At 40.3% G+C, this 144,179-nt stretch overlaps 1 protein-coding gene, 1 long non-coding RNA gene and 3 pseudogenes across 5 annotated transcripts; 3 read left to right on the top strand and 2 right to left on the bottom strand.

The window, feature by feature from the left end:
- Positions 1 to 14,440: 14,440 nt before the first annotated feature.
- LOC132357636 (uncharacterized) lies at positions 14,441 to 18,690 on the bottom strand. The gene is made up of 3 exons (XR_009500249.1): positions 18,540 to 18,690; positions 15,629 to 15,748; positions 14,441 to 14,511 (listed from the first exon to the last, which is right to left on the bottom strand). It is a non-coding gene; the product is annotated as an uncharacterized LOC132357636 (long non-coding RNA).
- Positions 18,691 to 44,053: 25,363 nt separating this feature from the next.
- On the bottom strand, positions 44,054 to 99,293 carry LOC132357542 (membrane-bound transcription factor site-2 protease). Of its 4 annotated transcripts, XR_009500235.1 has the most exons (15): positions 99,024 to 99,276; positions 96,024 to 96,172; positions 94,057 to 94,291; positions 84,388 to 84,491; positions 82,557 to 82,684; positions 74,721 to 74,839; positions 73,624 to 73,804; positions 65,424 to 65,518; positions 64,863 to 65,058; positions 62,734 to 62,809; positions 61,388 to 61,606; positions 46,421 to 46,563; positions 45,756 to 45,792; positions 44,981 to 45,042; positions 44,054 to 44,181 (listed from the first exon to the last, which is right to left on the bottom strand). XR_009500235.1 is itself a non-coding variant. In XM_059911080.1 (12 exons), the coding sequence occupies exons 1-12, from the start codon at positions 99,096 to 99,098 to the stop codon at positions 58,805 to 58,807; spliced, it is 1,668 nt and encodes a 555-aa protein (XP_059767063.1). In that variant the 5' UTR covers positions 99,099 to 99,276; the 3' UTR covers positions 58,662 to 58,804. The 4 variants fall into 4 exon arrangements, 3 of the variants coding, with proteins under 3 accessions (XP_059767063.1, XP_059767064.1, XP_059767062.1); XM_059911080.1 differs by lacking the exons at positions 44,054 to 44,181; positions 44,981 to 45,042; positions 45,756 to 45,792; positions 46,421 to 46,563 and adding an exon at positions 58,662 to 58,895; XM_059911081.1 differs by lacking the exons at positions 44,054 to 44,181; positions 44,981 to 45,042; positions 45,756 to 45,792; positions 46,421 to 46,563 and having other exon boundaries at positions 60,889 to 61,606.
- On the top strand, positions 64,455 to 64,564 carry LOC132358023 (U2 spliceosomal RNA; annotated as a pseudogene).
- LOC132357853 (heterogeneous nuclear ribonucleoprotein A1-like) lies at positions 88,034 to 89,839 on the top strand (annotated as a pseudogene).
- A 4,289-nt stretch (positions 99,294 to 103,582) lies between the features above and the next one.
- On the top strand, positions 103,583 to 104,367 carry LOC132357852 (nudC domain-containing protein 2-like; annotated as a pseudogene).
- Positions 104,368 to 144,179: the final 39,812 nt, after the last annotated feature.

Raw genomic sequence — 144,179 nt, 5'->3', positions numbered from 1 at the left:
CAATGGTGAAAATGTAGATATCATGGATTAATGTCCTCTTGCCTGCCCTCGTCTGCTCTTGGCCCAGAGGAGGCCTGAGACAGAGAAAAGCAGTACCTGGCATCCAGCAGGAGCTGGCCAGGTGCCCTCCTGTTGAACATAAACAATTCCCCAGAACCCTGACATCAGACAAGGCCACTCTGTGACCAGGATGGGACGGAACAAGAACAAGACCACTTCGTAATCATGTCAAAACACGGACAAAGCAGGAACTTGTCCAAACCACCAAAGTCACCCACCCAACGTCCCTGGGTCCTGGCTCCTAGGAGAGACTGCTGCTTCTTCACCAATCCCAGCCTTTGTCTGGTCTTCCCCGCTTCTCGGGTGAGATGACTAAGACTCCTGATCAGGACTCACCCCTGCTTCCTGACAGCATCCAATCCAGAGCGACGCCCGGCTTCCTTAAACGCTCCCCAAAGCACCAGACACAGGCCCCACTGCTACGTGTGGTCCTTCCTGACGCCCTCTCGCTGTGATGCCCCGCGGGTCCCCATGGTACACGGCTGTTCCACTGCAGGTGCTCCTGAGGGGTGGGGGGGAGTGGCTGGAGGGCAGTGAAAATAAGCTGAAGTCAATACTTAGAGCGGAAAAGTGACCTCTTAGCAAAATCCTACTCGATGTTGGATATTACTCTTATCCAAAACTCACATTCACATGGGCCCATCTGCTTATTGGCAGTCAGGCCAACTTGCATGTCTGCAACAGTTTTTAAAAACTCAGAGAAAGAGCCACACTGTCCTGCACAGTTAGCAACAATAACTATCTCCTGGGAAGAAGAGGATGGAAAACAGAAAAGATTTCTGTTAAAAAGGAGAAGATAGTGGCCGTGGTAGGGAAGTTGGGGTGCTATCTGGAAACTTCCCCAGCTGGAAGAATGCACAGGCCATTCTATTGGGCTGCAGTCCAAACCTCCCTTGTCAAGAGAGGTGGGGGAGAGGCAGGGACAAGCGCTACCCAGTAGCCGTTTGTTCTACTGTTTTGTTTTTTGCTTTTTCACCAGTTCACTTGGGACCCTAGGAGACATTCTGCCTCCCTGCCCCCTGTGTGCAGCTGTGGTGAAATCACTTCCTCTCTTAAAAAAAAAAAAAAAAAAAGAAGAACTGGCCTTAGCTGTTAGGGTTACAATGTCTGACAGATATCTGGATCACTAGCCCACCATTTCTCAGATGAATGTGGGCCTGGCCTAGCTAGTTAAACACGATTTAAATTTCTGATTAAAAAGAGCGTATAACCAAGAGGTGCCTGGAATCTTTGATACAATGATTCTCAACTTTGGCTGCACACTGGAATCACCTAGGGAGCTTTAAATGCTATTGCTGCTGCCTGGGCCCGGACCCAGGTGCAGCTCAGGCGTTGGATTGTTAAAATAAATATATAAAAACCCAGGAGATTCCAGTGCAAAGTGAAGACTGCCGCTGCCAAACCCCAAAGCAGTGTGAACCCCAATAGATAAAGCCATGAGGCTGGCTCTGATACAAGTAAATAAATACATTTTAAAAGCGAGAAAATAACAAGTGTTGGCGAGGATGTGGAGGGATTTCCGGTGGGAATGTCAAAGAGCGCAGCCACTGTGGCAAACAGTTTCCGTGCAACCCAGCCGTTCCCCTCTTGGGTGTATTGTATACCCAAGAGAATGGAAAACAGCTGTTCAAAAAAAAAACTCGGGGGCTTCCCTGGTGGCGCAGTGGTTGAGAATCTGCCTGCCAATGCAGGGGACACGGGTTCGAGCCCTGGTTTGGGAGGATCCCACATGCTGTGGAGCAACTAGGCCCGTGAGACACAATTACTGAGCCTGCGCGTCTGGAGCCCGTGCTCCCCAACAAGAGAGGCCGCGATAGTGAGAGGCCCGCGCACCGCGATGAAGAGTGGCCCCCGCTTGCCGCAACTGGAGAAAGCCCTCGCACAGAAACGAAGACCCAACACAGCCATAAATAAATAAATAAATAAATAAAAATTAAAAAAAAAAAAAAAAACTTGTACACAAATGTTTATGGCAGCACTATTTACAATGGCCAAAAGGTGGAAACAACCAAATTTCCATCAACAGATGAATGGATAAACAAAATATTTTCAGCCACAAAAAGGAATGAAGTACTGATACATGGCACAACCTAGGTGAACCTCGAAAACATTATGCTAAGTGGAAGAAGCTAGTCACAAAAGGACAAATACTGTATGATTCCACTAGAAATGTCCAGAATAGGTAAATCCACAGAGACAGAAATCGGGTGAGTGCTTGCCAGGGGCTGGGAGAAGGAGGGAAGTGAAGTGACTGCTTAATGGGTATAGGGTTTCCTATTGGGGGGGATGAAAATGTCTTGGAATTACATACAGTTACCCCAAATTGTAAATGTACTAAATGCCGGTGAATTTTTCACTGTAAAATGGTTACTTCCACGTTATGTACATTTTACTTCAATTAAAAAAAAAAAAAAAAAAAGACATGTAGCCAAACCAAGTTTGTAAGGTAAAGCTGTATAGAAATTAAGTGAACTTCATCACCTGTAGCAAATTCCAAGTAAATGCCTGATGGGGTGGACTTGAAGTGAGATGTTTGCAAAAAGGAGCAGAATTGAAGGCGGCTGCGAAACCAGCCTCGTGGTTGTGGTTTTCCCAGAAAGAAGCATTCTTCAGCCTCGAATGCTAACTTAATTTAATCCTTACAATAGCCCTAAGAGGTAGGTGCAATTATCCCCATTTTACAAATGGATTAACTGAGGCACAAAGAGGTTAGGTAGCTAGAAAGTGCTGGGGCCAGGACTCAAACCCAGGCAGGTGGCTCCAGAGTCTGGCTAGTCACCCCTTCATGGTGCTGCCTCTGATTGCCCTGCCTGTTGCCTCAAAGTGTCCCCACTTTTCTTAGAACTCCCCAAACCCGAGGTGTGTGAGTCTGCCCGCCTCCCACCAGCAGGCGCCCCCTCCCCATCACGGAGTGTGTGATTGGAGAGGGTGTCCTGCCCCCCTCCTCTCTGGAGCCATCGCCTATCTCCACCAATTTCTGAGCTGAATCCCTACCCAATCTCTTACTAGCTGTGTGACAGTGAATAGGTTCACCGACCTCTCTGTGCCTCTTTCCCCTCTCTGTAAAATGAAGCTAATAACAGTAGAGCTGTGTGAGGATTAAATGAATAACTATATGACAAGCGTAGAGGGCAGTATCGGACACATGACAAGTATTCAGTAAATGGCTGTGCCGATGAGGATGTTTGATGTTATTACTAAGGCACGCCCTACTCTGGGCACTGAGCTCCTTCAGGGCTCTTGACCTTTCATCCTTGGGTTCCCGGTGCTTAGCACTGTGCCTGGCACACAGCAGGCGCTCCATATCTGTGTCCTTTGAAGTGAACTGAGGAATAGAGCATCATGCTCAACACCTCAAAGGAGCCCAAGCAGAGACCCAGTTCTCAGGAGTCCTATGTCGGGAAAGGGAGACGATGGTGACAGCCAACCCACTCTGTTCCCCACTCTGGACTTCCCCACTCTCCTCCCAGTCATTCAACTCATACAGTTGGCCCTCCGAATCCGTGGGTTCCACATCTGTAGATTCAACCAACCTCAGATTGAAAATATTAAAAAAACAAATTCCAGAAAGTCCCTAAAAACAAAACTTAAATTTGCCTCTGTCTGGCAACTATTTACATAGCATATACATTGTATTTATAACTATTTACATAGTATTTACATTATATTAGGTATTATAAGTAACCTAGGGAACTCCCTGGCAGTTAAGACTCAGCGCTTTCACTGCCAATGGTCCAGGCTGGATCCCTAGTTGGGGGAACTAAGATCCCACAAGCCTTGGGGCACGCCCAAAAGAAGAAAAAAAAAAAGTAACCGAGAGACGGTTTTAAGTATACTAGAGGGTATGCCCAGGTTGGTTAAATGGAAACACTAGGCCATTTTATATAAGGGACTTGAGCATCCTCAGATTTTGCTGGGGTGGGGGGGGTCCTGGAACCAATCCTCTACAGATACCGGGGCAAACTGTATTCCTGACCCCCTGGGTGCCAGGCAGTTCACAGCCCATTCAGAACCTCCTTAAGAGTTTGTTGGTAGAACCCTCTGGATGATTATTTAAGAAAAGTAAATGACAAAATAGGTTTTCCGCAAGACATTTCAAGCCAGCACCCCGAGTGCCAGTCATAATCCTCATTTGTGTCCCCGCTGACCCTTTTAGAATTAGCATGTAGAACACAAAAGGATGAGAAGTCGATTCCTATTATTACCCTGCAGCCACTTTCCTCACCCTTGCAGAATCGCAGTGCCCTGAGATATGTCCGCACACCGCCCGCCCCACCAAAGGGTTCCTCCAGTTTGAGAAAGCCTGACTTAGAGGGAAGATTGGCAGCCTGAGGCTCCATCACTCAGCCCAGAGAAGACACACTGGTCCAGCCTTCCTTAAGAGAATCTCCACTGGAGACTCTTTACAAAGCCCACATTGCTCCAAGTAAAATGCTGTCCAACCCATTCCACTTCCTTCTTTTCTCTCATTTCCAACAAAGAATGGCGCATTAGGGGGAGGGGAGACTGAAGTGTTGTAAGGCATTACCTAAGCGCCTATGCTCAAATAATGACACAATCAAAATTGTTACCAAAGCAAATAATAGAGCATGTTTTGGTACCAAAAGTAATGCCCTGGCTTCTCATCTGAAGGCAGCATTTCCTACAGCTATACTCAAAGATGTGACTAAATTCTCAACTGTTAGTGCTAGTTAAATATATACTTTTCTGTTGTAAAACAACTATACTTCGATTAAAAAATTATGATATATATATATAAATATATATGTTTTTTATTTTATTATTATATTTTTCTGTAACATTGATTCCTTACTTCCTCAGTCTCTAGGGAGGCAGCCTGCAGAATGGTTAGGATCAGGGGGCCTGGATCCTAATTCTGATTCTTCCATTTCCTTGCAGGTGACCTTTGGCAAATGATCTAATTTTTCTAACTTTCTTTATCTGTGAAGGAAGTAACACAACAGCACCTCTTTCACACGATTGTTCTGAGAATTAAATAAATTAATAGAAGTATAGCACTTCAACAGTGCCTGACACATAGAACACACCATGGAACAATTCGTTATTATTATTAGTGAGTTAAGACTTATGTTTAACTGGTAGTTTCCTTTGCCCCAGTCCAAATGGTGAGTACCTGGGGTTTACAGGGCAACTCCCATTTCAGTTAACATTTCCCTAGAGTAGAGCTAAAAGATTTCCAAAGCCCACAGAGGGTCCACTTGTCTTAGATGTATTTGATACAACTCAACAGTCAGAGGTAGTCCCAGAAGCTGACTGCAGTGGGGTTGGATATGAGCCGCCATTTTACAGCACCATGCTCTTTCACGTGCCGGACACTTGGGTCTTTGTCCTCACCTGAAACACCTCCTTTCTCCAGTGGAAAAGGCCGCACGTGAGCACTGAAGGCCCAGCTCAGGTGCCACTCCTGATCCAGGCAGAGCTGATTGCTCGTTTCCTTGCTCACCTGTGTTCCCACAGCACAGCAGTCAGCTCTCCAGTGAAAAACTTTCCACCTTGCATTAATGGCAGCATGCTAGCGCCCCTCCAACTAGACCTAGTTTCTCTCCAGCCAACACTTCTTCCCTAATGGGACAAAAATCCAGAAAGTTTGAGGGACCAGCTCAAGCTTACATGCTTGTTAGTGAAATGAAGGCTCAGGGACCAGGACTGTAAGCAGATAGGGTAGGGGGTCCCCAGAGAAAGAGAACCAGGCAGGGCTTTCTTGACATAAGAGAAACCATCTTTGGCCTAAGCCATTTTGTGATCTAAGCCTGGCCACAATGCTTGCCCTTGAACAGGTCTCAGTAAGTAATGATTTTTTTTTTTTTTAATTTTATTTATTTATTTATTTATTTATGGCTGTGTTGGGTCTTCGTTTCTGTGCGAGGGCTTTCTCTAGTTGTGGCAAGCGGGGGCCACTCTTCATCGCGGTGCGCGGGCCTCTCACTATCGCGGCCTCTCTTGTTGCGGAGCACAGGCTCCAGACGCGCAGGCTCAGCAATTGTGGCTCACGGGGCCAGTTGCTCCACGGCATGTGGGATCTTCCCAGACCAGGGCTTGAACCCGTGTCCCCTGCATTGACAGGCAGATTCTCAACCACTGCGCCACCAGGGAAGCCCGTAAGTAATGATTTTAAGGGAAGTGAAGGAATGCAGGAACAAAGGAAAAACAGTCAAGAAACAATAGTTCAGAGATAAAACAGAGTCCTAGTTCCTCCTTAAGGGATATACATAACAATCTGATACATATCTTTGAGTTCTTCAGGAACTAAGACCCCCCCACCCAGATGGAGGATGGAATGAGGATGTTGACCTTTTCTGACCCTTAAGACTTTGATCAACTACAGCTTGGACTCTGTCAAGCTTTACCCCAATTCTATGCTATAGTCACCTCTGCCCAAACCCCTTCACGAATATGCATGTACCCTTAGCTTAAAACTTCCCCAGTTTTGGTGTTTGGGGAGACACTGCTTTGGGAAAGATCCCCAGTGTTCTCCTTACTTGATGCAAGTAGTTAATCCTTCCTTCTCCCAATCAATCTGTTGTAGGAAAGGGGTCCCTTCCAGGGTCTGAGAGTAGGCTCTTGTCTAACACTGGGAAATGAATTGTCCAAGGAGACACACATGCTGACAAAGCAAGAGACTTCATTGGGAAGGGGCGCCGGGGCAGAGAGCAACAGGGTAAGGGAACCCAGGAGAACTGCTCTGCTACATGGCTCGCAGCCTCGGGTTTTATGGTAATGGGGCTAGTTTCCTGGTTGTCTCTGGCCAATCACTCTGACTCAGGGTCCTTCCTGGTGGCACTTGCATGGCTCAGCCAAGATGGATTCCAGCAAGAAGGATTCTGGGAGGTTGGTAGGACATATGGACTGGTTTCTCCTCTCTCCTTTTGACCTTTCCCAAATTCTTCTGGTTGGTGGTAGCTTGTCAGTTCCACGTTCCTTACCAGGACATCCTGTTGTAAGAGAACTCATGCAAGTGGTTACTATTGGGCCTGGCTAGGGCGGGTGGCTTCAGTCAGTGGTTCCCCTAATAGATCTTTGGCTTGGTTGTGTCTTTTGACTTGACACCCACCAAGAGATGAACCCAGTGTTTGGGTAACAGAACCCTGGTGCCCCAGTTCCCAGGCCAGGGCTCTTTTCTTTAAACTACATTGTCCTTATGTGCAGCTTCCATTACTGAATGTCCACTATGGGCCACAGTATTTGTAAAGTACTGTGAGTTCTTTACATATGTCATTTCTAATCCTCCCCACCCAGCAAGGTTCATTCCTTGTATAAAGACATAGACACTGAGGCCAATTGCGGGCGTCAGTCTGACTCCAAAGTCAGGAGACTTCTAGTCTATCATGTTGTCGCTCAGTACTGGAAATGAGAGCAGAAAAGAGCACTGAATGGTTCATTTAAAACACACTCATTCTACATGCAGACAATTGTTGCTTTAAGGGAAGGGTAGAAGAAAAGGAGAGATTACATTTTGGCATGCAAAGGCAAAACAGTAAATATTCTTTTTTCCTGTTCCTGGATCCTACTGCAGCTTCTTCAAAGCAAGTGAATGTGTGCATGTTGACACAGCTCTTATTTTAAAATCTTCTTTGGCTCAGTTTTCAGCTTCTTCTTTCAACCAGTCCCATGACTCCCCTCTGTCAGGCTCTGAGAATCTGCCTAAAATCATTATGCAGCAGTTACTGTTAAGATCCACTCTGCAAAAATAATTCACTTCTCTCCACTTCTTCTTGTTTTAGAGTATATTACCTGGCATGGCGCCACGTTAATCATAAAGGTCTTGCACTTTCAGGATACTTTAATATTAATATTTAAAAAATAGGTTCATTCCATCAGAAAGTTTATCCTTTTTTCTTAATTATTTACAAGTATATAGTTTTCTCATTTTTGTCTGAAATAGTACATTTTTTTTGCCCCCGCCCCCACCCCTGCCCATGCCTGCCGGGTCTAAGTACATTTTGCTTTAACCTAAGTATACTGAGACTTGCCTGGTGGCGCAGTGGTTAAGAATCCGCCTGCCAATGCAGGGGACACGGGTTCGAGCCCTGGTCCGGGAAGATCCCACGTGCTGCGGAGCAACTAAGCCCGCTAGCCACAACCACTGAGTCTGCGCTCTAGAGCCCACGAGCCACAACCACTGAAGCCTGTGCGCCTAGAGCCCGTGCTCCGCAACAAGAGAAGCCACCGCAGTGAGAAGCCCGCGCACCGCAACGAAGAGTAGCACCCGCTCGCCGCAACTAGAGAAAGCCTGCGCACAGCAACGAAGACCCAACACAGCCATAAATAAATAAATAAATAAATTGATTAATTAATTAATTAAAAAAAATCTAAGTATACCTGTTGACGTTAAAACTCCACAAGTAAAAATGAATGGATAGGGAATTCCACGGTGGTCCAGTGGTTAGGACTCTGCACTCTCACTGCCAAACCCTGGTCCAGGAATTATAAAAATCCCACAAGCCGCGAGACATGGCCAGAAAAAAAATGGATATTATTTTAAACTTGCTTCCTTAAAAAACACCAGGTTATTGTACTTTGGTTATTTGCAAGTAATCAAAACTAATTTAGAAACTTCATATTATCATGGTTGTGCAAAAAAGAAAATTATACTGCAATGCAAGATGCCTGCCAAATGGGAAAAATAAAGCTCAAAGAACGTTCTATTGCTGTTATAAAGCAATGGTAAGATCTCCAATTGGGCCAAGCTGACATCATGTGCCTCCTGCTGGGATGTACTGAGAAGGACCAAACATCCCTTCTGTGGTCTTTTTGCCAAAAATGCACAATCTGAATCTAATCATGAAGAAACATCAGATAAACTAAAGGACCTTCCACAAGATGAATGACCTATATTCTTCAAAAAATGTCAAGGTCAAGAAATACAAAGTAAAGTTGAGGAACGGTTCCACATGAAAAGAAACTAAGAAGACAAGACAACTAAATCACAATTTGTGAGTCTGGACTGGATCCTAGACCAGGAAAGGAAAATAGCCATAGGAGACATTACTGGGACAATTGACAAAAGTAGAACAAGGACTGTGGATTGAACAATAGCTTTATCACAATGTTAAATTTCCTGACTTTGATCAGTGTACTGGGGTTGCATAAGAGAATGTCCTTGTTCTTAGGAATTACAGCCTGAAGCATTTTGGGTAAAGGACTATAACATCTCCAACTAACTAGTGGTTTGGGGGGGGGAAAATGCATGTAAACATAAAGAGAGAGAGACTGATAAATAAATGGAGCAAAATATCAACACTAGTTGAATCTGGATAAAGGGTATAAAAGAATTCCTTGTACTCTTTTTACAGCTTTTCTGTGCATGCATTTAAAATTATATCAAAATGAAAAGTTATCGAAAACTGTGAATGTATAGAAAATGTAAGAATATAAGAAAAAGGAAAAAAAGAAAAACAATGCTCCTGAATTATATATGACACAGCAGCATCTAAGACATGGTTAAAGCTCTCGATAACAGGCAAACTTGACTTAAGGGAAACAAAAGGTCTGCCTTTTAAAGTGCAGGGTTGAAGAAAACAGGAAGGTGGCCTTTTTGATACTTTCAGCCCATTGTTCACAGAGTTAATAAAATAACCCCAGGAGGTACATGCCTCATCCAGCCCAGTCACTCTCTACCAGGCCTCCAGGTCTCAGCTCACTTTCACTGACAACTTTTTTTTTTAAACAAATTTATTTATTTATTTATGGCTGCGTTGGGTCTCTGCTGCTGCACGCCGGCTTTCTTTAGTTGCGTCAAGTGGGGGCTACTCTTCGTTGCGGTGCGTGGGCTTCTCACTGCAGTGGCTTCTCTTGTTGCGGAGCACGGGCTCTAGAGCGCAGGCTCAGTAGTTGTGGCGCACGGGCTTAGTTGCTCCGCGGCATGTGGGATCTCCCCGGACCAGGGCTCGAACCCGTGTCCCCTGCATTGGCAGGCAGATTCTTAACCACTGCGCCACCAGGGAAGCCCCACTGACAACTTTGACACCTGTGTGACCTCAATTCAATGCCTGCCTCATTCTGGGTGGAGTTTCTGCTTCTCTGTGGAAGATTCAGCCAAGGCCCTGTCTCAGTTCCTTAATCTCCTCAACTCCAGTACTTCTGGATACTTGGGGCAGGGCAGGAGGAGGAAGCAGTTTCATGTAAAGGCCATAGGCCACTCAGAATATGTATGCTGTGCCCGTTCCTTGATCATATCAAGACCTTCAGTCCCAAACCACCTTATCTCCCTTCACATTATCACTCACCTTGTTTCCATTCTCTCCCCATGGTTAATCATCGCATCCTCAACCTCTCAAGCCCCTGTCCTTTGTCCCTGCAAACTCCCAACCCTGGATCAATCCAGCCTTTTGCCTCTTCTGGTCCTTCCCACTTGTTGTTCAGGATAATGGGAAAAACCTCATGTTGGTGCTGACTGGTATGTGCGTGTACACACACACACACACACACACACACACACACACGTGTGTATGTGTGTGTGTGTTTCCCCCAACATGATTGGGCTTTCACCTTATTTGGCAATCTTTTTTCACCTTTTCTCGGTTCTTTTATTCCTTGAACTTATTTCATATTGTTGAAACCTCCTTTTCCCGTGGCTTCCATGACATCACTATCTTTGGGTTCCCACTGCTTCTTTGCCCTGCTCTCTGTTGTCTCTCTAAATGTTGAGTTTCTGCAGGATTCTATCATTGGCATGTCTTTTTTTCTTACCCTGTACCAGTGGTTCTCAAACCTGGCTGCATATTAGAATTGTTACAGCAGGCAGGTAGCTAGATATGAGCAGAAAAAGGGGGGCATGGCCAGATGGCAGGAAACCACGCATCTTGTAAACAGCGGGGGGCCCACGGGCAGACAAAGAAAAGCAGGACCTCCAGACTGACAGGAAACCACACATTTTGGGGTGATAATTGTTCTGAAGGCAGACAAAGAAAGGTGGGAAAAGGCGGGAATCTCCAGTGTCTGGATGTAAACTTTTGCTCACTATGCTCTCATTATAATAAAATTAGCCTTGCAGATAAGAAGTACCCATCATGCACCGAAGCCATGACACTTCCAATCAAAGCTAAATAAGGACAAAATCCCTCCTCCCCTTGGGAAGGTGGTGGTGGGGTGAAAATCAGAGAATACGCCCTCCAACCCCTCCCTCCCCAATGAAAATTCTGCCCCTTCATTTATACACCCCACATAACCAGCTTGCCAAAGAAACTCAGGGCAGCTATTCACCTGAAACTGCCCGCTCTCATCTCCGGAGCATACAATTGCTTAAATAAATCCTCACTTTACTTATTTTACTGACCTCCCTGTCTCGTTTCTGAATTCTTTCTGTGATGAGACAAGAACCTTTCACTGGGAACAGAATCACCTGGGAAATTTAAAATATTATCATGCCTGGGTCCCACCCCTGATTTGATTTGTTGTTAGGATGGCCTGGGCATTGGGGTTTTTCAGTCCCTCCAAGTGATCATAAGGTACAGCCAAGGTAGAGAACTTCTTCATCCAGGTGATCTTATCTACTCCCACAATTCTAGCCACCTATATGCAGAAGATTCCTAAATCTCCATTCCTAGCTCCCACCTTTTCCCCTGAGCTTTGGACCTGTCTATTGGTTATGTTCACCCCCTAGAGAGTCAAAGTCAAATGACCAAACTGAACACTTGACCTTCCTCCCCAGCTTGATCTTTCTCAAGTAATCTCAATCTTGAGACATTTACATGTTAGTAAATAGTGATAGTCTGTACCACTGCCGTTCACTGAGCTGACCACATCAAAAACTTCGGACTCATTCTTGACTCTACCTTCACTTCCCACACTCCACCAATCTCCAAATCTTTCTTAAATCCATCTCATCGTTTCCCCCACCACTTATTTCCAATTACCTAAACTTGGGTCTTTATTCTTTCTATTCTGTATAGTAATAACTGGCTTCCTGCGATTCATGTCCCACAGGCTTCAATAGTTACCTTTCCAGAATACAAATCTAATGATGAAGAAAAACCCCTTGCTAAAACTCTTCAATGGCTGTCAATTGCCTGCAGAATAAAGATCAAATGCTTAAAGACTTCTCATAGCTTGGTCTTAGACTTCCTTTTCTGACTCAACTGCTATTATTCTTCCAAAGACACAGGCTCAAAACCTGCTGAGTTACTACAAGTCTCAGACATATCATGGTCTTTCATGAGCCAATAATATAAAGAAAAATTATCCAAAATTTGGGAATAAGATTACATATCAAATAATAAAAAGACTATTCTGTGCTCTTTCAGCGTTGTACTGGAGAATGTCAAATAAGTACGACTATGTTACCTGATGCAGAGCAGTGCTGTCCAATGGAGCCACATATGCAGTTTTAAATTTTCTAGTAGCCATATTATAAAAAGCAGTTAAAAAGAAAGTAGAGAAATTGATGTTAATAATGCATATTATTTTACTCAGTATGTCTAAAATATTATCCTTTCAATATGTAAGAAAAAAGAGTACCAAAACTCATTTTCCTTTAATATTTGCATCCACACTGATAAAACTAGTTTATTTTTTTCAAAGAATTGATTTGACCTTAAAGTTAAAGCACGTCAATTTCAAAACCACATCTGTCCAAGTTAAGCAAATGCACTTATTTGTGTCAACTTAGTATTCTTAACGTTAAATCCAAAGGGGTAGTGTGCTATTTGAGAAGGAATTCTACATTTATCAATGTAAATGAGGCATTCTTCAAATTTTTCTTCCAGTATTTACAGTCAATTTACAAAATGCTATTAAAATTAAAATCTTCTACACATTGATTCATGTTAGAAAAATGTATAAAATCACTATTATTGCTTTGAATCATTGAAAAATTCCAACTTTAACATAAATTCTTATACCTGTCTAGCTAAATCACAAGCTTCTCCTTGGACTTTCAAACTTATCTTGTTCATATGCAGTGTGAAATCCGTGAGAAAACATGTAAGACACATTGCCTTTTTTTTTTAATTTGTGAATATTTGGCAAGCATTACTTTTGTTTCTAGAAAATCTTGAATTGGAGTTAACAGCACAGTAAAACTCTTTGTGGCTCAACCAAGGAGCATTGGCAATGAATACAAGATCATTAAATTTATTTTCTACTTCTTTCAGCATTTCCATAAACTGGTGATGAGTCACAGTATTTGCATGTATATGCTGAACAGTTTTAACAACTGTATCCATGACGCTTTTCATAGAGTCTGTTTCAGAGAACTGAGCACAAATATTTTCAGTGTGTATCATACAGTGATATGAAGTCACCAGAAAAACATCAGTCTCTTGTTTTTAAAATCCCAACAGATCCAGAATTTTGACCTAACAGCTGGAGCACCATCCGTTGTGATATATTTTTTTCATATCTAACTGAATTTCTTCTTTGACAGATATAAAAGATTCAAAAATATCTATGCCATAGTTTTTTAGGCTATGAATTGGCTTTTTTTTTTTTTAAGGCAAATATGGCAGTACTTTGAGACAAAACATACCGAAAGTATTAATTAGACAGTGTCTTGTATCACATGAATCATCTAAAACTAAAGAAAAGTACTTGCAATTTTTCCAATTTTTGAATCAATTTATCATGGTTACTGTTAGAAAGGTCTTGTAATCTACAGGCAATTATTTTGCAGTTTAATTGAAGATCTTTTTTTTTTTCTAAAATATCATTTTTAGTCTTTCCTTTACATTTTTAAAACAGAATTTCCATAACAGAAATAATTTCTTTTACTATCACCATCTAAAACAGTTTTCTATTATGTGCAAGAATCCAACTCATTATAAAGATGGCCAACATTAAAAAAAAAGCTGACCAAAGTTACAAGTTCAGAGGCTGTTATCATTTTTTTAAGCAATATTCACTGGACATTCATTTTGAATGTTGGCAACTAATTATATTGACTTCTTTTTTTGGACTGTTTTCATTAAACTCACTCTGTACTTACTGAAAATGTCCCTTAATATTATCCACTTTACTATCTTTAAACAATTTTTACACAACAGCTTTTAAATTTTGCAAATTACATGAAATTTACAACATGCTTTCTTCCAATCTCTCTGTTTTTTTTCCTCTTCTGATATAGTGCTAATATCCACATCTCCACTCAATTCTGCCTCAGTAGTATGCCTTTGTTTTAAATTTAAAAATTAGTCCATACTTATTTTTTATTAAAAAATAGCTTAATTATATTATCATTTAAAGCATAAGAAGTATCTCAATTTAGTTACCAATTATGATTCACAAAGGTATCACTGTAAACGGTGCTGATTGCATAAAATGTTCAAATAAACACATTTCAGTGTTACATTAATGCATATAAAAAATAATTTGAATTGATTCAACCCATTGACACTTACTAGAGAGATGATGAGTTTACATGTAATACTGGAGACAACTCTTGAAATACAGTACAGCAATATCCATGAGATGCAACAGTTAAAGTGAAATGTAGTCCTACGGAAACAATAAAGTTGAATTTAATGGAAAAATATTTTACACTGCTTCAGTTTTACATTTAAATTAAAATTGAGTAAAATTTAAAAAAACTAAAACTTCAAGCCTTTTTTCACCTAAGTTTAGCAACACTGGTTATCCTAGGTACTTGTCAGCTAATTCAAGTACTACTTTTAAAAAATGATGATGCTGGTGATGACACTGGGACTGTACAGTTCTCTGTCTTTTCTATAACTATGCTAGGTTCTTTCGGCTGCTGACTGAGAGGCTGTGCTTTTTTTGCCCTTCCCTATGAATAACATTTTGATGTGCCTAAATTGTGAATAATTTGACAATGCCTTATAAATACAACAACAACAACAAACCCAGTGCACATTTATATCAGTGCCTGCCTCTCCCCCCAGGATTTATAATTCGTTGTTTATGTTTCTTTCCATCTAGCCTGTGAGCCCTTGAAGCAGGGGCTGTGGTTTATTAACCTCAGTGGGTCAATGCCTAGGAGAATTCCTGGCACATAACAGGAGAGTGGGCATGATACAAATCTGTGAGGAATGAATGAAAGAATGGGAATCCTCATGTATTCATCTATTCATGTGTGTACACACTCAGGCCCTATTTGCTAACCTAGGCATGAGGGATATAGCCATGAACGTCTGTAAGTTTGGAATATAAGAGGACCATGACTTAATTGCTTGAATATGATTAAATAGTATATTTAAAAGCAGAAATTAAGAGATATGGAACCAAGAAGGCAACATAGACCCGACTAGTTTTATATAGTGGGATGTTCGTCCTAACTAGGAAACAACTGCATTGCTGTCAAAGAGAGAAGCAGTGTCCTTAATAGACTTCTTTCTCAGCAGACACCCGATCCTAACTCCATTTGAAAAGCTTAAAATAAAAAGACTGCTCTTTGCTTTCTTTCTTTCTCCAAATCTCATGATTTGGGATCAGAATCACCAGTTGGCAAACCTACACACAGTTTGTAGCATTCTGTTTTAAGCACAGACTCTGTTGAACTACAAATAGAATTGAATGTTTTCATCACAGCTGGATTTCCATCTTTTTATGCCAGCTGTGGAGCCCACTCGCTGGGTAATCAGTCACTGGAGCTCACCTTCTGTCTGTATTCCAATGGCATTAAGGCAGGTATTTCCACAGAGAAAAATGTAACTCTGAAATAGGGTCCCTTGACTGCTATTGTTACGGTGGTCTTAAATCCATGTAGCAACAGTTACTAAAGAAAGAAGATGAGACACCCCACAGATTACTTATTAATGAAGCAATCTGGTAGACAAGACTTTAACCAAATGATACAACTTTTCATCACTGTTAATGGGACAAAGTGACATCATGTGCCTTGTGATATAATGCCATGGTGTCTGGGCTATCCATTGCTGTCTGATAAACTACCTCAGAAGTTAGTTGCTTAAAATAACAATTGAAGGGGACCTTAAAATTGAACACAGGGGACTTCCCTGGTTGCGCTGGTTGCGCAGTGGTTAAGAATCCGCCTGCCAATGCAGGGGACAGGTTCAAGCCCTGGTCCGGGAAGATCCCACGTGCCGCTGAGCAACTAAGCCCATGAGCCACAACTACTGAAACCCGCATGCCTAGAGCCCGTGCTCTGCAACAAGAGAAGCCACCGCAATGAGAAGCCCGCGCACCGCAACGAAGAGTAGCCCCGGCTCGCTGCAACTAGAGAAAGCCAGCACGCAGCAACGAAGACCCAATGCAGCCAAAAATAAATTAAATAAATAAATAAATTTATATAAAAAATTGAATACAAACAGAAACAAATGAACTACGGCTTTTTTCAAATAAATAACATAATAACATTGGGGAGGGAGTATTAATCCAAGTAACTTTGATACACAAAATGTGCACCACGTGCCCTCAGGCTAAAGAGAAAAAGAACTCTAAACAAATATTGAACTCTCTAGTAAGAAAGCTTTTTTTTGGATAGGCAAAAGTTCACAATTCTGAAACTACTTTCTATGCATTCTAGGATTAGGCCAATAAGTAAATATATTCTGTATAATGGGATCCAGGTTTTCCTGTTTTGGAGAAGGTAGTCACAATTATGGAAAGAGGAAGGAGTAGATTGAACACTGCTGTGCTGGAATGGAACTAGAGGTATCAGTCAGATAGATAGATAGATAGATAGGTACATAGATAGATACATAGATAGCTTGATATGGAAATGGATATAGATATGTGTGACTATGTATATGTATTCACTACATATATACCTCTATTTCCCAGCTCTGTCTGCTGAGAGGGTCTAGAAGTAATGACACTCCAGGAACAATGAACATACCCAGGACCCAGATCATAGTTCCCAAATAACATTCTCCACTAAAAGGAACCAGGGATCCTTGGAGAAATGACTGGAGCAAGGAAAATACAAACTGAACCTAGATCATCTTGTGCTAAAAAATAAAGGAGAGCTCAAGAAATGATGGGGCATGTTAGAAGTTCACAGAAGCCAGCTTGAAGAACTCCTTCTGGCTAACTCTGGAAAAATCTGAGCATAAAAGTAAATAATAACATTAAGGGTTATAATTTATTGAATAAAGTAAGAATCCATGAGTCCACACTTAACTGAATGAACAAACAAACAAGTAAATAAATAAGAAGAGAAAGATTTTTCTTACAGTAGAAAGTCAAATAATAAATGTAGAAGGAATGATGGAAATATCAATATAAAAATCACCATTTGGCCACTATCGTAATAATAGTCGATTCAGACAAGAATCATCAATGTGTGCTAAAACCAGTAGGTGAAATTTGAAGTAGTAACAGGATAGTTACAGTCTCAAAGCATCTTTCCAGAAGAAATTTGTTTACTACAAAGAGGAAAGCAGTAACTTTATAGTTACTGGCAGATGCTAGCTTAACCCAACAATCAAAATTAACATTCTCAGTAACAGGTCTAATTGACAGGAAGTGCCTCTTGGTAGGATGCCCTGAGAAGAACTCAGCATCACTTCTGCGGGATTCTTGCTCCAAATACATGATCTGAATCTGATCATGAGGAACAGCAGACAAACTGCAAGTGAGGGACAATCTACAAAATAACTGACCTGCACTCTTTTAAAAATGTCAGTGTTACAAAATAAAGAGAAGACTCAGGAAATCTTCCAGATTAAAGGAGACTAAACAGACATGGTAACTGAAAACAACATGTTACCTTGGAATTTTCTGGGTTTTTTTGTTTTTGTGTTGTTGGCTATAAAAACAAGTCATTGAGGGCTTCCCTGGTGGCTCAGTGGTTAAGAATCCGCCTGCCAATGCAAGGGACATGGGTTCGAGCCCTGGTTCGGGAAGATCCCACATGCCGCGGAGCAACTAAGCCCGTGCGCCACAACTACTGAGCCTGCGCTCTAGAGCCCGCGAGCCACAACCACTGAGCCCGAGTGCCACAACTACTGAAGCCCGTGCGCCTAGAGCCCCTGCTCCGTAACAAGAGAAGCCACCGCGACGAGAAGCCCGTGCACCACAACGAAGAATAGCCCCCACTCGCAGCAACTAGAGAAAGCCTGCGTGCCGCAACAAAGACCCAACACAGCCAAAAATAAATAAATAAAATAAATAAATTTATTTTTTAAAAAATCATTGAGACAATTGGTTAAATCTTAATCAGGTATATAGATCAGGCTATAGTATTGTATCAATGTTAATTAACTGTGTTTTATAATTCTATATGATTACATAAGATAATTTATTTTTAGGAAATACTGATATATTTAAGGGTAAAGGAGCATCATACTGCTACTTACTCTTATATAGTTCAGAAAAAAACTAGCGAGAGAAATACAGATAGTGATAGATGACAGATAGACAGAAATTGAGAGAAGAATAAAGCAAATATAGTAAAGCATTTGGAGACAGAAATTGAGAGAAGAATAAAGCAAATATAGTAAAGCAGTTGGGGGCTCAATAGCTGGGGACTCATTGTACTATTCCTGCAACTTTTCTGTAAATCTGAAATTATGTCAATAAATAATTTTTAAATACATTATTACCTCTTGTAAGTTGACTGGGCTCAGCTGAGCAGTTCTTTCTTAGGGTCTCATATGGAAGAGTCATTGCATGATCTTTGATTGGATCCTGGGAGAAAAATAGCTGTAAAAGTGACAGCTGGGGGATAGTTGGGAAAATGTGAATGTGGACTGTACACTAGGTAACATTGTTGCATTAATGTTAAATTTTCTTCGATATGATAATTTTGTGACTTTGGAGGAGAATATCCTTACTCCCAAGAGGTATAGGCTAAAGTACTATGTTTCAGGATATGGTATCAGAATGTCTGCAACTTATTTTCAAATGGTTCAGCAAAAGTAAGAAGAATAAACTTAGGGGGGAGGGACAAATTAGGAGGATGGGATTAACAGATACATACTGCTATACATAAAATAGATAAGAAACAAGGATCTACTGTATAGCACAGGGAATTATATCCAATATCTTGTAATAACCTATAATCTGAAAAAAAAACAAACCCAAATCACTATGCTGTGCACCTGAGATTAACACAATATTGTAAATCAACTATAATTCAATTTAAAAAAGAGTAAACTTAAATACGTGTGTGTGTATGTGTGTGTGTATGTGTTTGGACAGAGAAACAAATGTGGTAAAATAATTGCCAATCTTGGTGAATGGTATAGAGCATTTATTGTACTATTCTTTCAACTTTTCTGTAGTTTCGAACTTTTCCAAAATAAAGAGTCGGAGATAAAAATAAAAGAAGAGCATTTCTTGAAAACATCTGCCCCCTCTAATACTATACTTATTTATTTGATCCACATGCACATCATAGAATCTCAGAATCTGAGAGTTCTTGGAGTTCATCCAGTCCAATGTTTATCAAACCATGAGTTTCAACTCAATCCTTGGCCATAAATAGCAGATCACTGGCCAGCATTTCTTTGAATGGAATAGAATGGCATAGAACAAGAAATACCAGTGGGCCCCATCACTTGTTAAGAGAAGTCTGTCTGGGGAAACCTATTTTTGAATTGCGTATATGTGTATGCATGCATGCTTGTGATGAATTCCAATGAAAAAAAATCTATTTCTTACCATGAGCTGTGCTCAGAAAGGTTCGAAAGATTCAGCTGCTCAGGACCTCTGGACGATATTGGTTCAATTCAAGGCTGGGCATTCTGTTCTTTACCAGGCATTTTTGAATACTTATTTTTTTTGTATTATTATTATTATTTTACTGTTATTGTTATTATTGTTCAAACACCCAAAATTTCAGAGATATAATTAAAAGAGCCAGTATAGCACATGAGTGGATTGGCACAAGAATTTAAAAATTATATGCTCAAGAAGTAGATACTAGGGCTTCCCTGGTGGCGCAGTGGTTAAGAATCTGCCTGCCAGTGCAGGGAACACGTGTTCAATCCCTGGTCCGGGAAGTTCCCACATGCCGCGGAGCAACTAAGCCCGTGCGCCACAACTACTGAGCCTGCGCTCTAGAGCCCACGAGCTACAACTACTGAAGCCCGCGCACCTAAAGCCCATGCTCCGCAACAAGAGAAGCCACCGCAATGAGAAACCCGCGCACCGCAACGAAGAGCAGCCTCTGCTCACTGCAACTAGAGAAAGCCGGGGCGCAGCAACGAAGACCCAATGCAGCCAAAAATAAATAAAATAAAATAAATACATTTATAAAAAAAAAAAAGTAGATACTAGTACAATACATTGGATAATCTAATACATGATAAAGGAGGCACCATAAATCAATGGTAGAGACATGAATTCAGTAAATTTTTTGCCATATTTAGTTAATTATTAGGTTTAAAAATATTTTAGAGCCTTACTCCAGAATGCATATTATTTTAAAAGTCAAATTAGGGAATTCCCTGGCGGTCCAGTGGTTAGGACTCTGCGCTTTCACTGCTGAGGGCCCTGATCGGGGAACTAAGATCCCAGGAACACCGGGCAGAAGGCAGAGATGGTTTAAAAGCAACCTCCCTTTTCCAAGCTCCCTGAGGAATATGTGCTGAGTAGAGAGAGGCCAACTGCATAGACTCCATCAATGTTTTTTTTTAAATTAATTTTATTTGAACTCATCTTACATATTTCACATAAAAGATTCCTCACCTTTAAAATGAAGAGAGCATTAACCTAGGCATTCTCAACCTGGGGTTTAGTAGATCAGTGAACTTCAAAGAAAAAAACATTTCCTCTTCACTTTCAGTGATCTCTAACAAAAGTTAAATGTTTCCTTCAACTGCGAATATAAGTATCAAAGCACAGTTGTGTTAGAAGGACCTGATTTTCACCAATGGAAATCACAAATATTTTCGTATCACATGACAGTTGTCACAGATGCCTTGAAATATCATTTACACTCATTGCCACTTCAAAATCATGGGTAGTTATTAGACTGCTGCTAGATCTTGTTATTTAATAAATTAAATACAGAAGTACATCTATCACACATTTATAATATTTAATACTTTGATAATCACATTTTCAATGTAGTTGGCTTCCTTTGTATTCCTATGTATGAAGCTTTATGCATTCAGAAACATTATTCTGAGAAGGCAGATTGAAAGGACCCCTGGGTCAAAAAACATGTAGAGCCCCTGGACTGAATGCTCTCTGGCTTTCAACGTGCACATTGGTACATACCCAATATCTCTACTTGTTCCTCTTGGAAAGTGACTCACAACTTAGATAATCATCTCTGTGACAAGGTTACAGTGATATTTTTATCATTCCATATATGACTTGAAGTACAACCTCAGGCCGAAACATCTGCAGGCTGAAACTTTCAAACTTAACCTTCCAGACAAACCCTTCTATTAAGATTATTCTCTAGGATTTTCACGGCAAAATGTAGGAAAACAGCACCAGAAACTGAACCAGAAAACCCACGTCTTACTCCCAGTTCTGCTATCTGATCCTGGGAAAGTCATTTAACTTCTCTGAACCTCATCTATAAACACATTTAGATGAGCTTTAAAATCTATAAGTTCCCAGCGGGGGGTGGGGAGGGGTGGAGGGATGAATTGGGAGATTGGAACTGACACATACACACTACTATATATAAAATAGATAACTAATAAGAACCTACTGTATAGCACAGGGAACTCTTCTCAATACACTGTAATGACCCATATGGGAAAAGAATCTAAAAAAAGAGTGGATATACGTATATGTATATATATAACTGATTCACTTTGCTGTACATCAGAAACTAACACAACATTGTAAATCAAGTATACTCCAATAAAAATTAATTAAAAAAATAAAATAAAATCTATAAGTTCCCTTTACTATATGTATAGAATATAGTAAAATTCTATACTTCTGAAATTTTCTGCCTTTCTGAGGGGTGTGTTCTTTGGAATTGAGTTCTTAGTATTCTATCTTTAATTAGTTCATTCACTTATCAAACACTGAGGTGGGAATAACTAAGCAACTAAGTTAGAGAATTCTGGGAAAATTTTCTAATAAGTCACATTTAAGCTGGGCTTCAAAGGCTGAGTAGGAGTCTGTGAAGAGAGGACTAGGACATTCCAGGCAGAGAGGACATTGCTAATGCCCAGTGCGCTCAGGGCACAGAGCACACTGAGGGGCTTGATAGGAGTTCAAAGGAGACCAGATTTGTACTGAGTCTGGGCTCCTTGCCTTATAAGAAATGGGAAGAAAGTATATAAACGTTAGGTGAAGTGACATGGCCACGTATGTGTTTTGGAAAACAGCCCTGAGAGGAATGTGAAGCATGGGAGAAATTGAAATCACAGCGATCAGTTAGAAAGGAGGGTACTCCCCCCCGTCCCCCGCCAAATGGTGAAATGAGAACAGGGTCTGTGGATTATACCAACGTCAATTTCCTGACTCTGATATTGTGTGAGAGTTATGTAATGCATTATACCATTGGCAGAAACTGGGTGATGGGTACCAAATAAAGGCCCTCTCTGTACCATTTTCTGAAAAAAAAAAAAAAAAAAAAAGAAAGGAGGGTACTGCAACATTTGAGGTAAGAGATCATGGAGACCCGAAACAAGGCACTGGCACAGAGAAACGAACGCAAAGAAGGAAGTAGCAGATCTTTATGAGAAACTGGGTGTGGTGACGAATGAATCAAGGGTAATCCTAGTTTCTAGTGAGGACAACCATGTGAAGGGTGATGTTGAAAGGTGCAGTTCTTTTTTTTTTTTTTAATTTATTTGATTGAAGTATAGTTGATTTACAATTTTGTGTTAATTTCTGCTGCACAGCAAAGTGATTCAGTTATACATATATGTACATTCTTTTTCATATTCTTTTCCATTATGGTTTATCACAGGATGTATTTTTAGAAATTTTTATTGGAGTATAGTTGATTTACAATGTTGTGTTAGTTTCAGGTGTACAGCAAAGTGAATCTGTTACACATGTACATATATCCACTCTTTTTTAGATTCTTTTCCCATATAGGTCATTACAGAGTATTGAGTAGAGTTCCCGGTGCTATACAGTAGGTCCTTATTAGTTATCCATTTTATATATAGTAGTGTGTATATGTCAATCCAAATCTCCCAATTTATTCCTCCCCCCCAAAAGGTGCAGTTCTTAACTAGAATAGGAAACACAAGAGGAAGAAAAGGCTCTCTGGGGAAGAAAGCTTAGCTTTGAAATGTTGAGTTTGAGGAGGCTCTTTGACCTCCAGAGAGAAATTCTGGCCAGCCCTTGGAAGCATGGGCATGGAATTCTTGGGAAAGGTACACCTGGAGATATAGAATTATAAACATCACATGAGGTAGCTGAAGCCCTTTCTTCAGCTTCCCCATCACCACCAGCAGCACCACCATCTGCCTGGTCTTTCTGCAGGGAGAGAGACCTTTCCAAGCCCCTCCAATCCTGATGCCTGAGCTTGCTATTAAGGCTTAAAACAATTGCTTCCTCCTCACTCCTACCTTTCCAACTCACCTTTCTTACTCTATAACACATCTCTGTATTAGTTAGAGTACAGGCAAAGTTGCTGTAGCAAAGGAACCCCAAAGTGCAATAGCTTATCTATGATAGGAGTTTCTTTCTTATGTAACAGTCCAGGGCCTGTAGGGCAGCTCTGTTCCATGACATACAGGAACCTAAGCTGGCGGGCAGCTCTGCCACTCTCAGCATCCCTCTTAGCACTGAAGCGATTGTTCCAATCATCGCCATTTCCCAATTGGTGGGGAAAAAAATTCATGGCAAGCAGCTTCATCTTTATGGAGATAACACACATTGCTTCTGCTCATATTCCATTGGCCCAAACTTGGTCACACGACCATACCTACCTTTGAGGGAGATCGGAAATGTAGCATCTTGCTGGGCAGTTGTGTGGTAAGCTCACACTCAGAGAGGTTCCTTTACTGAAGTGCAGAAAGGGAAAATGGACACTGGGAACAATTAGCAAACTGTGACACTTCTAAACCCCTGGCTGTCTAAATATCCATGCACACCCTTACTTCCAAAACTAAACTACATTCATCCCTCCCCTCGGGAGATAATCCACAGTATGATCCATTCACTGAGTACAAAATGAAGTTTAATATCTCTGGGTAATGGGCAATCCTCTCCATCAAGTCTAGTCCAGCTATCTGTATAATAACAGAACGTTATTCCCCCACCACAACTCAACTTTCAGTATGTAATGTGAAGCAGAAACAGGATATCTACAGTGAAAACTCCCATTTGGAAAAGAGAAGAAAGGAAAGCACTTAGCAGTCACTGGTGCATAGCAAAAAAGAACCATGTTGGACAAGAAGTGCAGATTCCCTGCCCCAGAGTGAAGGAAGTTCTCGTGTCAGGACTTGGATCTGCTCTCTGGGAGGAATGCTCTGTACCTGGTCCTCTCTGGACTTTGGCTTTGCCTTTGTCCATTATTCTCCATGATCATACCTGAAATGGGATGTAGAGAGATTAATATAGCTGTATCAGCTTTCTTTTAGTTAACAATTGTGGGGTAAATGTCATTTCTTTTCTTTCTATCTTTTTAAATTCTCATGTATTTATTTAATTATTTATTTATTTGGCTGTGTCAGGTCTTAGTTGCAGCACGGGGGATCTTCGTTGCAGCACAGCGGGCTCTTCCTTGTGGTGCGCAGGCTCCAGAGCGTGCAGGCTCAGTAGTTGCAGCGTGTGGGCTCTCTAGTAGAGGCCTCTTAGCTCCCCAGCCAGGGATCGAACCTGCATCCCCTGCATTGGAAGGCGGATTCTTAACCACTGGACCACCACGGAAGTCCCACTCTTATGTTTTAAATGTATCTCTTTAAACAACAGATAGTTGAGTTTTGTTTGTTTGTTTTCCATCTCATGATCTTTGTTTTTTCACTGGAAAATTGAATAAATCAGACAAAGACAAATATCATATGATATCACTTATATGTGGACTCTAAAAAAAATGATACAAATGAACTTATTTACAAAACAGAATCAGACTCACAAACTTAGAAAACAAACTTATGACTAACAAGGGGGAAAGGTGGGGGGAGGGATAAATTGGGAGGTGGGGATTAACATATACACATTACTATACATAAGATACATAATCAACAAGGACCTGCTGTATAGCACAGGGAACTCTACTCAATACTCTGTAATAACCGATATGGGAAAGGAATCTGAAAATGAATAGATATACGTAAAAAAAAAAAAAAGAAAAAAAAGAAAGTTGGGTTCACTTATATTCAATGTAATTACTGATATATTTTTGTTTAAATCTACTGTCTTGTTACATACGTCTTTTTTCCCATCTGCTCTGTGTTCCTTTTTCATTTTTCCCTTGCCTTCTTTTGGATTAATCATTTTTATCATTCATTTAAAAAAATCTCTTTTAGTTTAGAAATCATGTACTCTTCTTCTATTCTTTTGGTAGTTATCCTAGAATTACAACATGTACCTTTACTTATCTAATGTTAATTGGTATCTTTCCTCTCCTCTAAATGTGAGAAATTTAGAACATTTACCTCCACTTAACCCCCTCCCAAACCTTTATGGTATTATTGTCATGCATTTTAAATATCTACCCATCTATCTATCCCCACAGGACATTATAATAATTGTTCCACATAGTCAATGTTCATTTCGATTTACCCAGTGGAATCCCTTTGTGTCTGTTTTGTTGTTTATTTTTCCTAGTGGTTCTTGCTCATGGTTTTCTGTCTCCTATTAAGGCTTAGTTATCTTTGATTGTGTACAAATTAGTTGTATAAATAATTTGATACCCAGGTTGATGTATCTTCCTCTAGAGAGGATGTTCATTTGCTTTTTCCAGGTTTGCCTTAATTCAAGATTTGAGATTCTGTAAGCAAGCCACTTCCAATTCACCTTTACTTCTAGGGGTGTGTGTGTGTACGATGGGGAACGTTTTACCAGATCTCCACCTTGGCAGGTCCTGATCCAACCTTTGTCCCCCTAGTCCCATGAGATTGTTACAAAGACAGCTCACCCTCTCAATTGTCTCTTCAAAATCAGTTCATGACCCTAAGGGAAAGAAGTTTAAAATTAGGCAGCCTCATCCCTCTGAATTTCTATTCTCTTCTGGATCTCATCCCAGTAATTTATCAGTATTTTCTTAGCTTTCTGATGCTTAAAAAAATATGTTTAATAAATTATGTTCAGCAAGAAGGTTGATCTGAATTAGCTAGTGTGCCATTACCGAAACTGGACATGTTGCTTCCCTACAGCTCCTAGAACAATGTTTCTCAAGATGGGGGTCCATGGACTATGTGCATCAGAATTACATTACGTTTGTTAAAAACTGAGAGTCCAACGCTGCCACCTCTGACGTCATTCAGAACCTATGACACTAAAACCTAGATATCCGCTCTTTTGATAGGTTCTCAGGCTATAATTATGAAGACTTAAGTTTGAGAAATTTTGCCCCAGAGCTTAGCCCAACACTCTTAGTAATAGGCATTCAATGAATTGATTTGATTCTTGTTTAAAGGTCAGGTAGGGAGAACAGTTCTCAGAGCTTTCTGGGATGCTCCTCCCAGGTTATAATCCCCAAACAAATTTGGCTCGAACAAAATTTCCCATTTCTTAAATGAATGAATGAATGAATGTCAGGTAAGGCAGAAGAAAGCTGAATACATGCCCCAGTCAGAATTTGGTCAATGTTCAAATCTCCTATCTGCTCACCTTTTGAAAAAATCCTCCTTAAGACAAGAGGATCCTAAAGAAAAACTCTCAAGAACCAAGCCCCTATCTGGAGCTAAAGTCTAATCCTGTCACATTCACCTGTCTCATTTTGATCATTTTGAGTAGGATTCATTTTGATCATTCATGGATGACAGGTACTTCAACGTGCCTGTTAGTCGCTAATGAAAGGTATGAGAAAGAATTTACCTAAAGATATCTTGACCCCAAATCCACTGGTAAATCCAATTATGAACTAGCCTCAAAAAAATAGTCTGTGAAGCCCCATCTTTTATGAAATGATGGCAATGATAAATAGTAAGGTTTTTTCCCCCAGTATTATTATTTGGCAAAATAAGAAGTTAACACCATGTTAGCTTTCAATATTATTTTGAAAGTTTACTGGTCCAAGAAATCTGTAGATTTTGGAATCACTGACTTAGAATTTCTCAGACCACTCCAGGCTCCAGTATTCAAGAAAGCTCTCCGCCTGAATGCTAAAGTCTCTGCAAATAGCAGGCGAATCTGCATTCCACACTGTCAGGAACATGATTGATTATCTGTTCGGGTTAGCCAGCAGAATCTATGTTGCCATGTTTCTGTGACAGTTACTTAAATTTCTTAGTTTTGGTCATACTTCTGGGCTACAATGCTTTCCCAAATGCTTGTTTTTGCTTTCTTGCAGGAAAACAAACAAACAAAAATTAAAAAACACAGCCAAACAGTCAGTGAGCAACACCTTTAGATTTCTCATTTCTGCACCAACATGCGGTGTCTCAGATTTCTTCAACTTTTAAAGGAAAATGTTTATGTGAGTTCTTGTATTTTCCACAACTGAATAACCTTACTATGGAAATGTGCTCATGTTACATACCATAGACTTCAATAGAAAGTTTCAGAGAATTTGAGCTTTTTAATCAGATGATCTTACTCTCAGAAAATGAAATTCCATGGGGAGACTGCTACTCAGAGCAGGCTTTGTTCTTTTATAATATTCGTTTTCTTTTATTTCTCTTTAACCAAGAGGATACTTCAAAAACCATCTAAATAAGGAGGATGGTATTACAAATGAGCTGTTATGAGCTTTTTAAAATTCAGAACTATTTTGGAAACTACTATCAGTTGGAGAGTGGGTTAAATGTGAACTGGGCTAAATTCCTTAAAGTTAAGCCAACTCTGAATATGCCTTATCCATGAAATAATGTTTGTCACTTCAGTAACCTAATAGACTAGCATACATTTCATGGGCTGTGGTGACCTACATAATGCAAGATGACTGAAAATTATCACATGCCCTTATGGTTTCATTTAACCAGATTAATCTGCTTTTAATGGAATCATTTGGGCCTAATTAAGTCAATCTAGATATGAATCTAAAAACAGAAAGGGTAATTTGTGAGTAATAAAATATCTGTAAAACTGTAAGTTTGGAGCAACATCACAATTCTATGTTTTTAAAGATACCTATTCATTTGTGTCTCTAAAGCAGAAACCCAGACTTGCTTTAAATGCCTATCTTCTATTTCTGTAGGCTCTTTATAAATTCATTCATGGCTCTTTGTTCCAGCAGCTGTCACCAGACTGGGTTCGTGTCTGTTAAGGTGGATGGGGTGTATGTAGTGTTTGACTATGTTAAGAAAAAATTACCTAACATTTGGAAACAAGGCAAAAGGATGACTGCTTGTCCTTTCAATGTGGGACTGAAGCTTTATTTAAGGGCCTTTATCTAACAGGCCCACCCAAGCATTCAGTTCTCCGTGGGAATGCCCTGTGGCTTGATTAAGGCTCAGACAGTTAACTTGTAGATTTTTGTCCAGTAGAGATGCAAAAGATTTCTGTGCAGAAGTGATAGCCCCAAAGATTATGGTTTTATTGCCCTGTTTTGCTTCTAATTTAGCAAACTTATTTCAGCATTCTTTTCCTTTTTGAACATATAAATCTCTGTCTCCTGAATTCTCTTTTGTACCAGATTTACCATCCTGCTGGCTCCCCCATTAATGCATAAAACCTGTGACAAGTATTCACTCCATATTTTCATCAGAGTTTTGTTTATGTTTTTTAAAAACCTTAAAAAAAATTTTTTTTTAAATTACACTTTGTCTCTATGAAGATAAGAGATGGATCTCACAAGACATCCAAGAAAATGAATCTCATCGCTTTAGTTCATCTAATTTCACCTCTCTAGGCAACACATTTTATAAGAATTAAACCAATGCATTTTGATTCCCCCCTTTAAATCCTATTTCCTGGTAGCCGTCTGACAGAGTCATCAAGCTTATTGTCCCAGGAAAGAAAGGACAGACAGGTGCTGCCCAGAACAGAGAGGCCATTCATCAGCTTTGAATTTCAAAGTTGATTTTCTTGACCTCTTTTTAGTAAGACAATGTACATAAAACCCAGGCTTTTTGAAGAAAGGGATTTCTAAATAACAAAGCTTCCTTTTTAATGCATAGGCTCTGTGTGCAGAATAGAAGGAAGGCCCCCCCCACCCCAGGCTGTAAAGAAGAGAGGGGAAAAGCATCCCCTCAATCCTTCTGGACTCACTTGTAGGGGAAAAAAAGGGGGGAGAGGAGCCTGGGAGGGAGATCACAGGGAGCAACTGTCCTGATCTCCTTGTTCCAGGTTGAAGTACTAGGGCAGGAGGTATGTTAGCTAGGTTGCTGGGCAAGCAGAGGACAGGAAGAGGCGTGGGGTCTGGATCCTACGTTTCTTTGGCAGTATTAACATCTGCCCTTTGCCATTTTGAGGTCAAGGAAACCACATCCCTCCCTCACACACCCGGATGCCTTCTATGAGGGGAGCAGAGGGAGGGGCGGAACTCTTACCGGTTGAGCACTTAACTGAATCATCCAAGTAGAGACTGTTTACCTACAAAGGCATTATAAATTATGGGATTGAATTGAGGTTAATAAATTGGACTTGATCTTATTCCTCCCTCCCTGCTTCTACCTAGAGGAGGGGAGCTTGTCAGGTAAATCAGAGCAGACTTAGAGAAATAAGCTACATTTTTAACCTAGTTGAGTAATCTTGAGCAAATTTGAAAGGCTGCCCCCTATGTATGTATTGCATGCTCTTCTAGCCTCTTTCTGTCATATACAATTAACAAATGCATTGGTGGTGGTGTGATGAATTGGGCGATTGGGATTGACATATATACACTAATATGTATAAAATGGATAACTAATAAGAACTTGCTGTATAATAAAATAAAATTCAAAAATTAACAAAACAAAACAAAACAAAAACCAAATGCATTGCTGCTTTTTGATTTCACAAAGAGCATGTCCTATTCTCTTGTGATTTCTGGTCTCCACCTGACACATCTGTGCACTTTCTTCAATTCCTGTACTTAACGAGATCAAGTCGGCCACAGACTCCAGTAGCAGGTGCCAGAAGTACAACCACTGTGATTACAGATTTACTATAGGAATATGAAAAATACATATAAGCAAAATTTTCAAAACATCACCCTCTAATCCCACCACTCAAAGATAACCAGCCAAAAAAAAAAAAAAAGATAACCAGTCTTCTTTGGGGAGACTATCCTTACAGACTTATATTCATGCATATAAACATTTTTATCTCTTCCTATTCTTTTAAGGGATGTTTTAATGTATGCACTTTTTTTAACCTGCATTTTTTTCACTTAATATATTGTGAACATGTTGTCAAGTCAATAGACATGTTTCTACATCATTTTATTGGCTGTTCATTTTTCTATTGTATATTTATACCATAGTTGACTTCCCTAATCCTTTATGTTTGAGTTGTTGGACATTTGAGTTGTTTCCAATTTTTTACTAAAAAACCATTAAAGTTGTTTCTACTTTTTTTGCATGGTGATTAATTTTATTATAGCCAATCATTTCCCTAGGGTCATCTCTTAGAAGTGGAATTTCTGGGCAAGCAGCTGTTTTTTTTTTTTTTTTTTTGGCTGCGTCACACAGTTTGCAAAATCTTATTTCCCCGACCAGGGATTGAACCCGTGCCCCCTGCAGTGGAAGCACGGAGTCCTAACCATGGGTAAGCAGCTTTGATTATACCATCTTATAGGATTTTGCTTAATTTCTTTTCTTATGCTATTACAGTCATGCAGTGAACAAAGTTTCATATCCTGTTCTCTCTCTCTTTTTTTTTTAACAGCTTTGGTTTTTTGTTTGTTTGTTTTTAAATTTTTATTGGAGTATAGTTGATTTACAATGTTGTGTTAGTTTCAGGGGTACAGCAAAAGTGAATCAGTTATACATATACATATATCCACTCTTTTTTAGATTCTTTTCCCATATGGGTCATTACAGTGTATTGAGAAGAGTTCCCTGTGCTATTCAGCAGGTTCTTATTAGTTATATATTTTATATATAGTAGTGTGTATATGTCAATCCCAATCTTCCAATTTATCCCTCCCCCCCCACCCCCTGGTAACCATAAGTTTGTTTTCTACATCCATGACTCTACTTCTGTTTTGTAAATAAGTTCATTTGTACCCTTTTCTTTTAAGATTCCACATATAAGCAATATCATATGATATTTGTCTTTCTGTGTCTGACTTAATTCACTCAGTATGACAACCTCTAGATCCATCCATGTTGCTGTACCTGTTCTCTTTTTTAACGAAAATATCTCCCAACGTTATCACATGTGTTCTGTAAAACAATTTTTTATAGCTTTATGGGAATATAACGCTGAGTCATTAATCAATTTAATCTATCCAGTCCACTATTTTGGTTGTTGGGCAATTAGGTAGTTTCCATGTATTCACTGGGGTAAATCACACTTTTAGGAACATCTCTTTGTAGAAAGCCTAGTGTGTACTTAGGATAAATTCCCAGAAAAGGAGTTATTGCCTGAAAGGCTATAACCGAGCAGGACCCTATGGGGCCATCCCACAGGCTTTCCCCCATACCTTCTGCTTTAGCTCCTCTCTGAAGTACCTAGATAATAGTAGGTGATGCAAATTTCCTGAGTTGTTTTGCAGATGTGAAAACCCCCCACCAAACGGAAGATGTTAACTACTTGCTGACCATGAGCACATGGGCCCAGGCCTCCTGGAGCCTAAGAACTGATAATGTGAACCCCTGTGACACCACCTGTTCCCTCACCATCAGCCAGTCAGAGGACTGTGCACGATCTGATCATGTACCCTGTGACGTACCCCCCTCCCCGGCTTTTTTTCTTTATTTGGCTGCGCAGTGCGGCTTGTGGGATCTTAGTTCCCTGACCAGGGATCGAACCCGGGCCCTCAGCAGTGAGAGCTCAGAGCTCTAACCTCTGGACCACCAGGGAATTCCCTCACCTGGCTTTTAAAAATGCTTTGCTGAAACTCTTTGAGGAGCTCAGGGCATTTTAGGGCATGAGCCACCTGTCTCCTTGTATGGCCCTGCAATAAACCTTTCTCTGCTCCAAACTCTGACGTTTCAGTTTGTTTGGCCTCCCTGTGTGTCGGGCACACGAACTTGCACTAACAAGGCCATGAACATTTTTGAGGTTAGTTGATAAATATTGTAAATTGCTTTCCAAACTAGTTATATCAATCTACATTGTAATGTGTCATGTCTTATCATGATAAATTATAGGCTAGATGTTAGAACAGCCTGATAGACTGCAGAACAATCTTCCTTAGAGATCTTCAAAAAGAAAACAAATTTCCTTTTCTGTGTTCCAGGTCAGACTTTCAAAGACATGAAAAAGGGTTGCCAACTCTCAATTCAAAAAAAAAGACATTTAGGGACTTCCCTGGTGGCGCAGTGGTTAAGACTCCACGCTCCTGATCCGGGAACTAGATCCCACATGCATGCCACAACTAAGAGTTGGCATGCCACAACTAGGGAGCCTGCAAGCCGCAACTAGGGAGCCCGCCTGCCACAACTAAGACCCAGTGCAACCAAATAAATAAATAAATAAAGACATTTAAATCATAAACACCAGGAAGGTTAACATGCACTTGGTGTTCTTTACCTTCTCTCTTATTTCAGATCTTAGATTTGGATGGTAACTTTCTTTTCAAGTGAAATGTTCTCACATTATCTCTAAGCAAAAAGTAGGTACCTATTCTATGGATAGGGAAATACTGAGGCACAAGAGTTTTTTAAGTGACTTTCTTTCTTTTTTTTTTTTTTTAAGTGACTTTCTTATAGCCATATAATTTACATGGAACTCATATGTATAGTCCATACCTTGGGGAGGACCCTTTGCCATGCTAGTCAAGTTCAGGTTCACCTCCGGAAAGACTAGATAAAAAACAATATTTTTAGAGAGGGGGTTCCAGGAGGAAAGGCTTCATCTAAGTTCTGTTAAAAAACAAAATTCAACTGAGTAAATTTGAAGATCTAATTGACTGTGCTCAATGATTCATGAATCTGGCAGCATCCCATCTAGTAAACAGAAGGGTATTGTGAAGGGTTGTACAAAATGGAAGGTTTTTATAGGTAGAGGCGGGTGGGGCAAGAAGGCATTGGCAAAAGCAAAGAAAGGATCGTTTCAGGCCAGGCCATCTTCTTTTTGGGGGGAAGGGAACAGCAGGGGTCTTTATCGTGCAGATTACCTACCTCACTAGTGTTGATCAAGAAATTTCAGATTGTCTACTTAAAGGTCACATTCCTGGAAGTGGTTGAAACTGCAAGTAAGTCTTGGTTTGCTGTTATCCCTGGGGGCAAATGATTCCATTTTGGGCTTGTTATTTCTTTTTAACAATTCCCTTCTGATCCAACTCACCCTAATGGAGAGATGTGATAAAAGTTTAAGGCATTAGCACCACTCTCAGCTACTGCTCTGTAGTTCCCACAGCTTTGTTGATCCTTGGTGTGGTATCCACAGGTCATGACTTTTTGTTTAATCCCCGTGACAGTCACAGGTCACAGTCCCAGGTTCATAATCCTTAAATCTGTCATTCTCTTCATTCCCTTTTTGACAGTCCTGTCTTTAGGGAGATCATTTGCCTGGTGGTTAGTGGCTGTGAACATGCATTTAAAGCTTTTGAGAGGATACAATGCTAGGGAAAACATTATGATAACTATAAGCAGGATAATTCCCTATATTAGGAGTACACTTTGGAGTCTCTCTTGACTGAAAAAAAAAAAAAATGCACAAGCTAAAAGTTGAGAATTATGTTTAATTTGGTGGACTTTCTGAGGACTCAAGCCCTAGAGGTAGCCTCTTAGATAGCTCTGAGGGACTGCCCCGAAGAGGTAAGGAGGAGCCAGGAGATATAGGAGTTTTGTGACAAAACCCAGGTAGTCAGGACATTAAAAGATGACTGCTAATTAAAGAAAACCACACATTCCAAGTTAACGAATTTAGGGCTTTTCTTTGTATGGGAAGATGCAAGAGTCTGGGCTCACTGAAATCCTTCCTTTGCTATGCGCCTCAGCTATCTGGGGCCAGTATCCTGTGCTTTCCCATCCTGAGTCCCCTCAGGGCACACTGCTGGGGGTGGCTGCAGTGGCTGAGGGCCTGGCAGCAGGCATCCTGTTGGCCTCCATCCTGAGATCCCCCAGGCTCACCTTCAGGGGTGGTGGCAGTGGCTGACAGCTTGATGGCCGCAACATCCTTTGTTTGCTGAGATGGCGGACAACATTTTTTACCCACATCCCCAAGACCCAAACCAAAGAAAGACCCCATTGAAGGACCCCATTTTAAGCCACATGGCTTGTTCAGTGATCTTACATAACTGAATTTCAACTTCCCCAGAAATACTGATCCAGGTTGTGGACAAAGAATGTTGCCTGCCTTATCAGTAAACAAAGAATGTTGAGGCCATCCAGCCATCAGCCACTGCAGCCACTTGGACTGTGTGCCCTCAGAGGATTCAGGATGGAGAAAAGTAAGATACTAGCCCTAGATAGTTAAGGTGTATACCAAAGGAATGATTTCAAAGAGCCCATACTCTTGCATCTTCCCATAAATAGAAAAACGCTAAATTCGTTAACTGGGGATGTGTGGTTTTCCTTAATTAACAGTCATCTTTTGATGTTCCAACTACCCGGTTTTTATTGCAAAAATTCCTATATATCCTGGTTGCTCCCTTACCTCTTTGGAGCAGTCCCTCAGTACTGAGAGGCTGTCTTCTGGGCTTAAGTCCTTAGAAAGTCCACAGAATAAAACATAATTCTCAACTTTCAGGTTGTGCAATTCTTTTTTCAGTGGACAAGATGTAAGCCGTTATGGTAGGGGGTACCTGGAGAAAGAGAACCAGGCATGGCTTTCTTGACATAAAAGAAACATTTCTGGCCTAAGCATTTTGATATCTAAGCCTGGCCACAATGGTTGTCCTTGAACAGGTCTCAGTAATTAATGATCTTAAGGGAAGTAAGGGAATGCAGGCACAAAGGAAAATCAGTCAAGAAACAATGGTTCAGCCATAAAACAGAGTCCTAATTCCCCCTCAAGGGATATACATAACAATCTGATACATATCTTTGAGTTCTGTGGAAACTAAGGCCCCCACCCAGGTGGAGGATTAAATAAATTGACCTTTTCTGACCCTCGTGACTTAAATCAACAAAGCTTAGACTCTGTTGACCTTTGCCCCAATTCTATGCTGAATTCTCCTCTGCTCAAGCCCCTTCACGAATATGCATGTACCCTTAGCTTAAAACTTCCCCAATTTTGGTGTCTGGGGGAGACACTGCTTTGGGAAGGATGCCCAGTGTTTTCCTTACTTGCTGCAATAAATCTTTCTGGAACAGAGCAGGACCCTGTGCGGCTTCTAGGCATGGAAGCCTTTCTGTGTCCCCTGTTTCTTGTTTATAGGGAATAGTCTTCAGCTTCCGTGACCTTCCCTGGGTTCCAAAGGGCAGGTTCAAACATTTGCTAATCAGTGAAGAGAGGGAATGCAGAGACAAGGGAGGAGCAGTAAAGAAACAGGAGTTCAGCCTTGGGGCAGGTTCTGGTTCCACCTCAAGGGATACACATAACAATATCTTTGAGCTCTTCTGCAGAACTAAAACCCCTAACAAATGGAAGATGTTAACTACTTGATGAAACATTCTTCATTCCAGAGAGAAGGTCACAGTTTGATAACCTCGAGAACAACAGAAGCTCATCAGGAGACCACCTGAGGCCAGATTAAAGGAATGCAGTCCCTGCACACACCCTGATCCTTATCAGCAACCTTGCCCTGAACCATTGCTATAAAACTCCTCACCAAATCACCCAGGTTGGGACACAGAGTCTTTGTTTGCTTGTTTACTTTTCATTTTGGTCCTGCTGCAAGGCTTGCAGGATCTTCGTTTGCCCACCAGGGATTGAACCTGGGCCCATGGCAGTGAAAGTGCTAAGTCCTAACCACTGGACCACCAGGGAACTCCTTGGGACACATAGTTTTGAGGGCATTAGCCCACTGTTTCTCCCTTTGCCTGGCAAAGCAATAAAGTTATTCTTTTCTACTTCACCCAAAACTCTGTCTCCGAGATTTGATTTGGCACCAGTGCACAGAGGCTGAATTTTCGGTGTCACTTCCTTCTCCTGTATCTTTGACTTGGTTGTGTTTTTTTGGGTCAACACCCACCAAGAGGTGAACTCAGTCTGGGGATAACAATTTTGGCCACAGCACAGACACCTTGTTTAGCTAAAAGATAATCAAGGGCTATCCTATTATCAAAAACAATCTTGGCCAGAGAGCCTAAGGAATTTGTTGGAAAGCTAGTGCTTTAGCCGTGGATTCTACAATACTTTCAAGAGTTAAAGAGAGACTTCCAATCATAGTCTCATTTATATTTACTCCTAACCAGGGAAGTAGGGCTCGCCAAAGGAAATGATTCCTGAATCATGAATGTCTCCTGGTAGGTCCTTTTTAGCACAGTTAAGGGCACAGTTAGATAACCCAGAGGAATCTAATATCTACAAAGGTATAAACATGATTTTTCTTCCTACAATTACCCCCATTTTTTACCAAAGATAATCACTGTAAAAGTAATTTGCTTTTATTAAACTTTGCCTGATTATTTATGTAAGTAACGTAAGCAAGAAAAGTGACTGATGGACTTCCCTGGTGGCGCGGTGGTTAAGAATCCACCTGCCAATGCAGGGGACACGGGTTCAAGCCCTGGTCCGGGAAGATCCCACATGCCGCGGAGCAACTAAGCCCGTGCACCGCAACTACTGAGCCTATGCTCTAGAGCCTGCGAGCCACAACTACTGAGCCCGCACGCCACAACTACTGAAGCCAACGCGCCTAGAGCCCGTGCTCCGCAACAAGAGAAGCCACTGCGATGAGAAGCCTGCACACCACAACAAAGACTAGCTCCCGCTCGCTGCAACTAGAGAAAGCCCATGTGCAGGAACGAAGACCCAATGAAGACAAAAATTAATTAATTAATTAGTTAATTAATTAAAAAAGTAAAGAAAAGTACTGACCATTTAAGTTCTTTTTAAGATGACTTCGTTGGAACTTTTCATAAGGAGTCTCACACTTTACCTGCAATACCATTGTAGTCAAAGTCTGCGTACTGTTTTCAATTGTGTGCTATTGTGTCTTATTATATGAAAATAAGAATACTCATCGAGAGTTTCTGAATGCTGGAGGGACCAGGTAAGGAGAAAAAGTAAATGTTTCATCTTGGCTTAGAAAAGTATATCTTACCAAATTGCTGAGTAGCTTAAGAGAAAATATATCTTTAAACTTGGAAAAAACATTAAAGAACCAGCAATATTTTAAACACAAAGTCATAAAAATTATAATCATCCTCATCAGTCCCATGTTATTAATTCTTGTTCTGCTTGAATCCAGCTTTTGCATTAGCTCTGTTGACCTTACCTGATAATTGCAGGTGACAGGGACAGTGATAATTCCAAGAAGTTTGCAAGGTGCTTGTTAAGGCTTGTATGATTTGCTCAGTGTAGTGGGTGCCTTTATCACTGGAGACTGTGGAAGGTATACCCCAAGTGGCAAACACATTTTTTAACAGTTTCTTTGCCACTGTCAGAGCACCAGCCTTGCAGCAAGTGAGAAGCTTTAACCCATCCAGAAAACATGCATACAATAACAAGAACATATTGGTAACCCATGCTAAGTGACAGTTGAAAGAAGTCCAGTTGCAGGTGTTCAAAGGGTCTAGAGGGAGGAGGTCTGAAGCCTGTAGGGACAAAAATAGTTTTTCTTAAATGCACTATGGTGGGTGAAAGAATGCAAAAACCAAAAAATTGGATTTGCTAGGGAGCCGGGAGGAACCAAGTGGCTGTCTTTGGTTTCCCATAGCCCTGTTTGTTTAATTTACAGCTATTGTTCACCCATCTTTTTTTTTTAATAAATTTATTTATTTTATTTATTTTTATTTTTGGCTGCGTTGGGTCTTCGTTGCTGCACACGGGCTTTCCCTAGTTGCGGTGAGCGGGGGCTACTCTTCGTTGCAGTGTGCGGGCTTCTCATTGCGGTGGCTTCTCTTGTTGCAGAGCACGGGCTCTAGGAGCGCAGGCTTCAGTAGTTGCAGCACGCGGGCTCAGCAGTTGTGGCTTGTGGGCTCTAAAGCGCAGGCTCAGTAGTTGTGGCGCATGGGCTTAGTTGCTCTGCGGCATGTGGGATCTTCCTGGACCAGTGCTTGAACCCATGTCCCCTGCATTGGCAGGCGGATTCTTAACCACTGCAACACCAGGGAAGCCCCCATCTTTTTAAAATTTAGTTTAATTTATTTATTTTTGGCTGTGTTGGGTCTTCATTGCTGCGCACAGGTTTTCTCTAGTTGCGGCGAGCAGGGGCTACTCTTCGTTGCGGTGCACAGGCTTCTCATTGTGGTGGCTCCTCTTGTTGCAGAGCATGGGCTCTAGGCGTGTGGGCTTCATTAGTTGTGGCACGTGGGCTCTAGAGCGCAGGCTCAGCAGTTGTGGCGCATGGGCTTAGCTGTTCCACAGCATGTGGGATCTTCCCAGACCAGGGCTCGAACCCGTGTCACCTGCATTGGCAGGTGGATTCTTAACTGCTGTGCCACCAGGGAAGCCCCTGTTAACTCATCTTAATTTCTCTGATTCAGGAGCAGACTGCTGTCATTACAAGGACATCAGGATGGCAAAAGTCTGTCAATGAGGGGTCATTTTTTTGTAGAAGGAGAATGGACTTCATCCACACATGCCAAAACCTTTTTAGATTCTGTTGCTGTTGCCTTTGCATGAAAGTCAGCTATGGCATTTCCCTGATAATGAGGTTCAGTCCTTTTAGTGTGAGCCTCAATTTTGATAGCAGCAATTTCAGAAGGTAAGAGAATAGCAGTAAGAAGATCATTTACTTGTTGTTCATTTCTGATTGGGGTCCCAGAGGACATCCTACAACATTTTAATATAATAACTAGGATTACAACTGACATCATACCAGGATATATCATATTTCTAAGAATTTCACAAAATTTCTAGAACACTGATATCCCTATACAACATAAAATAGGCTTAGTACTACTTCTTATTTGACAATGCTTCCCATGCAGTTTAACACATCAAATGAGCCTAACTAGTTTAACAAATCTTTTGGAATATTCCAGGGGCCCTCTGGAAATTTTCAAAGTTGGTTTGTGGTCAAAAGACTTCATTTGGAATTTGATTTGGGGAAGTTTATCAAAAATATTAAAAAAAAGTTTTAGAACACTTGCCTAAATAGGATCACAGATCATTATGAAACTTGATACTTAATTACCTATTAGCAAAACCTAGGACTCGGTTTTCCTAAGTAATCAAAAAGCTGATGAACACAGCAAACACAGGAAATCATTCTGATAAAACATAGAACCTTTGTTTTCTAGGCAGATCACTTAAAAGGTAACAAAAACCTTTGTTTACAGTTTCTTTTTTTTTTCTTTATTGGAGTATAATTGCTTTACAATGGTGTGTTAGTTTCTGCTGTATAACAAAGTGAATCAGCTATACATATACATATATCCCCATATCTCCTCCCTCTTGCATCTCCCTCCCACCCTCCCTATCCCACCCCTCTAGGTGGACACAAAACACCGAGCTGATCTCCCTGTGCTATGCGGCTGCTTCCCACTAGCTATCTATTTTACATTTGGTAGTGTATATGTGTCCATGCCACTCTCTCACTTCGTCCCAACTTACCCTTCCCACTCCCCATGTCTTCAAGTCCATTCTCTGTGTCTGTGTCTTTACAATTTCTTATTAAGAGCAGACCAACAATCCAATAAAACTTTGTCCTTTTATCAGATGAAAGAAAACCAGGTTTTAGTTTTACATGAGAATATTACTGATATGAAAGCTTATTTTTAGCACTCATATATATCTATTCTGTTTTAGCCACCTTGATTACACAAGGTAAAATTCTCTCTTTTCCTCTCTCTCTACAACTTTTTGTATACATTTAGTTTGCCCTTCATAACCAGAAGTTCTAGTTTAAACAAAATTATTCTCATTTCCCTTAACAAAATTATTCCACATATTTTTTTGTAACCAAAAACACATACTACTTTCCTTGCATACAGAGTTGTTTCCCTTATTATTTCTAATAGTTTTAATTACATATATTAATTAGAATTCTTAGAAACCTTAATTTCTAGCAAAAACTAAGTAAGCAATTATGAACCATCTTTTACGTTACCATTCTGAAGACTGGTAAACTTATAGAAGTATTTCTTTTCTTTTTTCTTTTTTTTCTATAAACAGAAGAAAAAACAAAGATTGGTAAACTTATAAATACTTTTTATAATGTGCTTTCTCACAGAAAATTTCTCAGCTTTGCACCAAATATGTTTACAAACAGACCCAATTTTATCTTTAGTTTTTCTGCAATAGGAAGCCAAAAGTGGATACACCTATGTTCAGTAATTAATGTTTGACTATTCTATCTTATTTGGAAATGATCTAGATAATTAATAAATTTCTATCAGTTATTTTAACTTAGCAAAACTGAAAAGGTTCAAGTTACCAAAAAGATTTTGGAAGCTAATTTTAAGTATACTTAAAATATAACTGTTTCTAAAAAGTTTATCTATAAACTCTTATCCTACTTACATTTATCTAAATCATTTAATACTGTAAGCAGATAGGGTAGGGGGTCCACAGAAAAAGAGAACCAGGCATGGCTTTCTTGACAAAAGAGAAGCCATTTTTACCTAAGCCATTCTGTGATCTAAGCCTGGCCACAATGCTTGTCCTTGAACAGGTCTCAGTAATAATGATCTTAAGGGAACAGAAGAACAAACTGTTATCAGGCAGGAGAGGAAACAATAACAACGATAAGAAATCAATTGTAAAGGGCTTCCCTGGTGGTGCAATGCAGGGGACACGGTTCCCCTGCCAATCCTCCTGCCAATGCAGGGGACACGGTTCGAGCCCTGGTCTGGGAAGATCCCACATGCCGCGGAGCAACTAAGCCCGTGCACCACAACTACTGAGCCTGTGCTCTAGAGCCCACGAGCCACAACTACTGAAGCCCGCGCGCCTAGAGCTCATGCTCTGCAACAAGAGAAGCCACAGCAATGAGAAGCCAGCGCACCACAAGGAAGAGTAGCCCCCGCTCGCCACAACTAGAGAAAAAGCCCGTGCGCAGCAACGGAGACCCAACGCAGCCAAAAATAATTAATTGTAAAGACTCCCAGTTTTGTTTCAATGGTAATGACTAACATGAAGCACTGAACCACCAGATAAACTAGAACCTATGGGATCATGATGTTGACCTTTTCTGACCTTCATGACTTAACTAAAGCTTGGACTCTGTTAACCTTTGTCCCAATTCTATGTTGAATTCTCCCCTGCTCAAGCCCCTTCATGAATATGCATGTACTCTTAGCTTAAAACTTCCCCAATTTTGGTGTTTGGGGAGACTCTGCTTTGGGAAAGATCCTCGGGGTTCTCCTTACTTGCTGCAAGTAATAAATCCTTCCTTTTCCTGCTCTTTGGCTTGGTTATGTCTTTGGCTCAACACCCACCAAGAGATGAACCCAGTTTTTCGGGTAACACTCCCAACAACTATGTTTAGATTACCCACCAAAACTTCATGAGACATTGGACAAAAATCAGCCATCATTCTAAGTTATTTTTGTTGACAAATCCCATAACAGAGATAACATGGACTTATTTGAGTAGTAAGAACAGGTAGAATAAAAGTTGGTTATCTGCCTTATATTCAGTGTTGATAACTTTAAAGACATGTCTTAACTAAACCAATGAACTTAAACTACCTTTTATTTACTGAAGATTATCCCAGATTACTTGAACTTGAAAAGCATCTGGGGGACTTCCCTGGTGGTCCAGTGGCTAAGACTCCGCACTCCCAATGCAGAGGGCCCAGGTTCGATCCCTGGTCAGGAACTAGATCCCACACGCTGCAACTAAGATCCCACATGCCACAGCTAAAGATCCCACATGCCGCAACGAAGATCCTGAACGTAGCAATGAATGTCCTGCAAACCGCAACTAAGACCCAGCACAGCCAAATAAATAAATAAATAATTTTTTTTAAAAAATAAATATTTTTTAAAAATCCTTTATTTAAAAAAAAAAAAAAAGAAAGAAAAGCATTAGGGTTAGTTTCTGTTAATGCCCCATCCTTGCAAGTGCTTGCCTTCAAACCAACTAAATAGAGCTCTTTTACAAATTAATTTTGGCAATACCATCAAGAGGTAGGAAAACATCATACATTTAATATATATACATATATGTGTATATATATACACACATACACATACAACATATATACAGACAGATGCAAACAGAGAACTTACAGTTACTAACATCTGTGGAGAAGATTTGTAAGATTTTTCATTAGCCCAATTACAAAATACCCCTTTTTCTTTTTTTTTTTTCTTTTGATGGGAAACTTCTTCCTAAAGTTTGCATTTCAAAGAATGGCTCTTAGGTGCTGGAGAAGATGGGGGTAGAAAATCTATATCACAAAGGCATAGAGTAAGCTCAGGACGATTCTGTTTCCAATGTCCTGATCTTTTCAAGCATTTTGAGAGGAATACGTGAGGTCTGGGGGATTGGCAAGAAAAAAACAGCAGGTAAACTTTAAACTTTAGGATTGCAGCCTAAATCATAAAGAGGCTGACCTGTTCTTACAACTACTTACAACTTTTCTCCAATTTGCATCTTTCCTTCTGGGTACACGGTTTTATTTTAGCTAAGGAGAGAAAGCATTTAAAAAAAAAAAAATTCCTATCAGCCTCTGAATATCAGCTTCTGATTTGGCCAAATTTCTGATCATATAGTTATTAAATCCTTTCAAATATCTTATCAGATTTCAGGTTGGATAAACAGTATTTCTGGCAGTATTAAACAATCCCATTAATTTTAATTTTAGTTTCCCCTTGCTGCTTAAGAGAATAATGTAGCAGTTTACCAAAAATTCCTGAGTTTCATCAATTCTAGGAGGAGTCCATACAGGTGCATTGGAGTTGATGTTGAAGAATTCACATAGGGCTTTTGAGGACAATCTGTCTTCCAGTGTCCCCAGTTGATTGCAATGGAGACATCAATTTTTGGGCCAGTGATTTGATAATGAATCCTAGGAGGGTGAAATGTAGGAGGCCTAGGTATTGTTTTAAATACCTTTTGTGTCTTTAATTTTTCATTAGCCTTTTGCCATGAATCTTTCAACAAAGCAAGTTTGGAATTTTGAAAAGTTTTGGAGCCTCCTGCATGCTAATCAAAATCAAAATCGGTATTCCATTCTGCTAGTTTGATTTGGGAGCCCTTGTTTTTAAGTCACATTAAAAAGGATCTTATCTATTTGGAACATTCCTCATAACGGTCATTGTAATCTCCCTGAGGGCTGGCAGCAGGTCGGTAGGTTCCCGGCTGCAAATGGAGTTTAACCCCCATTTCTATGCTGGGCATATTTTGGAGCCCCTACCCTTTCAGCTACCAAGCTAAGCTCTTAGGACACAGAACAAGCTTAGCAAGATATTACCATTTTTGTAACTATCTACAGCTTCCAGAATCACAGTTCTCAAACATATAATAAGCAGGTGTGCTTATTTTAGAGTGGAACGTTCAACTCGTTGGATGTAAAGGATCCCATTAGCAGTTAGCCTTTGTCTACAAAAAATAAGTCAAACAAATACATGAAGATATTGGCAGTAACCAAGAGATGTTACTGTGTCCTGGCTGAAAGATGGCCTAGTGCACACGACCAACAATTCCTGTGGACCCTTGAATGGGGGAAGGATTGAACCAGCAAACCTGAAACAATGGGGACTGAGGACTGATTCCAAACAAAATGGAGAACTGCAGCTGCCAACAGTGCCAAATGTGGAATCTGGGAACTGAATCAAGGGCTGGGGTTTTCCATTAAAAAACTTGGGAATTGTGATCAGAAAGGCTAGGGGCTTGGCTCTGGGCAGAACTATCTGCCTCCTCAGTTGAGCTCTGGGCAGAATCGTCTACCAGCTCAAGCTGACCTGCCCGGAAAAGGAAAGCCAGTTGGTTTGGGAGCTTGAATGCAAAGAGAGTGGAGCTCAAATTGAGAGGAACTTACCAATGGCCTTCAGAAACGGCGGGAACAACAGTGAACTCAAAAGGGCTTGTGGGGCACCATGCCTGTGTTTCTTGTTGTCCCCGAATGCCATCATAAGTTTGCTTTGGATCCCACCACTGCCAACAAATCTATTAAAAAACAAAATTAAACCAAGTAAGTTTGAAGATCTAATTGGCCCTATTCAATGATTCTTGAATCAGGTAGCATTCCATCTAGTAAACAGAAGGGTATTGTGAAGCGCTGTACAAAATGCAAGGTTTTTATAGGCAGAAGGAGGGTGGAGCAAAAAGGTATTAGCAAAAGAAAAGAAAGGATTGTTTCAGGCGAGACCATACTTTCTTGGGGGAAGGGAACAGCAGGGGTCTGTGTCATGCAGATGACCTCACTAGTGTTGATCAAGAAATTTCAGATTGTCTGCTTAAAGGTCACATTCCTGGGAGAGGTTGAAACTGCAAGTAAGTCTTGGTTTGCTGTTGTGGAGGCAAATGACTCCATTTTGGGCTTGTTGTTTCGTTTTATCAGTTTTGTCTTTGCATGAAAGAAAATATAACATCAAAAGGAGTTTCTCATACAAAACACACAATACATACAAGCTGGATGTTAACCTACTGTTTTACAGTTTGTAAGAATCCAGCCTTCCCCTGAGAAAATGTTGAGATGATTTTAAAATGATAATTATCTATTCTTTCCTCTATAGGAATTCTAATGAACAAAGAACTGTTGTCGAACCCAAGTTCATGTGCCCAATGTACACTGAGGCCAAAGTAAATGAAAAAGTCCGAGTTTGTTTCTTCCTTTTCCTTTGTTTCTGCATTCCCTCACTTCCCTAGTTAGTTTGAATCGACCCTTCGGAACTCAGAGAAGTTCTGGGACGCTGAAGCCGTTTTCGTACAAAGAAGAAAGAGGGGACACAGAAAGGCTTTGTACCTGGCAGGGTCTTGCAGGGTCCTGCTTGGTTTTAATCCCCTTCTTCTTTGATACTCCTCAATCTTGAGGGGAACAGGTGTCGGACAAGAAAGGGAATAAAGTTTTGGATAGAAAAGTTAATCATAAACTCGGCAGAGGAACTCAGTTTTAGGTGGACTAGGTTTCAGAACCAGTTTGTGCTGTATTTTAAACATCAGGGTGCTTGGTGTAGACCAGAGTTTCTCAAACCTGGAACTATTGATACTTTGGAGATCATTCTTTGTTTTGGGGGGCTGTTTTGTGCATTGTGGGGTATTTAGCAGCATCCCTGGCCTCTACCCACTAGATGCCACTGGCACCCTGCCAATTCCCCAGTTGTGACAATCAAAAGTGTCTCCAGACATTGCCAAATATCCCCTGGAGGACACAATCATCCCAGTTGAGAATCACTTGTGTGGTACATATGGTATATTAATTGTATTTGATAAGCTCTGATCATGTCCAGATGAGTAACAGATGGCAAAAGATGGAGAGCTTGGACACATCCTTTAACAGATATTTTTATATTAATTTCATTTTTTCAACTTGATTTGATGCATTTTGAGAAAAATATATGTCTTATCTTAGCAAAATAAATGGAAAAGGAAAATGGACATCAATTGCTAAGTATAAAGTGTTCCAAATCTACATATCAAATGTGTGGGTTCCATATAAATTACAGTAAATCTAAATGTTAATGAAGATAGTTTTCTAGCAAACTCGATAAAAACAATGGATTTGTTCATTACGTAATTACCTGTGAACGACAATACTTTATCAGTCGATGGCTTTTCCTGTTTTATTAAGAAAAATACAAGGTCAGATATCTAGGTTTTCTAAGATATTACAGAAACAACTTCTAAGCTGCTTTATTTATTAATTCTACTTTCAATCTGGATGATTTATGTGGCATTTCAAACTGGACAATTTAAAAACCTCATTACAATCAGAATAAATGACAGATTTGAATCCATAAGAAAATCCTTGACTAATTAAGATTGGCAGTCTTATCTTTGCCCTTAAAATTTAAACCAGTTAATTTTGGATTGTATTCTAATACTTGTGCCAATAAACGTGGCCAAAAAATTTTCCTAATACATATTTTCACTGTTGTAGTATGTCTTCCCTCATATGTTATGAACAACTCTTTCTGACACTACAGTGCCTGAGACATTCTAGGGCAATCTTCAGGGCTCTACCTTGGGAGCGTCCATTTATCTTAATGTTATAAAGATTTTCTTATGTACTTGCGTTCAGTAATATGCCCTCCTAATATCTGAGGGAAAATTAGTAAATATTTGGTGTAAAATAGTTTCCTCCTGGACTGTATTTAAAATCTCCTTGGATCAGTTAAGATGCTTTCAGCTGTGAATAACAATATCCAACTTAAAGTGGCATAGGTAACAGGAAGTTTTGTCTTACCTACAAGAAGTTTAGAGGTAGATGGTTGTCCGAGGCTAAACAGTGTCATCAGTGACCCAGACTCTTTCCATCCATTTTTGTTGCCATCCTCAGCACGTTCACTTTTGTCTATCGCTTAATGGCTGCAGTATGGCCTCCACAGCCTATGAAATGACAGGAAGGAAGCAGTGGGAAAGAAAGTTCTCCTTGAATAAATATCTTGCTTTCATCAGTATGGAAAATCTTTTTAGAAACCTTTAGAGAGAGTGCTGCTGAAACGCTCATTGACCAGACCTGGGCCATATGGCCAGCCCTACCTGAAGTGAGAGCGGGAGAGAGAGTACCTGGCAATTTTAGCCTCTATTGTGGGAAGCAGACCCTGCCAGAAGAGAAAAGTGACAGAGGATTGGCTTTTGGGCAGGCAACCAGAAGTGTACGCCAACTCGTATTTTCGGAGAACGTCCCTCAATTTAAAAACCTGTGGTGTTACCAAGTTCTATGAGCATTCTGAATAGTTACCTCTTTTCTATATTTCTTGTTTTGATTTGAAAATTAACAATGTAACCCACTTCACTATGAGAAATATTTTATACTACGTAACAATCGCAAGTAGGTGAAGGTTACAGTAGGTTACTAAAATAAAAGCCTGCTGATTTCCCTTTAGTCAGGGAGATCCTTTGAAATCCTGTGTGTTGCCTTATTTCCACAGAGCTTGCATGTTCAAAAAATGTGCTAATGTTGTTTTCGCCGACATACAAAGGGAAATCATTTAGTATCTTCAACCGCTTTGCTTCTCAGGTTGCATCCAGTTACTTCATACCAACCACCCTCCAAAGTGTGCTAGAGGTCCTGGCTCGAAAACACTTGAGTGAATCCCTCAGGTTGCATCTCTTCTGGATGCCCTTGTTTGAAGTAGACTTAGGCTGGTTGAAGCATAGCTTTTCTCCCTGGAAGTAGGTACCTTCTGCTTTTCAGACACACTCCTTGAACATTCTGCTTCAGGAGTGGGACTGGTGGCATGTGGTCCAGCAGCAGCTCCTGCCAGATGAGGCGATGAAGACCTGTGGGCTTCCTGGGGCTGCCCCTGACCTGGCCACATTTCCCACTGGGCTCTGAAGCCAGGTTTGACCTTGAAGCTCTGCTGCTTCATAGAGGTGGAGGCCCGGCATACTTGTGAGAAGGGTCTTGAAAGTCTTTACCTTCTGACAGTCACTAGTGGGTGGCTGAGCTAAACCTGGACCCCAAATGTTTCTTGTTCCATTTCTCCTTTTTTATTCTTTAATGTTTATTTGAACTATTTAATAATCAAATAGCATGACAAGGCAAATGCATCTCCAGTATACTCAGATGACACCAAAGATTAATGACCAATCATCTGAGAAGTTCATTCTTACCATGTGACTAGTCACTTTCATTTTTCTCAGAGGAGGAAAAAAAATTACCAGACTCTCCCTCACCTCATATTACTAAAAGACAAGATCTTTTCTTTTCTTTAAAGAATATTGCATGTATATTTTTTTTACAGTGAGCAGGGAGCTACATGCCTAAAATTCACATGCCTGCCATACTTCCAACCTGGGGAAACATCTTAAGTTATGTCTGACTCCCACTGCAATGGTAGAGAGAACAATTATGCTCATCCACCTCCTTGTCTCCAATACCTGAGAGTCGGAGTGAAAGTGGAATGTACAAGTATAAGAGGGGATCATTTTCTGCTTTACAGTGGCCTGTATCTATCCACTCAAGAGAACTTGTTGAGTATTACTATAAACTAGGCACTATGAGTGTGGGCATACCAAGAGTAAGTACAGGATCACAGCTCTCAAGGAGTTTATAAACCAGGAAGGGAAATAGGATACATGAGAGCATAGGTGAATGTCATGAGCACAAATGTTTTTAAAATCTGAGAAGGACACATCTTACAACATGGACGAACCTTGAAGACATGCCAAGTTAAATAACCCAGTCACAAAAGGACAAGTACTGTATGATTCCACTTATATGAGGTACCTAGAGTTGTCAAACTCATAGAGACAGGAAGTAAAATGGTGGTTGCCAGGGGCTGGGGGATACAGTTTCAGTCTTATAATATGAAGAGTCCTGGAGAGGATGGTGGTGATGGTTGCACAATGTGAATGCACTCAGTGACACTGAGCTGTACACTTAAAATGATTAGAATGGTAAATTTCATGTTATGTATATGTTACCATAACTAAAAAAAAATAACCATTCGAGAAGGAGAAATATCAAATTATGGTGTAACATAAAGAACACAAGACTTGGGGCTAAAAAAACTCTGAGTTCTCATCTTTGCACTTCTACCGACCGTGTGATCTTAGCCAAATCATTTATGTATTTATTTTTCTTTATTATTCATTCTTTTTTTATTGAGATATAGTTGATTTACATTATATAAGTTTCAGGTGTATAACATAGTGATTCACAATTTTTAAAGGTTATACTCCATTTATAGTTATTATAAAATATTGGCTATATTCCCTGTGCTATACAATATATCCTTGTAGCTTATCTGTTTTACACATAGTAGTTTGTACCTCTTAATTCCCTACCCTTAACTTGCCCCTTCCCTTTCCCTCTCCCCACTGGTAACCACTAGTTTGTTCTCTATATATGTGAGTCAGTTTCTGTTTTGTTATATACATTCATGTGTTGTCTGTTTCTTTTTTATTATATTCACTCGTTTATTTTTTAGATTCCACATATAAGTGACTTCATACGGTATTTGTCTTTCTGACTTATTTCACTTAGCATAAAACCCTCCAAGTCCATCCCTGTTGTAAATGGCAAAATTTTGTTCTTTTTAATGGCCGAGTAGAATTCCAGTGTGTATTTATATAAATATACATTCTTTACCCATTCATCTGTTGATGGACACTTAGGTTGCTTCCATATCTTGGCTATTGTAAATAATCCTGCTAAGAACATCGGGGTGCATGTATAATATCTCTTTGAATTAGTGTTTTCATTTTCTTCGGATATATACCCAGGAATGGAATTGCTGGATCATATGGTGTTTCTATTTTTAGCTTTTTTGAGGAAACTTCATACCGTTTTCAGCAGTGGCTGCACCAATTTTATATTTCCACCAACAGTGTATAAGGGTTCCCTTTTCTCCACATCCTCACCAACATTTGTTATTTGTGGTCTTTTTGATGATAGCCATTCTGACAGGTGTGAGGTGATATTTCATTGTGGTTTGGATTTGCATTTCTCCAACGATTAGCGATGTTGAGCATTTTCTCATGTGCCTGTCGGCCATCTGTATGTCTTCTTTCAAAAAATGTCTATTCGGGTCTTCTGCCCATTTTTTGATTGGGTTGTTTGTTTTCTGATGTTGAGTTGTATGAACTGTCTATATATTTTGGATTAGCCCCATATCTAGCCAAGTCATTTAGCTTCATTAAATGTCCCAACCTATAAGGCAGAGAAAATGATTGTAAAGGAGAAATCAAAGAGGTAATGTATGAAATTTAGCCACTTAGCTAAACGTATGGTGTGATACAAAATACGTTGTTATCGTGGGGGTGATGAGGGGAGGTTTCATAAGGGCAATGAGATTTGAACTGGTACTGGAAGGGTAGAGAATAACATTTATTGTGTGCCTACTCTGTGCCTATCTCAGTTTACATAGCAACATTTTTGAAGGTATTATCCTCAAAAAGAAGGAATTAAAACACAGAGATATAATTTGCCCAAACCTCAAAGTAGCTCCATATTTCAAATTCCTCATTTTTTCCACTCATAGGAAGTTGTGAAATAAAAAGGTGTCGATATTGGAAATAGATGATAATAGAAAATAAAAAAGCAGAGATGATCAATAAATGCAGAAGCTGGTTCTTTTCTAAAAAACCATTTTATTTTGAAATAATTTCATACAAAAGTCTCAAGAAGAGTACAAAGAACTGCCTCATACCCTTCTTCCAGATTCAATAATTGTTAATATTCTGCCATATTTGCTTTATCATCTCCCTCTCTCTCTCTCTCTCAACCATCTGAGAGGATAATGCCCCTTTACTCTGTCAGAGAGAAAACAGTTTTTCCTCTCCCCTCTTAGGTTAATGATTTGGGGCCTACAAATTAAACTGACAAAAGACAGATTAGCAAGAGAAAAAAAACACACCAGATTTAATTACATATATAACACAGGGGTTCACCAAGAAATGTGACTCAAGGAGGCAGCTGGAACTTAGGGCTTATCTAACATCTTAATGGGGGATGGGAAGGGGCGGAGGGGCACTTCTAGAAGAACAAATGACTTCTTAGAAGCAGGGGAGAAAGGGCACTTAGGAAAAACAAATGACTTTTTGGAAAGATAAATGGGCCCTTAGGAGTATAGGTAGGAGATAGGGTAGTTTTGTGACAACGTTTGAGAAGATTAGAGGTGCACCTGGGGAGGCACTTTATGATAATTGAGCTCTTCTGGGAGGCTCTGCTTTTAGGCAGAGAGAGGGTTTTAGGAACTCAAATGCCTTCCGCTCAAAATCATTTTTATGCCACAATGCCTTATTCTGGACCTCTTCGACTTCTGTACCTCAGCCTTGTGTTTCCTGAGAATTTTGGTAAACAGAAAACATTCTTGAAATCACGAAATTCAGCGCTGTTATCCCAGAGCTGAGCACTGTGTGCCTGTTCCTCAAGTGCCTCTGCTGGCAGGTCCTACCTAGAAGTGGGATTGGCTAGGCTGCTTCTTGCAGCTATGTGACGACTATCTTACTCAACAAAGATTTCTAGAGTGCCTACTCCGTGCCAAGCACTGTTCTAGACACTTAAGACTCAGTTGATGTTTGATGGAGAACTTCAACTGAGGTTCTCCATCAAACCCACAGATAACCACACCTGAATCCGTGTTTCCTCTTTCTCTCCTCTTAGAAAGGCATCCCTCTTGCTGCTTTGCTTGTGCTCTGGATCCCATCTCCTCCCTTGATGGTCTTTCTTTCTCTAGGGTTCTTCCCATTAGCACCAAAAACATGCCTCATGGACTTCCCATTGCTAAAGCAACGACAGTAACACTAAAAACTTTCCCCTACATCCTTCACCTAGTCCCTTCACTCTTTCTCCCCACCCCTTCCAAATGGAACTTCATGAGGGCATTTTCTGCACTTGCAGTCTCTATCTGCACGCCCCCCCCCCCCTTTCCCCCCGTCCCCACAATTCCTCCATTCACTACAACCTGGCTCAGCTTCCCCTGCTGTACTGGTGCTGCTCTCTTAAGATCATCTATGAACTCCTGCTAATCCCATGGACATCTTGCAGCCTCTCAACCACAGCTCATATTATTGACACCTCCTTCTTGACACATGCTCTTCCTTTTGTTTCTCTAATACCAAACTCTCACTTATGATTTTCTTACTAATTTTTCTGAAGCTCCTTCTGTTTCCTCTTCCTTGTACCCTTCTTACCTAAATGCTGGTGTTCCTGAGAGCTCCATTCTAGGACACCTTCTCTTCCCTTTTCCTTTTTCTACATTCTCCCTGGACTATCTATCCACTCCCATGGGTTCAATTACATATTTGGTTTGCATGGTATCTCCAACTAATTTCTTTTGAGTTCCAGACCTGTATGCCCGGTGGCCCACTTGAAGTCCTCTCAGGCATTCAGACTCAAGAGTTCCAAATTGAACTGTGCATTTTCTGATGCTCCCTAGCTCTGTTAATGGCACTGCCATCATTTAATTATCCAAGCCAGAAATGTGAAGTCCTCTTGACTCCCTCCTGAACCTAAACTATGTGTAACCATCAAATATAGTGGATCCTACTTTTGAGTTGGTCTTCTTCTCTCTTTTGATCTTTACGGCCACCATTCCATTCTCTCTTTCTTTTATTTTATATTATTTTTTAATTTTTTGGCCATGCTGTGCAGCATGCAGGATCCTAGTTCTCCAACCAGGGATCGAACCGCGCCCCCTGCAGTGGAAGCACGGAGTCTTAACCACTGGACCGCCAGGGAAGTCCCGTGCCACCATTCTCTTCTATATCATCATCATCTCTTGCTGAGATTACTGAAATAGTCTCCTAACCAATTTTGTTGCCTACAGACTTGCTTCCCTCCAATCCATGCTTTACCCTCAGCCAAGGTGATCCATACAAAATGTAATTCTGATTATGGCACTCTCTTGCTTGAAACTTTCAATAACTTCCCATTTTTGATAAGAGTAAAGTCCACAGTCTCCTTATCATATTTGTAAGACTTGGCCTCTGCTAACCTTCGTTTTTTTTTTTTTTTGGCTGCACTGGGTCTTTGTTGCTGTGCGTGGGCTTTCTCTGTAGTCGTGGCGAGTGGTGTCTACTCTTCGTTGCAGTGTGCAGGCTTCTCATCGCGGTGGCTTCTCTTGTTGCGGCGCGCAGGCTCTAGGGCCTGTGGGCTTCAGTAGTTGTGGTTCGCGGGCTCTAGAGCGCAGGCTCAGTAGTTGTGGCTCACGGGCTTAGTTGCTCCGTGGCATGTGGGATCTTCCTGGACCAGGGCTCGAACCCGTGTCCCCCGCATTGGCAGGCAGGTTCTTAACCACTGCGCCACCAGGGAAGTCCCTCTGCTAACCTTTAATCTCTTGCCACCCCATGCCTACAACACTTAGTAGTAGTCAGCATATACTTACTGCTTTAAAAATAAATGGCATTTTTTTCTTTCAAAATACAAAAGAGAAAAATTGTCTTACTTACTGCAGCATCCCCAGAGCCCAGAACACTGCCCAGAACATAGTAGGTATGCAATAAATATTTCTTAAATGAAGGAAAGAATATATGTATCAGTTCTAGTGACAGCAGAATGAGGATGAGCAAGAAAAAATGGGACATTTTTAATCCAATAAGCATCTACTAGAGTAGCATACTTACAAGAGTCATACTCTAAAATATGGCAAGTTAAAAAACCAACTACAATGATCTCAGAAGCATTTTAAATGGGGGGGAAAAAAGCACACTTAACCAACTTCTTTTAAACTGATCATTTATTATGAATAGAAAAAGTTAAATTTTTATAAGAAATAAAATACAAATTCATAGTATCCTAACCTCTTATTTTCCTGATTTTAAACCATGACTAAAATTAACGCATATATTTGAACAAGTAGTCAAGAAATGCAGTGTTCCATACTTAATCATTATATAACTAAAACAGATGAAGATAAGATACTTACTTTAAAATCAGGACATCTATTTCAAAGACAGATTTTTTTTTTTTAAGCTTTAAAGACTAATATTTAAAATTCCACAGAAAGAGGAATTAATGTTTGAAAATCTCAGCAAAAAAAATTTTAATTAAGAAGTTGATGAAAACAGTACCTTTAGATAATGATATATATTAAGGATAATCTCCAGATTGCTAATCTATATTGTTTAGGAATGAGAAACACTATTTCAAAAAAAACAAAAAACCCCGAAAAACTTACCTTAAGGAAAATAAATTATTTAAGCACTCTATTCCATTAAAACACATGAGATATACTCTCAGTTCATTGTATTAATGAATTGAAAAAGTAAAATAATAAATAGTTGCTTCCTATATAAATAAGAATGATTTATCAAATGAGAGATAATTTCACTTATTATATCTATTCTCTCCAAGGGATATAAATTTATGCCTCTTCCTGGCTGGTATGAAAAATTTCTTAAGACTAAACCATCTCCTTTGAGACGACTGGTTAATCATTTGGGGATAACAAAACACAAGGTTACATCCGTACTTTGCACCAACATCAAAATACACTGCACGTAGATTAACGATTTGAATGTTTGAAAAACAAAATAATAAAAATATTATAAGAAAATGTGAATACTTATAAAATCTTGAGGAGACTTTCAAAACATATCATCAAAGGTGGAAAGCATAAGGCAAAGACTGACAGACCATGATATATGAAAACATAAAAATAAGCATTATACTTAATGATGTTTTAATATATTTGCAAGTAACAAATCAAATGATGGAGCTGAGCTTATGAGGAAAAGCAGTAAGAAGACAATAATCACTCCCTTGCAAAATGGGCTAAGGATAGGGATAAACAAAAAGAATATAATGGCCAATAAATACATTTTAGTATTCAACCTCTTTTCTAATCAAAGAAATGCGAATTAAAATGAGACGCCATTTTACCTTACCCAATTAACAGAAAAAAATGTAAATGCAACAAGGCAATATGTATATATAAAACCTTGTTCATTTCAAGATAGCAAGTTTTCCTTTTAGTATTAAATTTCTAGAATTACCCAAAATCATAGATATGCAAAAAGATGTAGTTATAAGGATATTCCTCACAGCTTTGTTTATAATATTGCAAAATTGGAAATAATAGGGGCTAATTAACTTATGGCATATTTAACACTGCAATATTATACAGCCATTTAAAATAACACCAGAATATTAATAACATTGAAAAATGCTTATAATACATTGTCAAGTTTAAAAAGTAGCTTACCAATTATCTATAATATAATGCTATTTTTTCAAGAAATTACAATTTACTTTCATTTAACATGTTTTCTATAATGAACTTGCCTTTCTTTTCTAGTAAGAAATATTCTGTAAAGGCCCCCAAATTACATTATCTGTCTCTTTCTGTTCCAATTCCATATTCCCAAAGTTAACTCCTGATAACCAACCTCTTTTTCCCAGTTATTTCCGTAACAGAAAAGGGGATGGCCTGAACTGGATGAATGAAAATTCTGTAAATGGCTAAGTGCTACCTCCCACTGTAGATTGCTGGTGATACATAAAGCCTAGGAAGAAAATTAGAAGCCATTAAAGGATGGAAACAAAGTGGCTGAAAGGGAAGATAAGAATGCTAGGAATAAAGCATGAAAGTCAAGGGCAGGTAAAAGAAGTTAAGATATGGTCCAATATATTTGCAAACCCTTTGGGAAAATGTGAGTCTTGAATGATGACAAGCAGTAAGAAGGTGATAATGGCTGCAGGGAAATATGGGCAAAGGATATGGATAAAAAAGATCTACGAAACAACAGACATTAAAAAAAAAGTTTAGCCTCTTTTCTAACTAAAAAAATACAAATTAAAATGAACTTGTTTAAAAAAAAAAAAAGAGCTTACTTTGAAATGCAATATCCCAGACTGTGTACAGCTTTCTATTGTCTGATTTAGTCCTCAAAGTTCATCCTACCCCAAATTCTCTCCTACATTGGTTCATCACAGTGCCTCCTTCTGAGTTAAGACAGTTTGGGTTAAATGCCCATGTTACTATCAATGAATACACCCATGAACACAGATTATTTTGAATAGTTTCAGTGAGCAAAATCCTTAGCCAACACCTTAAATACGATTTTAGGTCCATTTTGATTGCAGGAAAAAAATATTTAAAAGGGTCAAGGCCTGGGGGGACACTCTGGAAAACCAGAGCTAGCCCGAAGGCACTGGAAGCCAAAAAGGCATACCAAAAGGAGACAAGATCTAATGCCAGTGTGGACTGAGATAGGAGGGCAAATTTATAATTCTGCATTCTGAAAATAAATAAAGTACATAATAGTAACTTGAGCGTGTCAGGTGCCATATTAAGAACTTTAGGTAAACTGTTTTATTTAACAATATTATAAAGGAAAATACTATTATGTCTATTTTAAAGATAGTTCATTCTACACAGAAAAATAAACCTGGATTTCCTACCTCACACCATATATTCTAGATATTAAAGATCACATTGTGAAAGTACAACTCTAAAGCAAATAGAAGAAAGTATAGGATATTATTCCGACTTTGGGACAGGACAGAACTTTTTAAGTAAGACTCACAAAATACAAACAATGAATCAAGAAATTAATAGATCTGACTACATCAAACTAAAAATCCTTGTTCAACAAAGGATCTCATAAATAAAAATTTATAGACGGATGATAGACTGGGAAAAATTATTTGCAACATCTAAAATGGACAAGAGTTGATATCTAGAACTTGGGTTATTCTGTAAACAGATAGTAAATATTTTAGGTTTTATGGGCCATATGGTCTCTGTTGCAACTGTTCAACTCTGCTGTTGTAGCGTGAAAGCAGCCATAGGCAACACATAAATGAATGAATATGGTTGTGTTTCAATAAAAACTTATTTACCATAATAGCTGGTGAGCAGGATTTGGCCTTCAAGCTGTAGTCTGTTGATCCCTAATCTAGAATATACAAGAAATTCCTATGGATCAATAAGAAAAATTTAGGATGCTTGATGGAAAACTGAACAAAGGATATCAATAAGCAGTTGGCAGAATGAAAAATCCAAATGGCTAGACAAATATATAGATGTGCAATATTATTAATAATATGAGAAATGCAAGTTCAAAGGAAATGCCATTTTGCACCTAAGGGATTTGTCAGGACATGGAAGTCAGATAATTCAGGTGGAGGTAAGGGTGCGGGTAAACATGAAACCCTCACGCCTTGCCAATGAATAAGTTTCAGTTACAGAGAGCCATTAAGTGCTAAGTGAAATTATTGCATTTCCATACTCCAAATAAAGGAGGGCTCTTTGATAAAGGGCAGCAGGCAACCTTTTAACAACACACATACATTATCTTTATTTTGTAATTAGAGATAATACACATTATCTTTATTTCACTATGGATCCAAAAACACCAACATAGACTGTCACAAGTCTACAGACCAGCTGTTATATACTTTCTACCAATGTGTTTTATTTTATTTATTTTTTGGCCACACCGGGTGGCTTGCGGGATCTTAGTTCCCGGACCAGGGATTGAATCTGGCTCATGGTAGTGAAAGTGCTGAATCCTAACCACTGGACTGCCAGGGAATTCCCTCTACCAATGTGTTTTAGACATGAAGAAAATCTTAATATTCATAGGGTTTAATTCTTTTACAGTTTAGAGTTTCATATCTTTAAGAGGAGGACTGGCTTTATGATGCCTGATTAATGGAATGTAAAATTCACATGAATTTAAGATAAAGTGAGATTCAACTTTATAGGATGGAGAGCCAATTACAGGGTTCTACTCTTAGATACTTCTGGGTTTTCCCTTCTCTACAGTGTCAGGAGCACTTCAGTACAAAAGTCTGAGAAGCATTCAGATAATAAGGGACATTTATTGAATATCCATCAATCTTTAGCTAAATAAAACTAAGATATAAGGGTGGTTTTTTTTCTTTCTTTAATGGGAAATCAAATTACACAATATAACCTGCTTGGTAATTAGAAATGCAACTTCCTTTAGCCATTTTTTTCTACCTCCACCCTGAATATAACCTATTGTAGCATTAGGTTCTGAAATAGAGGCTTTCCCCTCATTGAATTCATTTGCCATGGTCTGATAAAATATACAATGGATTATTCAAATTAGTATGGCCTAAACAGCAAGAGTAGCTTGCATATGCACTGATTTAAAAAGGCTTACTGTTTAAATAAAGTATATCCACATGCTTTACCTTAAAAATAAATTTGTTAAAAAAAAAAAATAAATAAATAAATAAATTTGTTACTTAACTCTATCATTTATCACATGTTCATGTACTTAAAAGGTTAGATTATACAAAAGCATATGTATACTATTGTCTGATGAGTCATTAAAAGAAAACTGGTTTACACTGAATCGTACATTTTAAACAGGTGAATTTTATGGTATTTAATTATATTTCAGTAAAGCTGATAGATAATCAATCATCTAGTCTTGTGGCTCTTAACTGTAGTATAATGGGATCAGAGGCAAAGAGGAGGTGTGAAATGGGGCTAGCCAGTCAGGAATTGCGCTAAATTCCCAGCCTATTTTATCTGGCCCTTAGTAACCAAGAAAAGAGAGGAAGAGGGGGAGGGGGAGAGAAGGAAAGAGAATGTGAGAATGTGTGTGTGTGTGTGTGTGTGTGTGTGTGTGTGTGTGTGTGTGTGTGTGTGTGTGTGTGTGTGTGTGTGTGTGTAGGAGGGAGGTTGGCTCTGTGGACAAGGGAGGAAGTGCTAGGGCAAAAGGTGAAACACTTTCTTTCACGAATTCCTAAAAACATAGACTTAGAGAAGACTTCTATCAGACACTAATGAAACATGATGGTCTTCTTTCTTTATCCATGAACAGGCCATTTCCAAAACAGTAGTGAGAGTACAGGGATTTCATTTAAAAAAGACTTCTTTCTGTGGCCTACCAACAACTTTCATATACGGATTGCTTGAGTGAAAACTGAGGCTGCTTTTAGAATCAAGAATTTTAAAACATCTAAGATGGTACTGTATGTAAAGGGAAAAATTTTGACAGAAAAGAATACAAATTAAAAAAAAAATACAACACATAGATGATAAAACATAGAATGCTGGTACACATTTATTCTTTTATTGCTAAACATTAAACGCCAGCAACTATGATATCTTCAAGTTAAAGCCTAAGAATGAATTACAGCTCAGTTGAAAGATTTATAGAAAAAAATACCTGTGTACCATTAGTATGTGGACATTCAATAAATATCACAGGACAAACTGATGACTAAGAGCCACATATCCATGAAGTGCACGGGGTTACAATTTGCTGTCAGAACAGATAATGACCTGTAAGAGCGATTATCAGAAGGTCAAGTTTAACTGCATGTCTTTTCAAACTGAAATGCTAAAAAGAATATATACATCCTTTACGGATTTTAAGTGATTAAAAACAACCCTGAAAAATGTAAACAGTGCAGAGTAGAAACACTGAAAATAAAGTTTTACTGTTGAACAAGTGCCAACACAACACTTTCTTCAAATCCTCAAAATAATTCATTTTTCTAATTGCTCTACAGAAACCAAAATGGACTATTTTCATAAAGATGATAATATATCAGGGACACAAAGACCTTCCAAGTTATTATTTTATGTCAACATATATTTACAGTATATTCAACAATACTTCTTACAGCTTACTTAAATAGAAACATGCTTTTCTAATCCATAAATAACACTAATCATCATCCATTCAACCACATTTATTAAGTATTTTTGATGTCTCATGCACTGTGCCAGGGATGCAAGGATGAATATGACATGGTCCTCGCTCTAGAAGTGCCCACAATCAAGCTGAAGAAACAACACATAACATTTCCTTTCTTACACAATGAGGCCATTTCTGTAAAAATGGGACTGATCTGCTCAATATCCTAATAGAGTGTTTGCCAAATCCTGACCCAATGTAGCAGAAGACCAAGGTGTTTAAAAGCCATAAGAAAATGACGTGCTTGGGGATTTTTTTCCACCCAGAAAAAGAAGTTTACAGGTAGGATTTCATCTATTAAATTTTTTTCTCAGTTTTAAAAAACTGACCTGCACATATATAGCATTTCCATTAATAAACTGCTTAGTTCATGTAATCGAATTAATTATGTAAGTATTTCACGGTATTCCCCAAACTTTACTACCTGAACAGGTCTGCGTATTACTCTGCTAATATACTTTAATCCTGAAAGACTGTCTGCCTGAAAATAGAACAAATGCCTTTTTCCTAGGATAAACCAATAATTTGTACAGTTTTAAGTAGTGGTAATAACTGATGACCTTGAGTCATTAAAAAAATGTTAAAATTATATTCAATATATAATTTCTGTTTAAGAAGGCAGGCAGATTTATAATACAATCTAAAGTTTCCTTAAAAATGGTTAAAAAGTTATAGTGCCTAAAAAGCAACTCAGTGATCTGAAAGAGGTGAACCCCACGAATACCTCAATTAGTGAAAAAGTTGGATACATGACTATTCATGTTCTTGAGTATATGAGAGAAGCAAATATTTTTCATCAGAGAAACAGCTTGCTCATATACTTCTAATACCAACAGCTTCACACTGGCCTATTGACTTCCCAGATCTTCCAGGGCTGCATCTCCAGTCCAAAAGATCTCAAACTAGGCAGGGCTCTTTCGGACTCAAGAGTCAGTTCCCGGGCACTGGCAAATCCACATTTGTACTCACATGCAGCCATACTCACTCTACTACCAAGTCTTTCGTGGACCCACAGAGGTAGCTTAGGGGAAAGATGGAAAGCAAGGACTACATATTTAATTACCCAACACAGAGAAACATCGGAGCCACTGGTGAGGACAGAGTATGGTTCAGGGCTTAAGGTAATTGTTCTTGAAGACAGGGACCTAGGAGCTAGGCCCCAGATAGCTCCAGCAGCACAAGAGAAAATATCTACCCCGGAAGGATTTCAAGCTTTGAAGCTCTGTAGAGAACAGTAACCAGGACTGCAGAAGGTCCTGTGATCTGTCTTGTGACCTGCCGCAAGACCCACCTGGCTCATTTCTGAGGTTCACCCCTAACTGTCTCAGCTCACATACTGCAGGTGGGAGATACTTCTGCAGCTCACTCTGAATGTCAAGGGTAGTGTGGCTTTATGAGAGTATAGGGACATATTATCAAAGAGGCAACTCTTGTGGGGCAAAACACGTCTCACCCTATTATAGACCCTACTTCCTCTTTGTTCATTTATTTGGCGTCATTTGACAAAGATTTTCCCTTTCATGTCAGCAGATTCTTTTACAGAATTTTATTAATTTAATTGTAATCAGACCTCAGTTGTCAGAGTACAAAATAATACACAGTTTAATTTAAAAATACTTTTCAAACAAGACAAGGGACAAGAGATATAGACCAAGAAAATGCTCACCTTTCCACTTGGCCAAAGTCTGGTCTCCTTCAAATCTGGATTAATGATGCTTTTTCAAGAAGTTTTTCCCAATTAATCCTACCCAATTCTGTTTTCCTTTACATTATTTCAACATGATACGTAGCCACACAAAAATGGTTTAATATGAATTTGCACTTGTTTAGAAATTGTTCCACAAGCATCTGAAGGTTGTAGGTTCAGTCTTTAAAACTAGAATGTAATCAGGGACTATGCCTTTCATTTCTTCTGTTTACCCCCCATCCCAGAGTTTGGATACTCTGGATAAAGAACTTAAAGTTGTTGGCTAAAATGTAATTTTAAGGAAACACTTTATATTTCACACCAAGTAAGGTTTTCAATATTGTATATTGTAACTCAGAGATTCTATCAAATGAGTGCAAATATTACCGTGCTGTAACCATCCAGAGTCCCAGGGTCACATTGGCAGCCAAAAGTATACTGCCACCAAGCAAGATGAAAAATCCTATCAGATCTTTGACATCATTGTCTCCAATCACTGAGGTAAGAGTAGCATCTAGGAAAGAGTTTAAAATCCATTGTCCGTCCAAAGCAAAGCAGGGCACTGCATTAACAATAGCCAGAGCTCCCGAGAGGGAAATCAGGTACCTGGTTAAAATCGGTTAAGGAGCTTACGGAGAGGTCTGAGGGCAAAGCACATTTCTGGGAGTCAGAAGCAGGCATTTTACCAGGACTGGATTTGAGATTACAGGTGACTTCCTTCCTTTCTTTAAATCTCTGCTTACCAGTATACACCAATGCTTCTTAGATCTCTACTATTTAAAACAAATGACATATTATTTTGAAGTTCAAAAACCTTGACTAGAAAAATAAAGGCCAACCACTTGTAAACCAAGACAATCTGTAATGAACTCCTTCAGAAGACTAACTCTTTCTAATCCTTTAATGATACATCAAGAGAAAGGAATAAGAAATAAGGGAAAATTACTTTTTGATCCTTACGAAGTATACGTTATATTAGATACATAAAGATTTTGGCCCCTTGAACTCTATTTTACTATCATCTGTAAGGTCATAGTGTAAATATCTCTGAGAAAAAGCTGCAGTCTACAAGGTACAATTTTGACTATACACATTTTTTAGTAACTCATTTGTTAACTAATTTGTTACTAATTTGCTCATTTGTTTTGTTTCATTTTTTTGCAAATCATTAAGGAAAGAAATTAAAAAGATTTAAAAGTGACAAAAATAAAGAACCTTTCCAAACTGTTCAGTTTATTCAAATTCTATATAATAACCAATTAAAATTTTTCTTTATATGCAAATATAGTATGCTAAAGAACACATGAGATTTTGTCCTCTGAATGCTATTTTAGTAGTGGAAACCAGTTTGATCTCCCTTACGCATTCCTCCACTTGGTCAGAGCCAACAGGCTCAGAAGGGGCGGAATTCGTCACCTCATTAGTAGCTGAAGCGTTCGTTCATCCTTTATAAACGTACTAAAAGGTTTTATACTTCTAAATTCAACTCTCAATTTGTATTCTAGGTTCCTTCCCTTCGACATCTTAACCTTTCTCTCTTCCCAATCAATCTTTCTTCTCTGACTTCTTCCTCCCTAGGTACAATCTGATCTTTTTCAACTTTAAAGTCTCTTTTTTTGGTATTAGCAGTTAACTGATACTTGTAAGGTCTGTTCATGTTCTCTAGTCAAGGTAAAACTGATGAAGTTCCAAGTAGCACATTTTAAAAACATCTTTCACGCCAGAAAGGATACTTGACAAATGTCTCCACAACCACAGGCAGATCTATGCTTAGAAAGTTGAAACGTGGGATAAAACTGGTGATGCTCACTAAAAAAGAAAAATAAGAAATAATGAATATTATTTATACAGATAAGCAACAGCATTATGAATTTTACCATATGACTAAAAATTGGGCTAGCCTATTAAATTGATTGAGAAAGCCCTTCCCAAACATATGCAGGCAGGCTCTATGGCCCACATATAAAAGCAACTGGCAATTCTAGAACATCTAATAAAAATACTGGAATACAGAAATTCATGTCTCAGTGTACTTATATTTTGAGGTGAGAATACGATAAAACTGATTATATAACAACTATGACTACCAAATACAGAGATTGACTTTAAAAATACACTAGAATTTATATCAAAAGAGTCCTTATTCTTTCAAAGAGGTATAACCTTAAAATCACATTCACTCCAACTATCAATATTATGCCACTTAATCTCCTTCTGGTCTCGGTGTTTTTTTCATTGCTAAAACAAGGATTAAGACTAGGGGATTTTTAAGGTCTCCTCCACTTTGTGGATTCCATGATCCTGTTTTTGTTCAAAACATTTAAAAACTCTGTTATAATTAAATAGAACCCATAGCACACATTTCTGAATTACCCTGAAAAGGGACATTTCTACATTTGTTGAGGAGGTATTATGCACTCTAGAGTCACTTAGTGTCAAACTAATAAGTAAGAAGAATGACCCGACTTTTATCTTAGGATATGACTATGGAGAAATGAGAGAGCTTTTTAAAGAGTAACATAAAACCCACAGGTCCATCAATTGATGAATAAATACAGAAAATGTAATATATCCATACAATGGAATATTACTGGGTTGGCCATAAAAAGGAACGATGTACTGACACATACTACAACATGGATGAACCTTGAAAACATTATGCTAAGTGAAAGAAGCCAGTCACAAAATATTCCATTTATATGAAATGTGCAGAAACAGGCAAATTTGCAGAAACAGAAAGTAGATTAGTGGTTGCCAAGGGCTGGGGGTGGGTGGGTGTAGAGAAGTAGAATGACTGCCTAATGGGTATGGGCTTTCTTTTTGGCGTGATGAAAATATTCTGGAACAAGACTGTGGTGATGGTTCCACAACTCTGAATATATTAAAAACTACTGAACTGTACACTTTATTGTTTATTTAAAAAATTTTTTTAACATCTTTATTGGAGTATAATTACTTTACAATGGTGTGTTAGTTTCTGCTGTATAACAAAGTGAATCAGCTATACATATACATATATCCCCATATCTCCTCCCTCTTGCGTCTCCCTCCCACCCTCCCTATCCCACCCCTCTAGGTGGTCACACAGCACCGAGCTGATCTCCCTGTGCTATGCGGCTGCTTCCCACTAGCTATTTTACATTTGGTAGTGTATATATGTCCATGCCACTCTCTCACTTCGTCCCAGCTAACCGTACAATTTAAAAGGGTGAATTGTATGATATGTGAATTATATTTCAATAAAACTGTTATAAAAAAAGGAACATAAAAAAAATCTTGTACAACAAAATAAGTTAGACTGTATGATCTTCAGCCATATGGAAAAGCTATATGTTTAATCCAATCATGTTGCCATTGTTAAAACAATTATGCTGGCCCGGTTTTGAAATTATATTCATATAAAATTCATGAGTCATGCACAAATTACTTTATCATCATTATCACTATGATTCCAATCGCTTCTCGGCCTTTTGGCTAAGATCAAGTGTAGTATCACTATGATTCCAGGCATTCTTTGACATATGCTGCTCTTGCTACTGTTTTGGGAGCTTGGATAAATTTAATAAACGCTCAGAGAATACCTGAGAGATCATCTATGTGACATAAACGGTAGCGAAGGAAAAATGCGTCATGTGTCACTCTCCATAGGCAGACATGGGGTTCAGCTCCATCCTGCTTTATAAATTCAGATTATTTTCCTACTGCTTAAACTTCATTTCGTGCTTAAGAACAAGTTAACAAGACTTTGAAAAGTGATCAAATATAATAAATAAAATTAATGCAAGATGTGTACTGAGTTGCTACCACTGAGAATACATGCCATTGTAGCGATATTCTGAGGGTCTACCACAATAATACCCACCTGTGTAGTGAAGGTGCAGTGGATGTCCTACATACAACATATCGATTTGAGGTGGGTGTTTCACTTTTATTAAGCGAGTATGAGTTTCCAAAGAAGGTATTATACAGAAACTTGAACTTGAGCTTTTTTTACAATCTTTATTGGTTCTACAAACTTGGGTGGCTTCCACTGCTTTCCGGGCAGGTAGACATGTATGCTAGGGATAGAACATTAATTAGTCAATACTAAAAATGACTTGTTAACAAGAAAAACACCAAGTTACATTACTTCAATATCTTTCATGTCACCTAGCATATTAGGAACGAAGTTCACATAAAGGAAATGCCATTTATGTGTATCTACTATAAATTAGATTCAATTATTCCACTTTGGCCAAATAAGATATTACCATTATAAAATTTTTAAAGATTCTCAGATGAAATATGACATGTGAAATGTAGAGATTCTAATAAAATGATACAAAGCAAAAGGGCAATGGTTTCGTAGATTCCATTTTAGTTCTACATGCTTATTTTGTAATAATTATATCAGGCAAGCAAGATTGCTTCAGGGACAACTTACCAAACGCTTATTAAAATTATTTCTGTAGGAAAAGCACACATCTGTAAGGCTGTGATTGTTACAGCATTCAGTCGAACCGTCTAGCCGTTTGTACGCTGAAGAGAAATGGTTTATTAAAATCTGTTATTTAAAAAAAGAATCCATTACATAGAAGTACATTTGTAATAAGAATTTTGCTTTCAAGACAAAAAGAATTAAGTAAAATGCATATGAATTCAGAAACAACTGTATAATTGACAGTTCAGCTTGTCAGCTACTCACTGCAGAGTTTGATTTTACATTATAAAAAGAGATACATCCAATTTGAAATCAAGAAGCATCAATTACCCTAGGTTAGTTGTCTTCATATAAACTTACCCACTCGTAAAGCTGGAGTTCCAGGGTCTCAGTAGGTTTTGCAATAGCTCCAGGTGGTCAAGCACAAATATCGAATGAGCCACTATTAGATGTCCTAACGCTGCTGATCCACTGATCCAATTTCACTACTGAACTCCTGTGCTGTGCTGTTAGCAGAGTGAGCTAGAGCAGGGGGTCCCCAACCCCGGGGCCGCGGACCGGTAGCGGTCCGTGGCCTGTTAGGAACCGGGTCGCATAGCAGGAGGTGAGTGGCGGGCGAGCGAGCGAGCGAGCGAAGCTTCATCTGTCGCTCCACATCGCTCCACATCGCTCCCCATCGCTCGCATTACCACCTGAACCATTACTCAAATTACCACCTGAACCACCACCCCTGCCCCCTGCCCCGTGGAAAAATGTCTTCCACAAAACCGGTCCCTGGTGCCAAAAAGGTTGGGGACCACTGAGCTAGAGGATGCCTAAGAGACTCTCATCCCTAAGGACATCCCTATTATATCAAATATCTATCCCACCTCCAGGCTTATCTTGAGGCTTTCCCCACAGAACCAGGGCAGCCCAATTTGACCCCACAGATATGCACATATTTGCCTGCATACTAGTAATCCAGTTACCATTTTTGGAAGATAAGAGAAACAGGGCAAGTATCCCCATTATTCATTTATTTTTTCAAGTTCTTTGGTAGACTGCTTCACTTGTGTCTAGGGTAGAATAAGGAAGCTAAATCACTGATACAGCTGGGACAAAAATTTTTTTCCACGTATTTATTTTGGAAGGTTTCCTGCATTCAGCACATCAAACTTGTAAAGCAAAATTGATGTGTGGGGACTTCCCTGGCAGTCCAGTGGTTAAGACTCCCAGCTTCCACTGCAGGGGGCGCAGGTTCGATCCTTGGTCGGGGAACTAAGATCCCACATGCCACGGGGTGTGGCAAAAAAAAAAAGAAAAAGAGAGAAAAAAAATTGATGTGTGGCAAGGACCAATTAAACTTAGAATCTTATATACCTACTACCATACTCATATGTGCTGAAGAAGAGAGAGTAAAGTTATCCCCGATTTCCAATACTACGAAAAGCATTATTAACAAGTGTCTTTAGGAGCACTGGCATGAAAATGGTTGTTGATATGCAATCTGACTTTATAAGGATTTTATATTTCAGGCAAAGGTTTTTGTTTGTTTTTAAATCTTTTCTTTTTTTCTTCTAGATCATTCGGTTAGACCGGATGTCCTTAAACACGCACTGTTGCCAACACGAAGAACAAAACAGAGGTGAAGTAAACTAACAGATGCATCAGTTTCTCCTCCGCAATGGCTGGCTGTGTGGGTAGTTTTGCTTTGTTTTCTTACCATAATTGAATGGGTATTTAAATTCTGGGTGATGAGTAATATTTAAAATATGAAAGCAAACTGTGAACATCTAATGGCACAAACTTGTGCCTATAATCACTCATCAGCCCTAACGGTAAACTATAAGGTAAAAAGGTGTTTAGGATTAAAAAAAAAAAAAAAGATCCAGGCAAAAGCCCTCAGTATTTTTTCTCATCAGTTGCCAAGTCGCAACAATTTTCACCTCCTCATTATTTTTCTCTTTATTCCCACTAAAGGGTAGACTCCAGTTCTTTCTCACTTGACCCATTTGAAGAGAGTCCTAACGCATCTAGTTTACCACCTAGCTCTCATATGCAAACTTGTCCTACATACTGAATGCTTCAGATTAACCTTCCAGTGTAGAACTCTGAGAATGTAGCTCTTCTAATCCAAATATCCAAAGACTCTGCGCTGCTCCCAAACAGTCTAAATGCCATAGCCTAAAACGTAAAGACTTCTACTTTTTTTTTTTAGTCACCTTAGCTCATACTCTTCTCTTGCTGAACCAAATTATTAGCAGTTCCCTGACCAACTTCTGGTCTGTGGCGCCGAGGTTTATTTATATCGGTCTCCGGAAATTAAACTCACTGTTGAAGCCCAGCTCAAGAGCTGCTGCTATGAAGCCTGTCCTCATCTTTTCAGTCAAGACTGACTGCCATCAGCTCTCACAACTCCCAATACTTTTTGTCATTAATTATATTTAACCTTGTACCGTAACGTGGGCATGGTCTAATTCTTCGATTAGACTGTGAGGTCTTTGAGGGAAAAGTTTCTCAGTATCTTATATAAGGTGAATAACTCAATATGCACTGAATACCTAAATGGTGTTCTATGCCACTTGCCTTTGTATCAGTAATGATTTTTAAAAATTTACATCTGATGCTTGATCCTAATTTCTTCTCGGAGGAATGTATGCAATACAGAATTGAAAGTCAAGAATTTGATATCACTGTTGATATAGCATGTCTGATAATACAACAGCTTAAAGGGGCCAGGCAGGTATCAAATAAATGAAGTGGAGAGTGTGTGGAAAAAATAGGAAATGGTGGGGGCTGTGATGAATTAGAGAATATATACCTCGTTCTAAGTACGGTTAGCAGCCAGGCCACTCAACTTGGGGCCGAGAGTCAAGAGATCATCTATTTTATTCCATGAGAAAGAAGTCTGGACCCTCACGTGAAACCTTTTCTTTTTTCTTTTTGGCCGTGCTGTGCGGCGTGCGGGATCTTAGTTCCCTGACCAGGGATTGAACCCGTGCCCCCTGCAGTGGAGTCTTAACCACTGGACCACCAGGGAAGTCCCGAAACCTCTTAAATTTAAATATTGGCAGCCAATTAAGAATTTAAAAAATATTGTGCAAGCCAAACCATACACAACTGTCAAGGCTGGCTGGATTTGGCCTCTAGGTTACCACCAATTTGTGACCTCTAGGTCATGGCTTCTTCCTATGGTGATTAATCCAATTAAAACATAAACTGATGGCTATGGCTACCCTGACAAGATGAAGTGCCTCCTGACATACAGAATTTCCCATTATTTTGTTATCATGTGAGAAATAAACTTGATATTTCTCTGTTTATCAATTAAAAAAAAAGTTGTACGTTTAAAAATGTATTTTATTTTAGAATCTTTTCTACTGGATCACATTAAAGGACAAGTCACTTAATTTCTGTGACTCAATTCTTAACCTATAAGACGGGTATGCCACAGGTAATTTTCACATTAGTATACTGCTATCAACATGAGAGACCAATCCAATTCTACTTTGGAAGGCACATTCAAGACTGCAATGGGAGGTCCCAGAGGCATTCATGGGTTCAGTTTAACTCTAGGAAATTAGAATTCTCCGTTAAATCTCCCCAGACTGGGAAACAATTAGGGAAATTAAGACCAGAACAGTTTCATAATTCCATTACAAGGAGAACCTGCATATTCTGAATGTACCCTAAGATGGGCCCTAAAATACTTGTAGAAATAGTCTGGTCTTCAAAGGATGGTCTAGACCAGAGGTAATTTTGGAATAAGGCTGGAAGGAAGAGACTTTTTCAATCTATAGTTCACAGTACTCACTACTTTCTACATCACTAAAATGAATTGAACAATTTTCTTACCCTAGCTTAATAAATATATAAATGTAACTAGAGTTCCAATACAGGCATGCAAACCTATTTATTCTATTTATTTATTTATTTATGGCTGCTTTGGGTCTTCGTTGCTGTGCGCAGGCTTTTGTGGCGAGTGGGGGCTACTCTTCGTTGCGGTGCGCGGGCTTCTCATTGCAGTGGCTTCTCTTGTTGTGGAGCACCGGCTCTAGGCGCGTGGGCTTCAGTAGTTGGGGCACACGGGCTCAGTAGTTATGGCTCGCGGGCTCTAGAGCGCAGGCTCAGTAGTTGTGGCGAACGGGCTTAGTTGCTCTGCGGCATGTGGGATCTTCCCGGACCAGGGCTCGAATCCGTGTCCCCTGCATTGGCAGGCGGATTCTTAACCACTGCGCCACCAGGGAAGTCCCTTTATTCTTAGTTCTATGGTAGAATTTATACCAGCACCACCTAGTATCAAGCAGTTAAAAAATTATAAACTCTCTTTCTCTCTTCAATTGGTGAGAGCAAAGAAACCTTGGATGATACCTTGATATTCACAGTGGGAGAACAGATACTTTTTTCTAAACATTAGAGAAGATTTGAGCATAAAAACAATCTGGGTACTCAAACTATGTGGAAAAGATTTCCAGAGTTTTCCTTTTATTATCTTAAACTAAGTCAGGAACGGTCTTTTCTCACTTCAGTTAAAGATGCATAAGACAGGACAATACTCCCTGTGCCAGGCAGTTTTACAGGTATATACCCTCATCTCCTTTGAACAGGAATATAGGCTATTCAAAGGGGATGCCTGTGTCTGGACTCATAGCTTCATTTTAGGGAGCAGCTGCCTTTAGTATTCAATCTCACTCTTTTTAAAATGCCATTCAAATGCTGGACTTAGTAGTCTTTCTTATTGAAGACAATGCTTCCAAGAAAGAAAAAAGGAATTTAGCTTTAGGCATGTATGAAGAGTATCCCCTCAAACTAAAGAAAGAGGATGCAAGCTACTTGTTAGAAAATAATCCCCAACAAGAAACAAACTAGTTCTTGTCTGTAACTTTTAGTTTCATTCAAATCACTAAGTGGCATATGGATACACAGCAATCTTAAATTAAGCAGAGGCTTGAATATGAAGAGGGGAAAAGTTTGTTCTGTTCTGATGCAGAATGAAACCAGAGATTTATTCCAGGTACAAAGGGCTCTAAGCCTCACCCAGTGTCCTTTTTGGGGCTTCCTGGAAAGGCCATTCAATCTCCAAGGAGTGTGTGGGACAAGCTCCGTAGGCTTGCCCCATGTACCAGGGGCAGAGGTGTAATTCAACCAGCCTTGGTTCTGTTGGTGCTGCTCATAGTCTAGCAGGTTAATGTTTAAAAAATCAAAAACGGAAAGGACTGACAGAAGAAAAAAGTAGTTCCCAACAATTTCATAAAATGAATAGTCATTTCATGTAGATTAACCACATTTTTCTAATTTGCCAGAAATATACCTGTAAATATTTTAAGGAGAACATCTAGTCTGCTTAATTAATACCTTAATTAATTAATATCTTAGGGAATATCTTTAAAAATTTAAAATTACACCTGGGAGAGTCAGGGTATGAAATGAGGCCAGAAATGATTGGCTGGGACAGCTTATGAGCACTTTCACGGTCAGATCTTTCCAAGGTGGCTTTATTGTTTTCAAGTGGTATAAATTTTTAGAATTTTAATTATGTATACTGAATTCTACTCTAAATTGAATATGAATCACTTTTGGATTATGAGCTACTTTGTATTACCATATTTGGCTATATCTTTGCCCTCTATTCATAATGTAGGATAACAAAGGTCCCTAGATACATGTAAAATAACATCAATCCGTAGTTTTCTTAAATGTCCATAGCCACAGTGGTCAAGTCTGCCATTAAAATTAACCTAGTATATATTTTAAGTTACATTTACAGTCATTAAGATTCGTACAGTCTGGCTAAGTATATGTACTCCATTTAAAAATGATTAAATGGGGCTTCCTTGGTGGCGCAGTGGTTAAGAATCCGCCTGCCGATGCAGGGGACACGGGTTCGAGCCCTGGTCCGGGAAGATCCCACATGCTGCGGAGCAACTAAGCCCGTGCGCCACAACTACTGAGCCTGCGCTCTAGAGCCCGCGAGCCACAACTACTGAGCCTGCGTACCACAACTACTGAAGCCCAGGTGCCTAGAGCCCGTGCTCCGCAACAAGAGAAGCCACCGCAATGAGAAGCCCGTGCACCGCAACGGAGAGTAGCCCCCGCTTGCCGCAACCAGAGAAAGCCCGTGCCCAGCAACGAAAACCCAACACAGCCAAAAATAAATAAATAAAATAGATAAATTTATATATTTTAAAAAAAATGATTAAATGGAGGTACGGGTTTATCAGATACAGTCATCATGTAAAATCAGCAAGTATCCTAATACAGTCGCTCCTACGGAAATGAAACATATATTGAAGAATTATTATTTTGGGACTGATTTTTTTGTTAGTGTGGGAAGAGTAATCTCTGCTTTGGGTTTTTAAACAAATACCTCCAAAATACAGCATATGATCCATAATAGTGAAATACTCAAAAAGTTAATAAGGAAAGAGTTTCAGAGTATTTCAAGAAAAATTTCACTTCCATTCTGTTTGCCGGAAAGACAAAACCTTAAACATCTGAAATGCAGATATTCTAAATAAAACAATCCTACTGGAGAGAGCTTTATTTGATTACGATGTCATTTTGGCTTTTGTAATTCAATACAGATTATACCAAATTTAGAGAAACTTGAGGAAAATGATAAAGGACTTAAGAAGTATGAAATTATGGATTATTCCTCTTACAGAAGAACACACTGTGGATTACACACCCAGTTGAAAAGATGCGATACATGGAAAAACATGAGATGCAATATGAAGTACTGAGTGCTACCTACGAGGTATTTTTGCCCCTGCCAAAAATGGATCCTGAATCTAATCAAGCCTCTGGACCTAATTACCATCTATAGGAAATTCGGGGGATACCGAACATGTTAATGATAAATTTGACAAAACAAATGACTCAGTTTCCTCAATAAATGATATTAAAAAAAAAAGTCAGGGGGAATTGTTACAACTTAAAAGAGACTTAAAAGGCACACCATCCAACTTAAACCAACTATAAAAACAAAACCAGGGAAGAGTGTAGGTATTAGGAATTATTGTTAATTTTGTTAGGTGTGATAACAGTACTGTGGTCATGTCTAAAAGGTCATCATCTATTAAAGATATGCTGAAGTTTATGGATGAAATGACAGGATACCTGGGATGTGCTTTAAAATACTTCCCTCAAAAGTGGACAGGCTGGATAAAAAAAATGGCAAAATGTTGATAATTGTTGAAGCTAGGAGAAGGATACATGAGGTTTCATTTATACTACTCTCTCTCTCTTTTTTTTTTTTTGGGCCGTGCTGTATGACTTGTGGGATCTTCGTTCCCCGACTAGGGATTGAACCCATGCCCTCGGCAGTGAAAGCGCAGAGTCCTAACCACTGGACCACCAGGGAATTCCCTGTACTACTCTCTTGACATTTATGTATGTTTGAAAAATGTTTACAATAAAAAAAATTCTTAAAAATGGGTTATACATGGAAGACTACATTTGAAAAAAAATTTTAAATCAGTTCTTACTACTTTGTCACTGTTGCACACAGTACTTTAATACAGTTATTCTTGATAATTAATCATATTTCTTAACCCCAGTAGATGTAGACAAGTATCCAGGCATTTCTTGACTTAAAGATGTAGTCTGTGAGCATAATTTGTGCTTTCCAGCACTTTCAATAATTTGGGTCCCCATAATTTTGCATGAAGAGTTGGCAGACTGATTTTTCAGAGCTGGAAGAGCTAAAAATAAATTCGGAAGCTTCTGAGAATAAACTTGCTTCACCCTGTCGCCTACTACACAGAACAACAGATGTGACTTCAGTGGGTATTTTCGGACACCAAGATGACTTCCTCTGGATGACTGCCACACAAAAAAACCCTACCCCAAATAGCTTTGGACATGCCACCACCCATACAGCACAAGGGTATTTAATTGCTGGAATTTAGTTAATTGGTTATGTTTGAGCTTGAATGCTGACTTAACACAAGTGTTTTTTAAATGCTGAAAGAATTAGATACTGGAGTTCTGAAAATCAAATATGAAATTAGTTAGAAGTTCAACAACAATATATAATAAACAAAACTTACATATTAGTATCTAACTTACCAAGAGAATGTTTACTAGTTTAAGCTTATTATTACTTTACTGATTTGTTTTAAAGAAGTTAGGACAAAATACATCTACAGACATGATCTAAGAATTAGCAAATGGCAAGTACTGCTGCTTGAAGCATTATATTATACTGAGGAAATATACACACCTCTAACTGGGAAGCTTAACTGCTGTAAAGTTGATGCACTTATACAGTAACCAATTTGGGGCTCATAGGCGATGGTATCTAGACATTCATTCCAATCTTGTACATTTGTAACAGGACAATCCTGTAGATGGGTGACAAGGTCTCCCACAAAAAGGCCTCTGGGTCCAATGGCAGGTGAGTCCTTGGGAAGAGGGCAGAAACAAATCAGGTAATGTGTGAAGACAAGCTATGATTAATCTGAGCAAATAATAAAGACACTGACTTAATTAAGTAGACTATTTTGAATAATGTAGAAAATAATCCAGCTTTGAATCCAAAATGTATAGTCCTAGAAAATTAACAAGGTAACACCCAACAATTATAGTTACTTTTCATATTTCACTAAGATTTTGAATTTTTCACCAATGAAAACCAAACAAACCCCACTTGCCAACAGTTAAGATTAAAATGATAAACTTTTTCCCAAACCGCTAATTAAAATTTTTTGTGAAAGTAGTCATCAGAATGCCTTCATTGTCCTATATCATCAATGGATAGAATTATAAGACTTATCTAAACACAGTCTCAAATATGCAGACAGTACCGTCAGCACAATGAATACATGAGTACGTGAGGCAGTTGCTCACAAGGTAATTTTCCTTGTCCCAAAGTGTGAAGAGAAGACTTGATACCATCATAGTAGTCTAAGGGAGTGAAATACAGAGTTGAAGACATTCATTTAAACTCCCACGAAATGTTCTGGCTGGCTAGCCTACGTTCCATCTTTCTTACTTCCTAGGAGTAAAGACATCTGACTCAAAAGCAGAGTTATAAAAATAAACAGTAAAGGTAAATGATGCATTTAATCAACAAACTACAGGTAGAAAGTCTTGATACTATCCTTGTAATTCAGAACAGAAACAATTTTCAGTATTTTAAAAGAGCCAATGTAGTTCACAAAACTATTTCTTTGATTTGAAAGGATTACAGTAATTTCTTCAGGAGAAACTGAGCATTCTGTATATGAGAAGAGTTTGAATAAAAGTTCCTGACATAAAATGCTAAGTGTTACATCACAAAACCTGGTGAAAGAATACCCCAAGTAATCTATTTTTTACCTCAGCAACTTCAGTGATAAGCACCCCGACTCCAGTGTAGTAAAACGGCAAGAGAATTACAGGAAGGAGAACAAGAGCTAAAATACCCAGGAGTGCAAGGACGAAATTATGCCAGATACCTGAAAAGAGGGAAAAAATATGAATAAGCTCAACCAGGGGCAGGGATGATATCATTCCAGGTAGTTGTACTTCATAATACTTAGGCATTCTGATAAATTAGTAAAGTAACCAGAAGAAGCTGTGAGGCAGATAGATCTACTTATTAGTACGGAAGACAGATGTTCAGTTAGAGGTTTCTTCCATTTCAGATATTAAAATCTAAAATGAGCATGTTAACACAATACTAGGAAGACCACATGCTAATATGATTTAACACTATTAGAACCTATATTCTATTACATATATATCTCTATTATATATGTAAAGGTGTGTGTGTATATAAGGAATAGAATATCTTCTACTTACTATACTCTTTTCTCAGAAAATGTATACATATTAATTTAAACATACTTGTGAAAAAAAAAAACATACTTGTGATCTTTGAAAGGAACTTCAGAGCTATCAAATAAAAGTTATGATGAAGTAAAAAACATTCTTGCTGAACTGGGGTATGTATCTTACATCAAGACTATAACTATCTCTGCCATCTCTGTAGAGACAGTTAGGTGAACCCAGTGGCGTGCTGGAGCCTGCTCCCACCAGCTTGCCACAGCTGAGTGGGCCTCTTTAACCAACTCCTCCTTCAGGAACTTCAAGTTGGCGCCTTGAAATTGGCCATGGTGGGAGTATTCACACCACAGAAACCAGCAAATGCTACATTATCAGAGCTCTCCACCCTCTCCTCCAGGGCTAGATGTTAAACATTCACTAGCATACCTCTAGATAACCCCCCCTCCCATACCGATCCTTGCCCTCTAGTACAGTTTTTCTCATAAGGCAGGGTGGAAGCACCACCCGCTCTCTGAGCAGTGTGATTCTTAGTTGTGCAGGTCTTGTCCCTTACAATACAGGATATATAGCATTCCCGACTCCATCCTCTGAATGTCATTAGTGTTCTCCAGTCACTGAGACAACCAAACAACTGCCCCCACCCCACACATTCCAAATATCCCCAGGAGGGTGACAGCACCAGTGGTTGAGGACCAGTGTTCTATAATGATAGAAACATAACTTAAAAGACATCTCCCAGACTCTCAGGAGGCTGAGTATGGCCATATGACTATGTTTCGGCAAAAGGATGCAAGTGGAAGTGATGGGGATTGTCTGACTGGCTGGAATGTAGCTAAACCTGAGTCCATGACGTAGAAGCTGCATGTTGGGAATAGTAGAGCTAAGACAGAAAGAGTCTGAGTCCCCCAAATCATAGAATTATCATATCAGCATTGAACTACTTACATTTGCAATGTTTTATGAGAGTTTAAGTCACTGTTATTTTTAGCTTTTACAGCAGCCAGATACCTAGCTAATATGGACCATATTCACATTGTAAAATGTTCCTCTAGTCCAGGACACATTGGGTAAACAATATTATCTGTTCTGCACACAGAAAGATCTTTTAAAAACACTAATGGTATCAAGCTATTTATCACAAACTATATTTTGCTTTTTCATTTATATATTTTGGACTTCTTTCTTACCTGCACATTCATATCTAACCCATTTCTTATATCCACTACAGAGTAATCCATTTAAAAAAAAACATATTGACTTATTTATAAGGTTCCCTACTAATGATCACTTAGGCTGTTTTAACTTTTTCATACAATGCTGCAACAAACAGCTTTGCTCGTTATTGTTATGCATCTAATTAAGAATGCATCTCTGAGGGTATGGAAAATTGCACAGAAATGGAATTACTGGGTCAAAAAATATGTGCATTAAAATTGACCTCCAACAAGTTTGCATTATATTCTCCTAAGTGGCATATGTTTCCCCACCCTCTAAACAATACTGGATGGGATGCTATCATAACTTTAGACTGCCATCTGCTAGGTGAAAAGTAAAAATCTCATCCTGATTTCTATTTCTTTAATGATGAGTGAGCTTGTACATTTTTCATGCTTATTAAATGGTTATTTGTATTTTTGTCTGAGAATTGCTTACTTCTATCCATTGTCAGTTTACATTTTTTGACTGGGTTGTCTTTTTTTTCTTAAACTAATTTATATATATTATTATTTGTAATACATACACTGAGGAATTTGTTCTTCTGTACGAGGTATTATAATCATTTCCTCCAGTTTGTTTGGCTTGGTTTATAGTTTTGCATATGCAGACATTTTAAATTTTGGTGAGGTCAAATGTCTCCTTTTGTATTAAGCCTTTCCCAGTTCAAGATTATGGAAGACACTCACCTGTGTTTTCTTGTATTGTTTTCATAGGTTTTTTTTTTTTTTTTTTTTAAATTTTCACTCGAGGCATGTAGGTTCTTAGTTCCCCGACCAGGGATTGAGCCCATGCCCCCTGCAGTGGAAGCACAGTCTTAACCACTGGACGGTCAGGGAAGTCCCTAGCATCATTTAAAAAACAAAATTAAAACAAACAGAAAAAACCTCTAATTCTTTGACCCACTGGAATTTACTCTAGTGAAACTAATTAGGAATACAGCTATACCACCCCACCACCCTGTGGCTAGTCTCAAAACAATTTCACAAAATAATCCAGCCCCATTGATTAGATTTGCCACCATTACCATGTGCTAAATTCAACTTTCCCCTTAACCCCTCAGGATGGCCTAAATGCTTGCCCCCTACCTCTCCCTTATCAGGATGACACCACCATACGACCCTGGCTTTTCTCATCCAAGCAACAGTCAGAGGGGCACACAGCAGCACTGATTCTTTGACTCTCTGGGAAGGACTCTCCTATCTCTTGTCAGGGATGCAGCTAGTACCAGACCACCCTGCTAGATTCCAGATTTGCCCATGACGGCTAAATTGCAATGCAGGTACCTTTATTTCCTTTATTTAAACAACCTCTTGTTCATTAATGATTTGCTTTTTGAGTATACCAAACAAATTTTTCTTACTATTTTTACTTTCTCTAGAGCAGGGTTTCTCAACAGTGGCACTACTGGCATTTTGGGCCAGATAATTTTTTGTTGTGGGGGACTATCTTGTGCACTGTAAAATGTTTAGCAGCATCCCTGGCCTCTACCCACCAGACGCCAGTCGTACCCTTCCTGTTTTCTCTATTTTCTAGGTACAATATTTATACAGGCAAGTTTTTGTCTTTCTTTAGAACAGGTATTTTATTTTTTGCTTTTTCTATTACAAGGGATGTATGTACCAAGTATTGAAAAGTCAATACATACACAACATATTCCACACCTGAGCACCACTCCTTAACTAAACAGGCAAAGAAATGACACTAAAAGACAGCACCTGGTAGTATTTGGGGGAAAATAAAAAGACTAAAACAAGTTTAAATCAACTACTACATCCCATCCAACATTCAATACTACATAATCCAGTGCGTCTAAAAGGTAGTTATGCAAAATGTGTTAATGTCAAAGAATACAACCAAAATTAAGATGGCAAACCAAACCTATATAACTTTTTTTCAACAGGAAAATACTTTACATATGCATGTAACTGTCCTTTTTTTAAAGAAAATCTGCAAGCAACGTTATCTATTTCCAGAAAAACCATATATAGAACTACTAAACATATTCTTAAAAGTATAAACATGAACATTTAGAAAACCCAGAACTTTAAAAACTTATCATCAATAGATGAACTTCCTATTTAAAAGAATGTGAAAAGAAGTCCCATTTTTAGCACAGTTGTATAAACAACAGTCTTTTGATGTGAGCTTCATGAATTGTCCTCCTTTTGTGACCAAACATTACAAAAACATAACGTTTTTCAAACAGTATTACAGAACAAGACAGAACATCTTAACAATGTTACCTTATATAACTTACTTTTCTTAAACTTTTAAATTTTACTTTTACTAACCTATCAAAATCTGACCCTTAGATGTGTTAGAATCATTAAAAAGATTCTTTTCTAGAAACAGGACACACAAAAAAGGCATATTTGTTTCTTATCACATTTCTGGAAGATGCTTTCCGAGCCTGAAAAGTTTCTTCTCTCCTTTTTACTGTCAATTTTTATTTTTAGTATGTGTTAAGATATGAGATTTCAGGTTAGTTGACTGAGCAAACTTCTTATGACAGCAATCGAAGGGGCACACGAAGGGCCTGTCTCCGGTATGGATTCGCACATGGGTACGCAAATTGAAATCCAGGGAAAAGCGTTTTCCGCAGCCTTCGAAGGTGCACATAAAGGGCTTCTCTCCCGTATGCACCAGGTGATGACGTTTCAGTTTTGAGCTCTCAACAAAAGATCTGCCACATTCTGCACATACGTGGACCTTGGGACCATGGGTGTGCATATGTTTTCTCAAAGCGGAGTTATCCCTGAACATCTTCATGCAGCCTTTGTGAAGGCAAGCTATTGATCTCGGGAGCTCGTCTTTGGTTTTCTGGGGCTTCTTTCTAGTAAATTCTGCCACTTGTTTGGGATCTGAGAGGTCAACGCCAGGAATCCCTCCAGGAGGCAGCTTCTTCCCCATCACGTACTCTGAATAACCAAGAGCGGGGCTCTCATCAGCCTGTCCAGTCTCATGGTCTCTCTTACTAGGCGCGTACCACATGGGGACGGCAAACTCGCCTTCCAGGGTTTTAACGTGCACCTGCTCCTGCTCCCACTTATTGCTGCCCACCTCAGAGCTGCTTCCCGCCCTGGCCTTGCCGCCGGCGTAACTATTCTTACCGCTGTGCTTCCTGCCGTGGCTGTAGGCCGAGGAGGACGTGGAGGGTGACAAGGGAGCCAGGGTCTCCTGGATGCAGTCGTCTTCGTCGGCCAGGATGACCGTCTTGTTCTCCAGGTTGCTGACCTGCAGGTGGTCAGACTGGTAGTAGCCCACCGCCTCCTCCTGCATCTGCACCATGACCATTTCCTCGTTGTAGTCCCCTTGGTTTGGGGTGCTGATAATGAAAGGCTGCAGCGTGATCAGAGACGGATGGTGCTGGCCATCATGGACACCGCTGCCGCTGATGTCCTCGTACTCCTTGGCTGCCTCAACCGCCATGGTCTCCTCAGGGACGGTCTCCACAGGGACGGCCTCCACAAAGACGGTCTCCTCAGGGACGGCCTCCACAAAGACGGTCTCCACAGGGACGGTCTCCTCAGGGAAGGTCTCCACAGGAATCTGGTGCAGCTCCACAGCATCTGCATACACCTCCGAGTTTTCTACGGCGATGTAGAAAGTGTTGTTTGAGGCCATGGCCGAGGGCTTTTCTGAGGCTTTGGCTACTGGGCAGCAAATGGCTGACCGGAAGGCCGCGGAAAACAAAGGCTGTGGGAGAAAAGCCCGAGCTCCAGAGGAAAGAGAGGGCGCTGCCGGTCCCGGACACGGAAAACGCAGAAGACGTGGAAGCTTCTAGGTGCGCCTCGCACATGCGCTTTGGGGCACCCCCCACCCCCACATACGCTTTGCGTCACCACGCACACGCGCTTTGCGTCACCCCCGCACATGCGCTTTGGGCACCCCGCACATGCGCTTTGGGACACACCCCACACACATGCGCTTTGGGGCACCCCCCCCCCACATGCGCTTTGGGGCACCCCCCCCCCCCCACACATGCGCTTTGGGGCACCCCGCACATGCGCTTCCAAGCTGGGGGCACCCCAGCAGAGTGCGCGACCATGCTCATGCCCACGCTCACGCGCTCGTGCGTGCGCCAGCCCTCCTGCCACTGCATGCCTCTTCGCTCAGCGCGCCAAGCTATTGGTTTTTTTGAATACAGCAACCAGGCTCTACAGAATTTTTCTGTATTTCATTTCCATTGACTTTTGTGTCCCGCCCCCTCGCCCCCGCCAGGTATATAATAGTATGGGGGGGGGAAGGCCTACTCCTTTCTAATATTTATGCTTCTTTTTTTTCTTATTTGATTGCAGTGACCCACATTTACAGGCCATTTTTAATAGTATCAGTGGAATGCTTGTCCTGTCCTTTAACAGGAATGCTTCTAAGTGTTATACTATTAGGAAGTAACCAGCTATTTCTATTCAATACTTCTACTAAAGATTTTTGGTTTTTAGCCATTAATGAATGTTGAATTTTGTTAAATACCGATTTCAATATCTGCTGAGATGATATTTTTCCCTTAAGAGTGATTAATGTTTACCACTAATGTTTACCACAAATAAGGTTTCCTAACTTTAAGCCATCCTTGCACTGTTTAGATACACCAACTGTCTATAGAATTTTTTTTGTGCTTTACAAGTATCAGTGTTACACTGACTTTCAAAAAATTCTTAGTTTCCTTCTCTATGCGGCCTGGAAAGTTTATACTAAATCGGAATTGAAAAGAAAAATCTTTTCCTTCAAGATTCCTTCAAGATTTGAAAGAATTCTACCTATGAAACTTTAAGGGCCATTCTTAAACTTTCTTAATTTCTCCCATGGTAATTAGCCTATTTACAATTTTTTTCTGTCTGCGCTGGGGTTAATTGCGGCTGTTTAAAAAAAAGATAATTATCCAGGTTTGTGAAAATTTTTTGCAGAGATGAACAAAGAACACTTTTATAATTGTTTAAAATTTCTCTATCAGTTGTCATTCCCCAATCTGACTGCTAATTCTGCCTATAAATGCTTTCTCCCATTTAATCTTTTTTTGTTCTTCAAAGAACTTTTATTTAACAGTTCTATTTTTTCTAATTTATTATTTTTTGCCTATATGCATGCTAATTACATCATTTCTTACCTATTTTATAGTTCTTTTCTCACTTCTTCAGTTTAACTGATTTACTTTCATTTCTTATTTCATAATAATTGCCTAAGGCAGTGACTTTTCCTTTTACCAAAACTTTACACATTATTTCATTATCATTTTTAAACATACTGCAATTATGGTTTTGAATTAAATTGGCCAATTTTTATAAGTTTCATGGGCACTTGAAAAGAAATTGTCATGGTATAGGGTTTGACATAACTATTGATTTTGACCTTGCTAATTAGAGCTTCGATGATTAGGACTTTTTCATACTTACCTGCTATGTGTTGAGAGATGAGATAAGCCTCCTTTATTACATTTCTGTTTTTTCCTTGTACTTTTTCCATTTTTGTTTTGATGATTTGTTAGTTTATTCAGTATAAGACTCACGATTACATTTTCATTGTGGATTACACTCATGATTATCAAGTGACCTCCTATGTCTAATTTAATGCTTTAGTCATATTTTCATATGTTCTCATTTTTTCAATCATTTAAAAATAACTCATGTTAAAAAAATGTAAAAACTGGAATGTAAATTATTTTGCTCTACCACTTTTGACTGAGAGTCTTTTTTAAAAAAAAATTTATTTATTTATGTATTTAGTTTTGGCTGCGTTGGGTCTTTGTTGCTGTGCACGGGTGTTCTCTAGTTGTGGCGAGCGGGGGCTACTCTTCGTTTCGGTGCGTGGGCTTCTCATTGCAGTGGCTCCTCTTGTTGCGGCGCATGGGCTCTAGGCTCGTGGGCTTCAGTAGTTGTGGCACCCAGGCTCAGTAGTTGTGGCTCACGGGCTCTAGAGCGCAGGCTCAGTAGTTGTGGCGCACGAGCTTAGTTGCTCCGTGGCATGTGGGATCTTCCCGGACCAGGGCTTGAACCCGTGTCCCCTGCATTGGCAGGCGGATTCTTAAGCACTGCGCCACCAGGGAAGCCCTGACTGAGAGTCTTATAAACTGAATTTATCAACCAAAAGGTGAGGTGTTTTCATTTGTGATGTACTTTCCATAAAACCACTAATAACACACAGATGAATAAAGAAATTTAAGTCTTTTACCTGCACAAAATATCCTTAGCTGCTGGACTGGTGATATAAGTTGCAAATGAGTGGTGAACAGATCAACAAATGCTCCAGGATAAATAATGAAGAGAAAAATCCCAAAGCCATTAAATCGAACTTGTTCCCTAAGAAATCACATAAGAAAAAGGAATTTACTACTAGTATTGCATTTTTCAGATTAATAATGCATGTAATCTTAAAACTTCCCACTGTAATTCAGATTCTTGCTTAAAATACAAGTCTCTCTGGACAGTCAAAAAATTATATATGATATATATCATCGTAATTTTATAATAGCATACAGATTTAGTTACCAGTGAAATTGCATTTTGTAAAACAGGGCATTCTGAAATAGACTTAACAACTTCAAAAATTTTTAGAAACCAATATGCTGAGCAAATAACTTAAAATTAGTCACTTGTATAAAGAAATAGTTAATATTTCTATGAGAAACTAAATGAAAAACATTTTTATGGTTTATTCTGAATTATTTTCAGGGAAGGAGATAGTAGAAAATAGAATTCAAGTAAATTATCTAAATATTTATATTCCTCTTAGCCATTATAAAGGTGGAGGTTTATCTAAGTGTATTCCTGTTGAATTAATGTTAAAATAAGTACTACATTTAAAAATGCATAATGCTCAGACTGTCCTCAAGAGAACTATTTTTTATCAATTCATTCTCTAAAAATGGAATTACATTTAAAAGCCTTGTAAGACCACACAGCTACTCTAAAAAAAGCATCATCTAAATATATTGTGCTGTCACCTAGCATTAACTATATAAGATGACTGTAAAATTCACTTTTTCTTGGCAGTGGGATTTTATAAAATATTACCCAAACTATTTCACAAACATATTATGAATGATTAAACTGTAATAACAATGCTTTTCTATGTAAAACCCTAAAAGCTGCAAAGTTAAGGTGGAAGTAAAGATGAAAGAGAGAAAAGAAAAAGTAGCCGACCACTTAAACCACTACATGGCACACCTGTGTAACAGTATATGCTCTGTCAAGATGAGGGTTTATTGCCAGTCAATAGACTCTTGTTCATAAGCAACTGGAAAGTAATAAGAAGTGATTAAATCTTCTCCTCTAAAACCTTTTATCTGGTCCACACACCCAAAGGATGAAACACATTGCCATCAGTATGTGTGTTCATTATGTGGGAGTGAAGGGGAGTTGTGACTCAATCTCTCCCCCCATCAGGATTTTACACATTTAGGAGTCTTTAAAATGCTCAGGTATAATTACAATGATACATTTGGATAGTCAAGACAAGAACATGGCATGATACTTGAAGCAAGTCCCAGGTCTCATCCTCCCTTATCTTCTTCCACTTGGATTTCTAGATAGGCTATGATATTTGTTAACAAACCCAGAGCTTTCAGTGTTCTTGCTGTAGCCAGCAGAGGCCATGAGTAGAAGCAGGAAAGTATTTCAGATGATGAGCCAAAGAAAGTACTAAGAAGGCAGGTGGATGGGCTTTGAGTGCAGTGGTTATCATTCTGATCCAGTGATGAATAGAAAGATTAGGTTTCAGGATTGGATGAAAATAGTGAAGAACCATGAGGATATAACCATGCTGGCAAAGGACAAAGGATAGAAAGACCCAGATTATAGATGTGCACATAGTTAATTGAGCATATTCATCAATATATTAATCTCTACAAAAGAGAAGTTACCTTAAAATAATAATGGTGGATATGCACTGGGCAGTATCCAAAGAAAGAAAAAGTATCAAATGTAGCAGATTTTAGTAATAAATCCTCCTAAATGAAAAGCTTCTTTGCATGGAATACAGAGAGAGAGGTAAATATCATTACCTAATAGCTGCTATCCCATGTCCAATTTCATGTACAACACCACTAATGAGGACTGCAGCGAAGAAATAGGTCAGTTGGTTGACGGGTAAATTTATGCCAGGAACCTGTTCACAGACACAATGATAAAGACACACTTGGGCACCAAGAGACCACGATGTTCACTCTGTACTAAAACTTAAACTTCCAAACTCAGTGTTCGGTAAGCTAAAAGTAATATGAACACCGATGGTCCACTTCTCCATTTCTATCATAATAAATATAAAAACACCAGTCAGTTTTTTTGAACTAGGCAGTTTTTGAGCTAAGCACAACACCAATCTAAAGAGAATAGGAAACACCAGGTTAAAAAGTTGAAACGTTAGCTTCCTGAAGTCTTTACCACGGGAAAGAATTAGGGAGCCTGGCATAGTGCCAGGGAAGGCAGAGTGGCAATGAAGGAGTCAGCAGCTGATCCACCCTCGAGGGCTGGCAGCCCGATTTGGGAATTCTTGTTACAGTTCCCACTCCTTCCGCTAAAGTGTTATTGCAAGGCTCCAAGTACTTATGTGAGTAATACAGGATGTCCCCACCCCCCTTCAATGAGTTTCATTTTAGTATTATCAAGTTATATGAGAGTTGATCATTAAAGGCAGTGTAATAAAGTGCCTTATTGGTGTGGGAGCACCAGGCCCTTCATTTCTTCTATCAGTTTGTCTAGTACATTGGTTAGAAAAATCATATCAAAGTGATACATAAATATTATACTAAAATTGAAATTTAATGCAGAAAGTAAGGCATTTGGAACATACAGACATGTTAAGGACCCACGTGCTCCTGACTGTTATGCACTTAAGTTTGCTATTTTAAGGGCTGCAGAGTAAAATTATTTTTAGATACCCAAGAATCTTCTTGTAAGATAAATAATCGTTCCTAAGTTCTATTTCTCACAATCCAGGCAGTGGGACTCTAAAGGTATCCTTCTGGAGGAAAGTTCGTCTTTCTTTCATTAGTTAGTATTTTAAATTAATTACAAAATATGTTTAAAGCAGGAAAACTTGAAAACTCAAAGAATAATAGAAACTGTTCCTGTTCCCCAAACACAAAACAAAAAACCATTCTCAGTGTTTCAATGCATGTCTTTCCAATCTTTTCATGTACACATATTTTAAAAAATTATACTCTTTTATTATAAATATGGTTTTGAAATCTACCCCTTTCACTTAATAGTGTCACAAACATTTTCCCATGAGTATTTCTGGTTCAACATGATTTTTAATAGCTGCATTGTATTTCATGGAATAGACTGTTGGGCATTTAATTGTTTTAAAGGTTTCTGCTCTTATAAAATACTGTGATAAATATATTTGGACACATATACACAAATATTTGGGGGGAATAAATTGTTAGACAAGCACGGTTGGTTCAGGCTCTGGGGACATATCATTTGGGTTTGGTGTTCTGGCTCCATCATAACTAGCTAAGGGACCTTGAGGAAGCTTGGATTATTCCTCCAGTACTTCAATTTCCCCATCATTAAAATGGAAATCTCCGCATTTACATAAAAGGGTAATTCTGAGGATTACAGGAGATAATCCTTGTCCACTGTTTAACATTACGCCTAACAGAGAGGGTAATTACACACAAAATTTAAAGGACTTTGATACATATCAAACTGCTCTCCAAAAGCAGACACTTCAATAACCTTGGTTAAGCTCATTTTATTCAAATCTGCAATTTGAGAGGAATAAAAAGCATCCCATTGTTTGATTTCTATTTCTTTGATGATTATTAAGCTGAACATTCCCCCTACTCTTTGACCACTGATAGATCTTTTGTGAGTAGCCTACTCCCGACTTGTCAATTTTTTTCTCCTTAGAGTGTTCATGTTTTTCTTATTGTCTGTAAGATCACTTCAAGTATCAATTATCAATTCTCTGTGATACACATCACAGATGCATTCCCAAGTTTTGCCTTTTAATTTTATTTTGCTTTTGGCTTTTTGATATATAAAAAATTTTATGTAGTCAAATCTATCAATATTCATGGTTTCTGCCATTAGTTTTATGCATATGTCTTTCTCATTCTGTGTTCCTATAAATAGAAACCTGTTTTTTTTTTCTTTCAAGGTCTTTTATGATTTCACATTTTACTTTTAATTCAGTTGCAATTTATTTTTGTGTATAACAAAGGAATTTCACTTTTAAGCCTTTTTTAGTAACTGAAGAGGAGATTCAAACCATGCTGCTTGGATTGCTTTCTAAATTCATTGATTCCAAGAGTCCTTTCTCTAGTTATGAAACTAGCTTTCATAGTCATCATTTTTAATGTATTCATAACATTTCACTGAATGACAATCCCATAATTTAACCATTCCTCAATTACATATTGTGGTTGTTTCCAATTCTTCATAGTAATAAATGTTAGGATAAAGAGCTTGATGAATACTAATTTTTCTATAATTTGGAAGTGTTTCCTTAACCTAGAGTCCCAGATGTGGAAGTAAATGGTCAGAGGATATTTTTATGATGCTCATTATCTGAAGTTCTCTCTACTCAGACCCTACTAAGCAACTCTTTTCAAGAACATCAGTGTACCTTTTTCTACATATCTGCTCCATTCCCATGTTGTCAGGCATCTGTCTGTTCAGACCTGTAGTTTCCTTTTCTCTGATTCCTCTCTAAATTTATGTACTTAAGATTAATACTCATACATTCCCTCTATATCACAAAGTATTCAGGTTACCTTACCTTTATTTCAAATAAATCAGTAGCCTTGATCCAATAGGATATTGATTTCTTCTCTTTATTATTTCAGTGATGTAATAATGAAATAAGGTAAGGATCTGAACATGTGACTATACCAACAGATGGTAGGTCTTATTTGCTGGCAACAATACTCGACTGCCCATCTGTCTCGGCCGTGATCACACAGGGTATTAGATGTACCAAAATACTGATCTCTCAATAACATAGAGTGCCAGGTTTTGGAGAATTAATACTGAATGAGGCTGTAGGGAATTGTAGAGTAAACAGAAAGTATGTCCTCTAAGCTACAAGAGCTCATATCAAAGTCAGGAGATACAACAAACTTAAACAAAAATATGCCGGGTAGATATACAGAGGGCAGCTGACTTCTTAATGGTTCCAAAGCATGGTTCTCCTAACAGAATCAATATTTTGTGAGCTCTATGAGTAAGCTGAAAAGCAAACAGAAGAAATAATTTCTTCTGTAAATAACACTTTACCATTCAGGCAATGATTCTTTGGACATGATGCCAAAAGCACAAACAACAAAAGCAAAAATCAACACATAGGATTACATGAAACTCAAAAGCTTCTGCATAGCAAAAGAAACAACCAATGGCAGCCTACAGAATGGGAGAAAAGTTTTGTGAACCATATACTGGATAAGGGGTTAATATCCAAAACATATAAAGAACTAACAAAACAAACAACCCCCCCGCCCAACAATCTGATTAAAAAATGGACAGAACTACTATTTAGTAGTTCCAAAGAAGACAGCAAACTGGCCAAAAGGCACATGAAAAGATGCTCCACATAGCTAATCATCAGGGACATGCCAATCAAAACCACAATGAGATACCACCTCACACCTGTTAGAATGGCTATCATCAAGAAGAAAAGAGACAACACGGGTGCTGGCAAGGATGTGGTAACCCTTACACACTGTTGGTGGAAATATAAATTAGTCCAACCACTATGGAAAACAATATGGAGGTTCCTCAAAGAGTTAAAAATACATCTAAGGTATGATCCATCAATTCCACTTCTGGGTATATACCCAAAGGAAATGAAAATATTTCAATGAGATATATGCATATCTCTGTTTATCACAGCATTATTCACAATAGCCAAGATTACGGAAACAACCCAAATGATCACCAACAGATGAATGGATAAAAACAATGTGGTACATGTACATAAACAATGGAATATTACTCAGCTATGAGAAAGGAAGATATCCTCCCATTTGCAACAACATGGATAGACCTTGAGCACATGATGCTAAGCGAGATAAATCAGAGAAATACAAGTACAGCATGATATCACTTATATATGGAATCTAAAAAAGTCAAATCTATTAAAAAACAGAGAGTAAAATGGTAGTTACCAGGGGATGGGAGGGATATGAGTGACGGTATTTAAGGGTACAAACTTGTAACAAGTAGTAAATAAGCCACAGAGATCTAATGCACAGTATAAAGAATACAATCAATAAAATTGTACTATAATGATATGTGATAAATATTGCTCCAATGGCAATCATATTACAATAAATAAATATATGAAAGTAACTCGCTGTACACCTTAAATTTGTAAATTGTAACATGTCAAATTTATCAAATAAAAAAATTAAAAAAACTTGTTAGCTTTCTTTCTGCCCGTGGACGCTGCCGAGTAAACATCATTAAAGTCTCCCCAGCTCCACTGTTGTCACGTCTAAATCAGAGTCTCCCAAAGAGCCCGAACAGCTGTGGAAGCTCTTCATTGGCGGTTTGAGCTTTGAAACAACCGATGAGAGTCTGGGGAGCAATTCTGAGCAGTGGGGAACGCTCATAGACAGTGTGGTAATGAGGGATCCAAACAAGCGCTCCAGAGGCTTTGGGTTTGTCATGTATGCCACTGTGGAGGAGGCGGATGCAGCCATGAAGGCAAGGCCATACAAGGCGGATGGAAGAGTTGTGGAGCCAAAGAGGGCCGTCTCAAGAGAAGATTCTCAAAGACCTGGTGCCCACTTAACTGTGAAGAAGATTTTTGTTGGTGGCATTAAAGAAGACACTGAAGAACATCACCTAAGATATTATTTTGAATAGTATGGGGAAAAAATTGACTGGCTGAGGCAGTGGCAAAAAGAGAGGCTTGGCTTTTGTACCATTTGATGGCCATGACTCCGCAGACAGGATTGTCATTCAGAAATACCACACTGTGAAGTAAGGAAAGCCCTATCTAAGCAAGCGATGGCTAGTGCTTCATCCAGCCAAAGAGATCAAAGTGGTTCTGGAAACTTTGGTGGTGGTCACGGAGGTGGTTTTGGTGGGAATGACAACTTTGGTCGTGGAGGAAATGTCAGTGGTCGAGGTGGCTTTGGTGGCAGCCATAGTGGTGGCTATGGTGGCAGTGGGGATGGCTATAATGGGTTTGGTAATGACGGAAGCAATTTTGGAGGTGGTGGAAGCTACAATGATTTTGGCAATTACAACAATCAATGTTCAAATTTTGGACCCATGAAAGGAGGAAACTTTGGAGGCAGAAGGTCTGGCCCCTATGGGGGCTGAGGCCAATACTTTGCCAAACCACGAAACCAAGGTGGCTATGGCAGTTCCAACAGCAGCAGTAGCTATGGCAGTGGCAGAAGGTTTTAATTACTGCCAGGAAACAAAGCTTAGCAGGAGAGGAGAGCCAGAGAAGTGACAGGGAAGCTACAGGTTACAACAGATTTGGGAACTCAACCAAGCACGGAGGTGGCGGGGAGTTGCTACAAAGACATGTTTTAGACCAGCGGTCCCCAACCTTTTTGGCACCAGGGACTGGTTTCATGGAAGACAGTTTTTCCATGGACCGGGGAGGGGGAATGGTTCAGGTGGTAATGCGAGCGATGGGGAGCGATGTGGAGTGGCAGATGAAGCTTCGCTCGCTCGCTCGCCACTCACCTCCTGCTGTGCGGCCCGGTTCCTAACAGGCCGCGGACCACTAGTGGTCAGCGGTTCAGGGGTTGGGGACCCCGGTTTTAGACAATACTCCTGTGTTTGGGCAAAAAAACCCCGAGGACTATATTTGTGACTAATTGTATAATAGGTTTAGTTTCTATTCTGTGGAAAGTGTAAAGCATTCCAACAAAGGGTTTTAATATAGATTTTTTTTTTGTACCCACACTGTTGATTGCTAAATGTAATAGTCTGAATAAATGTGACACTGAATAAATGTGTCTTTAAAAACAAACAAAAACAAAACCAAACTTGTTAAACTGAAATAAAACCAAAAAGCCAAAAAACACCTTTTGCCATTCTAATCCTAGCAGGCAGACAGGCCAGTGATCGTATTTCCTCCAAGCCTGCTTCTTTCTCTACTATCCTCTTTCTTGGCAAACAATAACCAGTCATGCAGCCTGAAAGTCATCCTCGACTTTCTTCTCCTTCCAGCCTCACATTCAATTAATGACTGAGGTCTGAGAACTCCACTGCAAAAGATCCCTTGAATCCAGCCCCTTCATTCTCCTTACCACTAATTTAGTTTAGATCTTTATAACTTCTAACGTGAATTATTCCAAATGCTCTCTTAAATGGTCTCCCCATCTTTGGTGAAACCCTACTCCAGTCCATTTTGCACAGACTTGTTATCTACAGATAAAATCAAAACTTCTTAGAATGGCCCTTCATAACTCAGACCCTACCTATATCTCCCATCTTATCTCCTACACCATACACCTTCCACCATATACCACTTAGATACAGGTCAAAGTTACTTTATAGTTCCTTGAGGAATTATTGGTCTTTTTTAAGGGAGTAGAGCATACTGTGCACAGGCTCTGAGGTCAGTGGTGGGTGAGTGATGGACCCACCACTTACTAGCTGTGACCACAGGCAAGTGACTTAACAGCTCTGTGCCTTGGTTTTCTCATCTGTGAATCAGGGATAACAACAATACTTACCTCTAGATTGCTGCAGGAATAAAATAAAATAGGCACAAAAACCTCACATGGGAAGCACTGCATATTAACTAGGTTTTTTGTTTTTTAAATAAACTTATTTATTTTATTTATATTTATTTTTGGCTGCATTGGGTCTTCGCTGCTGCGTGCGGGCATTCTCTAGTTGCGGCGAGCGGGGGCTACTCTTCGTGGCGGTGCGTGGTCTTCTCATTGCGGTGGCTTCTCTTGTTGCGGAGCACAGGCTCTAGGCGCATGGGCTTCAGTAGTTGCGGCACGCAGGCTCAGTAGTTGTGGTGCACGAGCTTAGTTGCTCCGTGGCATGTGGGATCTTTCCGGACCAGGGCTCGAACCTGTGTCCCCTGCACTGGCAGGCGGATTCTTAACCACTGTGCCACCAGGGAAGCCCCTAACTAGGTTTTATTATTAGTACTATTATTCCCTCTGCCTTTCCACGTTATATGGTTCCCTCTGTTTCTGGCATGCTCAACTGCCATCTTCCTTTCCCAGGCTATGTGGACTCTCCTTACCCTTCCCTTCTCCTCTACTCTCTTCCCAGTGCCAGGCACACCTCAGCAGGGCTTGTCTTTGTTCCTGCGGCACCTTGTACTCTGTCCAACTGTAGAAAATCATAGCAGCTCTCCCTCTAGACTAAAAGTTCTGTAAGTGCTAGGATTGGATTTTGTTCCCTGTATAAGCAGGACTAAGCACAAGGCCAGTAGGCAGACTACACTCAGTAAATGTTTGCTGAAGAAATAAATCATCTCGTCTGAGGCCTCACCCCCCTGAATCCTTTTAACCTCTAAGAAAGAGCTATTACCATAGGAGAGATTCTTTATTTTTTGCTACGAATGACTTGTAATCTTCCCATAGTGACCCAGCTAGTAGAGGCCACAAAGAGATGAGTTAAAAAAAATATCTGTCAATCTTGAATAGACATTTTTCCAAAGAAGACATACAGATAGCTAACACATGAAAAGATGCTCAACACTGCTAATTATTAGAGAAATGTAAATCAAAACCACAATGAAGTATTACCTCACACCTGTCAGAATGGCTATCATCAAAAAGTCTACAAATAACAAATGTTGGCGAGGATGTGGAGAAAAGGGAACTCTTGTACACTGTTGGTGGGAATGTAAATTAGTGCAGCCGCCATGGAAAACAGTATGGAGGCTCCTTAAAAAGCTAAAAATAGGACTACCATATGATCCAGCAATCCCACCCCTGGGTATATATATGAAAAAAACAATAACACTAATTCGAAAAGATACACGCACTCTAATGTTCATAGCAGCACTATTTACAATAGCCAAGACGTGGAAACAACCCAAGTGCCCATCAGACGAATGGATTAAGAAGATGTACTTATATATATACACTGGAATATTACTCAGACACATAAAAGAATGAAATACTGCCATCTGCAGCAATGTGGTTGGACGTACAGAATATTATGCTTAGTGAAATAAGACAGAGATAGACAAATACTGTATAATATCACTTATATGTGGAACCTAAAAAATAATACAAATGAATGTATATGCAAAACAGAAACAGACTCACAGATATAGAAAACAAACCTGTGGTTACCAAAGGGGAAAAGGAAGAAGGGAGGGACAAATTAGGGGTATTAACAGATACAAACTACTATATAGTTTGTATATTTGGGATGAAGTGAGAGAGTAGCATTGACATATATACACTACCAAATGTAAAATGGATGGCTAGTGGGAAGCAGCTGCATAGCACAGGGAGATCAGCTCAATGCTTTGTGACCACCTAGAGGGGTGGGATAGGGAGGACGGGAGGGAGGCTCAAGAGGGAGGGGATATATGTATACTTACAGCTGATTCACTTTGTTGTACAACAGAAACTAACACAACATTGTAAAGCAATTATACTCCAATAAAGATATAAAAATAAAATAAAATAAAGTAAAATAGATAAGTAACACGGATATACTGTATAGCACAGGGAATTACACCCATTATCTTGTAATAACCTACAATGGAATTTAATCTGCAAAAATACTGACTCACTATGCTGTATACCTGAAACTAACATAATACTGTAAATCAACTATACTTCAATTTTAAAAAAAGTCACTAACTCATATAGTCTATTTCATTAATAAGAACACGATTAAAAACATAACATCCATGACTCATGGAAATGGAAACTATTAACGTAAAAAATTTAAAATTGAAGTTAGTCAGTGGTAAAGCACCCTTTCAAACCCTGGAAACATGAATTGATAAGGTATTGGTCTACACATGTGCTTTAAAGTGGGAATTATTTTAAGTAGCTTACAGTCAAAGGAGTACAACTCAGCACATTATTCTTCATATCAAGAAATCACAGTGATCATTCAAAACGTCTTTTACCTTTAATTGAAAGGATATTATTGCTTAAGAATCTGAAAGCCATGAAGAAGAAAGGGGAACATTTTGCATAGGATTAAGAAGCAATTTATTTCTACATTACAGAGATCTTAAATCAGTATGCTTATTCCTTGACAGTAACAATTATTCAACACCTCAAGAAGACAACATGAATTACCAAGTTAGGTATAAAACAAGCTACAAGTATATATTTTACAACACAGGGAATAGAGCCGATATTTTATAATAACTATAAATGGAGTATAACTTTGAAAAATTGCGAATCACTATATGGTACACCCACAACTTATATAATATTGTACAGCAACTATACTTCAATTAAAAAAAAAACCTTGCACTGAAAAAAAAAAAGACAACATGAATTAAATCGAATACTTGTGTAATTGTTGACAGTCTTAGTGGTGGTCCATTTGTTCTATTATTACTACCACTACTCCACATTGCAACAATTCTTTGCTATACTCTTACTAATGATTTTGTTTAAGCAAGTAATTTGAGAAATTGTGAGACTTTTCATTTATTTCATATTTATATTATAGATAGGAATTATGGTATCCAGAAGAAATTTCTTATATCTATGTTTCAATAAAGCTACTTAAAGCAATAAGAAGGCACTTACCACAACTTGTAGCACCTGTTCGTTGTGAAGTGAGGAAGAGGAAGAGGACGAAGAGGAGGAGGAAGAAGAGGAAGAGGAGGAAGAGGAGGAGGAGGAAGAAGAGGAGGAAGAGGAGGAAGAATAAGAAGAGGGAGAGTCAGCCATCATTTGGCCTAAAGTCTGCATCAGCGTTTTCCCCAGAAGAAAAAAAGAGCTGAACATGGCAATTACACCAAACACCATTCCAAAATTGAACCTGTCAAGAGGAAAAAAATTACATAAATGTACAATTCCTCACAATTCATGGACTAAAAAATTCATTAACCAGCCACCTTTCATAGCTTCAAAACAATATCTAAAAATTTCAATAACTTCTTTTTCCGACTTGAAGTTCAGATACTTGACTGAAGCATGGGCACTAGTCTCTTTAAGCAGTTATAATTTACAATTCTCTCATAACTGAAGAGGCTGAATGTTGTTCCCAATAAAAAGTTTGTTTCCTCTCATATTTTTTTGCTCATTTACATAGCATTGTTTTGATCTTGTTCTCACGTAGTTATGAAAGCTCTTTTGACATTATAGACGTCCATTCTTTTTCATCTACCAATTCTTTTGTTTGCATTTTATTTTACTTGAATTTTGTAATGAGCTTAAATATTAACATGGTGAAACTTAAGTTTCTTTCTTCTACTCTTTTAATAATTAGAAATCACTCCTCTATAGTTGGGGATAATCTATTACATTTTCTAACTTTCTGATAAGTTGTGTTTTTCAAGGCACTTGTCCATTTCATCTAAATAGTCAAATTTATAGGTATATAACTGTTCACAATAGTTTCATTTTTCAAAATGAGTCTCACTCCATTCTCTCATTGACAAGGGCTTGGGTTCAATCCCTGGTTGGGGAACTAAAATCCCAGAAGCCGCATGGTGTGGCCAATAAATAAATAAATAAATAAATAAATAAAAGTAAAATAAAACAAGTCTCAGAATCTATAGTAATGTTTCTCCTTTCAATTCTGATTTTTAGTTATTTTGTTTGCTTTTTTTCTTGATCAGTCATGGTAGGAGTTTATTAATTTTATTAATCTTTTCAAAGTACCAACTTTTGGCTTTGCTGATTTTCTCTACTGTATACTTTCTATTTCACTGATTTCTGCTCTTATCTTTATTGTTTCTATTTTGTTTGCTTTGATTTGCTGTTGCATTTTCTGCTTTTTGATGACCTGATTGTTTATATTTAGCTCTACTCTAGTTGGAGCTAAATTTTTAACAAAAAGGAATTTCGACAAAGGCCCCCTACTGCCATACTAGAAATTCTGTCAAGTACAGAAACTGTCAGTCTCTAGGGTGTCCCAGAGATCATTGTAAACACTATAAACACTATAAACCATGATTTTAAAAATATTTTAAATTAAAGGGATATGCCTGGCATAGCCAGAGGGCTCCAGGACCCTGCTGCTGTAACCTGGCTGGCCATTTTCCTGATTGGTTTGTGTGTATGCCTTACTGGATGATAAGTATTTTAAATATCCTTGCCCTGGATGGGTATCACAGAAGAATTATAGAGGAAAGCCTGGAGACTTTTGGGAGCCCTATGACTCCCAGGACCCTTGTTTCTATCTGTCATGATGGGGGAGAGAATTCTCCAGGATTATTTTCCTGGTGGAAAATGCTCCATATGCCTTTTGTCTTTCTATTGGTGTATAACTTACACAAAGTGCCTAAGTCTGAAGCATACAGCTCATTGAATTTTTACATATGTGTACCGATGTATCCACCACTCAGATCAAGACATAGAACCTTGATTTTGAATGTATGCAAAAGCACAATGATGCAATCCCATGAGTTTATATAAAGCCAGAAAGTTTTTACATTGTCAACATTTTAAAACTCAATAAATTGAAAATGATGGAAACAGTTCACTTAACAAGTATTTCTCATGATCACAATGACTAATTTAAACCAAAAAGAGAAAATAAAGAATACCACTGGTAAAGCATCCTTGCTTTCCGCCGTCCCCAACTGTAAAAGGCACGATTGAAAACAGCAGTCTGCCATCTTATGTGAAAAGGGGAGATGCTCAATCCGTTGTTTTCCAGCCAGTCTTCATAAGAATGTTTAAAATACACAGATGACTAAGAGAGAAAGAACAGTTCCACATCACTGAATTTTGAAGAATAATTTATAAGGTTTAAGAAAATAAAAGTGTTTTCTACAGGAACGCAAGATACTGGCTAATCAAATGTTTATAATTTTAAAACTTTATGTTTATTCTTCAGGATATTAAAGTAAGAGTCTTGGACTAGCTGATCTGCTGAAGTCAGGGTCTGGCAAACTATGGCCCACGGGCAAAAAAGTTTGCTGACCTTTGCTTAGAACAGCGTTGTCCAATAGACATACAATGTGAGCTACAAGTGCAAGCCACATATGTAATTTTTAATTTTCTAGTAGCCGAATTTTAAAAGGCAAACAGAAACAGAGGTTAATTTAAATGTATTTTTAACTCAAAATATCAAGATATTATCATTCAAAATATAATTAATATATTGAAACACCTCACATTCTATTTATTTACTTACTTACGCATTAAGTCTTTGAAATTCAGTGTCAGCTTTACACTTATAGCACATCTCTATTCGGACTAGCCCCATTTCAAATGCTAGATGGCCACATGTAGTTAGTGGCTACCATACTGGACAGCACAGGTCTAGAAGCCTTGTTACCAGAGAAAGAGGTCTTTTGTTGTAATTAAAAAAGATCCCCAGCCAATCCAACAGAGGGGACAGGTTAGTTGGAATTGGTGCTTTCTATCCTCTTCTGAGCAACAACCCTAAGAAATTAGGCTGAATTTGACCATGAAAAAGTACAAAACTTATCTAAAGCCACCTTCGTCTCAGTAACTTCTTACATTCTTCACTGTTGGGGAGACAGCTGCTTATACGCAGCCTAACAAAGAGTTTTATCTTTAGGGAAGTTCGAAGTCCTTGAGTAATGTAAGATTTTGGATAACATAAGGCTGTTTTACATGCACTGCCACTGACCTCTTACCTCTTACAGTAAGTATGGTTAAGTATTTTGTCATATAGATGCCCATCCATTTGAGAAACTTATCTAGAAGGATATTTCAGCCCTATCACAGTCATAAAATGACCTGAGTCTGAATACAGGTATCTGTTTGCCTTTGGATCCACAATGCTCTCTGCTCTCAATCTTCAGGTGAAGTTATTAAACCTGCTTGTCTTCTAGGACTTGGAAAAGGAGAGTGACACACCCCTCCAGGTGTCTACTGAGGAAATCCTAGACAAACCAAGGGTGGAACAGCAGACCAAGTTAGAAGCAGAGAAGCTGAAGGTGCAGGCTCCTAAAACCTGAGGTCTCTCCATTCCCCAAGCAGATACTCTGAATGAGAGTTCGGTCTTTCGCTCAAGGAATAGTGCTCTCTTAGCGAGTTAGGAACTGTTACTGAAATTAAAGTGACATCCTGATCACCTCACACACTGGACCAGAGACTACAGAGGTTTGAAAAATTCTTTTTATTTTGGATTTTTGTCACACATGCAACATGAAGAAATCATGCGGCTTTGTTTTTTCCAAACAACAAAATCACTGTTTAAACAAGCAGTGGCCTGTACTGCTCATGACATGCTAAGCACTGTGCCAAGTATGTGCAGAGAAAGCACCTGGGGATCTTATGAGGATGCAGATTCGGATTCTGTGGGTCAGGAATGAGGCCTGAGATTCTACATTTCTGACAGGCTCCCAGATAATGCCAAGTGCTGCTGGTCCTTGAATCTCAGGTTGAGTAGCACGGCTCTATGTGGATGAATTAATGAAATCCTCCCTATAATCTCAGGAGAGCTTTACAATTATTATGCCTATTTTAAAGATGAAGTAATGGAGGAACAGAGAGTAATTTGCCCAAGCTCTCAATGGATAGGAAGTGGCAGAGCGCAGCCCTTGCTCTAAGGATTCAACTGTATAATCTCCTCACTTTGCAAGTTTGAATGCAACAAAGCAACAAAAGTATCATTTTGCTGTTAAGCCTAAACCACACAATACTAAACTACAGTATTCTATTTAAAACAGTATTCATAACATGAAGGTTTTACTAGTCATAATTGGAATTTTCATTAAATATTTGAGAATTGACATGATTTTATTCCACGCATACAATACTCCCACCCCCAATATGCAATTCCGAAAGGCTGCCTGAAGCATGTGGTCAGACAACTGTCCATAATATCTGCTACCCAAATAAAAATGGGCCGTGCACCCAGGGTGTGTGTGTGGGGGGGGGTGGGAGTATTAAGGGGGGGTTAGTGTGAAGAAACGGCGTCTAAGATACAAATGAGAATTCGAGTAGTCAGAAACTAGTTATCTGAAGCCTTGCTACTTTGAAGTATGGTCTGTAGATTGGCAGCATTGGTAGCACTTGGGAACTGGTTAGAAATGCAGAATCTTAGGCCCCCGCCCCAGACCTGCTGAATCAGAATGTGCATTTTAACCGGAACCCCAGATGGTCATAAGCACTTTAAAGTTTGAGACCACTGATGTAAATCACAACTTGATTTAGATTCATTCCAATACCAGTCTCTGGAGGGTCGTGGCCTTAAAGACAATGAGGGCAAACAGTGTCTTTCCCAGGAGGATATTTTATTTCCTTCCAGGTGCAATGCCGCGGGGTTTGGCAGGGCCCCGGCCCTCCCGAACCCACTACCGGCGCCTCCCGGGCAGGACCCGAAGGCTGCGGGGCCTGCAGAGCCCCGCAATGAGACTGCGGCAGCTGCGCAGGCCGCCACACCCCTCCCGCGGCCAGCCGTGCTTTATTTACTCCATGGGACCGGGCGCCACGCGGAAGGCCGCACGTGGGTTCCGGTCGCACGGCTTTCAGCCCGGGAGGCACAAGGCAGGGGAAGAGAAAAGGCCTAGGGCCTTGCGCCCCGGCCCTGGCACCGCGGGCTTGGGCCTTAGGCCCGAGGCCCTCACCTTCAACACCAAGTCGGTCAGGTAGACGGCAGTCCAGCCGCCCACCACCACCACCACCAGCGATACCGGAATCATGGCAGCGGCGGGGGCTGCGGAGGGAAGGCGAGCGCCGGCGTCCTCCCTGCGAGCCGCAACCAGCCGGCCGCCCGGCGCCTACAGCCCCAGCATCTGCGCAGGAACCCAGCTGCCACCGGCTCCTTTTTCGTGGTGGCGTCGTTTCCTTCCGGATCCTTCTGGTGGGTCGCACGAACGGCAGTGTGCGCACCGGAAAAGGGCGTGGGGGCTTATTTTCGCGGGGCACTCGGGCGCCGCTGTCTGGGTATCAACTAGACTGCGGCTGCCAACCCTCTAGCGATTTCTTAGGCTTTGGCCCTCCCTGCTGTCTGCTCTCCATTCTCCGGTTCTGGTCTGGGGTTTGCGGTTCCTTTTAATCTAGTGGGGGTTTGGGTAATCCCAAATAATAATCGTCTCCGCCGCTCAGACTCTGTCATAGGTATCCAGATTTAAGTTAATTATGTTTATTCGTTCTTTTAATTGAAGCGTAATTTACATATAGCGAAAACACAATACGGATCTCAACTATTTCGATGAGTTTTGATAACTATATATCTGTGTACCCTAATAAAAATAGAGAACATTTCCATCTCAGAAATTTTCTTCGCTCGCTTCCCGGTTAATCCTCTCCTCGCCCTCCCATCACCCCTTTTCTAATTTTTAAATCTTTGTGTAAATAGAATCATACAATAAGTACTCTTTTGTGTCCGGCTTATTTCGTTCAACATGATTTTTTTGAGCTTTAGGTTCTTTTCTCAACCTCTTCCATTATAAAATTTGAGATTGGTGCTACATTAAAAAAAAAGTTCTGAACATCTGTACATATTTTTTTGTTGACGTGTACCTGATTATATTGACCTGGAGCAGTGGTTCTCAACCTTGGCTGTAACATTAGGATCACCAGGGGGCTTTAAAAATTCCTGATGCCCGTTCTGTAGCTTAGACCACTTGAATCAGAATTTCAGAATGAGATCCAAGCATCAGTATTTTTTAAACTCAGGTCATTCCATTGTGCAGCCAAGACTGAGAACCACGGAAGGAAAACTAGTATTTATGGAGTTTTGTTTGTTTGTTTGTTGTTTCTTTGTTTTTTGCATTCTCTTAAGGCCCAAGTCTTTAAAAGTTGTTTTTACTTTTCTGGAAAATCATCATTAGCAATAGTAATACTAATACCGAAATATTGAGAACATAATACTAGCTTAAGAACAAGTATCCCAAATAAAAATGCACCCTCAGCCTTCTCCAAAGTAAAAATATAGTGTCATACTAGGAACCTGTATGACAGATACTGTTACTCATTTGCCTCACTCTCCCATACTTTTCCTAAAGTTTTAATAATTTAGCACCATATCTCCCTAGCTTCAAGAAACCTTATGACTCAGTTTTACAGCTTCTTGCCTATATGTGTGTATATGTGTTGTTTTAAAATGTTTCCATTTATTTTGGACAAAGCTAGGTATAATTATAAAAGTTTATATTCAAGCACCCTGTGACTCCACAGTTTTCCATGTACAGGTATCCCGAAAGTCTTAGTGCAGTTTTAATACTTTCAGAAGTATAAATGCCGAAAACTTGCAAAAAGCATCACTTGAAAATTTATTTAAATTTCTTTTACACTATTTAATTTGGTGAATTTTGAGTAATTTTAAATTTCAAATTTTTTAGTCCCCCTAACTGAGGATGGCAAACGTTGACTGAAACAAAAAATTGAATTACATTTATTATTCAAAAATTCCCGAGACCAAAGAAGCATGAAATAAATTTAAATAATTTTATTTTTCAAGTGATGTTTTGTGTAAGTTCATAGAGTTTGTACTTCTGAAGTTATTAAAGCTTAAAACTACACTAAGACTATTGGTACACTATTGTATTTGAACTGACCTTTGTTTGCTCTTGTATAATGACTGTAGTTTTTAACACTGTTCTTTCCTAGGATGAGAAAATTTACTTAAGAATTAAAATGTCTTCTCTTTTGTTAGCCTGAAGCCTTGTCTGGACCACTTGCTGGGACAAAAACCAGTTACTGTGTGGCTGATTACCCAAAATATGTAGGAAATGAATTGATTGTGTTTTTCTGTTCCCAACCTAAAATTTTACTTGTTCAACTGACTTGGTGTTCTCATCAGGGACCCAGCAGTCAAAACAAAACACTGAATAGAATCCTGCTGGTTTCTGGAATTTATCAGTAGTGGAAGCCAGCTGGTGGCAGCAGAAGAGACAAGACAGAGGATGCAAGGTGGCAGCAAAAAACACCTGTATTCCATAAGATCAAGGTATTCTTCCTCAGAAGAAATGTGACCTAATTTACAAATAGTTTCAGGTTTCTGTCAAGTAACTATCTTGAAGGACGCACAGCCAGGCTTTTATTCATATCATTTTTATTTAGTATATATATATATATATTTTTTTTTTAATTTTTATTTATTTATTTATTTATTTATTTATTTATTTATGGCTGTGTTGGGTCTTCGTTTCTGTGCGAGGGCTTTCTCTAGTTGCGGCAAGTGGGGGCCGCTCTTCATCGCGGTGCGCGGGCCTCTCATTATCGCGGCCTCTTTTGTTGCGGAGCACAGGCTCCAGACGCGCAGGCTCAGTAATTGTGGCTCACGGGCCCAGCTGCTCCGCAGCATGTGGGATCTTCCCAGACCAGGGCTCGAACCCGTGTCCCCTGCACTGGCAGGCTGATTCCCAACCACTGCGCCACCAGGGAAGCCTATTTAGTATATTTTTTTTAGAGGGGCACCAAAAATACATCTTGGCTGAATGCAAAACAGCTACTACATGTTAGGGACTTCCCTGGCTGTCCAGTGGTTAAGACTCCGTGCTTCCACTGCAGGGGGCACGGGTTCAATCCCTGGTTAGGGAACTAAGATCCCACATGCCACATGGCGTGGCTGAAAACAAACAAACAAAAACCAGCTACATGTTAAAAATCAGTATTTGGCTGAAGCAGAATATCACTATTATACAATAAACTTCTGAGATACCAGAATCAACATGAAATATAAAAATTAGATAATATTAATTTTAAAATATTATAGTTTTGTTGTTAAAATGTAAGTATTCAGATTTTTAGAGTTTGACATCCCCTTCAGGAGTGTTTATTTCTCATCAATGTAAGCTGATAGTTTGCTTCTGGGGTCATTATACTCTATGTTTATGACACTAACTTACACCAGTCAGGATAAGCTAGGTTATGCTTAGGAAACAAGCCCTAAAATCCCACTGGCTTAAAATGACAAAGATTTATTTTTGGTTTGTGCTGCATATCCAACAGGGGTTGGTAGAATGATGGAGACTCCATTTTATCATGCCCAGTTCTCAAAGCGAGGCTCAGGATTTAATGCAGCAGAGAAAGAGAGGACTAGAGTGTTTACCACTGGCTGTGAAATGCTATGGCCCAGACATGCACACGTTCCTTCCACTCCAGCTTCATGAGCCAAAACTAGTCAAATAGCTGTTCCTAACTTAAAGGGCAGAACGAGTGTAATCCTCTGTATACCTAGAAGTAGAGAAGAATATACCTGGAAGTAAACAGTAGTGCCATCTACCACATAAATAGATGCTCTCTTTCATCTATGGAGGGCAGTGTAACAGAAAATGTTTGGTTAGTGCTGCCATTATGGGATACTGCTAGTATTGATGCCGCCACAAAATTATTAAGCTTTCCTTTCTCTTTAATAGGAACTAACTAAGATAAAGGCTCATGTCTGTTTTTTTTTTTTTGGCTGCGCTGCGCAGCATGTGGGATCTTAGTTCCCCAACCAGGGATCGAACCCGCACCCTCTGCAGTGGAAATGCTGAGTCTTAACCACTGGATGGCCGGGGAAGTCCCTCATCTCTATTTTATATCCTCAGCTTGGTGTGGTTGCTGATGATGGTGCAGTTTGGTTGAAGCAGCCCCACAGACGCAAGCTTCTAGTCCCAGGTGAAGAAAATATTTTTTGAATCTTTTCTGAAAGTATTATCCGCGCTTATATTTTTTACTCCAAATATATATATATATACACACATACACACACACACACAATATTTGCCTGCAATTGCTGCTTTACACAGTCAACGTGAATAAAATTTGTCCTTAAACCTTGGTTCTAAAACTGTGGCAAAGGAGCAGTACAATTGGCTTTCAAGAAACCAGTCATCTGGGTTTTTCCATTTATATTTCAGTTTCATTTCATGTACACCAGTCTCAGCATCTTCCTGGAGGAGAATGATGAGAGAATCTTTTCAGCCACTGTCATGTAAGAAATACTTGTACTGTGAAATCATCAGTTTGATTACTTCTTCCTCAGGTTCCAGAAAGCAAAGTATTTTTCTCTGCAAGCAGTTTTAATAAGTTAAGATATACTGTTTTCATCTAAAAAGCATGTTTAGTTTTGCTCTAGATGGCTTTTAAACACGTAGTAGCTGCTATTCCATCTTGTTTAAACATCTTGTTAAATATATGACAAGGCGATTCAAAAACCTTTGGATGGCCACCGGGGCCAGGAGGCGACCGGAGTATGTCAGCCCCGTTTGAGGAGCGCAGTGGGGTGGTTCCATGCAGAACACCGTGGGGCCAGTGGTACCAGATCTTGGAGGAGGTGTTCATTGAAGTTCAGGTGCCGCCAGGCACTCGCGCCCAGGATATCCAGTGCGGCCCGCAGAGCCGGCATGTGGCGCTGGCTGTGGGTGGCCACGAGATCCTCAAGGGCAAACTCTTTGATTCTACAATAGCTGATGAGGGAACGTGGACTGTGGAGGGTAGAAAAATGGTCCGTATTGTTCTTATAAAGAGAGATGCAGCAGGGCTTCCCTGGTGGTGCAGTGGTTGAGAGTCTGCCTGCCAATGCAGGGGACACGGGTTCGAGCCCTGGTCTGGGAAGATCCCACATGCCGCGGAGCAACTAAGCCCGTGAGCCACAGTTACTGAGCCTGCGCGTCTGGAGCCTGTGCTCCGCAACAAGAGAGGCCGGGACAGTGAGAGGCCTGCGCACTGCGATGAAGAGTGGCCCCCGCTCGCTGCAACTGGAGAAAGCCCTCGCACAGAAACGAAGAGCCAACACAGCCATAAATAAATAAATAAACAAATACTTAAAAAAAAAAAAAAAAAAAAAAAAGAGAGATGCAGCAAATTGTTGGACTTCTATTCTGGAATCTGAGTATGCAGCTGATCCTTGGGTGCAAGACCAAATGCAGAGAAAACTTCCAGAAAGAAAATCCTGGTTTTGACTTCAGCGGAGCGGAAATCTCAGGAAACTACACTAAAGGTGGACCAGATTTCTCAAATCTTGAGAAATATCTGTGAACTTGCTGCATTTTGTGGATCCTAGCAAATGTTGCCAGCTTAATCAAAGGAACAGATTATGTGGTGGAAGAAAAATGTGGATGCCTACAGTTAACAAATTGCAAAATATATTTAAATATGGTTCTGAAAATTGCATTCAAATATGATTTACATAGGAAACAAATACTGTAGGAACTATTCTACTGATATACGGTAGCTTATTTTTTGGACTTGTTTTTGCTCAGCATGAACTTTCATATGCTGCGGTTTACTAATATCATATTTAACCTGTATTTTTAATACAAAAAACTTTAGGGTATAGATCATGTGAAATGACAGGGTGCCTTCAGGGAAAATTAAGTTTTTCTTTCAATAAGTGTGATGCAGGAATAATGTTCAATAAACTCTTCTAAATAGGAAAAAAAAAAACAAAAACCTTTGTACATCATGTATTCTTGTCTTTGGCTGAAGTATGAGGCAGTGGCCCACTATCTTTCTGCTTATAGACAGTTATAATTGCTTTCGGATTACAGTACTGAAGGTTATATGAACAAAACACTGTATGCTTATGATTCCTAAATCACTCTTACCCTTTACCATGTTTGTTCTATTATCCAGAACAATTGACACATTTTGAAACTGATTTTCCATCCTATAAGTAGTTCTTCAGTCAGAATGCATTATGTTGATAGCTGTGTGAGGGAGGCCTCAACAATCTCTCAACAATTGAACAGAATCAGAGTTGAATTCATTATTAATCTACAATACTGTTAGATTTAAATATGACTTATAGTCGTTTTTGCATATCCAAGTGTCTGATGTCCAAGATATAGTGGCACATTTAATACTATTGCCTTTTTGTTCATAGCAGAATACAATTCAGGAAGTTTTTCAATACCATATTTTCTAGAAGGAACTTAACAACTAGGATTTATAGCTTCAGCAAATATGAAAAATCCATCATCTTCAACTACTGAAAATAGTTCATAGTCTGTAGCAGGAATTGTCAAATTATGGCCTGGGGATCAAATCCAGCCCTCTGCCTGTTTTGTAAATAAAGTTTTATTGGAAAACAGCCATGCTCCTTTGTTTGCATTACCTTTGGCAGCTTTGCATCACAACAACAGAGCTGAGTAGTTGTGACAGAGACCTAATGGCCCACAAAGCCTAAAATATTAACTATCTGGTCCTTAAAGGAAAAAGCATGCTGGTTTGTGGTCTGTAGTGATATTGCCAATAAGATTTTTCTTTAACTTTAGCTTCCCTAGACATAGAACTATAAGGAATTCTCTACCTTTTTTTTTTTTTGGCCGCACCGCACAGCCCTGACCAGGGATCGAACCCGCGCCCCCTGCACTGGAGGCACTGAGTCTTAACCACTGCACTGCCAGGGAAGTCCCAGGAATTCTCTTCTTAAAGCCTTCTCATAAAGTCTATTATTTTGGACTTCCAAAGGCAAAGTTGAGGGGAAACTAAATCCCAAATCCCAAGGCATAAACTAAACATAAGTGCATCCCTGTTATTTAACTCAGCAGGCTCTAAAATTAATCTCTTACTGCTTCTCTGAACATATTTTGATTTCCCTCTTATTTGCAGATAATAGTTCTATAGGGCATATAATTCTAGACTGAAAGTTGTTTTCATTCAGCATTTTGAGAATGTGACTTATTTTCTGGCTTCCATTGCTGCTGTTGAGAAGTCTATTGTTAGTCCAACTGTCACTTCTTTTAGGCAATCTGTCTTCTTTCTAGCTTCTTTCTACTGTTCTGAGTTTGACTTTGGTGTGTCTAGGTGTAGATTTCTTTTGTCTAACTTGCTTGGAATTTGTCATTATATGAATCAGGGTCCAGGCAGGAGAACAAAAGCCCTGCTAGGTACTTCAAAACAGAGAGGATTTGATAAGGGAATCGGCTACACATGTATTGGGAGATTGAAAGAGGAACAAAGGTCAGGTAGCCTGGAGATTAGAAAGCAGAAAGTATTAATAGCTAGCACATCCCTAGGGTTCAAGGCACCAAAAGGAGGAGGTTATGTTACCAGAACCTAGGAGGGTGGAGCAGGTGGCCACCATCTCAGGAATAGCTATGCTACTGGGGATGGATGGGTGGCTGTTGCTAAGGGCTTGGGACCAGAAGGAGTAAAAGGAAGAGAAAAAAAAAAGAGAGAGAGAAAGAGGAACTCCTGCTGTTACCCTCCTCCTACCTTTTGATCACATACCAGCGCTTCTTATTGGTGGAACCCAGGAGGAAGCCAGCTGCTAAAGGAGCCTGGAAAAGCATTGTGGACACCCAACCCCAGTGCTGCCTTGCAGGGAATAGAAGCCTGGGTGTGGAGCTGAAAGACCAGCACAGTTTAGGTTCCTGAATTTTAAGATTTGTCATCTTCATCAAACTTGGCAAATTCTCAGTTATCTTCTCTTTGAATGTTCTCTCTCCCTTGTTCATCTCATTTTGAAAGTCTGATTGGATGTAACAGCTTCTCTATCCTCCATGTCTATTTTCCTTTAATATTTTCCATGTCTTTACCTTGCTGCATTCTGGGTAATTTTCTTTCTTTCTTTTTTTTTTTTTTTGGCTGTGCCACGCAGCATGTGGGATCCTAGTTCCCAGCCAGGGATAGAAACTGCATGCATTGGAAGTGTGGAGTCTTAACCGCTGGACCGCCAGGGAAGTCCTGGTAATTCCTTGAAATCTATCTTTCAGTTCATTATTTCTTACTTCATTCAGTTGTGTCTAATCTGCTGTTTTGACCAGTCTATTGATTTTCTAATTTCAATTATTTTATTTTTCATTTCTAGAAATTATATTTGTTTTTGTTTCAAATCTGATTTATTATTTTTTGCTTTCTCTTGTTCCTTAGCCATATTTTTAATTGTACAGATTAAACATGCTTATTATATACTGTGTATCTGATAATTGCAGTATCTGTAGCATTGGCAGATCTGATTCTTTGTTTCTGCTAATTGTCATTCATGGTGACTTGCATTTTTTTCTTTTTTATTGCAAACTCATGTTTGTTGGAACTCTATCTAGTGGAAGTACTTAATACCTGAGCTTGAGGTAAGTTTCTCCAGAGATAATTGGCATTTACTTTTCCAAGTACCTAAGGACCTCACTAACCTGGGGTCACTTAAATCTAAATCCTTAATGTAGGCTTCTTTTAGGTCACAATTTTAGGTTTCAGATTAGAAGTTGATGTCCAGTTGTAGTAGGCTGCTTCTGAAATGGCTTCCAATGGTCACTGCCTCTTGGTAATCACGCCTTGTGTAATCCCCTCCCTTTGTGTGTGGGCTGGACCTAGTGACATGCTTCTAACAAACTGAATATGGCAAAAATGATGGAATGTCACTTCCATGATTAGGTTATAAAAGACTGTGACTTCTGTCTTCCTTTCTCTCTCTCTCTGGCTCTCCTCACTTTCTCACTCTGATGAAGCAAATTATTATGCTGTGAGCTGCTCTGATGAAAGGCCCACGTGGCAAGGAACTGAGGGTGGCCTCCGGCCAACAGACAGCAAGGAACTGAGGCCCCCAGACCAACAGCCTCAAGAAACTAAATCCTATGCAAAACCACAAGAGTGAGCTTTGAAGCAGATCCTTCCCTGGTTGAGCCTTGAGATGACTGCTGCCCTAGCCGACAACTTGACTGCTACTTTGTGAGAGACCCTGAGCCAGAGGATACAGCTAAGCCACAACCAAATTCCTGCCCCACAGAAATAGTGAGATGATAACTGTTGTCATTTCAAGCCACTAAGTTTTAGGCTAATTTGTTATTCAGTGGTAGATAACCAAAACGTCAATCATGAGTGGTAATAGTTCCATTCTAGTCTGTCGGTTGAGCTAAATCTGTTACTATTTTCCATTATGACTATCTCCTTAAGGAGATACTGGAACAAGCCAGAAAATACCCAAAGGGATACTGTTAGGGGGATAAGAGGTCTGAAAAATATATCATATGAAGAACAGGTGAATGAATTGGGTGTGTTCTACCCCCAAAATTGATCTATGATAATTTTTCAAATTTTAAAAAAGGTGGTAGAAAAGAAGCCTGATCTGGGAGCAACAGGAATGACCAAGACGTATGGGCTTCAAACCTACTAGAGTCCAGTTTGTAATCAGAAAACTACATGGGAGACTTTTTTTCTCCTCTATAGCCAAGGCCAAGAGAGGCAAGTTTCGTTAAGGTCACATTCTGGGAGTGGTTGGTCTGTTCTAGTTCATTCACCGAGGGTCCAGTTTCCAAGTCTCTGAGCTTTATCTTCTACCCCTACTGAAGGCCCACTCATATAGCTAAGGTCAGCAGATGACAGCAGGGCAGACACCAGCTTTAGATCTCACCTCTCTGGATATATGTTTTTTCATCTTGCCTTTAAAAAAAAGAAAACAAAAACCTCTGAGGATTTCCCTTACTTTCCACTACCTCTACTACGCATTTATGAAATATTTACAATACTTTATCCAATGCTTTATGTATTTTTGTCCCAGGAAGGTTTTTTTCAGGACGGCTAATATGCTATATTGCTGGAAATGGAAGTCCCTATGGACCAGTTTTTTAAAAAAATGGTGGTAAAATATACATAACATAAAAAGATCCCGCATGCTGCAACTAAAGATCCCACATGCCACAACAAAGATCCCGCGTGCTGCAACTAAGACCCGGCACAGCCAAATAAATAAATATTATTAAAAAATAACCATTTTAACCATTTTAAAGTGTACAATTCAGTGGCATTAAGTACATTCACAATGGTATGTAACCATCACCACTGTCTATTTCCAGAAATTTTCCATCATCGGAAACAGAAACTCTGAACCCATTAAATAATAATTTCCTACTCCCCCCCGCCCCCAGCTCCTGGTTACCTCCTGTGGGCCTGTTCTAAAGGGATAAGTTACTACAGACCTTTGAGAATATATTTGCCAAACCCCAGATATTCTCAGATCCCAGGTTGAGAAAAAAATGGTCTAAGACTATAAATTTAACATTGGGAACTTACACCAGGGAAGTGCTATTGATTACCCCTGTACTCTGTGCCCATGACCAGTTCCTTTCAAAGTTGACATGTGCTGCCAATATTCATATTTTAGGAAACTGCAACTTGGCTTTTCTACTATTCTCCAGAAGCCATGCTAATTCCCAATTTTACTTTTACAGTCTCCAGCAAAACAAAAAAACAAACAAACACACACAAACACGCTGCATGGAATTCCTGGTATAGGCTAGTAGATATTGCTAAGAAGAGCAAGACCAAACTTTACTGCCTTTTAGGTGAGAAGCCAGTTGTTTGTACTGGTGCCCACTATCATTCAAAAGAAGTAATTACTCAGTGGTATTTTTGCCCTAGGAAAGTTCAATTAACTTCATAACTGAGGGTGTGAGAGAGGAAAAGATACATCACTGGCTGAGCATTCTCTACTTCTCTCCCTGTAGCTATCTAGTAAAGAGAATTTTGTCTTTGCTGTCCTATTTGAGATTTTTTAGGATGCGGAATTGGGAGAACGAGATGGACTTAGAAAGAGATGGTCCTGAGAGATCGACAAGAGAAAAGGATTTAGTAAAAAGCCAAGTCAAACCTGGAGTTAAGGTTAAAAGAAGGGAGAGATAAAGGACAAACTAAGGGCTGGATGTCAGAGAGAGTTTGGGGATTTGGTCAGTCAGAGGGACTGTAGCAAGTATGTGTGTGAGGGAATCGGGGAGGAGAGGAAAGCTGACCCTAGGGCTGTTGCTGTCAGTTATGATCTGGATCCACTTTCATAATCTTTGTTGATTTCACATTTTTCTTTTATTTTGAGATGTTACTCATGTACAGTCATGTGCACAAATCTTAAGGATTGAGCTTGATGAATTTTTACATACGTCTACACCTGTGTAACCACCACCCAGATGAAGATACAGAACATACCAGCACCCCACAGCTCTTCCTCATCCCCTTCCCAGTCTACCACCCCAGAAGTAATCACTCTTCTGCTTTCTCTCACCATAGATTAGTTTTTGTCTGTTTACTTAACTTCATAAGAATGGAATCATATGGTAGGTACTCTTTTGTGTCTGCCTTCTTTCACTCAACATTACATCTGTAAAATTGATCAGTATTGTTGTAGGTAGCAAAGCAGGTTATTATTTTTTTACCATTGTGAAGTATTTCACAAATTATTTCTCTGGACTATACTTGATGAACATTTGGGTGTTTCTAGTGTCTGGCTATTACAAATAACAATGCTATGAACATTCTTGTATATATGTGATGGTGGACGTAATCACTCATTTGTGTTGGGTATATGTCCAGGTGTGGAATTACTGGATCCTAGAGTGGACATATCTCCATCTTTAGTATTTGCTGCCAAACAGTTTTTCAAAGCAGATGTACTAATGTACATTTCCACCAGCAATGCAAAAGAGTTCTAGCTGCTCCCTGTCCTTGTCTAGACTTGATATTTTTAAAATTAAAAAAAATTTTTCCCCAGACTTATTGTATATTATTGACATGCAAGGACTTGATATTTTCAGTCTGTTAATCTTAGTTACCTTTAACGTTCTTTGAGGGGCACAAGCAGACATCAGAAATCCTTTAAAATTATTTTTGCTGTTAAACTCTGCTTCAGTATAAAAGATTCTATGCATAGACTGGGTACATGAAGCCTTGGAAATTATCAGGGTCAGAGGCCTGAGGTTTTGGATTTGTGCAGATCCAGTTCAGCTGTTGCAGGAAGAACATATTTGAGAAGAATTCAAGAAGATCACTGTGTTCTTGAAGGTGAAACTTTATTCCATAAAGACAGAACACTCTCTCTTAGAAGATGGATCGTTCAGTAGAGACTGTCTGAAGTAGGCAAAGCTGTCAGAAGACTGGACGAATGCATCATTCTGTTAAGCCAGTTGTTAAACTTGAGGGTGCATCAAACTCCACTGGAGGGCTTGTTAAAACACAGCTCGCCAGTCCCACCCCCAGACTTTCTGAGTCAGCAGGTCTGGGACTTGGAGGGCAGAGAATCTGCATTTCTAACCAGTTTCCAGGTGATGTCTATACTCCTGATCCCAAGACCAACACTGTGCCATGAGGGCCACTGAGGTCCCTTACTGCAATGTCCCAGTGAGAAGCAGTGAAGGCAGTGAGACGTAATTGGATTTGGGATATATTTGGAGGGATCGAGCCTACAAAACTTGATGTTAAACACTGTGATCCTAGAATGTTCCTTAAGTAGGTTTCTTGCTTGTGTGTTTTTGCTTTTTAGTTTTTAAATTTAAGAGCCATGCAGTTTTGTTGTTAAGCATATAGGCTCTAGAGTTCAATGGCCTGGGTTCAAATTGCAACTCTGCTACCTATCAGTTGTGTGGTCTTGCAAATTCATTTCTCATTTGTAAAATGTGGATAATATGAGCAGGGGGTTCTTGCAGGGAATAAATGAGATACCATATATAAAACACATTGTATATGGAATATAGATTTCTGATTGCTTCAATTTGGGGCAAGAACACACTGCTTAGATATGATAATGAGGATTGTCAACAAAATAACTGAGAAGAAAATTCTGCATTTATTTTCTAATATTTTTTGATAACTAATAAAATTTACAGAAAGCTAATTTTTAAATTTAGATTTTTATTACTTTTACACAAAGCATAAATTGTGTCAAAATAATTCTGATAGGTGACTTGAAAAATTTAATTTGTACCTTCTGTACAAATTCTGTACAATATTCTGTACAATATTCACAGTGGACATTTTATCTATTCAGATTTAATGGGTTTTGGTAAGAACTGCAAATTAGATAGCAGTTGTACTTGGCACTTGAAAATTTTCATCTAATTAGTTATCTTATCAGTGACACAATTAAAAATTGCTGAATTATTATCCATTCAGCTAAAAAACTGCCAAAGGTCAAAATCTCTGATACTGGTTTTCAGCATATTGACAGGCCAAAGCAAATGATATAAAAGTTTTAAAATGTTCTCAGAGCCCAGCAAAATTTTGGCCAAGGAGTTTTCAAGCAGGAAACATGAGGTAAACATCTATTTTTTCTTACCCTTTTAGAAAATGGAATTGTCCACTATATAATGATACATAATTCCAACAGGGTCTTCTGCATCCAATTGGCTGTAAAAAGAACTAACCACCAAAAGGCAATCCTCTGTAGCAAAAGCATTTTATCTTTGTAGATGCCAATAAATGTTTCATTTCTTTTGAAAGATAGGCAAAGCATATTTTCCTGCAAAATATAAACAGTCCCCTCACACGATATGATTATCCAAGCTTGCGATTTTGTGTTCCAGTGGTTCTTAAGCCGGTACACACACCAGAATTGCTTGGTGTGGGGGTGTGTCTTCAAAGTACCCCTGACCCTGGCCCCTGGCCAGATGCAAGGCTGGGACTCTGAGGATGGAGTGTGGACACGCCCATGTTTACATGCTCCCTCAGCTTCAACAGCACCTGCATTTCGGCCATGTGGTAGTTTGGATAATCTGCAAGCCTTTCTGCTCCTTTTATCCTTTTTTATCCCTTTTATCCACCTAGAAGTGGCAGATAAAATAAGGCAAGCATCCTTTTAAATGCATAGTTAGGATAGTAAGGGAAAAACTGAAGGGCCAACATCAGAGCCAGACCTACAGTTGCCCATGGTGAGTGGCTGCTGACACTTCATTTTTCCTGGAAGAAGAAGAGAGTACGCCCATCTTCGTAACCAAGTACTCGTATCTTTGGGCTTGGGTTTTAACAGCTTTTGGGGTACAGAGAAAAAGCTCTGGGCACAGACAAGATGGGGAATTGGAACTAAAAACCTTGTACAGACTTGGGACCCTGATTACGCTACAGTGGAGTAGAAAGCAAAGCCATCCATCAGCTGAGGCAGAAAACAAAGAAGTTTGTCTGCCCTTGTCTGAGCTTTGAGTGGAGAAAAAAAAAACCACATATATGTATAAAAAAAGCCCCACACATGTAGAATCTCCATAGGAACTAATAATCACCACCTTTCCTCAGGTGGTTTTCTTTCTGTATTTACACTAGCTGTGTGGTCTGGCAGCTCCGAACTGAGAAATTAGTATATGAAATGGTCCCAGGCTGGGACACTTTCAGGGCTCCTGGCAAAAGCAAATGCAGGACTTCTGAGGGACACACACACAGCCATGCAGCTGTGGCTGCAGTGGGGTCAGGGGAGTAATTTAAGTAGAGCCCAGGCACTTCTGGGGTGCGGAGTGGCTGAGGGCAGGGTGCACTGCCTGACCTTGGGCGATCACCCCACTCCCTGCAGACCCTCATAGCTGATGGAGGCTGCCTTCTCCAAGTGGGTTCAAAGGTGTACCTCTAACCCAAGAATTTGTTTGGTGAGACGAGAGTTAACAGGTGACTGACTCTATTTCACCATCCTGTCCCCAGCACATAATATATTTAGTGCCTTCCTTGAGGATTTGCTTATAGGGAGTACTTTTTTTTGCTACTTCCCTTGAACTTTGGAGCTGACCCAGATTAGGGGCTGGCCTTCAGTCATTACCTGTAGATATTACCAGGCCAAGTAGCCAGTACCTCTATGGGAATGTGCGTTCATAGGCCAAAACAACCAGATATCTGAAGAAGATAGATACCTTAAAAGAAAAACGACAAACTGGAAACCACATACCAATTTTAGTAGCAACACTAACAAACCAAGGGATTTAAACAAATATGAAAGGACTTCCTTTTCTGGTTAGGGTGTTAAAAGTTGTAAGAGATAGCTGCTGTTCTCACTCTACCAGTTGACTCTGATGTAACCATCCATTGAAAATGGCTGGCTACTCTGGGGACTTCCCTGGTGGCACAGTGGTTAAGGATCCGCCTGCCAATGCAGGGGACACAGGTTCGACCCCTGGTCCAGGAAGATCCCACAGGCCGTGGAGCAACTAAGCCTGCGTGCCACAACTACTGAGCCTGCGCTCTAGAGCCCGCGAGCCACAACTAATGAAGTGCCCGCACTCTACGGCCCGTATGCTGCAACTACTGAAGCCCAGGTGCCTAGAGCCCGTGCTCCGCAACAAGAGAAGCCACCACAATGAGAAGCCCGCGCACCGCAATGAAGAGTAGCCCCCGCTCGCCGCAACTAGAGAGAAAGCCCGTGCACAGCAACAAAGACCCAACGCAGCGGGGTGGGGGGGAGAAAAGAAAACAGCTACTCTGTTCCAATAACCTGTAGAGCAGTAAGTGCCTGGGTTAGGCTGATTTTTGACAAGAAGAGTGATCTAGGGCTTCCCTGGTGGCGCGGTGGTTGAGAATCTGCCTGCCAATGCAGGGGACACAGGTTCGAGCCCTGGTCTGGGAAGATCCCACATGCCGCGGAGCGGCTGGGCCCGTGAGCCACAACTACTGAGCCTGCGCTTCTGGAGCCTGTGCCCTGCAACAAGAGAGGCCGCGACAGTGAAAGGCCCGCGCACCGCGATGAAGAGTGGCCCCCACTCGCCACAACTAGAGAAAGCCCTCGCACAGAAACGAAGACCCAACACAGCCAAAAATAAATAAATAAAATTAAAAAAAAGAAGAGTGATCTATAGTGATATTGTTTACCTTGATTTTGACAAGAATCAAAGCTTATTGTGATAAGCTTAAAATGTACGCTTGTGCTTACATTTTATTCAGTGCCATGTAATTTTATCTTGAAACTGCTTAATTAGGGGTTAGTTGGGGGAGATGTAAAGGTGAATACACCACTGACAGAATGATTTCTTACTTTGTGGTTCATTGGAAGACCAAAGATTGTTCAAACAAATACTTGTGAAATTTTCCCTAATCCCTTGTCATGGAGGTGCACCCCCAATTAAAATCAGTGTGCCATTACTGTAGTACTACAACCAGCTTTATAAGAAGAGCCAGCCAAATTTTATTTATTTAGCACTACTTCACTTGCTGGTTTTTTTTGTTTTTCTTTTTTAACAAATTGTATTTGCCTATTCTACCCTGCTGTATTAAAACATTCCATGTGGGAAGGTCCCATGGCCTTGATGTAGTGAATTCCCTACAGAGGCTTCATGGAGACCCAAGTGTGAATCAGAAACAAGGGTGGCCAGCAATGGAGCCTAGAAAAAAACAGGGTGAGCTAGGTAGACATGGGCAGTGCTTTTCTACGCACTGTCCTGGGGAGACATTCTCTAAAACCTACTGAATGAAGTGCACTAAACTGACTAAGTCCTAGCTCTTTCTGGATAGCAGTGTTCAGGATGGGTAGCCCACAGTGCTTTAGGGCCAGCTGTAGCCTGTGTACTCGTTAGTACACCTTAGGTTCTGGGAGTCTCAATAAATACCCCCCAAAATGCCTGACACTTCAAACCATGAAATTAAGTCAGGTTAAGAAAAACCTGATTGTATTTTAACATTTAAACCCTCTTTCTTTGCTCTAATTCCATATACTTCAAGCCACCTTCTGTTAAATAGACATCCCATATAGCTTGTTTAAAGGAAAAAGTATACTGGTCAGACAGCCAAGAACAAAAAAAGTCCACACAATAGTCATATTTCTCAAAAAAAATTAATCATGAAGGATATTAGTACATAATATTTAGTCCCTTGTGGTTAGCGTGAATCAGGATCTCTGAGAGAAAGCTCATAGACAGTAACAACTGAGGGCCAGACTTAGACCAGGGTGAATTCGTTAAGGTAAATGCCATTAAGGTAGTAGCCATCCTTCTAGCCCTTCTTAGCTGTGTACCTTCCTTCCCACGTCTACAGTGCATATGGCGAGTATGCTAATCCCCACTGATGGAGAACTTAAAACCAAAAAAGCAGGATGAGGACGCTTGCGCTTGCAGTGTGGTTTCCTACCCCAGCACTCTATCAAAACTCTGCCCTCAAAAGTCAATAGCAGCCTCCTGGTGGCCCAGTGCGATGTCTTCTCAGTTTTCCTCCTACACTCTCTTTGTTACTCAAAATTATTGACCATCATCTCGGATCCCCGGGGAATGCTATCTGAGGTAGTCCAGACCGGAGAGAGACAGAGGGTGAACCTGAGCCAAAGTTTGGGAAACTAAGCACAAAAATCAAATATTTATTAACCGTCTACTAATTATGGGTGGTAGGCATTTTCTTTTAGGTACCTGAGATATATTAGTGAATAAAACAGACAAAACCCCCTGCCCACATGAATGAATATAAATGTCTCCAGGAGCATTAATAAAGTAAAGGATCGTACTCTCCTCTATGTTCCTGTAGGTTTTATTCTCACTTTTATTATAGTACTTCCAACATATTATTGCAATTATTTGTTTACGTGTCTGTCTCTGCTTCCTGAACTGTGGGTGCTGGGATGGCAGGGATGTCATATCTTATTATTCACATGGCAGGCATTCAACAAATGGCAGTAGAACGAATACCTGAATGAACAAATGAAGCTGGACTGCTAAACAGGCTGTTGAGCTCTAATGTCTTAGAGAGATTGTGCTTATCTTGGTCTTAGAGGAAAATAGGTTTTATGTTAAAAAGAGAAAGCCCCACAAAACAAGAACACTGCACTAAAGGAATACTAAACAGGTATTAGCACTTCTCTCTGTCCCCTCCCACTGACACCCTAGGCAAGGCCACCATCATTTCTCTCTCGATTAACAAAACCATGTCCCAAATGGTCTCTACACCGCTTCCAACTGGCCCTCTCTCCTTTAGTCTGTCCTCCATAATGGAGCCAGGGAGTGTTCTAAATTATAACGATGACCATGTCACTCCCCTCTGGAAAATTTTGCCATGGTTTTGTATTTTAGTCAGTTTTTGCCATATAACAATCCCAAATCTCAGTGGCTTACCAAAAGAAATATTATTTTCATGCTCTCGGGTCTGTGGGTTGGTGGCAGTTCAGCTCACCAAGGCTGGGTTCAGCTGGGTAGGACCTCAGGCTTCTGGTTGGGTTTAGTTCTAGCTCATGAAGTGTCTGTCATCCTAGGGCCCAGGCTGAAGGGGCAGCAGCTACCCAAAGCATATCCTTCTCATAGCTGATGGCAGGGGCACATGAGGGGGAGTCAAACCAAGTGAGTTCCTTCAAGCTTCCTCTGGCCTTCTCTGTTAACTTTCCTTTGGTCAAAGCAAGTCACATTGCTAAACCCAAAGGCAGGGACGTACACTCTGCCCATTGTGAGGGCACGATCACTTCTGTAACATGAAGGGAGTGAAGAATTGGGAATAACAATCAATCCTACTTTTCTTTGACCTTAGGGTCAAGTCCAAAACCCTTCACAATCTTATTTTTTCTTATTTTCCACCTTCTTCTCTTGCAACCTCTCCACCTCCTTCACTGCATTCTTCTCACTCTATTCTCCTGATCATCTTTCAGGTCCAATTATGGGACATACTATTTCTCACTTTCAAGCCTTCATCCATGCTACTGCCTTGTGCTGCTGCACTCTTCCTTCTCCTTTCCCCACCTCTGTCTCCCCCCACCCCGACCCCACTTACTACAGGGTATCTGCCTCTCCCAGCCATCAATGTAAATGTCACCACCTCCTGTAGGACTGAATTAGTTACTCTTTCTCTGCATTGCCAAAGCTCCAACACTTGATTTTATCAGAGCCTTTAGCGCAAGGCATTGTTTTTTCGTATTTAATTGACTGTCTTCCCTGATAGGCTATGTGTGACCTTCATGAGGTTGCAAACTGTGATGTATTTCACCATCCTCTCCCCAGCACCTAACATTGTTAGTGCCTTGCATACAGGGAGTGCTCATTTTGTTTTTATTTAACGAATGTATACATGAGTGAGGACAACCAACCAAGAATACAATTTGGTTTGAGGATCTGCTCAAAGTAATTTATTTTGAAAAGTCTAGTATATAGACATGTCCAAAAGACTCATGGCAATGAAATATGTGCATATCCTTTGCCTTTTTCAAAGTCCTCTCTGCTGTTTATTTTCATTACACAAATCTCCCCTTTGTTAGGCTTTTGTCATCCACACACTACACTGCAAGACAGCCTACAGGTGACCCTAGTAGTTTGAAGAGAGACTTTACCCTGTGGCTACAATAAAAAAGACAGAACTGGGCTGATAATGTTTGCAACAATTCAAAGGATGCAGCTGGAATAATGATCAGCTCTGGTGGCTGATTGGATGCCAAGGGACAAAGGCATCTCCCCCAGGAGGGAGTGGTAGGATCTGCCTTTGTAAGATACACTGCTCCAAGTTATTGTTTATAGCCAGGAGACTAATTTTAATCGATGCATTTCTGAGTGAAGAGACCCAGATGTTACATGCTAATTTTCCTTTTTAGAGTGTGTCAATTTATGCAGTCTGGCTTGAGGGATGGGAGAGTCTATCAGTCACCCCTGACTAGCTGCTCTGCATGAAAATATGAGCAGTAATGTTTTGTCTCTGGAATTTGAGGAAGAAAATTTCATTAAAGACAGGAGCCATTCCTAGTCGCCAATAAAGAGCAGACAAGAAGGCCGATTAAGGATTTGAAAGTGATTGGTTGGTGCGTGGTGTGGTGTGGGAGGGTAGCAGGGTGCATAGCGGGGATGGGAAAAGTCATGGAAGAGACCCAAATCTTCCAGGGTCCCAGCATATGGATTTGTTTACTTCGAGAGGTAATTGCCAGCTGAGGCCCATGCTCTTGCAGCTCATTTCAAATTCTGATGATAGAGAAATTATTCCTTTTTCTGATGATGAGAAATCTGATCCAAGTTACATAGGCTTAGAAATGTCTCTGCTAGTAATTTGCTAGATTAAAGGATATAGGATTTCACAATCAGAGTCTCATTTAAGAAAAACCATCTTGCTTATTTAGAGAATTAGTCTTTTATTAGTCAAAATGGATTTGCTTCTGAGGCCTAAACTACTTGGACTCATTTCAGGCAAATGTTTTTGAAGAGCTGAATTCTTAAATTGAAAGAGAAACATAAGCCAACACAATAACATATTTAATGAACTGCATGAATGCCTTGGAAAATTCCCATCCTGGCCAAACAGTAGAACAGAAATCACAACCGAAGGTGCCAAACAGCTCCCATTTCCCCCAAAGGCCCAAATCATCCTAGGTCACGGTATTGACTCGTGCATTTATTGATTTTTTTATTTTCTGCATTTCTTACATAAAACCTGATCCTTTAAAAACGTGGCCTGATTGTTCTAGGCATGATTGGCAACACTGAATTGTTTATTTCTCAAATGAGATCAAGTAATCCCTTTGGGCAGAGCGTGTGTGTTCGTGTTTGTGTTGGGGGGTGGTGGGAGATGGTTATGAAGAGACTTTGAAAACTTCACTTTATACGCAGGAGCAGGGATGTGGAGAACTCTAGACTGTATGATTAGCCTCTTGCTAAACGTATAATACCTCCCATCCTTTGTGTTGTGACCCTTCATCTCCCAATTATTTCAAAAGTTACCGCGAAACTCTCGGCATAGCTACCTAACAATGGCCTTGGGGAACTCTGCCCATTTACTCACCCACAGGACAGTGAACCCTCAAAGTGGAGGTGGGAATTGTTCTGGTGGCCAGAGAGAGGAGCCCAGAAGGACAGGTGAGGAGTGGCGGTGAGGGAGAGTGGGCTGAGGGCTGGAGGGAGGGGGCAGTTCTGGGAGGATCATCATCTGTAGGGTGAAGAGATGACTTCTCAACACACACAGTACCTAAGTTCCGGGGAGAAGCCCTGGAAGGAGAATGTCCATGGATGGATGATCTGCTGCCCATGCTGTTCTGACTCAGCCCCCTAAATATGACCTACTCCTTGGGGTTCTCTCCCCAGCACTCTTCGAGCTCTTATAAATGAATCTAAGCCAGTGTGGCTGCTCAGACATTGCCAGGTTTTGGGGTTAATATAGGAAAAGACTTAATGATCAGAGACAGATGGAGAGTCCTGGATCTCCTCCCCTACAACCAGGCGGGATATTACTGTAAAAGCACGTCACAGACCAAATTCTGCCAAACATACAAGTAACTTAGAGCCAACAGTCCCCAAACAGGCAACCTGTTCCTATGAGTTCCATGACCTTACTGTCGGTTCCTTAGTCATTCCGACAAGCACCTGGCCTCAAAGGTTTAATCCACGTGGACTCAGCACTATTCTGAAGACAGGTGAGCAGGTCTTTTAGTCAGATCAGGCCCCACTGTCCTTTCTGAAGGAAGCAGGACACCAGTTCAAACAGAATGCTGTGCCAACATGTTAGGCTGCTGGGTATGCTGGATTCTTATTTTCTCACCATGCAAGAGCTGGGAGCCTCATGCAGTCATTCTAGCCCATCACATATCTCGAACACCACTCACTTCACCAATGAGAAATTCTTTCTAACACCCCTTAAGTTAATATAAAAGCCCCAGTGCAGATTCACATGGCCATGTTTTCAAAGCTACCCCGGAGGGTGGATTATTGATTAGAGCCCTTCAGTGTTCACTGACTGTCCCTGGGGTGCAGATTAAAGTACATTTTCACTCACAGATTTAGCAATTCCTGTGCTCCTCCCCCCGCCCCCCACTAATCCCCATAAGTGATATTATCAACTACATTCACTGAAAGAAGATAACTCAGTAAAACCCCTGCCACTCAGAGGAAAACAGTGCGCAGGTTATTAAGCCATTGTTTCTCAACTCTGAACTCTTCTTTGTGATGCTAGGGCGGGGACACTGCAAACATCTCTGCTTTGCCAGCTGTCCCTGTTAGGCTCTGTCTGTAGGGGCACTGGAGAGAGACTGCAAAGCGGGGAGACTGATAAGGGACTGCTCCTTCTGAGTCCAGCATCAGCCGGCGACTATACTTCACTTTATCAGTAGCTGTGGCTTCCAGCACCAATTGGTTCCACTTTCTAGGTTGTTTATAGCACTCCTGGAGCCTCTCGTCATGCTCTCCTCAGTTCCACGAGGCTGTCTTCTCACACATCTGAGGCACCAGCACCAGCCAAGCAGCTGCCCACTCAGAGGTCTGGGTCCCAGCTCCATGGGGCCCTTCCTCTGAGCTTCGAGGCTCCAGCAACTCTGACTTCTTTCCTTTGTTTCCTCAGCCCCAGGGCTGGTACCTACTTCTTGCAGTTATTGTCTTTGTGTTACCTCAGTGTTCCCCTTTGGCTTTTCCAACCCTCCAACACCTGCTTTATTAAACCCCTATATTACATTTTCCCTGTTAAAATAACTGGCCTGGGTTCTATTTTCAGACTGGATGCTGAACAATACACTCAGGGTCTAAAAATAAGAACAGAAGCAGAAAAAATATTCTAAGAGCTTTACAAAGAAAATTTCAATCCAAAAGGTTGGTTTACAAGGAAAGGACTAGTAGAATATGATTATCTTTGGACAGCCCAAGATCTAAAATGTCAATATCGTAGGCCTGCATGGATAATTAGAAGATTTTCCAACATCTAGTTATCACAGTAATCTCACAGCAGATATTGGGGAAGCAGGTACCAGGTGCCTAGGAGTTATAGACAGTGTGCTAGCTAGTCTCCAAAGATGGCCCCAGTAATTCCTTCTCTCTCGCTATGCACATGCCACTCTTTACATCAAGGGTAGAACTTATTTCCCCTCCCTGTGAATCTGGGCTGGCCTTTCAACTGGCTTTATGCTGACATTCTGGGAATTCTGAGCCCAGTCATTAAGAGGACTGGCAGCTTATGCTTCTTCTGGGGTTGCTCATTCTTTTGTTTTTTTTTAAATAAATTTATTGATTTATTATTTTTATTTTTGGCTGTGTGGGGTCTTCATTGCCGCGTGCGGACTTTCTCTAGTTGCGGTGAGTGGAGGCTACTCTCCATTGCGGTGCGCGGGCTTCTCGTTGCGGTGCTTCTCTTGTTGCAGAGCACAGGCTCTAGGCGCGCGGACTTCAGTAGTTGTGGCACGCGGGCTCTAGAGCGCAGGCTCAGTAGTTGTGGCGCACGGGCTTAGTTGCTCCACAGCATGTGGGATCTTCCCGGACCAGGGCTCGAACCCGTGTCCCCTGCATTGGCAGGCAGATTCTTAACCACTGCGCCACCAGGGAAGCCTCGTTACTCATTCTTGAGACAGTCCCTCTCATAACCCAGTCACCATGCTATGAGAAGCCCAAGCCACATGGGGAGGCCATGTAAAGGAGAACTGAGGTATGCTGGTCAACAGCCCCAAATGAGATCCCACTGGACAGCCAGCATTTACTGCCAGCCACATGAATGAGCCATCTCAACTGTTTCAGACCACTTGGGCCCCCAAATGACTGCAGTCCCAGATGACACTATGTGGAGCAGGAGAACCACCCAGCTGAGCTCAGTCAACCAAGGGACTGGTGAAAGAGAAAGAAATGGTTATTTAAGCCCCTAGGTTTTGGAGTGTGTTGTTTGCAGCAGGAGAGAACCAAAGCAGATAGGAAACCCAGTTCCCAGATACTGGGAGGCTAAGATCACTGATAGGAAATTTGATGACACGGTTACTAAGGTTGGTCAAACCCATCCTAGCAGGATGTATTTGTACCTCTACCAAATGATTCCTTTTAAGCTAGCACAGCAGGATGAAAATTTGATTATATCAGCTGCTGCCAGAGTGTAGGGAAAGGTCTAAGTCCTCTGATAGGCTGTTTGGGAGACGGAAGATGAAGCATGTGGACATTGAGTGAAAGGAGATAACAAAGAAAATTGCCTACATAGAAATGGATAGGAATTCCCAGAGTGAGTGAAGACAGGAAAGAGGAGAAGGGGAAGTAGAGAGTGACAGAGCAAGTAAGCAAGTAAGCAAGGACTAGGGTGAGAGTGAGGCTGAGAATGAGGGGCAGGGTGAACAGGTAATGACGCAGCAGGCTGGATGCTTGAGAAATTCCCGGTGGTGGAAGGGGGGACGACTTTTAGAACAAGGTCATCCAGTACTTGGTATTTGTTGTAAACTTAGGCCTTTGGGGAATGTTTTCTTTTGAAATTGATGTGGCAATGAGACCACAGACTCAGAAATTTTTGAAATAGAAACATTTGACATTTACTAAAACATATTCATGTGAGAAGAAAGGAGAGCAGCTCCAAGCCAGAGCCAAAGATCAATTTGCCTCAGCTCTTTTTTTTTTATAATAAATTTTTACTGGAGTATAGTTGCTTTACAATGTTGTGTTAGTTTCTATGGTACAGCAAAGTGAATCAGCTATACGTATACATATATCCCCTCTTTTTTGGATTTCCTTCCCATTTAGGTCACACAGAGCACTGAGTAGAGTTCCCTGAGCTATACAGTAGGTTCTCATTAGTTATCTATTTTATACATAGAATCAGTAGTGTATATATGTCAATCCCCGTCTCCCAATTCATCCCACTCCCCACCTTTCCTGCCTTGGTATCTATAAGTTTGTTCTCTACGTCTGTGTCTCTATTTCTCTTTTGCAAATAAGATCATCTATACCATTTTTCTAGATTCCGCATATATGCGTTAATATACAACATTTGTTTTTCTCTTTCTGACTTACTTCACTGTGTGTGACAGTCTCTAGGTACATCCACGTCTCTACAAATGACCCAATTTTGTTCCTTTTTATGGCTAATATTCCATTGTATATATGTACCACATCTTCTTTATCCATTCCTCTGTTGATGGACATTTAGGCTGCTTCCATGACCTGGCTATTGTAAACAGTGCTGCAATGAACATTGGGGTGCATGTGTCTTTTTGAATTATGGTTTTCTCTGGGCATATGCCCAGTAGTGGGATTGCTGGGTTGTATGGTAGTTCTACTTTTAGTTTTTTAAGGAAACTCCATACTGTTCTCCATAGTGGTGCCTCACTTCTTAACAGTTTTACCATTTCTCTTACTCATGAGTACAATTCAAGATGCCCACCCCACCCCTCCCAACCCTTTCCAGAAATTGTGCTGGGATCCACAGGGAATGGAGACTCTTGTATTCATAAACAAATATATATGACTTTGAAAAGCAATTCAAGTATACCTTTTGAAAACAAAGAGAGTCACAGCAAATAGAATGATTGTTCACCTGGAAAAATATTCAGGTGACTATTGAAATAGAAAGAATTACAGTATTCACTCAGAAGAACAGAGGCATTAAATGTTGAGGGAACAGGACTTCCCTGGTGGTCCAGTGGTTAAGAATCTGCCTTCCAATGCAGGGGACACTGGTTCGATCCCTGGTCGGGGAACTAAGATCCCACATGCTGTGGGGCAACTAAGCCCACACACTCTGGAGCCTGCGCACCACAACTAGAGAGCCTGTGTGCCACAACTAGAGAGCCCACGTGCCACAACTAGAGAGAAGAGAGAATCTCGTGTGCCACAATGAAGAGCCCACACGCCGTAACTAAGACCCAACGCAGCCACATACATACATAAATAAATAAATATTTTTTACACATGTTGAGGGAACGAAGCATTAAGGATCTATTTTGTTACTTGGGTTCTTAACTTTTGGGACACATGACATAGAGTTCTTTTGCTTTTGCATAGCTGATTTCCCTCAACTGAATGAAGGATAAGGGGTTTTATTTCCCTCTTGGACTGAGAGGAGAAAACAGAATAGGAAGAAATGTGTGAGTGAGACTCAGGAAGAGCTGGAAATCTTACCAAGAAGTGGTCAGGAAATCATGAGCTCCAAGGAATTTGCAGATATTTGGGGACAGCACTGAATTTGTCACAAGGTTTGGGGAGACCTGAGCTCCTTCAAAGCCAAATAACGGACCCAGGTGACAATTATAAGAGAGTTTCAAGAGAGAATTAGACCCAGGTGTGCTATGGGCATTCATTCTATGTAATGAATTATCTTTCCTGTGTATCTAGAATGATACTTATCAACTCTCCTTGGGAGAAATGAGAACAGAGTCACTTGCATCATCTTCTGTGTTCTGGGGTTCAGATATGGAAACCCAGTTGACATATCAGGCTTTTTATAGCCAAATAAGGTGCCTTCTGAAAGAGTCCGAAGAGTTTTTTTTTTTTTAACATCTTTATTGAAGTATAATTGCTTTACAATGGTGTGTTAGTTTCTGCTTTATAACAAAGTGAATCAGTTATACATATACATATGTTCCCATATCTCTTCCCTCTTGCATCTCCCTCCCTCCCACCCTCCCCATCCCACCTCTCTAGGTGGTCACCCTGTGCTATGCGGCTGCTTCCCACTAGCTAGCTATTTTACATTTGGTAGTGTATATATGTCCATGACACTCTCTCGCCCTGTCACATCTCACCCCTCCCCCTCCCCATATCCTCAAGCCATTCTCTAGTAGGTCTGTGTCTTTATTCCCGTCTTGCCACTAGGTTCTTCATGGCCTTTTTTTTTTTTTTCCCTTAGATTCCACATATATATGTGTTAGCATACTGTATTTGTTTTTCTCTTTCTGACTTACTTCACTCTGTATGACAGACTCTAACTCCATCCACCTCACTACAAATAACTCCATTTCGTTTCTTTTTATGGCTGAGTAATATTCCATTGTATATATGTGCCACATCTTCTTTATCCATTCATCCGATGATGGACACTTCGGTTGCTTCCATGTCCTGGCTATTGTAAATAGAGCTGCAATGAACATTTTGGTACATGACTCTTTTTGAACTATGGTTTTCTCAGGGTATATGCCCAGTAGTGGGATTGCTGGGTCGTATGGTAGTTCTATTTGTAGTTTTTTAAGGAACCTCCATACTGTTCTCCATAGTGGCTGTATCAATTTACATTTCCACCAACAGTGCAAGAGTGTTCCCTTTCCTCCACACCCTCTCCAGCATTTATTGTTTCTAGATTTTTTGATGATGGCCATTCTGACCGGTGTGAGATGATATCTCATTGTAGTTTTGATTTGCATTTCTCTAATGATTAATGATGTTGAGCATTCTTTCATGTGTCTATTGGCAATCTGTGTATCTTCTTTGGAGAAATGTCTATTTAGGTCTTCTGCCCATTTTTGGATTGGGTTGTTCGTTTTTTTGTTATTGAGCTGTATGAGCTGCTTGTAAATCTTGGAGATTAATCCTTTGTCAGTTACTTCATTTGCAAATATTTTCTCCCATTCTGATGGTTGTCTTTTGGTCTTGTTTATGGTTTCCTTTGCTGTGCAAAAGCTTTTAAGTTTCATTAGGTCCCATTTGTTTATTTGTGTTTTTCGAAGAGTTTTAAAGTCTTTATTTATTGATTGATTTTTATAAGTTTATTTTATTTATTTATTTTTGGCTGCGTTGGGTCTTCGTTGCTGCACGCAGGCTTTCTCTAGTTGTGGTGAGCGGGGGCTACTCTTCGTTGCGGTGCTCGGGCTTCTCATTGCGGTGGCTTCTCTCGTTGTGGAGCATAGGCTCTAGGTCCACAGGCTTCAGTAGTTGTGGCACGTGGGCGTCAGTAGTTGTGCCTCACAGGCTCTAGAGGGCAGACTCAGTAGTTGTGGTGCACGGGCTAAGTTGCTCCGCGGCATGTGGGATCTTCCCGGACCAGGGCTCGAACCCGTATCCCCTGCATTGGCAGGCGGATTCTTAACCACTGCACCACCAGGGAAGTCCCTAGAGTCTTTAGAGAAAAATTTTGGCAATGCGCTCCAGGCCCTGGCTGGTGAGAGGGTCCCTATTATAGCCATCAGGAACCTCTGGTCTCTAAGCTGGAAGGCACTTTGAGAGTCATGGAATTCAGTCCCTTATTTTCCTGATTGTAAAAGTGAAGCTCAGAGAGGTGAAATGACTTGGCCAAGGTCAAGAGGTGGTTAGGCAGCAAAGCTGGAAAGGGAATCCTGCTTTTTGACTCTAAGTCTAGGGCTTTTCTGAGAAATAATTCCATGTACTTGTGGTAGATTGTATTACTGTTCCCCAAATACTCTCTTTTTTCTCTCCCTTCAGTATCCCTCCCCTGTGGCTCATGATCTCTCTTTTCCTTTTGCCTCAACAGCCTGAGTGAATATGACGTGGAGCAGAGCTGTGCTCGACATATAGTGTGAGTAGACATACCCTTTGCTGGCTGTCAGCCACTGAAGTTTTGGAGTTGTTTGTTACCACAGGCTAACTTAGCTGATCCTGACTATTGCAGCTTTCTTCTGCCTTGTAAGCAGGCTGTCTTGCGAGTGAGGGAATGTCTTATCCATTGGTCTGCTTGGACACTACATTTCCACTGTAAGCTATTAATCTGGAATGCTGCTACAAATTCACTTCCTAAGAGTCTGGGTTAGATCTGAATGGATCTAATCAACCTGGTTAACTGGAACATTAGAGCCAGGAGTTTAGATAAGAGACAGTGACCTTGAGGCCTTCCCTGACCATCCCTTCCTCCACTAGAGAGAAAGCAAGGCAGAGAGGAAGGAGGGTGAGGAGAAGGGGACCAGGCCAAGAAAGGGATTTGGGGGATTGCAGATAGGCACAATTTCCTGACTTCATACTTTTGCGGAGGGCCAATCTTGAGAGTTAGCTCTGTACCTGAGCCTTAGAAGGTTCTTCCTTACCTGGTACCATTCCATGTACCCTACCCTCTCAGAGGAGGCCATTCCTTATCCCTAACTTGGGGCAGAAGGAAATTTTAAGATGGTGGCTATTGGACTGTATCTTAAATGTTAAATTTCGATTTCCATCTTAGCAGTGCAAAACAGTCTTTATTCTATATTGCTCATTTTTTCATAATCAAATTTAAAATTATCAAAGAGGTTGACTTAGGGTATTCACTGGTTATTATTTATTGCATTATATCATTAATGTCACCCACTGTGTGTCATTAAAGTGAATCAGCTTAAGGTGAGGTAATGGCAGCCCCAGAATTGGATTATGTCATTAAAGAGTCACCCTTTGGCTGAAAATATTGTATACCTGCCCTGTGATTCACACATCATCCAGAGGCAAATCCCAAACACCAGAATTTGGTGAAATACTATTTCTGAGCTTTTAGAATTTTGGCATTCCCCTGGTCAGAGGCTGAGTTACCTAAAGGTGTTGCCAATAAACAGTCCTCATATTTTAACCCAAATTTTATATATTTTATGAAGTCATGAGTAACCTTTAAAAGGAGCCCTGAAGGAAATCTATATGTATAAAAAGCCTCCTTAAAATGAATTTTGTATTTAGTACTTCATGGACAAGAAAGGCACAAAGTAATTAAAACAGATAGGAACAAGCTTTGTGTTTCAAATACTGTTACCTCATGACTCCGGCAGTTGAGACAAAAGCTATTTCATGTCAGCATTCAGCAGGCAGCCATAAAATCTCTCTGAAGTAACTGTGTGAGAAACAAGATGCTTTGTTAATGTATTGTCAAAAGTTCACAAAGACTCCATTATGTGGGAATGTTAAGTATAACCCAAGTGGCAACTCCACCCTAACATATGCCATGTCTGATCTTGCCTGGCCAAGAGCAGCCCAGCCACGGGGACTGCTCTTTTCACAAATATTTGGATTAGATACTGTCTATTTAGGCTTCTTATGAACACAGCGTGTCACTGTCCAGATGGAGTAGTCCTCACTGCCCGATGGGTGCCACCACAACCTACCACCACAGCACTGGGGAAAGGCACCAGACCCTGGGGGCCAACGACTGAATGAATGACACTGCCCGGCATTCCTTCTTCACCCACGTGCTTCCTACTGCCTCCGTGAGCTGCATTTTTCAATGTTTGGTTCAAAGGACTGCAAAGTTTACATGGGGAAGAGGCAGTGTGGCTGTTAAGAGCATGGATTCTGGGACCAGGCTGCCCTGCTTCAAATCCTGGCTCTGCCATTTATTAGCTGTGTGACCTTGAGCAAGTTCCTTAACCTCTCTGTGTCCCATTCCCTCGTGTATAAAATGGGTATCATGATAACAGTATCTACTCACAGGGTTGTTATGAGGATTAAATGTGTTTGGGCATATAAAGGACATAGAAAATGCTGTTCCTGGCTCATAGTAAATGCTACCTAAGTGTCAGCTGTCACCACTGGCTAGCTGTCATTGCCTCTGGTTACAGTTGCTGTGATTTGGAATTGCATCTGTCAGGAGAGGGTCTATCTGCTTTATCAGGACATTAGTTGCCAAGACACCTAGAAAGCCTATCACAGGAACTAATCTGAGGCCCTGGCCTCCCCAGGGATGCCTGAGGAGACCAGTATCTTAGGGGACAGTTTTACAAAACTTTGTCACTGGGTAGAGCTTGGCAGCCCCTGCATGGTAAAGCCTCCCTTCACCTGAGGGGAGCCAGGGCAGGAGTTCCTGACATCGATGCAAAGACGGACAGTGAACTGGTGGCGGCAGCTAAGCTCCCGGAAGGGCGTGATGATGGACTTCGCCATTATTTCTTACACTAAGGGAGTATTTCATGCACATAGTTTTAGGTTAAGAGGATTGTTCCGAAAACATTTGTCTATGCTAAAGACCTTCAGCCAAAGGTTTAGTCCCATACAGGCCCTGAGCCATCTGAACAAGAGTGTTAGAAGCCCCATCCTTATTGGAAATGGGGATCTGGACTTGGTCTGGCTGCCCATGCCTGGTGTCTGGGATGCTGCTGAGTGCGGAGACCATGGGCCCCGGCATATTCCGTCAAGCTGCAGCCTCCTTGCCACGCTGTGGCAGATGCTGTTGGCTGGTTATCCTATAACCATTCCTCTTTTTCCTTTGCCTACCTCACACTGTAGAAGTGCAAACTCAAATACCAAGTGTTCCCGTGGGTAGTCATGTGACACAGCTCTGGCCAAGGAGACACAAGGAGAACTCTTTGGAGAAATATTTTCCCCTGCTTTCTGCCTTTGGGGACAGTTATGTGAGGATATGATGCTTATAGCTGTGGTGACCATTTTGTGACCATTAGATAGCAAGTCCAAAGGCAAGAAATCCAATATTCCGAGGAATGGTAGAGGGGAAGGATGGAAAAAACCTGAAATCTCTATGTCCTTGTTGAGCTGCTGAACGAATCCTGGGACTGCTTATCTCTGGACTCTTTATTTTTTATTTTAAACAACAGATGCTCTTAAGGTTTAAGCCACTGTTAGCTGTTTTTCTGTCACTTATAGCCAGAAGCATTTCCAAGTGATCCCTTAACTCTCACCCTGTATGTCTAGTTTGTGTACATGAACTGCTGTCTTTTCTCCTGATTGCACACCCTTTGGCCCCGAGTCAGGCCCTTGTGTGATCAGGTATTGGTAGCCTTACCAGCCCTTGCATTTCCCTCTCTCCAAGGTGCTGGAGTTGACTATCCTGAGCCACTGGCCAAGACCCAAGGATGCCCCACTTTCCGGCAGTCAGATGGAGAATCTGGCCAGAGATTCTTGCCATGGTGCCCCATTCACTGAACTGCACCCCTTCTGTGTTGTCCTTCCAGACCCACGGCTTCCCTATTATTTGGAACATTGTGATTTGAACTAGAGGCCACCCAAGGCAAGGTCAGCTCCCTTGGTCTCAGGCTCGCCCAGTTCTGCCTTATGCATGTCTCCCTGCTAGACCTTCGGTTGAGGTGGCATCGCAGCATGGCTGACAGGTGGGCCCACGCTGGCTGGGACTCGCACAGCCTGGAAGGTTAAAGCCCAGAAACAGCTCCTCTCAGGGCTGAAAATCTGAGTTCTAAGTGCCTCGCTACTTCGATTTTCTCATGCTGCTGACATCATTTTGATCTTGGCCAATAAACCTGATCTTAATCCCTGCATTGCATCTGTTCAGCATGGTATTTTTTTTTTTAAATAAATTTATTTATTTATTTATTTATGGCTGCGTTGGGTCTTCGTTGCTGTGCGTGGGTTCTCATTGCGGTGGCTTCTGTTGTTGCGGAGCACGGGCTCTAGGCGTGCGGGCTTCAGTAGCTGTTGCTCGAAGGTTCTAGGGCACAGGCTCAGTAGTTGCGGCGCACGGGCCTCTCGCTCCGCAGCATGCGGGATCCTCCCGGACCAGGGCTCGAACCCGCGTCCCCTGCATTGGCAGGCGGATTCCCAACCACTGTGCCACCAGGGAAGCCCCAGCATGGTATTTTGGAAAAGAGGCCTGGATTTGAAGATTGAGGAGGTTTTGGCTCTAGTCCTGTCTCTCTCACAAACAAACCAAAGTAGGCTGCTACTGGTCCCTTCTGGGTTTCTATTTTTTGTGTACAAAATGGAGTGGTGAACCTTTGCCTGACACTGCTATTTATGTATTTTAGGAAGTGAATTTTAAACTTGGAGACGCAATAAAAATTATAGAGTACAACTTAAAGAAATTATTTAGACCACTGAGGGACATTTTTCATAAGTACTCACGGTGTCTTTCTAAATTTGAGGTTCGGGGAGTATAATGAAAATTTCATTGGAGCCCATCTTAATTTTTTTAAAAGCGCATTAATTCCGCCCCCCCCACCCAGGTTTTCTAACACACCAGAAATAAATTACAGAAAGGAGAGGTAAAAAAAGCACTAAACAGTAATTCTTCCCAGCTGTAAACCTTGCTTTTCATGTGAATTAAGTCTTTGATCCCTAAAAATCCATTTTGCTCTTGGACAAACTCCAGAGACACTGCCTTCTTGGGGAAGCACCAGTGCCAGGGACAGAATGGCTGTTTACGGATGAAGTTTCTCCTACGATTGTGCTGATCCAAGAAAGGAGCTTGAGGAATGGGGGTGGAGGAATGAGCTCTGTGTTCCCTCTTTGGCATATGCAAGGTGCCTTATCCCTTTTTCAATGCACTCTGCTGCTTCTCTCCGCTATCTTAAGAAACGCAGGCCCTTATGAGTATATTTGTCTTTGTAAGTCTGCAAGGCCGTGGCAACCGGCTGAATGAACTCTGCTGGAAATGGCAAGGCCTTTAGTGTATAGTCAATTCTATCCTTATGTAAGCTCATCTGTTTTTTAACATCTGAGCATTTCTATGTGCCAGCTACTGTCCACAGATGTACTGAGAGGCAAAGTGGGTGCAGGGCACCAAAAGGAGAAAGCCCATTTGGGATAACTCGTGCTGGGATGGGGACTGCTTTTTTTAAAAAACAGTTTTAAAAATTGTGGTTAAATATATATAACGTAATATTTGTCATGTTAACCATTTGTAAGTGTACAATTCAGTGGCATTAATTATATTCACAATGCTCTGTACCCATCACCATTATCTATACTCCCAAATTTTTCATCATCCCCAATATAAACTCTGTACCCATTAAACAACTGCTCCTCATTTCTTCCTCCCCTCAGCCCCTGGTAACCTCTGTTCTGCTTTCTAACTATGAATTTGCCTATTCTAGATATTTCATATAAGTGGAGTGATATAATATTCATCCTTTTGTGCCTGACTTCTTTCACTTAGCATAATGTTTTCAAGGTTCATCCATGCTATAGTATGTGTCAGAACTTCATTCCTTTTTATGGCTGACTAATGTTCCATTGTATGGACAGACCACATTTTGTTTATTCATTTATCTGTCGATAGACACTTGGGTTGTTCCTACCTTTTGGCTATTATGAATAGTGCTGCTATGAACATTTGTGTACAGAGATCTGTTTGAGTCCCTGCTTTCAGTTCTTTTGGATATATACCTAGGAGTGGGACTGCTGAGTTATACGGTTTTTACATGTGGATATGGTGTCAGTAGTACCAACACAGGCAGTAAGTGTTTGCTAAGACAGGACACGTAGCCACATCCAGAGGGCTAAGGCAAGGATCAGAGCCAAGTGCAAGGAGAAGAAAGGGTCGGAAGAGACGGACCACGTGGCTCTGCTGTAAGGTGCTGAGATTCATTCAGGCCCACAGTGAAGCCAGAAGTAGGGGCCAGGAGCCAGGTGAACTGTCCCTTTGTAGAAAGACTGCAGGAGCTCCAGGGAGGGTGGAGCAGAGCAGACAGATGGGGAGACTGAGCTGCCAGAAAGGCGAGAGGTCTTTCAAAGGGTGGCCATGTAGTAAAGAGCCAGAGAATCCACAGGAACCAAGTGGCAGGGAGAGTAGTGGTCAGGGGCCAAACTACCCATCCAGGAAGCAATATAGGTCCTGGAAACCAACAAGCCTTGATCCTGTGGGCATTCCCCCCAAGCTAGAAAGCCTCTTATATCCCTCCTGCTGATACAGAGAGAAAACCCTGATGGCTCTTGGTTTGAGAGGGAGGGTATCTAGATAAGGGCCGATCTTGAGCCAAGCCTACTAGTGGGAAAGGACCTTGAATCACTTCCCTTTTGGAGACCAAAGTGAGCAGCTAAAGGCTCAGGGTGATCCATCACCCTGGACTGTGATATGAGCAACTATTACAAAACAGTACAGTTTTATTATATGTTGCACCCAAGGGTAAATATGTAGTGGGCAAAGTTTTCTGCTAGGAGGCCAACAAACACACATATTAAATTCTAGGTGATGACTAATTCTCAACTACTTGGCTTAAAAATAACTGCAGAGGCCATTCCAGGCCACTACGGTCAGTAATTCCATGAGGGCACAAAGCAGGTGGCATCCTAATCCCCTGTCCTACGGCCTGCTGGGAAGGGAGTTTACACCTCATCTCCAGGTTTATCCCTTGAGCAGGGGCAACAATAGAAAACGTCACCTAGTGAAGACAGCCAGGAGAACAGCTGCCTGGGACAAATCCCGGGTAGGTGAGAACTCTCAGCCCAGAACTGTACAGCTATCCACGTTCAGGAGCACCGAACAAGGCTACACAAATCTTGGATGGTACAAAACCTGGTGGCTGGAAACCCCAGGTGGTTTTCGAAGCGGCCTTCTAGACCAAATTATTTCTGGGGTCAGAAGTTGCAAAGCCCAATCAGGCCTAATCTGAGAGTCTTCACTGGGACTAATTTATACTATCATTAATAGCACCCAGCTATGATTAGGAAAGGTTCCTCTGCTGCATCTCTGCTACAGAGAATCGCGCCAGTGCTTCCAGAAAGCATACAAACACCGCTTTGAATTTGCACAATGTGTAGCCCAAGCAGAGAACCTACATTATGAGAGAATTGAGTTCATGTTCCTTCCCTCAAGCATTGTAACATGGGCCTCAGCAGTCATGGGCTCAGCTGTTGTCATTCTGACACTTGGAGAAAAGTTCTGTGTTTCTGGTTTCTGATGTGTTTATTTATGCCAGCCCCTTTCTCTGGTGGTGTCTCACACTCTCCCCATTTGTGCAAATCTGAACTGCTCTAGGCTCAGAGGTGCCTTTGCTTACTGCTCCCATGGTCCTCCCCCTCCTCTGAAAACCTAAAGTCACTTTCCATATTGTTTTAGTTGTGTACCTTAAAATCTCCTCTAGGGCTTCCCTGGTGGCGCAGTGGTTGAGAGTCTGCCTGCCAATGCAGGGGACACGGGTTCGAGCCCTGGTCTGGGAAGATCCCACATGCCGCGGAGCAACTGGGCCCGTGAGCCACAACTACTGAGCCAGCGCATCTGGAGCTTGTGCTCCGCAACAAGAGAGGCCGCGATAGTGAGAGGCTTGCGCACCGCGATGAAGAGTGGCCCCCGCTTGCCGCAACTAGAGAAAGCCCTCGCACAGAAACGAAGACCCAACACAGCCAAAAATAAATAAATAAATAAATAGATAATAAAAATAAAGGAATTCCTTAAAAAAAAAAAATCTCCTCTACTCTGGGAATTCCCTGGCGGTCCAGTGGTTAGGACTCGGCACTTTCACCGCTGTGGGCCCAGGTTCAATCCCAGGTCAGGGAACTAAGATCCCACAAGCCACACAGTGCGGCCAAAACAAACAAACAAACAGACAAAGTCTCCTCTACTCTACGGTAAACTTCTTCAGGTCACATGTTTTTTCTTCAGTTTTCCACTTCCCCAGTGTGTCTTGCAGTTAAGACACATGCAATGGATATTTATAGAAATATTTCATGAATAAACTCATGAATATAGAAGGAAATTATATTTAGCACAACTTTTTGGAATCTCTGCTCCATAAAGTTGTGTTAGTATATTTTGGGAAAGTGTTCCTAAGTATCTGATTTCGATTCGCAGTGTTTCAAGATGTCTATTTTTCCCTGTCTTTTTCTTAGTAGAAAAAGCACCATCTGCTGCATAGTATTACTTAACTAATTAATTAAATGATTAATTCGGTCCTAAATGCCTCTGCAGCTCCTCCTTCTTCAGGCTGGCCGACTCCTATTCTTTTTGTCCTCCATTTTCTACCCCCTGTGCCTTAATTTTCTCGGCAGTGCAAATAGGTCTGTATGTCACCTCACCGGGTTGTTGTTGTGAGGGCCAAATAAAACAGCGCCAAGAGAAATGATACTGGACCAGGAACTTTTCAAACCAATGTGTAGAATGACACATTTGATCGTATGGGAGAGGACAGCGCCACAGGACAAGTTATCGGTCATAAGGAGCTCTGGGGAGACTGTGCACTACGAGAGTCGAGGGATCAGCAGACGGAGAACAGGACTAAGGACATTTTCTCCATTAACCATGGGACCGAGGACAGAGCTCTCCTGTGTACCCACTTAATCAAAGCAGCACACCTCCCCTCCAAAGCAGCCAATAGCTAAACCACACAAACGAGTTATTTCAAAGTCACAGGAGTTGCCTTACAGAACAAGACAGCCTATTAAAAAATGAGTAATGTGCATTTCTTCCTGGAAAGAGCAAATCAATATCCCTCAGTAGGCCCAGTGCCACCCACCAGCCTCCACAGAGTAGTTAGCCTTTATCCAGAAGACGCGGATGCAAAGGACAGCTTTTCCTTCCCCTCCCTCTGGCTCACCAGTGAAAGCAGCTCACATCTCTCCCCTCAGAGGCTGAGTCTGAAGTAAAAGAAGTTTACCTTCCCCCAGTGGTACATTATACACTTCAACTATGGTGGATACTCTGGGGGCAAATATTTTCTCCTAAACTCCATGTAGACTTTAGGCTCAGATTACTCAGAGAAGTACAATTGTTCATTTTGTAGATTCAGCTGTAACCCCTTTACAGCTCAATTCAGTTAAACAGATATTTATTTTTAGGCTAATAATTTTGAGTTTCTACTATGCATCAGACACTGTGCTAAGCATTTTCTATGAATTGTCACTTAATTCTCTCTTTGTATAAATAAGGGGATTGACATCAGAGAGGTTAAGTTGTATGCCCAAAGTCACACAGCTGGTAAGTAGGAGAGCTGGGTTTTGAACACCTGAGTCTCTGTGGCTCCAGAGTCCTTTCTTTTAACCATTAGGCTATACTTTCATTTGCTGTGTGGCAAGTACTGTATTAAGTACTTAGGACACAGGAATGAATCAGATTTGCTTCCTGCCCTCAAGTGTGAGACACTGGCATATTATCTTGCATATTTTACCTAAATTTAATTTAGAGTTTACTGGCTATCATAACCCTGTGAGATGGAAACTGAAGAGCCACAGAGCTGAAGGTCTTGCCCAAAGTAGGGTTAGTAAGTGACAGAATAGGGATTCAAACCCAGGCAATGTAATCTGACTCCACAGCCCACATGCCTAAGCACTGTGCCACATTTCTCCCTGCAAATATTTGTAAATAGATATTCACCCAAGGTGTGATAACTTCTTTAACTGAGGTAAGTAAATGTATAGTATAACATAACCCCTCGGCTTGGACTGAGGAGTTAGGGACACCAGATTTGGAGCTTAAATGCTGCCACCAAGGGCAGGAAGGTGTATCGGTGTCCATCACACACCACTCCTCACTTCAGTGCTGCATTCAAAATGACTCGATAGCCCAGACATTGCAGAGCGGTCTCCCAATACCAGCGGCTCGGTTTGTCATTTTTTGGTTTTGTTTTGTTTTTTACTTTTTACTGAGGTTTTCCTTACATATGGTAAAGTGCTCTAATCTTACATGTAGAGCTTGATGAATTTTCACATAGGTATACACCCACATAGACACCACCCAGAGTAAGATATAGATCATACCCGTAGCCCCAGAAGGCGCCTTCCTGCCCTTTCCCAGTCAATACCCATACTACTCTCCTGAGATGATCAGTATTCTGACCTCTATCACCTCTATCGGTTAGTTTTGTCAGTTCTTGCATTTTACGCAAACAGAATCATACAATATGTATGTGTTCTTTTGTGTCTGGCTTCTTTTGCTCAGCAAAATGCCTCTAAGATTCCTCTGGTGGTTGTGTGTAGCAGTAGTCAGTTCTTTTCATGGCTGTGTCGTTTCCATTGTATGAATACACCTCAATTTACTCATCCATTTTAATGGTCATGGATATTTGAGTTGTTTCTAGGTTTTGAATATTATGAATAAAAGTACTATGAGTGTTCCTTTACAGGTCTTTTGGTGGACACATGCTCTCATTTCACTTGAGTATATACCAAGGAGTGGAGCTGTCAAATCAAAAGGGGTGTGTGTGTGTGTGTGTGTGTGTACCTTTTGGCTACACACACACACACACACACACACACACACACACACACACATATTTAGATTCAGTAGGTATGGCCAAAGTGTTTTCCAAAGTGATTGTATCAGTTTATACTCTAACCTTCTTACTGACATTTGATATGGTTCAGTCTGACCATTTAAAAAAAACTTTTTATCTTGAAATAATGATTGATTGAAAGAACTACAATCAAGATACAGAACTGTTCCATCAGCACAAAGATTTCCCTCTCATGCTATTCCTTTATAGTTCTACCCACACCAGCCCTAACCTTTGGCAATCACTAATTTGCTCTGTCTCTATACTTTTGTCATATTGAGAATGTTACATAAATGGAAGCATACAGTCTTGTGGCCTTTTGAGATTGCCTTTTTCACTCAGCATGGTGTCCTTGAGATTCATCCAAATTGTTCCTTTTTATTGCTGAGTGGGATTCCATGGTATGGATGTAGCACGGTTTGTTTAATCATTCACTTATCATAGAACATCTTGGTTGATTCCAGTTTTGGACTATTACAAATAAAGTTGCTATGAAAAATCACGTACAGGTTTTTGTGTGGTAATAAGTTTTCATTTCTCTACGATAGATGCCCAGGAGTAAGACTGTTGGGTCATAAGTTAAGCGTATATTTAGCTTTTTAAGAAACTGTGAAACTATTTTGCAGGGTGGCTGTACCATTTTACATTCCCACCAGCAATGTAAGAGAGATCCAGTTACTCTACATTCTTGAAAGAAGTTGTTGTTGTCACTTTTTTTGTTGTTTTCTGTTTGTGCTCTCTGTGTTTTTTTTTCCTGTCTTCCTATGAGTTACTTGAACATTGTTTAGAATTCCATTTTGAATGGAATTATTTGTGTTTTTGTGGTTAATTTGTATTTATTTGATTTATTGTTTCTGAGTGTATCTCTCCGAATAACTTTTTAAATGGTTGCTCTAATTACTATATTACATGTATATAACTTATCACGCTCTATTAGTTTCAATGTTTTACCAGTCTGAGTGAAGTGTAGAAATCTCACTTCCCTTTATGTTCCTTTATCCTCTCCCATTGATAATATAATCGTGTTAAATATTTCCTATACATACACTGAGAACTCCAGGCAGTATTATAATTTTTGCTTCAACTGTAAAACGTAATTTAGAAAACTCAAGAAGGAAAGGAAGGTGTATTGTATTTATCCACATTTTTATTCTTTCCATTATTCTTCCTTCCTCTCTGATGTTCCAAGATTTCCTTCTTTTATCATTTCCTTTCTGTTTATAGAATGTCCTTTAGCTATTATTTTAGCATAGGTCTGCTAGTGACAGATTCCCTTATTTTTCCTTCATCTGAGAATGTCTTTATTACCTTTTTTTTCTTTTTTTTTTTTTGGTTGTGTTGGGTCTTTGTTGCTGTGTGCAGGCTTTCTCTAGTTGCGGCGAGCTGGGGCTACTCTTCGTTGTGGTGCGCAGGCTTCTCATTGCGGTGGCTTCTCTTGTTGCGGAGCATGGGCCCCAGGTGTGCGGGCTTCAGTAGTTGTGGCACACGGGCTCAGCAGTTGTGGCTCACGGGCTCTAGAACGCAGGCTCAGTAGCTGTGGCTCACGGGCTTAGGTGCTCTGCGGCATGTGGGATCTTCCCGGACCAGGGCTCAAACCCATGTCCCTTGCATTGGCAGGCGGATTCTTAACCACTGCGCCACCAGGGAAGCCCACCTTTTTTATTCCTGAAGGTTATTTTCACTGGATGTAGAATTCTAGCAGTTTCTTTGTTTTTCTTTAGCACTTGAGAAATTTTGTGCTACTCCCTTCCAGCCTCCCTAGTTTCTTATGAGAAATCTGCTGTCATTCGAATTGTTGTCCACTATAGGTAATGTGTCATTTCTCTCTCACTGCTTTCAAGATTTTTCCTTTGTCTTTGCAGGAGTTTGACTATGATATATCTTCGTGTGAAATTCCTTAGGTTTATCCCATTTGGGGTTTGCTCAGCTTCTTGAATCTGTTTGTGTCTCTTGCCAAATTTGGAAAAGTTTTAGCCATTATTTCTTCAAATACTTTTAAAGCCTGACCCTCTTTCTCCTCTCATTTTGGGACTCTGATGACACAGATGTTAGATTATTTGTTATAGTCCCACAGGTCTCTGAGGTTCTGTTCATTTAGTTTTTCAGTCTACTTTCTCTCTGTTGTTCAGATTGGGTAATTTTTATTGTTCTTTCAGTTCACCAGTTCTCTTGTCCATCCTCTATATTCTGCTGTTGAGCTCATTCATTTAATTTTAAATTTCAGTTATTGTATATTTTCACTTGTAAAATTTCCATTTGATTCCTTGTTATATCTTCTATTACTTTGCTGAAACTTTCTAATTTTTCATTCAAGTGTGTTCATCATTGCCCATGGAAGCATTTTTATGATGGCTGCTTTAAAATACTTGTCAGATGATTCTAACATCTGTGTCATCCCAGTGATGGTGTCTGTTCACTGTCTTTTCTCATTCGAGTTGAGATTTTCCGGTTCTTGGTGTGATGAGTGATTTTTGATTGAAACTTGGACATATTAGGTATTATGTTATGAGATACTGGATCTTATTTAAAGCTTCTGTTTTAGCTGACGTCTTTTGACATCACTCCAGCAGGGAGGAGGGGTGTGTGTGCTGCCTTGTTACTGCTAGGTAGGGGTAGAAATCCAGGTTCTCCATTGGCCTCCATTGACACCTGGGCAGGGAGGGCTCTTCATTACTGCAGGGTTGAGGTGGGAGTTCAGGCTCCTTCCCTACTGGGCCTCTGCCAACTACCCTGGCTGAGAGGAATAGGGGAGCCTCTTTATTGCTCTCCACAAAGCTTCCACTGACAACATGGGTGAGAGGCCTTATTACCACAGGGTGGTGGTGAAAGTCTTGACTCTCTGCTAGACCCCCTCTGACCCCACTCCAGTGGGAAGGAGGGAGGTGCCTCCTTCCTGCCAGGTGGGAATGGAAGTCAAGGTTCCCCATGTGGTCTCCACTGACACCAGGAGCTGGGTGAGCCATCTTTAGCCCGGGTCCTTACTTGGTCTTCTCTGACAACACCCTTCTGGGGCACTTTCAGTGCCTTGTGACAGCCTGGAGAGTGTGGAAGTATGGGTTTCCCATCATTTCTTTTGCTGATGAAGATGGCAGTGGCAGTAGCAGTTTTTCTATGGTGTTTACCTGTTGAAGAATGCATTGTCGAAAACTTTTCTGTCTTTCTAGGCTGTCTCTTTCATGGTCCTTTGGCTAGAGAGGGCGGGCTTTTGGGGGGCTTCTTTTTTTTTTTTTTTTTTTTTTATGCCTCAAATATATATTTATTTGTCAATCATACCTCAATTAAGCTGGGAAAAAACCTGCAACAATTATCTATGGGTTTGGAGGAAGAATTAAACAAGCTGGAGATGGACTTCCAAAGGCAACACATCCTCTAACCTACCCCACCCCAAGGTCAAGTGAGTTGGACAACTGGAAGAGAGGATGGATCGTCATCCTGGGTATGTCTCGTGAGTGGCGGAGGCGGGAATAGATGCCCAGAGGAGTCCAAACTCACAGTCTGTTGAAGACCTGAAAACCCTCACCCATTCCTCTTTGTCCTCGGAGACATCAAAGAAGGAATAGTGCTGTTTGCTTTCCAGCAAGAATCTCAGCTTGGAGAATCACATGATGACACACCTTTTTTCCGTTAAGAAAACTCACTTGAGACTTTCCAAGAGTCTATGTGATGACATAGTGAAATTTGTGATTCTTAATAAGGGATGTAAGTGTGAAACAACATTTAAAATGTTGATACACCATGCAGACTTGCAGAGAAGAGAAAACTAACACTTGTTGTACACATGTATCAACCAGTGACTTCAGCTGCAACAGCTGAATACAAGTCTGGCTGGAAATACATTTTCTAGGGGATCTCAGAGGCTGACAGGTTCTCTGGGAGGGCAGGAGAGCAGCTTGGAAGCCACTTAGTCAAGAGCAGCACCCCAGGTGACTCCACAGACCCGGCAGGTAGAGGAGTCGTTCTTGCCCTAAAGGCACTCAGCTGTCGCTTTGTCACTGTCAGACGTGGCCATTGTTGTTTCTGGGAGTAGAAATAACTGAAGTGAATGGCGCATGGTGGAAGCACACGGAGCACGGCGCCTTGGGGGGCTTCTTTTTGTCTGTGCCCATTGGCATTTCCAGTTTGCCAGCTTCTGCAGTACCTGGACTGGGATATTTGAGGCAAAACCAAAAAGCCAAAAAACCAGGAACTCACCACCATGTTTTTCTTCAGGCCCTAAAGTCTCTAGCTTGTCTACCTTCTTCTGTCTACATTTCTGAGCCTTTTTTTTTTTGAATAAATTTATTTGTTTATTTTTGGCTGCATTGGGTCTTCATTGCTACGCACGGACTTCCTCTAGTTGTGGCGAGCTGGGGCTACTCTTCATTGCGGTGCGTGGGCTTCTCATTCCAGTGGTTTCTCTTGTTGAGGAGCATGGGCTCTAGGTGCGCGGGCTTCAGTAGTTGTGGCTTGTGGGCTCTAGAGCACAGGCTCAGTAGTTGTGGTGCACGGGCTTAGTTGCTCCGCGGCATGTGGGATCTTCCCGGACCAGGGCTCGAACCCGTGTCCCCTGCATTGGCAAGTGGATTCTTAACCACTGCACCACTAGGGAAGTCCCCTAAGTCTTCTTATATTTGTTTTATATATAATATTCAGGGGTTTTTAGCTTTACTTAGAAGGTGGGGTCATGGGGTTCTGGGGTGTTACTTCAGAGGCTTCCATGGTGAGGGGAGGGGGTGGCAGAGGGGGATGTGGAGTGGGAACTCCCTCACCTATGATTTAATAGAGCAGCTTCACTTTCATTGATTTTATATATTTGGGTTCTTTCTAAGATCTCAGGGACAAAAGGGTTCTGCTGCTTAAAAGAAGTTAGAAACTACCACCATAAACTATTGAAATGTCTTCAAATTCCAACATTTTGGTTTCCTAATTATGTCTCTCTCACTGTCTTTCACACCTGAAAAAAGTGCAAAAATCTTTTGTCGAAACCATGTGTCTATGTTTTTAATTTGGGCAACATGGTAGCCATAACCATATGCCATGAAAGCAAAGTGTCTAGGAAAGTCCCAGATATCTGCACACCTAACACAGATGTTCCATTTTGCTGTTTCTTTGCTTTTTTTTTAGCTAGTGGGACAGGGAGAAGGATTCAGCCTCTGGAGTCAAAATGCCTAGATTTGAGTCTTAACTAATTCCTAGCTGTGTGATCTTATATAAGTGATAACTTCTCAGAGCCTCCGTGTCTTCATCTGAAAACAGGGGTAATAAGGTCTAACTTATGCAATAACTTGTTAAATGCTAATAGGCCATACGAAAGACACTCATTTAAAGAGCTGGCCTCTGCAATGCTGTCTGATACAGCGGCCACTAGCCACATGTGGCTATTGAGCATTTAAGTATGACTAGTGCCGTGAAGAATTGAATTTTATTTTATTTGAATTAAAATTTTAAAAATGATACTTGATTCAGTTATTGGAAAACTTTGTAGTATATTTGGAACAATTTAGATGTGAGTATTTGGAACACCTTTGAGTATGGAATAGCTGTAAATGTTATGAAATCTAAACACAGGTCAAGTATTTCTGATGAAAATTTAGTGTCTGAATTGTGATGTGCTCTAAGTGTAAAACACACTGGATTTTGAAGACTTATGAAAAAGAGAATGTAAAACTGTAATACTTTTTTATATTTACCACATGTTGAAGTGAAAATATTTTATTGGATTAAATGAAATATATTATTAAAATTAATTTCACCCAGTTATTTTTATTTTTTTTTCTTATGGCTACTAAGAAATTTAAAATTACTAAGTGGCTTGCATCATATTTCTATTGGTCATTTACATATGAAGTAGGTAAATTAACATCACATGCTTTTAACACTGGTGAGACTGAGTGACTCCTTTAGGTAGTTTTATCTGCTTAAGCTATTAAAATATATTTTTTTAAAATAATTGACCATTTATGGAATATGTAGAATTTTTGCCTAAAAGTTAGCTGACTGAGGATATGAGAGCTCTTTTCATTATTGGTGGGAATGCAAACTGAGGTAATCCTTACCAGATGATCATTCATTCATTTATTCAAGAAGTAGTTTTTTGGGCTTCCCTGGTGGCACAGTGGTAGAGAATCTGCCTGCCAATGCAGGGGACACGGGTTCGAGCCCTGGTCTGGGAAGATCCCACATGCCGCGGAGCAACTAGGCCCGTGAGCCACAACTACTGAGCCTGCGCGTCTGGAGCCTGTGCTCCGCAAAGAGAGAGGCCGCAATAGTGAGAGGCCCGCGCATCGCGATGAAGAGTGGCCCCCGCTTGCCGCAACTAGAGAAAGCCCTCGCACAGAAACGAAGACCCAACACAGCCAAAAATAAATAATAAATAAATTTTTTTTAAAAAAAGTAGTTTTTAAGCTTCTACTATGTGCCAGATGCTATATTGTGTCTACAGACACAGAGGTAAGCAGATATGAGATACCTGCCCTTGTAGAAGTTACTGGCTATAGGGAATATCTGTGTTAGGTGTGCAAATATCTGGGACTTTACTGAACACTTTGCTTTCATGGCATATGGTTATGGCTACCATGTTGCCCAAAGTAAAAAGATAGACACATGCTCTTGACAAAAGATTTTTACATTTCCTTCAGACTTAAAAGACAGTGAGGGAGCTATAGATTGGAAGCCAAATTGTTAGAACTACTTGGGAAGTCAGTCATTTGAAAAATAATTACAAGAATTGTCATTTAGT

The sequence above is a fragment of the Balaenoptera ricei genome, chromosome X (assembly GCF_028023285.1).
Source record: "Balaenoptera ricei isolate mBalRic1 chromosome X, mBalRic1.hap2, whole genome shotgun sequence".
NCBI classification, from domain to species: Eukaryota; Metazoa; Chordata; class Mammalia; order Artiodactyla; family Balaenopteridae; genus Balaenoptera; species Balaenoptera ricei.
This window is presented reverse-complemented; position numbering and strand designations above follow the sequence as displayed.

Bases quoted from the DNA above. Each gene is read 5' to 3' on its own strand.
- LOC132357542 (XM_059911079.1), bottom strand. From the start codon at position 99,098: ATGATTCCGGTATCGCTGGTGGTGGTGGTGGTGGGCGGCTGGACTGCC. The intron at 84,492-94,056 runs GTAAGTGCCTTC...GTCTGTGAACAG, and splicing joins AACAGGTGCTACAAGTTGTG to GTTCCTGGCATAAATTTACC. The intron at 79,979-82,556 runs GTAAAAGACTTA...ACATCGCCGTAG, and splicing joins GCTAAGGATATTTTGTGCAG to AAAACTCGGAGGTGTATGCA.